This window comes from Lynx rufus, unplaced genomic scaffold (genome assembly GCF_022079265.1).
Source record: "Lynx rufus isolate CCGP_SWC_20201006 ecotype Redwood Valley unplaced genomic scaffold, mLynRuf1.p SCAF_1, whole genome shotgun sequence".
Classification (NCBI taxonomy): domain Eukaryota; kingdom Metazoa; phylum Chordata; class Mammalia; order Carnivora; family Felidae; genus Lynx; species Lynx rufus.
The window spans coordinates 7,532,855-7,677,033 of record NW_025814823.1 but is presented as its reverse complement, the minus strand read 5'-3'; the positions used below and the strand labels follow the sequence as shown (position 1 = coordinate 7,677,033).

At 44.6% G+C, this 144,179-nt stretch overlaps 2 protein-coding genes across 2 annotated transcripts; both read left to right on the top strand.

Annotated features, from left to right (window-relative positions):
- Positions 1 to 44,047: 44,047 nt before the first annotated feature.
- FLT3 (fms related receptor tyrosine kinase 3) lies at positions 44,048 to 120,443 on the top strand. Its single transcript, XM_047078162.1, has 24 exons — positions 44,048 to 44,131; positions 66,177 to 66,298; positions 72,693 to 72,895; positions 75,652 to 75,767; positions 79,690 to 79,819; positions 81,486 to 81,613; positions 81,929 to 82,068; positions 82,166 to 82,319; positions 83,809 to 83,977; positions 92,676 to 92,779; positions 93,514 to 93,625; positions 93,897 to 94,075; positions 95,399 to 95,505; positions 95,593 to 95,725; positions 95,814 to 95,918; positions 98,971 to 99,081; positions 100,345 to 100,498; positions 102,594 to 102,676; positions 103,569 to 103,696; positions 107,256 to 107,378; positions 109,790 to 109,901; positions 110,682 to 110,781; positions 111,519 to 111,624; positions 119,900 to 120,443. The coding sequence occupies exons 1-24, from the start codon at positions 44,089 to 44,091 to the stop codon at positions 120,020 to 120,022; spliced, it is 2,985 nt and encodes a 994-aa protein (XP_046934118.1). The 5' UTR covers positions 44,048 to 44,088; the 3' UTR covers positions 120,023 to 120,443.
- A 10,331-nt stretch (positions 120,444 to 130,774) lies between these two features.
- On the top strand, positions 130,775 to 138,386 carry URAD (ureidoimidazoline (2-oxo-4-hydroxy-4-carboxy-5-) decarboxylase). Its single transcript, XM_047079119.1, has 2 exons — positions 130,775 to 130,949; positions 138,037 to 138,386. The coding sequence occupies exons 1-2, from the start codon at positions 130,775 to 130,777 to the stop codon at positions 138,384 to 138,386; spliced, it is 525 nt and encodes a 174-aa protein (XP_046935075.1).
- The last annotated feature ends 5,793 nt before the right edge of the window (positions 138,387 to 144,179 follow it).

Sequence of the window (144,179 nt, the reverse complement as noted above, 5' to 3'; positions counted from 1 at the left end):
GAGCCCCTTCTCCCGTCTAGGACAGATGCTTTCATTCCTGCCCTGAACTCCCCTAATATTTCCTCAGGGGTCTAGCGTTCTCCGTCCAGCATCTCCTCGCACTCTCCTCCTAGTATGTGATTATGTAAAGTTTCACACCGAAATAATGCTTAAGGCATCCATTCCTTTCTGTTGTGAACCTTTTGTAATCAGAACCGAAAGCATTTTTGTTTTTTAAAATCCCCGAAAAGAAACACTGCTGGTAAGAGGGCGTTATAACTAATAACAGCCACTTTGGAGGGCAATTTGGCAAAATTTTCAAATATCCATACCCAAGACCCAACAATGCCACTCTTGGTATCTCCCCTAGAAAGACCCTTTTGTGCCCAAGGGGGCATACGTCACAATGTTCGTTTGAGGCACTGTTGTTAATAGTGAAATTGGAAATTACCTAAATGTTCGTAAATACAGAGATGGGATCTATAAGTGCCATTATTCTCCAGGAGCCGTTGTTGAATGAAAAAGTCACAATGCAGATAAATACGGAATATAACACCTTTTATGCAAAATAAAATACATTTCCTACAACGACATATATAAATGTGCACAGAAAGGACTGGAAGGATACACATTACATTGCTAACAGGATGGGGATTAGGAGCAGTAATGAAAGGGGACTTTAGCTTCATATAATGGGCCAGATTTTACAAGAAGAATGGATGCCGGCTTCTGTAATTAAAATTTGACTTTAAAGAAAGACAACCCTCACCTTCTTTTGTCCTAACTTCTCTTCAGGGGCAATTTATTTGGACCACCCTTTCCACCACCAGTCCCTTCGTCTCCATTCATCCTTAATTGAGAATAATCGAGAATAAGGGACGTTACCCTTGCTACGTTAAAGTCTTTTTTTACCGGGGCCACTGCTGATATTCATTAGCAAATTTATTGGATACTGTGTAATATTCAACAACAATAACAATTTTGCTGCACTCCTGGCTCAGCTCCCAGTCACCCTTTCCTCTCATTTTTTCCTTCCTCCTTTTTAGTGTTGCCTCTGCCTCTGCCATTCAGCGCTGCCCGCATGGTAGGTCTTGCAGAAATACTGTGAAATGCATTTCAAGTGATCAATGTATTAAAATTTAATACAGGGGGCGCCTGGGTGGCGCAGTCGGTTAAGCGTCCGACTTCAGCCAGGTCACGATCTCGCGGTCCGTGAGTTCGAGCCCCGCGTCGGGCTCTGGGCTGATGGCTCAGAGCCTGGAGCCTGTTTCTGATTCTGTGTCTCCCTCTCTCTCTGCCCCTCGCCCGTTCATGCTCTGTCTCTCTCTGTCCCAAAAATAAATAAACGTTGAAAAAAAAAATTTAAAATTTAATACAGTGCATGGGAAATCCTCTGAGGCTCAAGCTTGTGTTGTGAACACAAAACGCCATGGTAATGAGACACAAAAGTACACTGGATTTGGAACTTAAATAACTGGTTTGAAACCTGGTTGTTACTACGTTCTACCCATGTGGCTCTTAGCAAGTCTCTTAACCTCTTAGCTTCAGTTTCTTAATTTTTAAAATGGAAATAATACCTACTTCATGGAGCTGTCCTGAGGATTGAATGGTCTCTCTGCCACTGAGTAAACAAAGTTTTCACTTACAAAATAATTTTAACCACCTTTCTGTGTAGAAGGCATTCTACTTCTAACAACTTTATATCTTATTACCTTTGATGTTCCTTCTTTTAGCACCTCTCATACATCCCTCTACTTATGTGATGATGACGCTGGCTGGCAATTACTGTAATGATGTCTCAAATTCCACAGTGTTTCACTGCTTACAGAAGCAGCCAGGCATGGTTTCCATTTCTCTTCCCGACTCTCCTGTGAAACAGTGAAAATGAGGATATTATTTTAATATTGGGAACCTGAGACTTTGAAAAGATCTCGAAGGTTCTGTGACTTGCCCAAAATTAGCTTAGGCTCTTTAAAATGCCATGTTCTAGGATTTTTCTCCTAAACTATGATCAGCTCAGTAGAGTTTATGTCCTCTCATTCTGGATCTTCTTACTGTTGCCTTTAGCCCACCTTGGGATTAAATATATTCCCTCCTTATCCTTCACTAAAATGCCTCAAGTTCATGTTTCATTCGTTTAGATACTCTGTTAAGGTAGCCCTTGAGCAAGTCTGGGGTTTTGAAACCCATAACTGTATACTGATAGGGAGAGTAACTTCCAAGATTATTTATGTGTGCTTTCATGGTTGTGTTTACAAATGCAGCAACATTCCCATTTGTGGATGGAAGAACTGTGAGGAATGATGAAATAATGTTTTTCTTCTTCACCTGGTAATCTAAATGAGCATTGGTTTCCAGGTAGTCACCTTGGTGAAAACAAGACTTATTCTAACTTATACCACATTTTTGAGATGTACTTACGCACACTAATCACATTTCTAGAATATCATGGTAGCAAATCTTCATTTTTTAAGAGAAGACTGGGTACAATTTATCACAGCCAGTCATAAATGGCAAAAATTACTGAACAGGACCATCTCATTTGTGATTCAAAATAATGATGTGAATATAAGTAAAACCAATGTTCTTGTGTGGCTTAAAAGCTGACGCTGAAAATAATTTCCTAAGAACAATGGAACATCATTAAAGGGTAAGTGTAAAATGTTCCCATGTAACTATAGTAAGTATTCCACAAGGAAAGTGTGTGTTTGATTTTATAGGCTAATGTGTTTGCTTTTTAAAAATTATTCTAGGGTCTTATTTTTCTCTCAGATCTCTTCAAAAACATTTTGTAGGCGACTTCCTACTTCTAGAGGAGGGCTCTCTCTATAGGAAGGGTTCATTCTTGAGTATCCTTTACTAAAAATAAACCTTCAGACGACTCAAGTAATTTTCATGCTATGAAGATTACCTCCACAACTGCAAATAATCCACAAATCATATTTACTTTGGGATAGAATGTGAGAATTATATTTTGTCTGGGTGGCCTCGAGCAATGTTTCCCCAGCAACAGTTTGCTAAGAGCTAAAGTTGATGTTAATTTGTGTTAAGTACCAGTAATTGGGAAAACTTAACATTTTCTAAGTAGGGATTGTGTCAGTGGTCGCAGCCTCAGTTTAAAACATTCTCCAAGACAACCAGCCTGGAAACTACGTGTGGATAAGTTAGGGCTATTTTTGAGTCCCAGAAGTGAATTTTACTGCCTTCATATATATTTCTTCTACATTTGTAAAATCGAATGTCGTCTTACACTCTTAAGTTCTGCTCTGTAATTCTATACTAGGTTGTTAGCAACTTTCTATTGTTAACCTTGTTTGGACAACTTTTTGGTGGACTGACAACAAAAGTCTTCCGATCTGTGGCAGTTACAAATCACTGATATGTTGAAAGATTTTTTAGTGTATCTGTGACAAGGTAGCCTTTCATCAAGGTCATCATACTCGTACACTTGTGTATAGTGTGCAGGTGTTAAGTCTTGGTAGTAGGAAAAAGCAGTTTGCCACCATTCTTGACAAGTTTTCAAAGGACTTGAAGACTCTCCTTATATTCCTTCTAATATTCTTATATACTCTCCTTCTTATAACATGTTAACATTAGTGTACCTTGGAAATAACCATGATTGTGGAAGTATGTCATTTTTATCATCCCCCACAGCTACCACCAGCGTTACAGAAGTGGCTGCAATTTAGCAAAGCCCTTTGCCACCATTTCCTGTTGATTCGGCACCCCCACTACAGAAAGTCACTTGGATGTTTCTATGTGTGACATGCCCGTTATTACAATTTTAAATCTGACAGCTCTATGTTAATTTGTTTTACTATTTCAAAGGTTAGATATTTGTTTCAGTGCAGATTTTCTAGTTTATACTCTGATGTAAAGCTTTATATCAGGAGACTTGCTAAAAGTATATATATTAAAACAAGATTCTTAATGGGATATGCCATTAGTAAATTTAAAAGGAAGCTCCTGGAAGCAAGAAACTTTGTCTTTTGCACAAGTGTGTTCAAACCCTTCACATAACCTAGTATAGAGCAAGGGTCTAGGTACTACAGTTTATTTAGGATTTTTGATGTTTGCCTAAGTGAAAACAAAAAGCAAGAATGAGAGTACTGATTTCGGGAAAAGAAAATTAAGGCCCAAATACTAAGTGTGAAAAAGAGGAATGTTATGCACAGATAAAAGGCAAATACAAAATAATAATAATAAACTTTTATGCACCAAATAATACTATTATTGAATGCCAAAATGCAGAAACACTTAGCAATACAAAAGTTGGTTTGAATCACATGCACACACACAATTATAACGGTAGAGTTTAATAAACCTCTTTCGGAATTTAACATAAATAGACAAAAAAAAGCAAGGACACACTAATGTATTGATAATACATAATCAACTGACTTCTGTTTTAGCCGGATAGAGAACTTTATACACTCTTACCAAAATACATATTCTTTTCATGTAACCGTGAAAGATCTACAAAGATTAAACATCCCCTTGGCCATAATATAAACCACACTGCGTTTCAAAAGATGGGGATTTGGGGTGCCTGCGTGGCCCAGTCGGTTAAGTGTCTGACCCTTGATCTTAGGTCATGATCTCACAGTTTGTGGGATCGAACCTGGTGTCGCTCCCTGTGCCAACAGTGTAGAGCCTGCTGGAGATTCCCTCCCCCTCTCTGTCTCTCCCCTGCCCACTCGCTCTCTCAAAATAAACATTTCTTAAAAAGGGATTTTACTGACTACATTTTCTGATTATAATCCAGTATAACTAGAAATCAATGCTAAAAAAAGGATCATAAAGCCCACCTACTTGGAAAGTAAGAAATGTTTTTCTAAATATTTCCAGGGCCACAGAAAAGGAAACTGAAATTATAACACCCAAAAGTCAATGAAAAGGAGTACATACTGCATCTTAAAGCCTAGGAGACACTGCTATACTAAGAAGAAATGTATACATAGCCTTAGGTACTTTCATTATTAAAAAAGAATGAATAGTAACAAACTTACACAAGGACAAAATGAACTGAGAGGAAGAAAAGGGAGTGTGTGATAAAGGAAAGACTGAAACTAATGAAATAGAGAACATCAAAAGGTTTAAACATACACTCCTGGCAAGTCTGATGATGGCAAGAAGAAAAATATACATATTATCTTCAAAACACTTATAGAAAATAACTACCAATCTACAATACAGTGTCCAAGAAAAATATTTTTTTAATGTTTATTTTTAATTTTTTTAATGTTTATTTTTGAGAGAGAGAGACAGAGCATGAGCAGGGGAGGGGCAGAGAGAGAGGGAGACACAAAATCCAAAGCAGGCTCCAGGCTCTGGGCTGTCAGTGCAGAGCCCAACGCCAAGCTGGAACCCACAGACCACGAAATCATGACCTGAGCCAAAGTCGGACGCTTAACTGACTGAGCCACCCAGGAAACCCTGAATGTTTAGTTTTGAGATAGAGAGAGAGAGAGACATACACACACACACAGCACAAGCAGGGGAGGGGCAGAGAGAGAATCCAAAGCAGGTTCCATGCTGTGAGGGCAAAGCCCCACGTGGGGCTCGAGCCCATGAACCATGAGATCATGACCTAAGCCGAAATCGGACACTCGACTGAATCACCCAGGCGCCCCAGAAATATTCTCTAAAAATGAAGATGAAATCGTTTTCAGACAAAAGTCAGAAAATTAGTCCCTAGCAGACCCGCACTAAAGGATTTCAAATAGAAGAAATGAAGAGCGATAGAGAGGGTGAAATATATGAGTAAAACCAAATGAATATGGACCATATAAAACAATACCAGTGCCCTGTGAGGTTTTAAATAGATGTGGAATGAAAAGACATGAAAACAACACATAAATCATAGGGGATGTAAGTGAAGGACCTTGAATTCCTTGCATTTTCAAAGAACAGTAGTAATTTAGTGAGAGATGTATATTGTAACCTCTAGGATAACTACTAAAAGTAAGAATATATATCAACTTAATACAAGAGGAAATGGAATAATCATGTATTTGACCCAAAAGAAATAAAGAGAAAAATTGACACAGGATAAGCCGAACAAATGGAAAACAACTTTAAATATATTAAATGTAAACCTTCAAGCTCCAATTAAAAGACAAAGGCTTTCAGCCTTTCCAAGCTACTTGTATAAGGGTCCGTACGACATTGTTCTGGGTTCCTGTAGTAACTTAAAGGGAATCTTTCGCAATCTTTCCGGATCTTTGGGTGCTCCCCGATGAAAGAGGAGGATGTCTTCATAAGGCAGCAGGAACCCGCTTAGGTGGCACCAGCCTTGACCTCCAAATGGATCAGCATACCTACAAAAGGAAGAGTGATGGTGTCTACGTCACAAATACGAAGAGAACCTGGGGGAAGTTTCTGCTTGCAGCCTGAGCCACTGTTGATGTCAGTGTCACGTCCGCCAGGAATACTGGCCACCAGGCTGCGCTGAAGTTGGCCGCCACCATGGGATCTGCTCCTATTCCTGGCCGCTTCACTCCTGGAACCCTTAGTGACCAGATCCAGCCTCGAAGGAGCCAAGATTTGTGGTAGTTACCAGTCCCAGCCTCTCGCACAGGTGCCTCATGTTGCCCTGCCTACCACTGCCCTGTGTAACACAGACTCTCCTCTGTGCTATGCGGACATGGCCATCCCGTGCAACAACAGACCTAGTGGGTGGTAGAGCCTGAGGTCTACTTCTAGAGACATCCTGAAGAGATTGAGAAGGAAGAGCAGGTTGCTCCTGAAAAGGCCAGGACCAAGGAGGACTCTCAGGGCAGATGGACGGTTCCAGCTCCCTGGTTTACTGCTACTCAATCCAAGGTCACAGACTAGTCAGACGGTGCAGGTGCCCTCTGCGCCTGTCCGGTGGTTCCCTCCTGCAGCCTGGCACGTTCCGCCTGCCACTGGAGACTGGTCTGCAACTCCCGCTGCTCAGGCCACTGGAAGGAGGAACGATACTGTCTGTTCTTCCGCAGACTCTTAAACAGAAAACGGAAATAAGGTTGATGGAAAATAAAAAGACCAAGACTTTTGGGTTGGACTAAGAAGAAAACTATCGGGGTGCCTGGGTGGCTCAGTCAGTTCAGCATCCAACTCTTGATTTCGGCTCAGGTCATGATCTCAGGGTCACGAGATCAAGCCCCATGTCAGGCTCGGTGCTGAGCTCCATGCTGGGCACGAAGCCTGCTTAAGATTCCCTCTCTCTCCCTCTTCCTCTACTGCTCATGTGCACGTGCCTTCTCTCTCTCTCTCTCTCTCTCAAAAGATGAGGAAGAAGAAGAAAACTATATTTCAGGGTTCAATCAAAGAAGCACAATCAGTATGAGTGTAAAGAATAAGGGCTTAGTTGTAGAAATTAGACCTTACACAATTGGGGGACATTTGATACAATTTAATGCCCATGATATTTTTAAAACTCCATAGCAACTAGGAATGGAAAGGAGCATATTTAATCTATAATAGGTATCCTTAAAAAAAAAAAAAACAACCTATAGCAAACAGCATATTGGTGAACTGTTAAAAAATTTTCCCTCTGAAATCACGACTCGGATGGATACTCACGACCACCATGTACACACCAACATGGTCCCAGAGGTCCTAAGTGACACAAAAACGGAGGAAGGAGAATTAAGGACTGGAAAGGAAGAAGTAAAACTAAAGATCCTTAGAAAACGTGCTTCTGGATTATTGCTGGATACAGGGTCACCATAGACGATTCATTTGTATTTCTCTATCAGCAAAAATTAGAAAACTGAAAAATTTTTAAATGATACCATTTATACAATCATACCTAGAAGTAATTCTAATGAACTGTACACAAGACCGTTACATATAAAACTTTTAAAAGGTAAGATAGGAGTTATTATTATTTCATGACTTCATAATACAATGTATTCATATTTCATTATTAAGGAGACCTAAATAAATAGATATAGCAAGGTCACAGACTGGAAATAGTATAAGGATGTCAGTCCTCCCCCAGCTGATAAATAAGTTTGGTGCGATTTTAATCAAACCCAAGTAGGGTTTGTGTATGAGTATGACTATATACTACAGACCAGTGAAGAAAGTTTTTTCAGTAAATGATGCTGGTTCAATTAAATACAGATGGATGTCTTTAATAGATGATAGGTTTAAATTTGAAAGTAAAATAAGGCTTCTTAAAAATAGCATGGTAGAGGGGGCGCCTGGATGGCTCGGTCGGTTAAGCGTCCGACTGCGGCTCAGGTCGTGATCTCACGGTCCGTGAGTTCGAGCCCCGCGTCGGGCTCTGTGCTGACGGCTCAGAGCCTGGAGCCTGTTTCAGATTCTGTGTCTCCCTCTCTCTCTGCCCCTCCCCTGTTCATGCTCTGTCTCTGTCTCAAAAATAAATAAATGTTTAAAAAAATAATAATAACATGGTAGAGAGGTGCCTGGGTGGCTTAATTGGTTAAGCGTACGACTTCGGCTCAGGTCCTATCTCGCAGTTCTTGAATTCAAGCCCTGCATTGGGCTCTGCACTGGCAGCTCGGAGCCTGGAGCCTGCTTTGGATTCTGTGTCTCCCTCTCTCTCTCTTCCCCTCCTCTCTCTCTCTGCCCCTCCCCTGCTTGCACTCTGTCTCTCTCAAAAATAAACATTAAAAAATTTTTTTTGTTAAATAACCTGGTAGAATATCTTTGTGATCCTGAGGTAGCAAAGATTTCATGAACAGGACATAAGGACATTAACAGAAAAGAGTAAAAAAAAAAAAAATGCTAAAATTAACAATTTAATCTTTAAAGTGAAAAGAATCAGATAAAATATTTACAACACATAAAATAGGTAAATAATATATAAAGAATCCCCTCAAACAATAAGAAAATGATAACCCAATAGAAAAATTAGCAAGAGACTCAAACAGGCACTCCTCAAAAGATGATATACAAATAGTCAATAAGTATGAAAAGGTTTTCAACCTCATAAGTAATCAGAATGAAAATTAAAACAAAAGCGTATACTACAACATAGCTGACAAAAATGGCTAAAATTTAAAAGTGACAATACCAAGTGCTGACAAAGAATATGTAGTAACCAGAATCTTTAATATACCGCCAGTGAGACTTAAAATTGGTACAACTACATTGGGAAAACAGTTGCTGCTATGAACACAGGCTTTATTAAAATTAAAGAAATGTAAACACAACCGTTTAACTTCTAGGTGAATTCCCAACAGAAATGCATATATTCCTTGGCAGCAAATGTGTGCCAAAAGGCAGGTACATTATTCCTAAAAGCATCATTTATTATAGGTCAATAGGAAAAAAAAAATGCTAATGCCTATAAACTTTAAAATGGACAAATAAGTATGGAATGTGTGCATCCAGTAGAATACTTGAGACCAATAAAAATGCGTTAACTATTGCTTCATGCAGCAACGTGGATGGAGCTTATTATCATACTGTCAAGAGAAAGAACTCAGGGAGTACATTAAAAAAGAGTACTTTGGGGTGCCCGGGTGGCTCAGTCAGTTAAGCGTCTTACTTCGGCTCAGGTCATGATCTCACGGTCCGTGAGTTCGAGCCCCACGTTGGGCTCTGTGCTGACAGCTCGGAGCCAGGAGCCGGCTTCGGATTCTGTGTCTCCCTCTCTCTCTCTGTCCCTCCCCCGCTCACGCTCTGTCTCTCTCACTCTCTCAAGAATAAATCAACATTAAAAATTAAAAAAAAAAAGAGTACCTTATATATGATTCCACTTATATAAGTTTATAAAAGTTTGAGGGCACCTGGGTGGCTCAGTTGGTTAAGCGTCAGACTTCAACCCAGGTCATGATCTTCTAGTTCGTGAGTTCGAGCCCCACATCAGCCTGCACTGACAGTGCAGAGCCTGATTAGGATTCTCTTTTTCCCTCTTCCTCTGCCCCTTCCCCACTTGCACACACTCTCTCTCTCAAAATAAATAAACTTAAAACAAAAATTTTTTTAAGTTTATAAAGTTTGAAAACAGGCACCTGGGTGGCTCAGTCGGTTACACATCCAACTTTGGATTTCAGCCCAGTTCATGGGTTCAGACCTCTCATTGGGTTCTGTGCTTGGAATTCTCCCTCTCTCTGACCCCCCACCTTTCTCTTTCTCTCTTAAATAAACTGGGGCGCCTGGGTGGCTTAGTCAGTTGAGTGACTTCAGCTCAGGTTATGATCTCGAGGTTTGTGAGTTTGAGCCCCTGCCATCAGGCTGTCTTCTGTCAGCACAGAGGCCATTTCAGATCCTCTGTCCCCCTCTGTCTCTGCACCTCCCAGCTCGTGATCACTTGCTCTCTCTCTTTCTCTCAAAAATAAACATTAAAAGAATAATAATAAATAAATAAACATTTTCTAAACGTTTGAAAACAGGCATAACTAATCTGTAGTGTTAAAAGTCAGTATGGTGACTATATTTAAGGAGGAGAGAGAAAGGCATTTGGGAGGGGACATGTAGAGGACTTCTGGGACAATAGTGATGTTTTATTTTTTGACTTGGGTAGTGGTTATATGGGTTCCCTATGTGATAATCCATTGGTCAGTACACTTCTGGATCGTTCGTTTTTCTCTATGTTCTACTACCTTTTAAAGTATTGTTAGTAAATAACATAACAGACACCATTAGGAATTTGAAAGGTGCTATGAGAGTAGATATGGAAGAGATTCATAGATTTTTATGTGTGATAAAACACGCAGCATAAAATTTGCCATCTTAATCACTTGTAAGTGTTCAGTAGAGTGTTAGGTAATTCACTTTGATGCAAAACAGAGCTCCAGAACGTTTCATCTTGCAGAACTGCCTAAATTCTAAACAATTCCCGTTTTCCCCCGCCCGTAGCCCTTGGTAACGTCCACTCCACTTTCTGTTTCTATAAATGTGACTGTTTTAGATACCGCATACAGGTGGAATCCTACAGCATCTCTCTTTTTTTTTTGCCTGGCCTCTATCACTTAGCATAGTGCCCTCAAGGTTCATCCAGAATTTATTTTCTTTCTAAGACATAGGATACTCCGTTGTATGTATGTACCACATTTTGTGTATACATCCATCCCTTGAGGAATAGTGATGAATGTCTCTGGCTATTGTGACTGGTACTGCTGTGAACATAGGTGTGCAAATCCCTCTCCAAAACAAACCCTGCTTTTCTTTCGGATGTATACCCAGAAGCGAGGTTGCTGTATCGTACGTCACTACTATTTTTAATTTTGTGAGCAACTGCCACACTGCTTTCTAGGGCAGATGCACCATTGCACAATCCTACCAAGTGCTGCAACCAAACTGGGACCAAAAGGGTTCCCATTTGTCTGCATCCTCACTGACGCGCTTTTTTGTGTGAAACAGTAATCACCTTGAAAGGTGTGAGATGATATCTCATTGTGGTTTTGGCTTAAAAGTATGTTTTCCTAAATTTAAACATCTTTTTTTTTTAATATATATTTATTTTTGAGAGGGTAGGGGGTGGGGAGGGTCAGAGAGAGAAGAAGACCGAGAATCCCAAGCAGGCTCTGCATCATCAGTGAGGAGCCCAATGTGGGGCTCGATCTCACAAACCGTGAAATCATGACCTGAGCCGAAACCAGGAGTCAGACACTTAACCAACTGAGCCACCCAGGTGCCCTCTAAATTTAAACATCTGTATTGAGTTATAATTCACATATCACACAATTCACCCATTGCGGGTGTACAATTCAGTGGTTTTTAGTATATTCACAGTTTTCGTGCTTCATCACCACAATTTTAGAGATTTCCATCACCTCAAAGTGAAACCACATGCCCTTTAGTGTTCATTCCCCTGTGTCCACCCCAGCCTTTAACAAACACTTTTGTACTTTCTTCCTCTGCAGATTTTCTGCGGATTTCCCTTTTTTGGAAATTCCGATGGTATTTCTAAAGGAACGTTGTTTGCAATGCTATGACAGTGAAATTCAAGATCTAGAGGAAATGGATGCTTTCTCGGCAAAATGTAAATTTTCAAATGGACCCAAGAAGAGGTTGAAAACCCAGAAGATCAATAGAACTAAAACATGAATTGGAAATGTAACTTTTAAAATACATGCCAAATCCAAATAGCTTTGCATCTGAATTTTACGTATACTTCCAAAAACAGGAAATTCTCAAGGACTATTCTTGAGGCTAGAAAAAGAGAATGTTTTCACTTTTTGAAACGAAGATAAACTTACTACCCAAACCTTGTTTTGTTTTTGTTGTTGTTGTTCTTTCCAATTAAGTAGGCACCATGCCCAGTGTGGGGCTTAAACTCATGATCCTGAGATCAACAGTCACGTGCTCTACCAACTGAGCCAGCCAGGTGCCCCATACGACCCAAACCTTGTAAAGATATTGCCAAAATAAATAAATCCATTGGCTAATTTCACTAAGGAATATGAACATAAATAGGCTAAATAAAATATTTGCAAACTGAATCAGTAACTATTTAAAATAATTTGAAATATAAGCAAGTTGAATGTAAAAGAATAATAAATCAGGGCGCCTGGGTGGCTCAGCTGTGCTGCAAGGATAAGACAGATAAGGGATTTTAAAGACTTGGTTTAAGCAAACAAAAATATACGCTATCTCATTAATAATTTTGTACATTCCATGTTGGAATGATAATGTTTTAAATGTATTGGGCGAAATAAAATATAATATTGAAATAGTTTTCACCTGTTTTCTTTTTACTTTTGTAAAACATGGCTAGTAGAAAATTTTAAATTTTGTGTGTTGGCTTGCATTATATTTCTGTTGGACAGCACTGCTGTGTGTCAAATACCAATATACATTAAGGAAAAAGTCTAAGGTGGCTGAATATTAGATCATTATATAAAAATAAATAACTTTTATGCCTTAAGAACCAATTAGAAATGGAACTAGAGAAGATATCTGTAGGGGCGCCTGGCTGGCTCAGTTGGTAGAACACGTTACTCTTAATCTCAGGGTCGCAACTTGGAGCCCCAGGTTGGGTGTAGAGAATACTTAAAAAAATAATAATTTTTTTTTAAAGTTTATTTATTTTTGAGACAGAGAGAGACAGAGCATGAACGGGGGAGGGTCAGAGAGAGAGGGAGACACAGAATCTGAAACAGGCTCCAGGCTCTGAGCTGTCAGCACAGAACCCGACGTGGAGCTCGAACTCACGGACTGCGAGATCATGACCTGAGCCGAAGTCGGTCGCCCAACCGACTGAGCCACCCAGGTGCCCCAAAAAGAATAATTTTTAAAAAAGAAAAGATATCTCTACATATAGTAGTGAGAAAACTCTACATCCTGCAAAATTATATACATAAATCGAAATCCCTACAAGAGAATGGGGTGTTGGGTTTTTTTAGCTCGGTTGTTTGTAATATTTATTTTTGTGTGGTACCTGAAGCAAATAATTTAATAGCCCTAAGAATAAATAAATATGGAAACGAGGGAAGACCTGCTTCGTCAGATAGTAAAACTTTGTTATAAAGCTCCTATAATTACAAGAGTACAGTACTGGGATAGGAACACATGACTAAATAGTAAAAGAAAAAGAGATCCAAGTTTCATGAAACATAATCTGTGGCAAAGGTATTGTTTTAGTTCTGTGAGAAAAGGAATTTTTAAAAATAAATGTTGCTGTGATATATTTCTATTTTAGAAAACAAAACAGGATATGAAAACAGTGGAAGGATCCAGTATATAAAAATAAAGTCCAAATGGGATATAAAAAATAAACAAGAAAGTTTAGGAGAATGTGTATATAATAATTGTGTCCAAACCTTAAACAATTGCTGGAACCCAGTAAGCAAAAGAGAGAAATGAGATCCAGAAAATGAAACTCAATTGAAATAAAGAGAGAAAGAAATTCTAACATTGAATAGTGAGGGGAAGATAGCATGACAGCATGGTGGGCATACCTCCGGATTTTGAACTGTTTTTTTTTTTTTTTTAATAAAAAGCTTTAAATAGTATGAATGGATAACTTTGATAAAAAAAATTAACACTAAGATTAAAAAAGAGGTGTGTGTGTGTGTGTGTACATGATGATAATAAAATTTGGAAGTATTTATGATGATTTTGTACTGCTAGCCCATCAAATTCACCAAGAATTCTCTCAAATGTTACTGCCCCCGTTTTCAAAAGAAAATGAAGCTAAGAAAGATTAAGTAAATCAGCTAAGATCATACCGCTAAGTAAAGACAGCCATATTTCAACCTTGGTCTAGACCATCTAAAGTTAAGAGCTATTTTTTCAATACTTCCGGTAGAATGAATGTTGTTACTCCTTTTCCCCGAATGTACCCCTCCCACCTAGTTCTACTTTCCCTTCTCTGTACTCTCCCAACTATCCCCTGGACAGGTATATAATTAGGTAATTTTTGTTTAGGCCAAATAGTCACAGTGTATTAAGGAAAGTGGAGCCTATCACATAAATGTGTAATCCCTCACTTAAGTTATTTACATGCTAAAAAGCCAAATTAGAATTAGATCAGAGTTTTCAAAGGAAAAGGATCACCAAAGTAGAGACATAGTCGTGGTAACTGCTATTAGAGGAATAGTTACTTGTAGGTTATTTCCCCTTGGATTTGAATTAATCAGATGTGTAAGGTGAGTTTCTTAGAAGCTGTCATTTTTGATAGTCACATACAAGACATTTGGCTGCATTTGTAGGCTCAGATATTTTCTTAAAAGCTAAGGAATGCAGCTAGAACTGTTTTCTCACCACATAACTGTAATAGGATTATATACACTTAGTAATTATACTAAGGCGAAAAGCAAATACTGTGATTATATAATTCGGTACCATTAATGAAAGGCAACTTTTAAAAATGAAGGTTTGTAAAAAACAAATAATAAAATTAAAAAAAAATAAAATAAAAATCAAGGTTTGTAGGAGAAGAGCCTATACTCAAGAGCAAAAATGGGGCGCCTGGGTGGCTGAGTTGGTCACGTGTCCAACTTCAGCTCGGGTCATGATCTCCTGGTTCGTGAGTTCAAGTCCCGCGCCAGGTTCCATGCTGAGTGCTCAGAGCCCGGAGCCTGCTTCGGATTCTGTGTCTCCGTCTCTCTCTGCCCCCCTCCTGCTCTCTCTCAAAAATAAACATTAAAAAATTTTTTAGAAAAAGAAAAATGGTTCTCAGTCCACATATATAAAGAAGAAGAAGGCGAGAGGAAGAGGAAAGAGAAGACGGGAGAAAGGAAGGGAGGGAAGGAGAAAGAAAAAAAGAGTGGGGCGGGGCTTTGGGGGAGGGGGGTGAGAGAGAAAGGAAGGAATACTAGCCAATGGTTCCCCCCGGAGCAGCAACTCAAACCATCACCTTGAGATTAACCCCCCAATGCTAACTTACGGGAGGGTGTGAGAAGTGTTCGGCCTGCAAGGAGAGGGATAAGTATCCAGGTGGGAGCAGTTGTTGACAGCTCTGTATTTGAAGGTTTAATAACTAGAGGTCAATCTACTCTGATGAAGCTGGAGGTGCATGGGGCCCTGTAAAGGCCTTGGGAGGGGCCCTAGCAACGTGTTCTCACGGGCATATCTGTTTGTAAGATTTTCGAAAGTAATCTATTTTAACCGTAGCTAGTTAAAACTCATTTCCTTCCGCTCAGACTTCCCCTTGTGTTGTGTTATGTTTGGGATATAGTTACTTAGCTTGGGTTTAATGGAATAGTCATGGGATTCGTAGTCACTCCTATGTATAGGTAAGTCATGGAGAGTCATCTAGATTATAGGAATGGCTTCCAAGAGCACTCCTCCCTCTCAATGCCTACCCACCGTGAACCATAACACAAAGATCTAGCACTAAAGCCAAGCCTGTAGCCTACTCTGTAGAAAATTCTTCCAGTCAACTCTTCCAACTGGGAACATATGAAATTGTAAGCTGGAGGCTTCGGCCCTCATCAACACCTTACTTCAAATGGAAGTCCTCGCCTGTCAAGAACGTGTTCGGTAATGCAATGCGTACAAGTATAAACGAACCATTCGTTTAAAAAAAAAAAAAGGGGGGGGAATGGCACAACATAGAATTTGTCAGAACCCCTGTGTTTGTGGGGCAAAGCCTGTGGCAGCATTACAAACTGCAACTGTGTCTTTGTGTGAAGTTGTATTTTATGCTTCCATGATTGGATTGAGTCTTGGCATATCTAACACCTCTTGTCCTGACAAATTCTGGCGGTTCCGGACAAGACGGCATGCCGAGCTGGCACCAAGGCAGTGAAATGGCCCTGAAATCTTGCCACTTACACGTGAAAGAAATTTGATTAGGATTTTCCCAGGTTTGACAACAGTTCTGAAAATTGTCGTTACGGAACCAATCACGAATGGTGTTGCAGAAATTTTCAACTATTAATAACAAAAGAATTTTGATTGGCCGCCATTACAAAGACTCAATTACCTTTCTGTTCTCTCTAGAGAATATGATTTCTAAAAACAGTGATATAAAAGAGGCAACAAAACATTAGGCAGCCAGAAAAGGTAGGAAAAAGTGATTTACAGATATGTCAGCCAGGTAATAATTATTTAATTAAAATAGCTTAAGTGTAGAAATAAAATTATTTATCTCAATTTAGTGACATCTCTGGTATTTGTCAGCTTTTAAAAATCTGTAATTCCCAGGACGCTTGGGTGGCTCAGTGAGTTAAGCACCTGACTCTTGATTTCAGCTCAGGTCATGATCTCACGGTGGAGACACGGAACCCCACGCCAGGCTCCGAGCTGAACGTGAAGCCTGCTTGGGATTCTCTCCCTCTCTCTCTGCCCTCCCCTGCTCGTGCTCTCTCTCTCACAATAAATAATAAATAAACATTAAAAGAAAAATAATGGGGCACCTGAGTGGCTCAGTCATTTAAGCATCCAACTTCAGCTCAGGTCATGATCTCGAGATGTGTGGGTTCAGGTCCTGCTTTGGATCCTCTGTCTTCCTCTCTCTCTGCCCTTCCCCCGCCCTCTCCCCAAAATAAATATTTTTTTAAATGTTAAAGTACATTTAAAAAAGAAAGAAATGGGCAGAAGACGTGAACGGACATTTCTCCAAAGAAAACGTACAGATGGCCAAGGGACACTTGAAAAGATGCTCGACATCACCCATCATCAGGGAAATCCAGATCAAAACCACAAAAGATACCACCTCACATCTGCCAGAATGGCTCAAATTAAAAACACAAGGAGCAAGTGTTGGAGAGGATGTAGAGAAAAAGGAACCACCGTCGGTGGGAACGCAAACTGGTGCGGCCACTGCGGAAAACGGTATGGAGGCTCTTTAGGAAAACTAAAACCAGAATGACCATACGACCCAGTAATATCACTACTGGGCATTTACCCAAAGAAAATGAAAACACTAATTTGAAAAGATATATGCGTCCTGTAGTCATTGCACTTATTATCTACAATAGCCAAGATATGGAAGCAGCCCAGGGTCCATATGCATAGATGAATGGATAAGGAATAGGGGGCACGTATATATATTACGCAGCCATAAAAAGGAATAAAATCTTGCCGTTTGCGACAGCATAGATGGATCTAGAAAGTATAATGCTGAGTGAAATAAGTTAGAGAAAGACAAACACCGTATTATTTCGAATGTATGTGAAATTTAAGAAGCAAAACAAAGAAAAAAAAGACAAAAACAAAACCAGACTTAAACATAGAGAATAAAGGGGCGCCTGGGTGGCGCAGTCGGTTAAGCGTCCGACTTCAGCCAGGTCACGATCTCGCGGTCCGGGAATTCGAGCCCCGCGTCGGGCTCTGGGCTGATGGCTCAGAGCCTGGAGCCTGTTTCCGATTCTGTGTCTCCCTCTCTCTCTGCCCCTCCCCCGTTCATGCTCTGTCTCTCTCTGTCCCAAAAATAAATAAACGTTGAAAAAAAAAAAATTAAAAAAAAAAAAAAACATAGAGAATAAAGTGGTTACCAGGAGGGAGGTGGGGAGGGATGGGTAAAGTAGGTAAAAGAGATTAAGAGTACAATTACCGTGATGAGCACGGAGCAGCGTATAGAATTGTTGAATCGCCATATTGTACCCCTGCAACTAATATCACATCATACGTTAATTATCCTGGAATTTTAAAAACACGTAAAAATTTGTAATAGTTCTATCTTTTCCAATTCTAAATAAATATTTACTTTTGTGCCTAATTGTATGTTTATAATGTTGCACATTCTTTTTAATTTTTTTTTTTAATTTTTAAAAATGTTTATTTTTGAGAGAGAAACAGAGAGAGAGAGAGAGAGAGACAGAGTGTGAGTAGGGGGAGGGGCAGAGAGAGAGGGAGACACAGAATCGGAAGCAGACTCCGGGCTGCGAGCTGTCGGCACAGGGCCCGATGTGGGGCTCAAACTCACAAACCATGAGATCATGATCTGAACCAAAGTCAGATGCTTAACAGACTGAGCCACCCAGGCGCCCCTGCTGCATTCTTTTTTTAAAAAAAAGAAGGTTCTCTAGGGACGCCTGGGTGGCTCAGTCAGTTAAGTATCTGACTCCGGCTCAGGTCATGATCTCTGGGTTCACGGGTTCGAGCCCCGCATCGGGCTCTGTGCTGACAGCTCAGAGCCTGGAGCCTGCTTCGGATTCTGCATCTCCCTCTCTCTCTGCTCCTCCCCCGTCTCAGGCTCTGTCTCTCTCTCTCTCAAAACAAATAAGCATTAAAAAAAAAAAGGTTCCCCAAATTATATATGATTCAAATCCCCCCTCTCCCTGCCAAACCTGGATCCTCCCTTTGGCTCTGACGGCAAGGGAAAAATACCCCAGGACCTAGGGTGTAGGGTTTATTTAGAAAGTGGATACAGGTATACATAGCAAAATAAATGAGTAAGTGAAATAATGAACCAATGGAAAGAGAAGCCTGCTCACGGCTACAGCCCCAAATTTAGAAGCCTAGTTTCTTTTCAAGTACAAATACACTTGGGCATCATGTGTTCTGGGCCCTCTCTGCTCCTCCTCCTGTACAATATTCCTCAGTGATCCCACCCAGCCAACTCATGGCTTAAATACCATTTGTAGACTGGCGACTCTCAAATTTATGTCTCCAACCCAGACTTCTCATCTGACTTCTGGACTTGTTTGTGGATGCTTACCTGACATTATCACTTGAATTTTCACAAACATTTCAACTGTACCATGTCTAAAACTGCAATCTCAAGGTTTTTACCAAACTTCTCTGCCAGTCTTTCCCATCTTGGGAAAGGGAGTCTTTAAAGTCCCAGTTACTTGGGGCGCCTGGGTGGCTTAGTCGCTTAAGCGTCCGACTTTAGCTCAGGTCATGATCTCGCCATTCATGGTTTCAAGCCCCATGTCGGGCTCTGTGGTGACAGCTCAGAGCCTGGAGTCTGCTTCAGATTCTGTGTGTGTGTGTCTCTCTCTGCCCCTCCCCTGCTCATATTCTTGTCTCTCTCTCTCTCCTTCTTTCTCTCAAAAATAAACATTAAAAAAATAAAAAATGAATTAAAAAAAAAAAGACCCAGTTTCTTAAGCCAAAAACCCGAAGGTCATCCTGAGCACCCTACCTCCCAAACTCCATTTACCCTACCTTCAAAATAGATTCACCATCTTCTCTTCCCCTCCACTCCCATGGCCCTTGTTCATATGATCATCATTTTTCTCCTACATGATTATGTTAGCCTCCTACTTTATCTTGTGCAATCCATTTTCCAAAGAACAGCCAATCAACATTTTAAATATATATATTGTCAAAGGGTATAAACTTCCAGGTGTAAATTGAGTACGTTCTGGGAATCTACTATTCAATGTGGTAACTACAGTTAAAACTGTATCACATAGTTAAAAACTGCTGAGAAAGTAGATCTTCAGTGTTCCCACCACACATGCAAAAACTGTCATTATGTGAGATGATGAATGTGTTAATCTTATTATGGTAATCACTTCACCATATATCCTTGTATTAAATCATGTTGTATGCCAGGGTGCCTGGGTGGCTCAGTCGGTTGAGCATCTGACTTCGGCGCAGGTCACGATCTCGCGGTCCGTGAGTTCGAGCCTGGTTTATGAGTTCAAGCCCCACAACAGGTTGTCTGCTGTTGGCATAGAGCCCACTTCAGATCTTCTGTCCGCCTCTCTCTCTTCCCCTTCCCCCCTCTCTTTCAAAAATATATAAACATTTTTTAAAAAATACACTAGCAAACCCGATCCAATAATACATTAAAAGAATTATTCACTACAATCAAGTGGGATTTATTCCTGAAATGCAGGGGCAATTCAATATCCACAAATCAATCAGTGTGATACATCACATTAATAAAAGAAAGGATAAGAACCATACGATCCTCTCAATAGATGCAGAATTCAGCAAAGTCGCAGGATATAAAATCAATGCACAGACATCGACTGCATTCCTATACACCAATGATGAAGCAGCAGAAAGAGAAATCAAGGAATCAATCCCATTTATAATTGCACACACACACAAAATAAAATACCTAGGAATAAACCTAACCAAAGAGGTGAAAAATCTATACACTGAAAACAATAGAAAGTTTATGAAAGAAATTGAGAAGACAAAAAATGGAAAAACATTCCATGCTCATGGACTGGGAGAACAAATATTGTTAAAATGTGGATACCACCCAAAGCAATCTACATATTCAATGCAATCCCTATCAAAATAACACCAGCATTCTTCATAGAGCTGGAACAAACAATTCTAAAATTTGTATGGAACCAAAAAAGACCCCGAATAGCCAAAGTAACGTTGAAAAAGAAAACCAAAGTTGGAGGCATCACAATCCCAGACTTCAAGCTGTATTACAAATCTGTAATCATCAAGACAGTATGGTACTGGCACAAAAACAGACACATAGATCAATGGAACAGAATAGAGAACCCAGAAATGGACCCACCAACGTATGGCCAACTAATCTTTGACAAAGCAGGAAAGAATATCCAATGGAATAAAGACAGCCTCTTCAGCAAGTGGTGCTGGGAAAACTGGATAGTGACCTGCAGAAGAATGAACCTGGACCACTTTCTTACACCGTACCCAAAAATAAACTCAAAATGGATGAAAGACCTAAACGTAAAATAGGAAGCCACCAAAATCTTAGAGGAGAAAACAGGCAACAACCTCTTTGACCTCAGCCGCAGCAACTTCTTACTTGACATGTCTCCAGAGGCAATAGAAACAAAAGCAAAAATAAACTACTGGGACCTCATCATGATAAAAAGTTTCTGCATGATGAAGGAAACAATCAGCAAAACTAAAAGGCAGCCAATGGAATGGGAGATATTCTCAAATGACATATCAGATAAAGGGTTAGTGTCTAAAATCTATAAAGAACTTATCAAGCTCAACACCCAAAAAAACAATCCAGTGAAGAAACGAGCAAAAGACGTGAATAGACACTTTTCCAAAGCAGACATCCAAATGGCTAACAGACACATGAAAAGATGCTCAACATCACTCATCATCAGGGAAATATAAACCAAAACCCCAATGAGATACCACCTCAAACTTGTCAGAATGGCTAAAATGAATAACTCAGGCAACAACAGATGTTGGTGAGGATGTGGAGAAGGAGGAACCCTTTTGCACTGCTGGTGGGAATGCAAACTGGTGCAGCCACTCTGGAAAACAGTATGGAGGTTCTTCAAAAAACTAAAAATAGAACTAACCTATGACCCAGCAATTGCTCTACTAGGTATTTATCCAAGAGATACAGGTGTGCTGTTTCGAAGGGACACATGCACCCCCGTGTTTATAGCAGCACTATCGACAATAGCCAAAGGATGGAAAGAACCCAAATGTCCATCCACGGATGAATGGATAAAGAAGATGTGGTATACATATACAATGGAGTATTCCTCGGCAATCAAAAAGAATGACATCTTGCCATTTGCAACAATGTGGATGGAACTAGAGTATATTATGCTAAGTAATATAAGTCAGTCCGAGACAGACAAATATCATATGATTTCACTCATGTGGAAAGAAACAAAACAGAGGAACATAGGGGAAGGGAAGCAAAAAATAAGATAAAAACAGCAAGGGAGACAAACCATAAAAGACTCTTAAATACAGAGAACAAACAGGGTTCCTGGAGGAGTGTTGGGTGGGGGGATGGGCTAGATGGGTGAGGGGCATTAAGGAGGGCAACTGTTGGGATGAGCACTGGGTGTTAGATGTAAGTGATGAATCACTGAATTCTATTCCTGAAATCATTATTACACTACATGTTAACTAACCTGGATTTAAATGTTAAAAATCTATGGGGCCCCTGGGTGGCTCAGTCGGTTGAGGGTCTGACTTCAGCTCAGGTCATGACCTCACGGTTCATGAGTTCAAGCCCTACATTGGGCTCTGTGCTGACAGCTCAGAGCCTGGAGCCTGCTTCGGATTCTGTGTTTCCCCTCTCTCTCAGCCCCTCCCCCGACTCACACTCTGTCTCTCTCTGTCTCTCAAAAATGAATAAATGATAAAAATAAATAAATTTTAAAAATCTAAAAAATAAATAAATAATCACATTGTATGCCTTAAGCTTACATAATGTTATATGTCAATTATATCTCAATAAAGCTGAGGAAATATATATATATATATATATATATATATATATATATATAACAGCCAATCAAATCACAGTCCACCCCACCACCCATTAAAATCTTCATTCATTTCCCACTGAATCAATATAAACCAAAACTCGTTGGCATGACCTTCGAAGCCCTGAACGCTATGATATACTTCTCGACCTCATTTCTTCTCAGAGCAGCCCCCACTGGCTTTATTTGAGTTTCTTGACCCACCAGACTCTTTTCTAAAGTCACATACTTTATGCAAATCCTCCTATAAGTCTCAGTTTAAATATCCTCAGGGAGCCCTTTCCTTACCACCCAGTTTTTTGGGGTTTTTTTAAATTTTTATTTATTTATTTTTGATTTTTTAACATTTCAATTCAGGTTAGTTAACATATGGTGTAATAATGATTTGGGGAATAGAATTTAGTGATTCATCACTTACATGTAACACCCAGTGCTCATCCCAACAGTTGCCCTCCTTAATGCCCCTCATCCATTTAGCCCATCCCCCCCACCCAACACTCCTCCAGGAATCCTCAGTTTGTTCTCTGTATTTAAGAGTCTCTTATGGTTTGTCTCCCTTGCTGTTTTTATCTTATTTTTGCTTCCCTTCCCCTATGTTCATCTGTTTTGTTTTTTAAAGCCCACGAGTGAAATCATATGGTATTTGTCCGTCCCCGACTTTCGCCTAGCGTAATACATTTTAGTTCCACCCACATTGCTGCAAATGGCAAGATGTCATTCTTTTTGATTGCCGAGGAATATCCCATTGTATATTTACCACATCTTCTTTATCCATTCATCCGTCGATGGACATTTGGGCTCTTTCCATACCTTGGCTATTGCTGATAGTGCTGCTATAAACATGGGGGTGCGTGTGTCCCTTGGAAACAGCACACCTACATCCCTTGGAAAAATACCTAGTAGTGCAATTGCTGGGTCGTAGGGTAGTTCTATTTTTAACTTTCCGAGGACCCTCCATACTGTTTTCCAGAGTGGCTGCACCAGTTTGCATTCCCACCAGCAGTGCAACATCTCCACATCCTTGCCAACATCTGTTGTTGCTTGAGTTGTTCTTTTTAACCATTCTGACAGGTATGAGGTTCCTTAGCACCCAGTTTAAATTAGGTCTCCATTATTCACTCACTCACTAGCACTTGACATTTTTCCCCTTTGAGGATATATCATAATTTGGAACTATAAGTTATTTGTTTAATGTTTATCCATCCTACTGGCTATGAGCTCCATGAGGGCAAGGACGGTTTGCATTTACCTCAGCACTTGGTGCACAAAAACTTTCAACAAACACTTGTCGATGAATGAGTAAATAATATGATGCCCAATTAAAGTTAGAGCAAGCCTGGGGCGCCTGGGTGGCTCAGTCAGTTAAGTGCCTGACTTCGGCTCAGGTCATGATCTTGCAGTTCATGGGTTCGAGCCCCGCATCGGGGTCTGTGCTGATGGCTCAGAGCCTGGAGCCTGTTTCGGATTCTGTGTCTCCCTCTCTCTCTGCCCCTCCCCCATTTGTGCTCTGTCTCCCTCTGTCTCCAAAATAAATAAACATTAACAAAATTAAAAAAAAAAAAGTTAGAGCGAGCCTACTAAAATTACGGTACAGGATTAGAAGAAAATAATCTCTGTTCCTATTATTTTTTGGTACGGTTTTCACGTCAATGTTGTTTGCGAGGCATCTCATTGCCAAATATTTGCCTTCTCTCAGACTAATAATATTGACTCTTGGTTGAGTTGTAGATTTTTTAGAGTTAAAAACACTTTTAGAGCTGAAAGAAGCCTTATGGATGAAGAAACAGAGACGTTGTGGTCTGCCAAGGTTATACAGTTTGTGAATGGCACAGCTAGAATGGGACACCAGATCTTCTAATAACTGCCATGTCACTGATTTTTTTTTTTTTCACTAAAAGATAGCAAAGAGGAGCAGTAGAGAAGAGAGAGCACAGAATTAAAAATGCTAAGTAGGGGGCGCCTGGATGATTCAGTCGGTTCAGCATCCGACTTCAGCTCAGGTCATGATCTCACGGTTCATGGGTTCGAGCCCTACACCGGGCTCTCTGCTGACAGCTCAGAGCCTGGAGCCTGCTTCGGATTCTGTGTCTCCCTCTCTCTTTGCCCCTCCCCCACCCGTGCTCTGTCTCTCTCTCTCAAAAGTAAACATTTTTTAAAACTTTAAAAATGCTAAGTAAACTAATAAACATATTTTAGGATATTTACAATCTTTACACCTATAATATTTCACACTATATTCAGGTCTGTTTAGTAACCCTTGGTTTTACAGAGAAAGAATTTTTTCAGCTATTGTTTTACAATAATTGAACATTTTATTATTTTAAAACTCCCTGCAGGGGTCGGGGTGGGGGGGCGCCTGGGTGGCCCATTTGGTTAAGCGTCCAACTCTGGGTATTGGCTCAGGTCCTTCGATTCTATAGCTCCCTCGCTCTCTGCCCCTCCTCCGCTCACACACGCACATTTGTGTGCATTCTCTCTCTCCCTCTCAAAATAAATAAATCAACTTACAAAAAAACTACCTGTAGGAATATATAACAACTTCGTATATTTTAGAACATTTCTATATTCAAAAATTACTATGTGGATTGTATTATTATATTCCATCAAATATAAAGTAAGATATACTGTTATCTTACATAATACGAAGAAAAAATGCCTTCTTACCAATTAGAATTTTTACTTGAAATTTATTGAAAGAGCTATTTTAGACTTATTTAGACATAAGGTTTTTATTAATGTTTATTTGTTTTAAATGTTTGTTTATTTTTGAGAGAGAGACAGAGACAGAAACAGAGCATGAACAGGGGAGAGGCAAAGAGAGGGAGGCATAGAATCCGAAGCAGGCTCCAGGCTCTGAGCTGTCAGCACAGAGCCCGGTGCAGGGTTCGAACTTGTGAACTGCGAGATCATGACCTGAGCCAAAGTCAGATGCTTAACCGAATGAGCCACCCAGGTGCCCCTAGACACAGGACTTTTGAAAACTTTAAGCACACTCGGCATCCATAAAATGGAAAACGTTAAGCAAAATTCATTGGCTAATTTTTCCTAAAATTTCTTCACTTTTAGAGCCCAATTCTTCTGAATCACTTTCTGACTCAGAGTTGTCAGTGTCTGTGGTTTTTCCACATAGTTCTTCTTAAAAATAACTCTGGGAATTCAGATTTGGAGTTTTAAAAGAAAAATATTTTCTCTGCTTATTTAATATGAACCCTTACCAATAAATCCACAAACATTGTTCTCAGAAAGTAAATAAATTACCTGCTGAAAGCTGACAAAATTTATCTGTCTAGCTAACCAAAATGAGACAGTCTAAGACAAAAACTGCATATTATCAGGTAAGTGACTAGGGAGTAGATGGCAAGTTTCTATGATTGATGAGGGGTAGGTTTGGAGCTAGTAATGATGTACAGATGTATAGCCTCAACTTTCAGGGTCAGCTCAGCTCTAGATGGTTGGGTTTTAATCTGTAGAAAGAAAGGAAGAGAGAAGAAAATCAGGAGAAAGCCAAGACCTACTATTTCTTAAACCTTTATCCCTGTGCTTTGATTTGGAAACAGCCTAAGCTTGTTAAGATCCTATCAATACTTACGCAGTCCCCTTCGCCTACTACCAAAAGGACAGAAATAGCTTTAACTACAGGAAAGCAATTTACCTGATAAGGTAAACATTCTGTACTTCCTTATTGTACCTCTCTGTTCAATATCCAGAAATAGCATGTTTACTATCAGTCTTTCAAGGTGTACAACTGCACCCCAATCAAAAAGGTAAACTTCTATATCACTGGAACCATGGAAGATTAAATGCATGGGTGTATGACGGGAAAGGAATCTGTATTGTTTTAGAAATATACAAAATCAATGTAGCAGTGTTGTGATATGATGGTAATACTGGTTGATATGTTTTTGAAAAGTTACCATTTCAACTCTTTTTTTTTTTCATTTTAACTCTTAAAATGACTTTATTCCGTTCGTGATTCGTTAGCCATTTTGATTTTCATCCCCATATTTGTTAGTGGAGAATTTTGAATCCCCAAATTGTCACGTGAGTCAAAAATACAAATCAGTGTTTCCAAAGAGTTTAAATATTTCAGAGGGATCCCCTGATGACTCAGAGTTCAAATTGCACTGCGTAGAGCATTCTTCAGGGTATGAATATAAGTAAGACCACCTAATACTGAAGGCACTCTGTTGGCTACTAGCTGATAATTATTGCTAGCATTTCTTTCTCTGGAAGAAATTTCAGGCAGCCTTTTGGTTTAATTCCTGGCTAATTTTTTTTTTTTTTTTTTTTTTTTTGTATAAGTGATCTCTACACCCAACGTGGGGGCTCAAAGTCATGATCCCAAGATCAAGAGTCACACGGTCTACGGACTGAGCCCGCCAGGCACCCCAACTCATGGCTAATGTAACTGGTGAAATAATATTGCAGATTTAATCCATCCAGCAGCCAGTTATTGAATTCTGAGTCTACGCGAGAGCGGCATGGTTCAATGCAACAAGCCACCAGCCACTTGTCGCTGTTGAGCGCTTGTAAGACAGCTAGAGCTGCATTTTTAACTTACTCATTTTCAGTTCATTTGAAGTTAAGCATTGGCCCTCAATTCGGTTCCTGGAAAACTTTTAAGTATGTTTGGAACACAATTTGGGTGTGCAAATCTGCTTTTTCAACCCTAAAGTTTATGAGATGCCCCTACGGTCCAAACATTTACAATAAGCATCCGGCATCCATACTGAGCTGTACCGTAAGTATGAAACACACACTGGATTTTGAAGACACAGGGCAAAAAACACTAAAATATTTTATACTGACTGCACACTGAAATGGTACTGTTTTTTTCCTACTTGAAGTTAAATAAAATACATTCTTACAATTAATTTCACCTGTTGCATTTTACCTTTTGACAATCTGGCTCTTAGTGTCAACACAGACTTCTCCTCCTTTCATAGAATTGAATGATCTCCTGCTGGCCGAACTTTCCATCTATCTCCCAACATTTATTACAGTTTGGACGTAGGCTAAAGAAAGGGGAGTAGATTACTTATATGTTGCTGCTCAACAAATGACCCCACAACCTGGCAGCTTAAAACAATGAGCGATTGTTATGTCACGGCTTCCATGGGTCAGGAATCTGGCCGTGGCCTCATGGGTTCCTCTGGCTCAGTCTCCCCTGGACTGCAGTCAAAGCCACGGCTGCAGACATCCCAAGGCTTGACTGGGGACGATCACCTTCTAAACTCACATCCTGTGGCTGTTGTCAGGCCTCACGTCCTCACTGGCTATTGACCAGAGACATTAGATTTCTCCACCAGGACCTCTCCGTGAGGAAGCCCTCCTTATGGCAGGGAACTTCCCTCAGAGCAAATGGGCAAGAGAAGATTGAGAACAAGCAAGATAGAAGCCTCAATCTTCTTATGACCTAATCTCGAAAATGGCATCTTGTCATTTTTGCCATTGTCTATGCGTTAGCAGTGAGTCATCGGGTCCAGCCTACGCTCAGGAGAGGTCGGTTACAACACAAAGGCTTGGATACCAGGAGGTGGGATCCTTAGACCATCTTGAAGTTTAACCAACATTGTCTTTAAAGGGACTCTTTTTAAATTGTTAGCCATAAACCTGGAAATGTAATCAAATGTTTTTGAAATATATGTGATATATGTCTCATATATATCATATACATAGTAACCCTGACGATATTTGGTTACTGCTTGCTGGAATGCTAGGATTTTTAGGATTTTGTTCATCATTTATTAGGGGGAAAAAAATCCCAAATATGAAATACAGTCCATCCCTTAAAATCATAGTAACATCATTAAAATTCTCAGAACTTATATATTTAAAAATCCATAACCGGAACTGCTCAGGAATGGTTTTGTGCATGGTTAGTCCCCCTTAGAGACTTTTCCGTGTTACTATCGAGGTGAAAGTATTCCCGACGCTTTTCCGTAGTATAAAAACAAGCGTTGCTCTGAGAGTGGCACTCAATTCCCATTTCAAATTAAAGTCCTCATATGAAATGGATACCCCTCCTTTCATTTAACTAACTTCTCTCACTGTACCCCGGCAGGTGTTTTCCACTGCGACCGGACTCATCCACTGATACCTCCCTACAGGGCCATGACATGGCAATCTGATTGATAACAGAGCTTTCATTCTGGCAAGCCACATGCCTCCTTCTCCTTAAAAAAAAAAAAAAAAAAAAAAAAAAATCCACTAAAATTCACCTTCCAGGCAGAACCCCAGGAGATTTTTTAATCACACCAACTGAATTAGACAAGAATTAAGGTGCAGACCATGGAGGGGTGGGGAGTTGCTATTAGACCAGTATGTTGACATTAAGATTTCGGAGGATTTCAAGGTGTAACCACAGAAATGGGCTGATACATTGTGATCAAAGTTGTTGGCAGCAAGGGTGTCTTTTCTCGGGGGGCGGAGTTAGATGGGTGTATATCATAACAATGGTTGGGTGAAGGGGTGCAAATGAATGAGGAGACTGACAAGATTGGGTGGGGAAAAGGGGGGGAACATCCCCTCAACTTGACTCAGGGAAGAGAAAGCTGGCCAAGAGACTGCAGTTAAAAAGGGGTGGCAGTGACTAAGAGGAAGTGGTAATCCACTGGATTTTCATTTCTAACAAAACCAAACCTGTGTGAATTATTCTGGAAGGTGGACCCAAGGCTCTCACCTTCTGATGCCAAATCTATAACCTGTGACCCTAGATGTATATCACGGTCAGACCGAGTTTCTCTCTCTCTCTCTCTCTTTTTTAATTTTAGAGAGAGACAGAGAGCAAGCAGGGGAGAGAGGTAGCGGGAAAGGAGGGGAGAATCTTGGTGTCAGATTCAATCCCACAACCGTGGGATCATGACCTGAGCGGAAATCAAGAGTCCATAACCCAACCTACTGAGCCACCCAGGCGCCCTTCAGACTGAGCCTCTCTTAGAGAAGTAAACATGCAATGCTGGAAAGATATAAAAATAAGTTTTTAGATGATAAGAAAAATGACGCCAAACTGCAATGTTTAATATTTTTGTGCCCGTATTATAAAAGTTTTGTAATCATTGTTACAGTTTCTATGTTTTATTCATGATTTGAGATACTGGACGTATTTAAGAGAACCTGACACATTAGATTTGTGTGCTTTGTATGTTAACTAACTAACATTTAAATGAAAATTTGAAAAGAAAAAGATTTATGTTTTTAAGTGAAATACTTAGAAATATTTACCTAATTAAATTTATAATCAGTATTTAGGCACTTAAGGGAATCTGATTATTAAATCTACAAGTTTTGCCTCATTATTCAGGCAAATACTCCTTAAATGTTGAGAAAGTTTGATTACATTTTAGCAGGTAAAGGATAAATATACTAAATGTGTGACAGTTTGAAATGTCTAAGAAAATTTGGCAAACACGTTAAGTGTTTAGGGAAATTTAATAAGAAATTTATAATTAATAATTTAAATTTATAAGGTGATTGAGTATTAACCAATAAAAAGCAAAAATGAGTGTTTTAAATTTCAAGACAAACTATATTAGATTTAGAAATAAGATGTCTAAGTTAAACTCAAAAACTTCAAAAAACTAAGTTCAAAAATTTGTGACCATTACTTAATATTTTCTTTTCTTTCTTTTTTTTTTTTTTTTTTTAAAGAAACCTCTATACCCAACATGGGGCTCGAACTCACAACTCTGAGATCAAGAGTGGCCTGCTCTACTGACTGAGCCAGCCAGGTGCCCCCATTACTGAATATTAATTAAAAATAAAAACAGCTATAAAATGCCAACAACATGGATTGGTTACATAAATTATGATCCATCAGTATAATGAAAATTCTAGCTATTACAAATCATTTTGTAGAAAAATCAATATTGACAGCATTTGATTTTTTAAAAAGCGAGCTATAAAAGTACGTATAAAATGATCCCTTTTTTTTTAAGATTTTATTTAAAAAAATCTTTTTTAACGTTCATTTATTTTTGAGACAGAGAGAGACAGACCATGAATGGGTGAGGGTCAAAGAGAGGGAGACACAGAATCCGAAACAGGCTCCAGGCTCTGAGCGGTCAGCACAGAGCCCGACGTGGGGCTCGAACTCACGGATCGCGAGATCGTGACCTGAGCCGAAGTCGGCCGCTTAACCGACTGAGCCACCCAGGCGCCCCAAGACTTTATTTTTAAGTAATCTTTACACCCAATGTCAAGCTCGAACTCACAACCCCAGGGTCAAGAGTCTCATGCTCCATCAGTCTGAACCAGCCAGGCAAGATGATCCTCTTTTTAAAAGGATTTTTTAGGGGCGCCTGGGTGGCTCAGTCAGTTAAGTGTCTGACTTCGGCTCAGGTCAGGATCTCGTGGCTCCTAAGTCTTAGCCCTGCCTCGAACTCTCTGCTGTTAATATGGAGCCCACTTTGGATCCTCTCCCCTACTTCTGCTCTTTCTCTCTCAAAACTAAATAAACATTAAAAAAAGTGTTTTTTCAAAATCTCTGTATACAAAAACCCACAAAAAATCTACGTATACAGGAGCGCCTGGCTGGCTCAGTCTCCAGTGCATGTGACTCTTGATCTCAGGGGTCATGAGTTGGAGCCCCACACGGGGGTAGAGTTTACTCAACAACAACAAAAATCTATGTATATATACACACGCAGAAGAAAACCTGGACAGACTAACATCAAATTCATAATAGTCACTAGTTAGTACTTGTGTAGGAGTGTGTACTTTACCTTTTTTTTTTTTTTTTTTTTTTTTGCTTAGACATGTACACTCCTAGAAATAGAATATTCTTTTCCAAAGAGAAAAAAATTAAAAAAGAGGTAATGGTACGGGAGTAGCAGTGGAGAACCACGAGAATGTCCACATTCCAGGCTCCGCCATATAGGAAATTGGGGATCTGAGAGAGCTACAGAGGCTACAGTTTCCCTGAGCGGAAGCCAGATTTCCAGGCCCACAGGTGGAGTGAATGTTTCGTAGAGAACTGACCACACTTGTCTCTGTAACTCTGTTATGCCAGGCGTGTGTTTCTATCAGAGCCCTTAATCATGCTGTGGCGCAAGGATTTTTTAGGTGACTCTGAACCCATATTAGATGACACGCCTCTTTTTTTTTTTTTTTTTAATTTTTTTTTCAACGTTTATTTTTGGGACAGAGAGAGACAGAGCATGAACGGGGGAGGGCCAGAGAGAGAGGGAGACACAGAATGGGAAACAGGCTCCAGGCTCTGAGCCATCAGCCCAGAGCCCGACGCGGGGCTCGAACTCACGGACCGCGAGATCGTGACCTGGCTGAAGTCGGACGCTTAACCGACTGCGCCACCCAGGCGCCCCGATGACACGCCTCTTTAACTGTAAGAACTGTCAGGGCGCCTGGGTAGCTTGGTCATTTAAACGTCCGACTCTTGGGGCGCCCGGGTGGCTCCGTCGGTTAAGCGGCCGACTTCGGCTCAGGTCATGATCTCGCGGTCCGTGAGTTCGAGCCCCGCGTCGGGCTCTGTGCTGACAGCTCAGAGCCTGCAGCCTGTTTCCGATTCTGTGTCTCCCTCTCTCTCTGCCCCTCCCCCGTTCACGCTCTGTCTCTCTCTGTCTCAAAAATAAATAAACGTTAAAAAAAAAAATTAAACGTCCGACTCTTGGTTTCAGCTCAGGTCACAACGTCACTTTTTGTGAGTTCAAGCTCTGCATTGGGCTCTGTGCTGGCAGCATGGAGCCTGCTTGGGATTCTTTCTCTCTCCCTCTCTCTCTGCCCCTTCCCTGTCTCTCTCTCTCTCTCTCTCTCACACACACACACACACACACACACACACACACACACACACGCTCCCTCTCTCTCTCTCAAAGAAAATAAACATTGAAAAAAATTAACAATAAATAAATACAGGAATTGACTTCGTCACCTATGTAAACCCAGTGCCTAGCACATAGAAGACATTTAGTAAGTGTTGCTTGAAACAGGGAATGAAGAATAACTATTTCTCTTATTGTGTCTCCACTTGAAAACACAGGCTCCAGGGGCACCTGGGTGGCTCAGTTGGTCAAGTATCCGACTTTGGCTCAAGTTATGATCCTGCAGTTCGTGAGTTTAAGCCCCACATCGGGCTCTGTGCGGACAGGTCAGAGCCTGGAGCCTGCTTCGGATTCTGCGTCTCCCTCTCTCTCTGCCCTTCCCCGACTCATGCTCTGTCCCTCCCAAAAAAAAAAACATTAAAAAAGAAAAGAAAGAAAATGCAGGCTCTGATTTGAAGACCCCCACTACCCTCAAAAAACCAGTCTTCTCTAAAACATCTCCTTGCCAGTTTGCCACAGTGATTAAAATTCTCCCCACTGGGGCGCCTGGGTGACTTAGTCAGTTAAGCGTCCGACTTCGGCTCAGGTCATGATCTCGCAGTCCGTGAGTTCGAGCCCCGCGTCGGGCTCTGTGCTGACAGCTCAGAGCCTGGAGCCCGTTTCAGATTCTGTCTCCCTCTCTCTCTGCCCCTCCCCTGTTCATGCTCTGTCTTTCTCTGTCTCAAAAATAAATAAACGTTAAAAAAAATTTTTTTAAATAAATAAATAAAATTCTCCCCATTGAAGTAAACTTTTTTAGTTAAAGCATCATCTCCAAAGACTGTATTCTTGAACTTTATCCATTGCCAGGACTGGCGAAACAATCATGATTGTTGAAACTGAATGATGAATACATGTATCATTACATTGTTACCTCTACTTTTGTGTATGTTTGAAAATTTCTGTATTGGGGCGCCTGGGTGGCGCAGTCGGTTAAGCATCCGACTTCAGCCAGGTCACGATCTCGCGGTCCGTGAGTTCGAGCCCCGAGTCGGGCTCTGGGCTGATGGCTCAGAGCCTGGAGCCTGTTTCCAATTCTGTGTCTCCCTCTCTCTCTGCCCCTCCCCCGTTCATGCTCTGTCTCTCTCTGTCCCAAAAATGAATAAACTTTGAAAAAAAAAATTTAAAAAAATGTTTTAGAAACCTGTCGAAAAATTCAACAAGTAGGGATGCCTGGGTGGCTCAGTTGGTTAAGCGTCCGACTTCGGCTTGGGTCACGATCTCACGGTTTGTGGGTTCGGGCCCCGCGTTGGGCTCTGTGCTGACAGATTGGAGCCTGGAGCCTGCTTCAGACACAGTTGGGGTGCAGTCGGGGGAGCTGACAGAATGGTCCAGAACAAATCTAGAAGGCAGACTGGAAAGGGTGAGGGAAATGGTGAGAAGGCGGAAGAGGTCACTCCTGATAGAAACAGCATCAAGACATGGAAACCAGGTAGAACGTAGTGAGGTTGGAACTCTAGTTCACTGTGATGCTAACTACGGGTTTTTTTTGTGTTTTGTTTTTAAGTTTGTTTATTTATCATGAGAGGGAGAGAGGGAGAGACAGAGAAGGTGGGGAGCAAGAATCTCAGGCAGGCTCCTCCCCGTCGGCGCAGAGCCCCTCTCGGGGCTCGAACTTACCAACTGTGGGATCATGACCTGAGCTGAGATCAAGAGTCAGGTGCTTAACTGACGGAGCCACCAGGCGCCCCTCTAACTACGGGTTTATATGGAGGGGTCATGGGAATAAAAATGGCCCTCGTAGAGGCTAAGCTGCTGTTACAAAGAGACCCCAAGACACAGTGGATTAAATACAGTCAAAGTTAATTTCTCACAAGTAGCGGTCTAGGGGTATGTGGCTAGTCAAGGCTTCCAGGGTTGTTCATCTGAATCTTAAACGCCTTCCATACTGTTAACTCCACAATACATACCCATGTGGCGCATGGGGGTGGAGGGGATTGGAGAAAGAGAAACCCAAAAGTCCCCCTGTGGTCAAGAAGGAGCACACAGACCCTACGTGAACAGGTTTGCGTAGGAAGAATGTGAAATCTGTAACTAATAACTCCCTTTTCCTCTATCAGCTTCTTGGTCCTGAGCTGGGCCACTCTTTTTTTTTTTTAAGTTTATTTATTTTGAGAGAGAGAGAGAGTGTGAGCTGGGGAGGGGAAAGACAGAATCCCAAGCAGACTCCTCACTGCCAGCATGGAGCCTCCCCACCCTCCCGGACGCAGGGCCCAAACCCGCAAGCCATGAGATCATGACCTGAGCCCAAACCAAGAGTCTGACGCTTAACCAACTGAGCCACCCAGGCGCCCCATGGGGATAATAGAGAGATAATTAAAAAAAAAAAGCTATATTTTTTTTATCTTGTCATCAAACACAAACACATTTTAGTATTTTCAAGTATCTTTTGGAAAGTACTAGAGAAATAAAGGGAAGAAAACAAAAGTCACAGGCACTCTGCAAAAATAGTACTGGTTTCTTTCTCTGTCTCTCTCTCTCTTTCTTTCTTTCAGTTTATTTAGTTACTTGAGAGAGAGAGAGCACAAGCGAGGAAAGGAACAGAGAGGGAGAGAGCAAGAATCCCAAGCAGGTTTCACACTTTCAGTGCACAGTCTGATGCGGGACTCGAACTCACAAACCGTGAGATCGTGACCTGAGCCAAAGTCAAGAGTCGGACGCTTAACCAACTGAGCCACCCGGGCACTCCAAATGATTCCTTTCTTAACTGCAAGGGTATTTCTGCTGCTGACTCTTGACAAGCATACAATTCTCAGTTTCTTTCTTCCTTTTTTTTTTTTTTTTGTTGTTGTTGTTTAAAAAACATTTTTATTGAGATCTAAATCACATGCCACCCAACTCCTCACTCATTTAAAAAGTATAACGCAGTGGTTATAGTGTATTCATAGAGCTGGGCAATCATCACCACAATCTACATGAAGAAAATTTTATGACCCTAGAAAGAAACCACAAACCCATTAACAGTCACTCCTCGCTTGCACCCCTACTCCCCCCCCCCCCCCCAGCCCTGGGAAACTGCTACTCTACTTTCTGTTTTTACTGATTTGCCTATTCTGGACATTTCCTGTAAATGGGATCATAGCATCTATAGTGTTCTATGACTGGCATCTTTCACATTACCGTGATGTTTTTAAGGTACCATGTTGTAGCACCCACCTTTCCTTTTCATGAGCGAATAATATTCCACCGCGTGGATACACATTTTGTTTTCCTGTTCGTCAGGGAGTGGGCGTGTGGGTTGTTTCTACCTTTTGGCTACTGTGAATGAAGTTGCTAAAAACATTCATGTACAAGTTTTTGTGTGGACGTATGTTTTCGTTTCCCTTGGGTACATACCTAGGAGTGAAATCACTGGGTCATAAAGTAACCATATGTTTAACCTTGTGAGAAATTACCCGACTGTTTCTCAGGGCACCGGCACCATACTACAAGCCCACCAGGAGTGCAGGAGGGCTCTCATTTCTCTAAATCCTCACCCACACTTGTTATTTGTCTTTTTGATTCTGTTTCTTTTGATCAGTACTTTCTGCTCTTCTCTGTCGATGGGTTATAGGCCCCAACTAAACTGCCCTTCTATGCTTTATGAGCTCGATTCTTTTCCACGCTCTACAAATTCCACACCTAGGATCTTGAGAAACTTAACAGAAGACCATGGGGGAGGGAAGGGGGGGGGAGTTACAGAGGGAGGGAGGCAAACCATAAGAGACTCTTGGATACTGAGAATAAACTGAGGGTTGATGGGGGATGGGAGGAAGGGGAAAGTGGGTGATGGGCATGGAGGAGGGCACCTGTTGGGATGAGCATGGGGTGTTGTATGGAAACCAATTTGTCAATAAATTATATTTTAAAAAATGCTGGCAAGGAAAAAACAAAAAAAGTAAAAAAGTAAAAATTCCACCCCTAGGCTTTGGGCCAATCTGCGCTAGCCTGGCATGCCCACCTTCCCCCTTCCGGAGTCCCCTTCCTGTGGCTTCCTAAGGGAGAGGGGTCTAGGATGCTGTCCTCCCCTCCCCCCCCCAATTAGTCTCCATATTTCCCTTGCCCCCAAGGGTTGTGTCCTTTCCCCATTCCTAGATACCAAGATAGCAGAATCCCTTGTGATTTTCTTTGAAATGTAAATGGACCCAAGTTCCACTTGTCTCAGACTTCCTCTTTTCTATTCCATTTGTCTGAAGTATGCTAAGTAGCTGGGTGTTACCTTTCTTGATTTGCTAAAATGCTGCCCCCTTCCCTTCCATTTTGTTTTTAGTTCCATTATTTTATATGTTGTTGGTAATTGAACCCATGATGTTCTCCTTGAGTCTAATATTGCTTAGCAGAGTGTTTAAAACTTCCAAGATTTTGGAATCAAAACTTACTAACTTTTTGGCTTTATTGTAGGTGATGAGAGAATATACCCTTTGCTTTTGAGATTTATTTACGTGATCCAGTGTCTGATCAAGATTTTCTAAAGTGCCAGAGAAGTCCAAAAAGGAAATATCCTCTCTGCTTATAGGATGTAAATGTCTTGTTAATTATATTGTTCAAGTCTTCTACGTTCTTAGTTGTTTGGGGTGTTTTTTTTTTTGACACTTTAAGATGGGGCCAAGGAGTCATAGCCACAGGTGCCACCGTCTTCAATATTTGTCGTCTTTTCACAAACTCCTTTCTTTGGTCTCTGGAATCACTCTCTGCTTCAGAATTTATGGTCTTCATTCATTCATTTAGAGTAGGAATTATGATACAACTACAGGATTGTTATCAGAATTAAATAAGATAATCGTCGTAAAGTGATTAGTACTGTGTTTGGCCATTATACTGAAACTCAATGGCCTAAAGCAAGGCTATGGGGGCGCTTGGGTGGCTTAGTCAGTGAAGCCTCTGACTCTTGATTTTGGCTCAAGTCATGAGCTCATGGTCACGATCTCATGCTGGGTATGGAGCCTGATTAAGATTCTCTCTCTCCCTCTCATTCTGCCTCTCTCCTTCTCACTCTCTTAAAAAAAAGGGAGGGGGGGACAGGCTATGGATGCTATGGCTGAAAGCCAACCTGAATCCCAGTAGCCTCATATTACCTGAAAGACCTTGGCCGTGCCACCTCACAGATCTCAGCCTATTCCTTTGTTTTAAAGCCTTCAATTTTAAGTAATCTCCACACCCAGGGTGGGGCCCGAACTCCTGACCCCAAGATCAAGAGCTGCGTGTTGTACTGACTAAGCAAGCCAGGCACTGCTCTGAGCCTTGGGTTTCTAATCGGAGAAACCAGTTCCATCCCACTCCTGAATCCACAAGTCAGAAATAACCAGTCTGCATTTTGGTGTACTGACTTCCAGGCGTTTGGGTATCTGTTATCATTTTTAAAAACCTAACACGTGTTTTGATAGTTGTGTATCCTTTCTAATGGAACTCGTCGGAGGCCTAATTTGTAATGGCTTTCGTTTTTGTGTCAACTTCTAAAAGTAACTCACGTTGGGGCGCCTGGGTGGCTCAGTGGGTTAAGCATCTGACTTCAGCTCAGGTCATGATCTTGCGGTTCGTGAGTTTGAGCCCCACGTCGGGCTCAGTGCCGACAGCTTGGAGCCTGGAGCTGCTTTGGATTCTGTCTCTGTCTCTCTCTCTCTCTCTCTCTCTCTCTCTCTCTGCAGCTCCCCAGTCTCACTCTGTCTCTCTCTCTCTCAAAAATAAATAATAAACATTAAAAAATAATAATAAAGTAAAAGTAACTCATGTTATATTCCTTTGTAAAAACAAAATATGAAATTGCAATCTGTTTAATATAGCCATTAACAACTAAGCTGTAGAAGAATCCTATGGATTAATGTCTAGGTACTGATTTTGAAACCTATCTGCTCTGGGTGGCATTGGGCCTCCCCTTTCCCCCTAAAAAAAGATCTTTTGGAATCCTAATCCCTGTACCTCTGATCATAACCTTATATGGAGACAGGGTCTTTCTAGAGGTACTCAGGTTACAATGAGGTCATTAGGGTGGGCCCTGCTCCAATATGACTGGTGTCCTCATAAAAAGGGGAAATTTGGACCCAGAGGCAGATATCCACACAGGGAGAATGCCATGCAACGATGAAAAGAGGGATGAGGGTGATACAGCAGAAGCCAAGGAGCGTCAAAGATTGCCAGCAACCTACCAGAAGCTTGGGGCAAGGCATGGAACAGATTCTCCCGCACAGCTCTCACAAGGAACCAACCCTCACCTCACCTTGAACTTGAATTTGTAACCTCCAGAACCTCGAGACAATAAATTGCTGGTTCAGCCACTCAGTACTTGGTTCAAGCAGCCTTAACAAACCAATCCATTATCCAGATGTTGCCAAGAATTCGAAGGAGGCGATTATTCTGAACTCATCGTAGGCATTAACAGAGAACTGTCCCCGGGGCCACACAGTGTTGCCGTGGGAGTTTTGCGGTTCACCTGTGCGCCACCAAATGTGGGCCTTGAAAACAGTCTCCAGGGTTATGCTCACCCAGTTCATAACCTAGTTCATCTCACTTAGGTGGGTTAGTAAAACGACAGTAAAAAAGCAGCTGGTGATGTCCAAGGGAGGATAGATCTTCCACACGTTCAGGATGAGTTAACTACTCCATTATTTCAAGCTCTTTCCCCGCCCCCCCCAATCTTTTCATTACAGAAAATTTCTAACAAAAATATAATGAGCTTACGTAAGTATTGCTGAGGTTTGATAGTAGTTACACAAGTCAATTTTGATTTCCCTACTCAAACCCCCCACATCAAATTATTTTAAAGGACATCTCAGACTTTAAATCATTTTTTAAAAATGTCTGTTTATGCATTTGGAGAGAGAAAGCATGAGCGAGGGAGGAGCAGAGAGGGAGGGAGAGAGAAAATCCCACGCAGGCTCTGGGCTGTCAGCACGGAGCCCGACACGGGGCTTGAACCCACAAACCATGAGCTCGTGACCTGAGCCGAAATGGAGTCAGATGCTTAACCGACTGAGCCTCCCAGGCGCCCCTAGATCATTTTTAATAGCTTTATTGAGATCGAATTGACATGCCATATCGCTCACCTATTTCGTGTACAACTCAACGGTTTTTAGTATATTTACAAAAATATGCAGCCATCACTACAACTAATTTGAGAACATTTTCATCATCCCCAAAGAAACTCTATATTCACCAGCTGTCATTCTCTATTCCTCTCTCAACCTCCCGATTTTATCTGTAAATATTTCATATGTGCTTCTAGAAAGGTGGGAACTGTTCTAAAAATACATAACAATGTTATCACATATGAGCTTTTTTAAAACAATAATTATCGGGGTGCCTGGGTGGCTCAGTCGGTTAAGTGTCCAACTTCGACTCAGGTCGTGATCTCACGGTTCGTGAGTTCGAGCCCCTCGTCGGGCTCTGCGCTGACAGCTCGGAGCCTGGAGCCTGCTTCCGATTCTGTGTCTCCCTCTCTCTCTGCCCCTCCCCTGCTCACTCTCTCTCTCCCTCTCTCTCTGTCTCTCAAAAATAAATAAATGTTAAACACACACACACACAATAATTATTGAATATCAAAGATAAGATCAGTGGTCACATTTTCTTGACTATTCTATATTACCAGTTTGCTTTAATCAGGGTCCAAATAAAATCCTTATACTGCAAACTGCAATTGTTAGATGTATCTGTTAGTTTTCTTTTAATCTATGGGTTCTTTCTCCAACTTATTTTTTTTCCTTACAATTTTTTATTGAAGAAACTAGGTTATTCGTTCTATAATGTCTGCTAGGGTCTGGAATTTTCTGATTATATCCTTGAACATTTACAATGTTCCACCGTCCCATGTATTTCCTATACACTGGTAGCTGGATCTAGGATCTTAATCAGAATCAATGGTTTTTGTTTGTTTGGATAAGTTTACTTCATAGGTAGAAGTGTTGTGTCAAAATTCCTTTAAATTTTTCTTTCATTGTGAAAGACACCATACTTGGGGCAGTGTATAAAAATAGTTATGTAGTTTAAAAAATAGTTATATAGTTTAAATAATAATAATAATAAAACAAATATCCAGCATCCATCACAGAGATTTAAAAAACAATAAAATATTGGGACGCCTGGGTGGCTCAATCAGTTAAGCATCTATTTTGGCTCAGGTCATGATCTCACGGTTCATGGGTTTGAACCCCACGTCAGGTTCTGTGCAGACAGCTCAGGGTCTAGAGCCTGCTTCAGATTCTGTATCTCCCTCCCTCTGTACCCCTCCCTGCTTGCTCTCTCTCTCAAAGATAAATAAACATTAAAAAAATTCTTAAAAAAATATAGAGAATTGCCAGGTCCTTAGAAATCCCCAATCTGCCTTCCTTAATGAAATCTCTAATTAAATCCTTCTCTTCCTGCCCCATCCTAGAGTAAGCCCTGTCCTGATTTTTGTCATAATTATTCTCTCACTTTCTTTATACCCCTTACGAATATATTCCTAAAGAGAATATTGTTTGGTTTTGCCGTGACTTGCTTAAACACCCCAACATTGTTTTTGAGACTAATCCAGGTTGTTCCAGATAACTGCAGTTCATTCATTTTCATTGTTGTATATAGTATTTCATTATATGAATACACTAACTTATTCTTTTGTAGTGGATATTTTCAGTGACAACCTATAGGTGAAGTGCTTTAATGTCATTTTTTTTTTTAGAGAGCTAACAAAAGGGTGTCGTTGAAAATATTCCATGATTTTTGAAGAAAGAGAGGGACATATTCGTGTCATTTAAGGACTAGAAATGTGTTTGTAAGATGAATGACCACTTATTCATAGCTATGTAGCAGCTAAGCATTATGGCGATAAGAATCTACATAAACGATGTCCTTTTTAGGGCAAATGCAAAACATTCCATTCACCCCAGAAATATACTTCTCTCTTCTGATTTCTTTTTTCATCTCATTCCTCCTGGTTGCTTCTTGCCCTTTTAGGAGTCTCTGTGTTTTGTTTTCTAATGTTTGTTTGTTTAGAGCAAGCACACACACACACACACACACACAAACACACACACACACACACACACACACACACACACACACGCACACAGGGGAGGGGCAGAGAGACAGGAGAGAGAGAATCCTAAGCATGCTCTGAGCTGTCAGCACAGAGCCTGATAAAGGGCTTGATGTCATGAACCACAAGAACCTGAGCCAAAATCAAGATTCTGATGCTTTAGCAACCGAGCCATCCAGGTGCCCCTAGGAGCATCTTTATAATAGGTTTTATATCATGAGCTCTGGAACCAGAATTTCATACTCGAGTACATATAACTCGATGCATAATCTAAGGCTCTAGATAATGTACGACTACCCTCTTTAGAGTAGTGCTGTGAGGAATAAACTAGGTACCATACTAGACATGACCCTTGGCACCTTTCAAATAATGTTGGGCATTATCTTCACCTCCAAAAGTTAGCCTGTTTCATACCCCAAAATATTTCAGTCCATAAAATTTGCTGTCTAGAATTAGTGTTTTCCACCAATTTCCAGGGAAAATCAAGTCTGCACAGAAACTATTCCTAATTTCCCTTCTCTTTTTTGTTTTAAGGAGTAAAAGTTGTTGTTATTAAATCTCAACTCTTGAGTACATTTTTAAAAGTACAATCATATCAGTTTCAGGTGCACAATATAGTGATTCAACAATTCTATGCATTTCTCAGGGCTCATTGGGGAAGTGCGCTTTTGACCCCCTTTATCTGTTTCAGCCATCCTTCCTCCTACCTCACACTCTTGGTGACCACCGGTTTGCTCTCTGTATTTAAGAGTCTGTTTCTTGTTTGTTTTTGTTTCTTAAATTCCACATACGAGTGAAACCATATGGTATCCGTCTTTCCCCGTCTGCCTTATTTCACTTATTTGTGATTCGACTAATTTCCTCCCCTCTTAGGACCTCTCGCAGAGATTCCTACCTTGTGCCCAAGATTGTTTTGAAGGAGCAGCGTACCTTCATGATTTTGTGTTCTTGAACAGTGCTCCATCCAAGCTGATATCCTGCAAACTTGTAATCCTCAGTTTCTCTTAAAGCTTGGAGCAATCAAGCTATAAATAAAAGGTAATGCATTCAGTCTTGGCAATTAGAAGGCTTACGTGCCCCTCTCTCTTCTCATTACCACCCTCCTTCCTTGCTTTTATCTCGTTATGTCTCCCTTACCTCATGCCTCTTCCTCTAGGTCTGTGTGAGACCCACGACAGACACTTCACATTTGTTTAAACTTTTAATTGTGATAAAATGTACCTAATATTTACCATCTGAACCATCTTTAACTGTACAGTTCAGCAGTGTTAAGTGCATGCACATGGGTGTACAACCAATCTTCAGAACCTTTTTCATCCTGCAGAACTGAAACTCTGTACCCATCAAACAACCAACGCTCTATTCCCCCTCCTTCCCACCCATGGCACGTAACCGTTCTACTCTCTGTCTCTATAAATTTGACTACTCTGGGTAGAGTACTAGTAAATGTAGTCTAGTAAATGTAGACTACCTTCATTTAGGTAGAATCACGCAGTGTTTGTCTTCTCGTGACTGGCTTATTTCACTTAGCACGTCCTCAAGGTTCATCCACGTACAGATACCTCTTCATGAGCCTCTTTCACTTCTTTTGAGTATATTCCCAGAAGTGGGACTGCTGGGTCCCCTGGTAATCCTATTTTTAATTTTTTTGAGAAACGACCATTCTGTTTTCCATAGTGGCTGCATCACGGTAGACACTTGGGTTTCCGTGACGCCCTATGGGGTAAAAAATACTGTGTTCTAGACTACAGCCGTGGAAAGGATGGTCAAGAACGAACACTGGCAATTATCAGGCTTTGCCATTAAAAGCGTGGACTTCCCGGAATGTGGAACCACATTACAAACCATTTGGTCCACTCGCCTCAGTTACAGGGGAGTAAACTGGGACTCTGAGCGGGCAAAAGTGGCTGGGGAAGGACAAAGGGCTAGTTAAGGGGAGATTTCAGAACCGGCATCCAGGGCTTTCCAATCTTCAACTCACGGCAAAGAAAATAATGTTCAACTTGAGATGTTGTGCGATGAAGTACAAGAATTACGGAATGGATCATTCAAGAAGAGCCTCTGGGATGCTCTCTCTGTGTGTTCTGCTTTTCTTTCTCTGGCTGGCTCTTAGCCTCCGTGTCAACCTTGACCCCGAGCCCTATTTTCTGGCTGCCGCTAACGACCGGGTCCTGAGCATCCTTAGAGACAGAGGGGGAGACAAAGAAAACCGGTCCGCAATGAGGATCCCCCGAGCTTGGAAATGCGACCCTCTGCTCCTCGGCGCCCCCCCCCCCCCAGAGCCGCGCGCGTGGGACGCGGATTCAGCTGCCATCCCGGGGCCTCCAAGACCTCCCCCCTCCCCCCCCCCCGCGCACGAGGAGGACGCTTTCTGGTTCGCGGCCGTCCCCAGGCTCCGAGATCCGAACCACAGGGCTCGGGGACTCCCGGGGACAGAGGGCAGCTCTCCCCTGCCCAGAGCGGAGGAGCCCGCACCACTTCCCCGGCGGAACCGCGCGCGATCTCCCCCGCCACAGTCGGGGAGCCCCGGGCGCCGCGGAGCGCGGGCTGCGGACCGCGGCGGGCACGTGGGCTCGGCCGCAGCGCTGCGCCTGGCACCGGCTCCCCGCCTCGGCCCAACCTCTCTCGGCTCCCGCCTCGGCCCCTGCCGGTGGGGAGAGGGATCCTCCCCCCTTCCACTTTGCACCAGTCCGAGGGAATTTGCGGTCGGTGACGCGCATCCTTAAGCGAGCCACCTGCAGCGCGGGGCGCGCCGCTCTGGGCGGCATCGCAGGGCTGGGCCGGCGCGGCCTGGGGACCCCGGGCTCCGGAGGCCATGCCGGCGTGGGCGCGCCGTGGCGGCCGGCTGCCGCTGCTCGGTAAGGCCCCGCACGCCCGCTCGCAAGCCCCCGCAGCCCCCCGGCGCGGCCCTCGCCCCCCCCACCCTCCCCCCCACCCCGCACGGCGGCCCCGGGCGCGCGCCTCCCGGTCCCCGCCGCCTCGCTCCTCCCCGCGCTCGCTCTTCCCTCGCTCCCGCGCCCCTCCCCTCTTCGGCGGGCCCCCGCGGCCCCCGCCGGTCCACCCCCGCGGCGTCCTCCCTCCCCTCTAACGCCGCCGCCCCGGCGCGGCCCCGCGTCCCTGACGGCGGCCCGGACCCCGCGGGCGGCCTCCCGGCGCGCTGCCCGCGGCCGGCCCGGAGCCGGGGCCGCGCCGCCCGCCTGCCCCCCGCGCCCGCGCCGCCGCCCGCTCGGCCCGCGCGCCGGGTTGCCGGGCCGTCCGCCCGAGGCCGCGGCCGCGGGGGTGGCGCCAGGTGGCTCCGGACGGCGCCTGGCGCGACCCCGGACACTCCGGAGTGGCGTCTTTGGCTCCTCGTTGGAGGCTATGATTTGCCGAGTGCGCTCGGAGGAGGCAAGGCGCCCGCCGTTCTCCCCCGGAGCTAGTCATCGCGAGTAACGACCCCCACGCCTGCCGAATTTCGGTGGGATCAGCGAATCGCCGCTTCGGGACTGTTAATACAAGCAGGATTTACATGTGAGAATATCAGCGGCCCGTGCCTGCTGTACTTGGTTTTTTTTTCTTTTTTATCCCGGCATTAAGCCCCAAGGGGGTTTTCAAGGACTCAGCTGACTGTTCCCAAATAATCTGCTGGGTAGCGCGCAGCTGGCAATGCGAGAAAGAAAGACGAAAAAAAAAAAACCCTTTAGAGCCACCTCATCGATTTGGAAAGATGAGAGGGTCGATTCGAGTTCAGGGTGAAGGAGAGAGACGTTTCTGGGACGCTGAGGAAGGAGCCCGGGAGCCTTGGGCCCCTGTCTGGTCCAGCAACCTTGGGACTGGCACCCACCGCTCCCGTCCTGGCGTCCTCCTCTGTCCTGTGAGGGTGCCCTGTGTGTCTCCTCCAGCTCCAGAATTCCAGCATTCTAACTTGAAATCTCAGTGGGACGTAAAGTAATTTTCATTAGAGACGTGCAGGAATTATTTCCAATGGCTTTTAGTAAAAATTAACTCAGAATTATCGAGTAGGAAATGGGACATAAGGGAGAAAAGAGTGGGAACACAGACATTTTGCGTTTCTTAAACATTTATCTTTGCGAACTGGTAAATATGTACATTTCAAATGTATCGTACAATATGTTTTCCGGAGTCAGCTAGCTCTCTGTTGCGTATGATGTTAAGGAGTAAGTGAATTTGTCAGTAGCATTCAGAGGCTTTCTGGAAGTACGAAGATCAGTACTTGCAACTATATTCAAGCTGCACTGAGTTCCTTTATATTTAGGAACAGTCTCAGAGATTTCTACATCTCTTTCCAGATTCTTCTAAATGAGGTATAATCTGCATGCAGCGAATATGCACACATCCCAACAGTACAGTTCCATTAGTGTTCATATGTGTATGTACCCACAAACCCTTGGATATAGATACAGAGCAATTCTAGCCCCGCCCCCTCTCAGTCAACATCCCCCAGAGGTAGCCTCGACTCTGACTTCTAATACCATCGAGTTGCCTGTTTTTGAACTGCGTGTAAACCAAATCATCCTGCATACTCCTTTAACTCCAGCTTCTTTTATTCAATATTGTGATTAGGAGATTCAGTCTTGTTCTCAGTAGCAAGGGTTTGTGTGTGGGGTGGGGGTGGGGGAGTGTGTTTTAACTGCTGAGTGCTCTTCCTAAATATGAATATACCCTACCATTTATTTACCCATTCTGTTGTTGAAGAACATTTAGGCTGTTTCCAATTTTGTATAATTAGGAGCGACACTGCTGTGAACATTCTTTTACGTGTTTTTGGTGGACCGAAACACTCATTTCTCTTAGGATGATGCCCACCAGTACAACTCCCAGATCCCAGGGAAAGGCATATATGCAATTCTGGTAGACACCATCAGTTTTCCGAAGTGGCCCTTCTGATTTAACACTCCCGCTGGCAGCTTTTGGAAGTTCCAGTTCCTCACATCTTTGCCACTCGCTGGTGTTACAGATTTTCTTGAATAAAGGAGCATAAAGTGAGAAACTTCATGGGATGACTTTAGACTATTTAAAAACTTTAAATTCCTTGAATCAGAAGATGTGATCCCCATTTCCCTTAGATTGTAAAGTTCTACCTCGTGAATACTGATGAAGCTTTCTAAGTAGGATTTCAAGATTGGAAACGTGCTTCCCATGGCTTCATGGTGCGGATACTGGGTACAAGGAGGGGGATTCCAATAGTTCAAGAAGTACGATGCTGTCTCTTTCATTCGTGTCCGAAAGTCGTGGTCAGAGCCTTGAATTACACATTTTATTGCCATCCTTTGCCCTTTTTGTTCTTCTTGCTTTATTTGCCTTCTTGTGAACTGTTAGCCTGAGGGGGGATGTTTCAGGAGCAGGTGGAGGCAGATGTGGATGCTGGACAAAGACAGGTTTGGATTAGATGGGACACCAGACCTGATGGCCTGATGTTCAGGTCCCCTTTGATTCTAAAACTCTGGTTCTAACTGTTGCCGTCATACAAATTTGGATCGGCTGTTCATTTCTTCTTGGGTACTTCGCGTCTACCCATAGTAAATCATCCTTTTAGGTTGAGTTGTGAACTCTTTTCCTTCTACTAAAGAGTGGCTCTACTTTTTATAACCAAAAGGGCACTTTCAGGGATTCTTAGTTATTAGTCAAGGGAGCGTGTATGAGAAAGAAAAACATTTTTTATTTGATAAACTTTTATTGAGCACTTATTTCCGTGCTGGGCACAAGGGGTATAAGGATGCGAGAGATCAAGGCTGGGGGAACTTATTACATATAAATAGCTAATCCTGTTCTTTTTAAGAAATGCACAGTCAGTGCCTTTCCCCAGGAAAAGCCCTGCAGCACAAAGCTGGCTCTCGGATACACCTTCCCACACAGTGGGTAAGGGTCGCTATCTATAGATGAAAAAATAGCATACTTCAATGAAAGAAACTTCAACCAGGTTAGAATGGAAATCTCAAGACTTTTGTCCCCCAAAACTACTTAAACGTAGATATACTATATTTAATGGTTGTGGGAAAGAAACTGCTCTCGCATTGAAAATTAAACTAATGGACTGTTCCAGAGTTCAATATGGCCATGTTTTAAGGCTTGAGAAGAAGACATTTTCTAAATGGTTCTCTGAACAAAGTGTATCGACCTCACTTTGCTCCCAGAGAACATCTTTGCTCCCTTGGGGAGCTCACAGGAAGGCTTAATGCCAGCACATTCTCGCCTGTCCTTTTTGTTCCTGTCATCTTGTCATTCTTGAACGAAACTAGGCAAGCAGTGTGACAAGAGCCCCTAACAATCAGTGTTCAAGATAACAATCTTGCTGACTCTCTTTCACCTGACACTGTCTTCATCTTTGGGTAAAGGTTCTGATTTGACAAAAAGCAAAGAACTTCAAAAGTATGGTATTGTATCATTTTTCTTGATTTTGAAAGGGATCTTGCAGAGAATAGGAGTAAGAATTTGGAGAAGGAGGTATGAGGGGCTGAGAATTAGCTTAGCCTGCTTTATCATTTGCTTTCCTTGGTCTTGCCACCCTGCTCTAGCCTTCAAATAACAGACTCTTGTGAATCTCACTGTAGGCATTTTGTCTGAGTAGAGTTTTTTGGCTTTCATCAGGTGACAGTGTGATCTTAAGATTTTTCCATGACTTCCAAAACAGCCTTAGCCACTTCTTAGCTAGGTAGCCATAGTCATGGGGCCAAAGGTTTTTCTCTCTTTTGGGGGCTATATGAGATTTACACTTAGGTGACTTCATTACATTTGGTTGATACCTCCTATGGCTTAGATGGGACACCGGACCTGGTGGTCTGATGTTCAGGTCCCCTTTGATTCTAATACCATCAGTGGTCCTCAAGTGGTAAAAGCCTTTGCAGAACTCATTGATGGTCGTTAATTTGAATCATGCAATTCTGTTCTATGGGTACCAACACATGTGGAGGAAATTTAAAAATAATACAAAGTACACACACACAGTGTTCTTTTGTGGCTAGAGGAATTGCATAAGATCCTAAAAGAGGAACTATTGTTATTTTTAAGGTTAAACAGTAAAATATTTTTTCACTGCTGTCATTAGAAGTCAAATGGTAGCCAAGAGTCCTCCAAAAATTATTTACAGTCTATACTAAAACAGGATATTGTCATTATTTATCTAGGCTGTTGTGTTTTGCTTATAAGATATTCACTGAATTCAGGCTTCACAAGCTTTGCTGCTCGAGTTATGATTTTCCTAATGTTAGGGATTCTGTTCTTGGAGGCAACGCAGATGTATTAGGACTAACAAGACAGTTAGGAAACGTGTTCTTTACTCAGGCAGGGAATTTCTCCGCACTTGAGTTCCTCATTTGTAAAGAGGAGATAAGCAGTATCTTACTCCTTCATCATTGGATGCATTCCTTGGTAGGCATGTGCTTTGCAGAAAGAGCGGTATCTGAAGTCTAAAGAAATCATTAGGATTTTCCTCCTTCCCTTCTTAGACACTTTAGAGCACCGTCCATATCTCAGACTTGTATTAAGTCCCGCATAGTACTGGTTCCTGCTTTCAAAGAGCTCACAGTCTGACGTCGGGGGCATTGGCGGGAAAAGGTCAGGCATGTAGAAGGAGAATTGCAGTTCGATTTTGGAAATCTGCACAGAGACGGAGCCTGTAACCCAGACTGAGAAAAGAAGGCCAGGCTTCCAAGTGGAGGTCATGCCAGAGCCGTGACTAGAAAGATAAGGAAGAGTTGACTGGGAAAGGGGTGGAGGAGGACATTCCAGGCAAACAGGGCGGCAGAGAAAGGGAACGGCGGTAAGAAACATGCAGTGGATGGAAAAGCAGACTTCCGTTCTGGGTGGCTGAGAGACAAAGTATAAGGCCTCCAGGGTAGAGTATCCTTTGAAAAGTTGTGATTCAGAATGTAGTCTGAAGACTGTTCAGGGGACAGCTTTAAAAAAAACTTCTGGGTTGCCAGAGGCTCAGTGTGTAATGTGTAAATAGTGTTCTGATGGGATGAGGGACCTGGACTTTACGGTGTAGACCAAGAGTCTCTGGGCGGAATTCACTGATCCATTGTATTCCTCATCAGGGTGTGTGGGTGTGTGTGTGTGTGTGTTTCCTTGTTTGTTTTGGAGAGCAGGTGAATTGCATTCATCAGGTTTTCAAAGAGGCCTGTGACTCAAGAAAGAGTAAGTAAGCACCATTGCTCTAAGTTGTTGAGGGGTTTTAAGCAGGAGGGGGGCACGCTCTGGTGCATGTTTTAGAAAGACCTTTCTGGCATCTGTATGGAGGGTGGATATCAGGCCGACAGGCCCACGGCGGGGAGGCCAGCTAGCAAGGTGTGGGCAGTAGCCCGGGCCAGGGACGACTAGGGTTTGAAGTAGGGCAGTGGTTACAGAGATGCAGAGTTGCCTCCCGGTTTGGGAATTACCAAGAGGTTAAAATGTCAGCGCTTGGCAACTGCCTGGCTGATGGGAAGTGAGGGAGGGGGAGGAGTCAAAGAGAGCTTCTGAGTTTCTGCCTTCGACTGAGAGGGAAGAGAAAGGAGGGAGTAGCTTTAGGAAGGAAAAAGGGGAGATCAGTGTGAGTTTAAGATTCCCGGGGCTGCCCAGACATGGACCCATACATACTGAAGGGATGAATTTGAAACACGTGAGCAAACCGATGGTAGTTAAAATCAAGAGAATTTGCAGAAAAAAGAGCATGAAAGGACTAGAGAGAGGACCAGACCTTAGAGCTACCCAGTTCTTTTTTTTTAAGAGCTACTCTAGTTCTAAAAAAAAAAAAAGAAAAAAAAACAAAAACCAAAAAAAAAAACACTCCTGTATGTTTCCTCTGCAGTAACAGCACTGAACACTTCTGGCCGCCAAAAGTGTGTGTGCGCGCGTGTGTGTGTGCGCGTGCGCGTGCGCGTGCGTGCGTGTTGCAGGGGGTGTTCCCCACACCAGGCAATTCTCAAATACCAGTTGGATGGCCTACAATTTCCCTCATATCTGACTCTGTACACCTGGAGACAGTATCAGATCCCACAGGTTAGGGGTTCAGGTCCCCACTCTTGCCATTTCAGATGTCAATCCCAAGTCCAGGCTGTCACCGGACTTCTGAAAGGGGGCTGGAAATCTATGGTTTTCAGGAGCACCGCCCCCCCACCCCCCCCCCCCCCCGGTTCAATTAGTTTGCTACAGCAGCTCACGGAACTTAGAAAAGCATTTTACTTACTAGAGCACCAGTTTGTTATAAAAGGATCTAACTCAGGAGCAGCCAGCTGGAAGAGAGGCATAGAGCAAGGGGTGTGGGAAGGAGACCTGGGCTTCCACACCCTCTCCAGGAAGCCGCGCTCTGGCCGCCTCCGGGTGCTCTCCGACCCGGAAGCTCATTGAATCTCCCAGTTCGAGAATATTTGTGGCGTTTTATCAGCGACTTCCCCTCTTCCCAGAGGTCAGCGGGTGGGGCTGAAAGCTCCCACCCTCTCATTACTTGGTCCTCCTGGTGATCGGCCACATCCTGAGGCCATCTAGGGCCCCCCACCCAAGTTGCATCATTAGCATCAACTTTAGTGTGCTCAATAGAGAGTCCCATCATGGATAACAAAAGACTCTCCTATCAGAACATTCCAAGGGTTTTAGGTTTGTGCCAGGAATCCGGACTGGTCAAATAGATTTATTACACCACCCCAGTCCTATCTACTGCCCTCATTTACTAGGTGCGGGGAAATGGGGCCTAGAAAGGTCGAAGGACTTTCTGCAATCCAAGCAGGTGACTCTTAGAACAGGGGCTTGAAACTCAAACTTTAAAGTCTTTGCCAGGTCTGCTCCCCAGGAGACTCACCTTGGGGAACCTGAAAATGAGGTGCCCCGGCATTCTCTGATTTGTTTTATAATGTCTACATCCATCACACTTTCAGTGGAGAAGATTCTACTTTTACCAAAAATTTTATTTTCGATTGGTGCTAATTTTTTTTTTTTTTTCTCCACTTAGCCCCACCTCCACTCTAGCCCTGCATTTGCAAATCTTGACGCTTTGGGAACACTTTTCCAATTCCAAAGTTGTCTTCATTCCTCAGACTGTGTTTAGAACTGGACTCTAGGGGGATACGCATCGACTCTTGATTTCGACTCAGGTCATGATCTCATGGTTAATGGGTTCAAGCCCCACATCGGGATGGCGGTGTGGAGTCTGTTGGGGATTCTCTCCCTGCCCCTCCCTCTCTCTCCCCCCCCCCCCAAAATAAATAAATAAGTAAACATTTAAAAAAAAAAAAAGGAACTGGACTCTGGGAAGTGCTACCAGGGTTTTGGAATGGATTCTCATTAAGAACTTTAATCTCCATGGCGGCCGATTCTTCCTTTGGCTGTTTTCAAAGTTGGGTCTATTAAGGTACAATTGTCCTATTGCAAATTTTACCCTTTTTGGTGTGCAATTATATAACTAGCACCACTATTAAAATATAGAACATTTCCGTTCCACCCCCTGCCCAACCCACCCCAGAGCTTCTCTTACTCTTCTTTGTAGTTAATCAACCCCAATACCCAACATCCAACCCCTGGCGACCCGTGACTTCTTTTCTGCCCCTATCATTTTTCCTTTTCCAGAAGGTCATGTAAGTGGAATTTTATAATATGGAGACTTTTGAGTCTTTCTTTCACGCCTCGTAATTACGTGAGATCTATCCATGTTGCTATGTATATCAGTAATCAGGAAACAAAAGTAAGTGAATTACCTTTGAAGATATAGTTGGCCTTATTAAGTGCTCCATGAATCGGGCAGCGCCCCATGTAGCAGGTAGAGGGGAGCTCCAGGAGCTGTGCAAAACAGAAGGGTTTTCTAGACAGACGTGAGATAGGGCAGTTAGCAAAAGAAAAGAAAGGGTTGTTGCAGACAAGGTCACTTTCCCTTAGGGGCATATACAGGGTGTCTTATTAGGTGGATTGCTTCATCTTTCTTTGGGGCTTGGGGATGGCCCCTGTGACAGATTAACTCATTGGAGCTGACCGGAAGACATTTCTGACTAACTGGTTAAGACTACATTTCTGGGAAAGGTTGAAACGGGAATTAGGTGAGGTATTAAGCCCCGGTTTGGTGACTTGGCCTAGCGTAAATAGCTCTGTTTGGGCCTGTGGTTTTCTTTTTAACAGTACTTTTTTTTTTTTCCTTTCTGTTGCTGAGTAGTATTTCATTATTGGACGTGGCACAGTTTGTTTAGCCATTAATCAGCTGAAGTTCATTTGTTTGCTTCTAGTTTCTGGCAGTTGTCAATAACGCTGCTATAAATACTTGAAGGCAAGTTTTGCTGTGAGCACAGGTTTTAATTTCTCTTGGGTACACACCCAGAAGTGGCATTGTGTTGCTGGAATGTTTGCTCAGTGAACGTTCAACGTTATGAGAAACTGCCAGTTTCTCAAGGTCATTGTCATCACTTGGTATGTTTTTTGTGTTTGTTTTTTAACCCTCCTAATAGGGGTACAGCATATGTCATGGTGGTTTTAATTTACATTTGCCGAATGACTGATGATGTTGGTCGTCTTTCCGTGTGCTTAACTGTCATCCCGTATTATGTTTGGTGAAGTGTTTCCTAAAATCTTTTGCCTATTTTTTAAAAATCAGGTTGTTTGTTTTGAAAATATTTTTCCCAGTCTATGGCTACTCTTTTCATTTTTCTAAGAGAGTATTTTTGGAGAGCAGAAGTTATTCTTTCTGATGAAGTCCACTAGTGGAGAAAATTAGCCCTGGACTAGACACTGCTCTGGTCCCACCTAACCAAGCTTAAAGGAAGACCTGAAAGGAATAAAATGTTTACAGTGAACTCAACTGCCTCCCATAAAAATGTTCAAAAATATGTAACCACATGCAGAAATATCTGACACCAGGCGAAATTCACAATGCCCAGCAACCAGTTACAAGTTAATAGACAAAGGATAAAAATTCAACCCATAATAAGGAGAAAAATCAGTCATGAAGAAGAGACCCAGAAGTGACCTCAAATACAGAATTAGTAGGCAAGAACATTCAAATAGTTGTTATATTATATTCCACATAGTCCTGAAGCTAGAGGAAAGATTAGACAAGCTAAGCAGGGACATAGTAAATACAAAAAAAAAAAAAAAAAAAAATCACACAAATTGAACTTCTAGAGATGAAAATTATGATTACACTGGAAGGGTTTGACAGCATACTGACTGCAGAAGAAAGGATTAGTGAACTTGAAGATGGCAATAGAAACAATCCAAAATGAACAGAGAGAAAAGACAAAATAAAATGAATAGAGCATCTGTGAGAACTTTGGTTGGTCATAGATACATGTAAGTCTGCTATTAGAATGTATCCTTTTTCTCTGATGCTTTTAAGAGTTCCTCTTTATGATATATTGTTGTAGTTTTCTTCCTGAGTCATGTGTTTGGGTTTTGTTGGGCTTCTTACCTGTGGGTTTACATTTATATCAGGTTTGGAAATGAAATTTTTCCTCCATTATTTTATCAGCTATCTTTTTCTGACCTCCTTTTCCCCATTATTTCCCATGACATGGATATTTGACCTCCAGAAGTGAGTAAATATAAGATTTTTTTTTTATTGTTTAAACCCCTATGGAAGATGATTGACTATTTAATGCAAAATAATAACAGTAACTTGTTGGGTTTATACCTTATATAGAAATGCAATGTGTGATAGTGATAACACAAAACCTGGAAGGGATGAAATTGAAATATACTATTGTAAAGTCCTTATAGTAAAAGTTTTTCAAAAGTTTATTTATTTTTGGGAGACACAGACAGAGCACAAGTAGGGGAGGGGCAGAGAGAGAGAGGGAGGCACAGAAGCCGAAGCAGGCTCCAGGCTCTGAGCTGTCAGCACAGAGCCCGACCGCGGGGCTCGAACTCACGAACCACAAGATCGTGACCTGACCTGAAATTGACACTTAACTGACTGAGCCACCCAGGCACCCCTGTAAGCTCTTTATATTATACATAATGTGGTATAACAGCACTTAAAAGACTGCTTTAGGGTAAAGATGCATACTATAAAGCTTAAAGCACTTGCTTAAATAACAAAACAAAGCATTATAGCTAATCACTGAAGAAATAAGATGAAGTAGAATCATAAAATATACTCAATTATTCCCAAAGAAGGTAGAAAAAGAGGAAAGGGGGGAAAAAAGGACAGATGGAACAAACAGAAAACAAAGAATAGTATGAGCCTAAGCCTATTAATAATCTCGTTAAATTTCAATGATTTACACATCAAATTAAAAGGCAGAGGTTGTCAGACTTGGTTAAAAACAAAAACAAAACCCAAAAAGCAAGACCCAACTTATATGGTGCATAAATAAAGTCAACCTTGGATGTGAAGACGCAAATAGGTTAAACGTAAAAGGATGGGGGAGGGGAGAAAATTCCATGCCAACCAACACTAATCAGAAGTTGGAGAAGCTAAATAACAGACAAAGTATATTTCAGAGCAAAAATATTACAAGAGGCAGAAAGTTATGTCATAATGCTATAAGGCTTAAGTCATCACAAGACAAAAATCATAAACACTCATGCATTTAACCGAGCTTGAAAATACATGGATCAAAATCTGATTGAACTTGCAAGGAGAAATGGGCCAATTCAGAGAGTTCAATACCCTGATAATTGATAGGGAAAAAAAAAGAAATCAGTAATTTATAGAAGACTTGATCAACCGGCTTGATCTAATTTACATTTAGAGAACATTGCACTCAACAACAGCTGAATGTACATTCTTTTCAAGTGCATACAATACACTTATCAAGCTAGATCATATTCTGGGCCAGCAGACAAGCTTCAGTAAATTTTAAAAGATTCAAGACATACAAAGTTTATCCTGTGACTACAGTGGTATTAAATTAGAAATTAATAACAGAAAGGCACACGGAAAATCCTCAAATATTTGGAAACCAAAGAACACATTTCTAAATAATCCTTGGGTCAGTGCAGTAACCAAAAAACAAATGAGAATGTACATTGAACTGAGGGAAAATGAAATGCAATATATTGGGATTTGAGGGACGTTCCTAAAGCAGTACTTAAGAGGAAATTGGTAGCATTAAATTATTAATTATTAAATGATTAGCATCCTTAAATTGTAATGCTACAAATTCAGACCAGTGGGCTTGAATTCAAGCACAAGCTAGAGGAGGAAAATAACAAATTAAACCCCATGTAAATAAAAGAAAGGAAACAAATATCAAAGTGAAAAATCAATTCAATAGGGGGGGAAAGGAGAAAATCAATGCAACCAAGAGCAATAAAGGATCAGTAATATTGCTAGACTTCTAGCCAAACTGATCAGGAAAAAAAGAGAGAAGACATAAATTTGAGGTATCAGGAACAAGAGAGGCAACATCACTATAGAATCTATAGATATTAAAAGGATAATATGGAAATATTATTAATGACTTTATGCCTATACATTGACAACTTCCATTTAATGGAAAAAAATACCTTGAAAGACATATATTACCAAAGTTCATTTGAGGAAAATCAATAATCTAAATAATGTTATGTCTGTTAAAGAAATTGAATTTGTAGGGGCTCTTGGGTGGCTCAGTAGGTTAAGTGTTCTACTTTGACTCAGGTCATGATCCCGCGGTTCGTGAGTTCGAGCCCCACGTCGGGCTCTGTGCTGACAGCTCAGAGCCTGGAGCCTGGTTCAGATTCTGTGTCTCCCTCTGTTTCTGCCCCTCCCCTGCTTGCACTCTCTCTCTCAAAAATAAGTAAAAACATAAAAAATATATACATTAAAAAAAATAAATTGAATTTGTAGTTAAAAATATTTCCACAGCGGAAGCACCTGGATGGCTCAGTTGGTTAAGCATCTGACTCTTGTTCAGCTCAGGTCATGATCTCATGGTTCATGGGTTCTAGCTCTGCATCAGGCTCTGCACTGACAACACAGAGCCTGCTTGGGGTTCTGTCTCCCTCTCTATCTGCCCCTCCTCTGCTCACTCTCTATCTCTCTCCCTTAAAAATAAATAATAAATATATATTTTTTAATTCCCATGATGAAAACTACTGGAGTAAATGGCTTTACTGGGGAATCCACCAAATGTTTAAAGAGGAAATAATACCAATTCTATGCAAACTTTTCCAGAAAATATAAGAGAAGATAATGCTTCTCACCTCATTCTATGAGGCCATTTCTATGGTACCCAAACTGAGGATATTACTAGCAAAAAAACACAAAAATAAACCTGCAGGCCGATAATTACCGTAATATAAATGCAAAAATTTTTAGCAGTACTTTAACAAATGGAATTCAACAATATATAAGCAAGATAATACATCATATCCAACTGGTATTTATTTCAGGAAGGCAGGGTTGGTTAACATTTGCAAATGAATCAAATGTTAGTTCACCATATACACACAATAAAAAAGAAAAATCACTAAAAAAACAAAACCAAAAACAAACCTATATGATCATCTCAATAGATACCAAAAAATGCATTTGACCAAATTCCACATCCATTCCTAATAAAATTTCCCAGCAAAGTAGGAATAGACATGATCCTCCTCCAATTAAGTAAGAGTATCTATGAAAATCCTTTAGCAAACATCATACTTAATATCAAATGGCTGAACATTTTGTTTTTTGTTTTTTGGTGTTTTTTTTGTTTTTGTTTTTTAAATTTTTTTTTTTGACGTTTATTTTTGAGACAGAGAGAGACAGAGCATGAACAGGGGAGGGGCAGAGAGAGAGGGAGACACAGAATCTGAAACAGGCTCCAGGCTCTGAGCTGTCAGCACAGAGCCCGACGCGGAGCTCGAACTCTCGGACCGCGAGATCATGACCTGAGCCGAAGTTGGACGCTTAACCGATCAAGCCACCCAGGCGCCCCAAATGGCTGAACATTTTGTACTAAGATCAGAAATAAGGCAGGGATGTCCATTCTCCCTACTCTTCAACATTGTGCTGGAGATTCAGCTAGCGTAATAAGGCAAGAAAAAGAAATCACAAGCATCCAAATTGGAAAAGAAGTAAAACTGTCTTTATTTGCAGACAACATGATCATCTGTGTATAAAATCCTTTGGAACTTACAAAAAAGTAATCACAACTAATAAACAAGTTATGCAGGTTTGTAGGACACAAGATCAGTGTAGAAATTAAATCGTGTTTCTAGAACTAACAATCAGAAATGGGAGAAAAAATATAAGGTAGCTTAAAAAAGATGAAATTGGGATAAAGAAAGGCAAGATCTGTACACTAAAAACTATACATTGCTAAGAGAAATTAAAGGAGACCTAAATAAAGAGAGATATACCATATAGATGTATTATAAGACTCATATTGTTAAAATGTCAGTCTTGCTCAGTTGATCCAGTGACTCAATACAATTCCGTCAATATCCCTGCAAACCTTTTTTGCAGGTTTTGACAGGCTCGTTCTGAAATTAACATGAAAATGAGAGATCTACAATACCCAAAACAACTGTGAAAAGAACATCTTGATTTCAAGACTTATTATAAAGCAACAATAATTGAAACAACGTGGAATTGGCATCCAGATAGACAAATAGATCAATGGAAAAGTATATGCAGTCAATTTATTTTTGATGAAGGTATACAAGTAATTCAGTGGAGAAATCAATACTCTTTCAGTGAATGGTGCTGAAACAATTGAATATTCACATGTAACTATAATCATATGAAAAGTTTTGACCCATAGTCATACATAAAAAGTCTACTCAGAATGGGGTGCTTGGGTGGCTCAATTGGTTGAGCATCCAACTCCTGGTTTCAGCTCAGGTCATGATCTCTTGGTCTGCAAGTTTGAGCCCCACATAGGGCTCTACACTGACAGTGCAGAGTCTGCTTGGGATTCTCTCTCTCCCTGTCTCTCTGCCTCTTCCCCGCTTTTGCACATGCGCCCTCTCTCAATAAATAAATAAACAAAAAAAATGTTTTTTAAAGTACCCAAAATGGATCATAGACCTAAATGTAAAACTAAAATGTACATTTAAAACCTGAAACTCTAAAACTAGGAGAAAACCTTTATAACCTTAGATGGAACAAAGAATTTTTAGATACAAAACCAAAAGCATGATCCATAAAAGGAAGATTGATAAATTGGACATCTTCAAGATTAAGAATTTTCGTCTTCAAAAGACAAGCCACAGATTGGCAGAAAATAATTGTCAATTACATATTTGATAAAGGACTTGTATCCAGAATATATTTTTAAAAAGAACTCTCGGGGCGCCTGGGTGGCGCAGTCGGTTAAGCGTCCGACTTCAGCCAGGTCACGATCTCGCGGTCCGTGAGTTCGAGCCCCGCATCAGGCTCTGGGCTGATGGCTCAGAGCCTGGAGCCTGTTTCCGATTCTGTGTCTCCCTCTCTCTCTGCCCCTCGCCCATTCATGCTCTGTCTCTCTCTGTCCCAAAAATAAATAAACGTTGAAAAAAAAAAAATTAAAAAGAACTCTCAAAACCTGAAGATGGCCAGGTAGGCGGCTCCTGAACTCACTTTCTCCCATGGACACGCAACATCGACAGCTGCACATGGAACATTTTCTCTGAAAGAAATCCAGAAACTAGCTAAGTGGCTCCAACGCAATGAGGAAATGAGGAAAAAAACCCACATTGAAATGGGTGGAAAAGACAGAGACACATGTCAATCTCACCAGAACCCAATCCCTGACATAGCAATCAATATACAAATGAGAGGGAACTCACCACCCTCAGCTCCCCCCTGAGTAATGAAAGGGTTTGTTTGACCCAACATCTAGCATTCCTATTTTTTAAGGCTTCCACCTTGGGACTGGCTCCCAGAACTCCTGGCTCTGAAAAACAGTGGCTCTGAAAAACAATGGGGCTTGCATCCTTGAGACTATACCAAACAAAGAAACAGATTGTAGCAAACAAAGAAGCAGTTCTTTGGGCCTGGGAGGACTCCCTGTGGTTATCCCCCCAGGGTGCGGTGCAGAAGCCACAGATAGAAATGTCTCCCAGTCTTTCCTTAAAGGTCCCTTAAAGGGACCTGTTGGCAGCCTGAGGGTTAGGCTCCTAATTTAACATCTATCTAGGAACTGACTGTGATCCTGCCCAAGACTGGGGAGGCTAGCAAGCATGTCTCTACATTTTCCTTCTGTTAATATCTCCCTGAAAGGAGCATGTGTACGGGTTTGGAGCCCTGACTTTAAATGCTACTACCTTTGAGTCACCCTTCTAGTCACTGTTCATCTTACTTAGGTCCTCCCCTTTGCGACACTGACAGGGTCTTGGCCCAACCCTCACTCTTAGGAACCAGTGACTTGGACAATCACAAGGGTTTGAGGGCCAACAAAGACCTAAGCCTGGACTTTATGAGAAGGTTCCTCTCCTGCATGAGACCATTCTGCGAAGGTTGGGAGAGGTGGCTGTTTTATCCAATGCACGGACACCAACACAGAGAGTCAAGGAGAATGAAAAGGAGTGTGTTCCAAAGAAAAGAAGAAGTGAAAACTCCGGAAACAAACCTTAGTGAAACAAAGATAAATGGTTCACCCATAAAGAGTTCAAATTAGCGGTCATAAAAACTCAACGGAAATACAAAAGATCATGAGACTATTATGGACACTTATATGCAAACAAATCGGACAATCTAGAAGAAATGGATAAACTTCTAAAAACATACAACCTATCGAAGACTGAACCGGGAAGATCAACAGAAAATTTGAACAGAATCGCTAATAAGGAGATTGAATCGGTAATGAAAAATCTACCAACAAAGAAAATCCAGGACCAGTTGGCTTCATTTGTGAATTCTACCAAACATTCAAGGAAGCATGAATGCCAATCTTTCCAGAAAATTCTTCCAGAAAAAAAAGAGGGAAACACTTACAAAGTCATGTTATGAGGCAGCATAACCCTGAAACCAAAACCAGGCAAAGACATTACAAGAAATGAAAACTACAGGTCAATATCCCTGATGAAAATAGATGCAAAAATTCTCAACAAAATACTTGCAATCCAAATTCAACAATACCTCAAAAAGGCCATACGCGATATCTAGAGGGATTTGTCCCAGGGATGCCAGGGTGTGTCAGCATCTGAAAATCAATCGATGTGATACGCCACATTAACAAAATGGAGAACAAAAACCCTAGGATCATCTCAATAGATGCAGAAGAAGCTTTTTAAAAAATTCAACATCCATTCATTGGGGGCTTAGACGGTTAAGCATCCCTGGATTTTTAACTCAGGTCGTGACCTCACAGTTTGTGAGATCAAGCCCAGTGACAGGTTCTGTGCTGACAGCTTGGAGCCTGTTTGGGATTCTGTCTGTCTGCCCCTTCCCTGCTTGCACTCTTTCTCTCTCAAAATAAATAAACATTAAAAAAAAAAAAGTAATTCCATTTACAGCTGCATCATAATAAAACACCTACGAATAAATATAACTGAGGAATTAACAACTCTGTACACTGAAAAGTATAAGATATTGATCAAACACATTAAGACAAATAAATGGAAAGAATTTCCATGGCTATGGATTAGAAGAATTAACATTGTCCAAATGTCCATACTATTTAAAGCCACCTACAGAGTCAATGCAATCTCTATCAAAATTCCATGGCATTTTTCACAGAAATAGGAAAACAATCCTAAAATTTGTAATGAACCACAAAAGACCCTAAATAACCAAAGCAATATGGAGAAAGAACAAAGTGAAAAGCATCACACTTTCTGATTTCAAACACTGTTACTGAGTTCTATAGTATTTAAATTTTTTTTTCAACGTTTTTATTTATTTTTGGGACAGAGAGAGACAGAGCATGAACGGGGGAGGGGCAGAGAGAGAGGGAGACACAGAATCGGAAACAGGCTCCAGGCTCCGAGCCATCTGCCCAGAGCCTGACGCGGGGCTCGAACTCACGGACCGCGAGATCGTGACCTGGCTGAAGTCGGACGCTTAACCGACTGCGCCACCCAGGCGCCCCGATATAGTATTTAAAACAGTACAGTATTGGCACAAAAACAGACACGCAGATCAATGAAACAGAATAGAGAGCCCGGAAATAAACTCATGCACATGTGGTTAATTAATTTGTAACAAAGGGGCCAAGTGTATACAGTCGGGGAAAGATGACGTATACAGTTGGGAAAACTGGACAGCCACATGCAAAATAATGAAACTATACCACTATCTTATGCCATACACAAAAATCTCGAAATAGGTTAAAGACTTGAATGTAAGACCTAAAACCGTAAATCTCATAGAAGAAAACACAGGGGGTAATCTCCTTGACATCTGTCTTAACAAGATTAGATTTTTTTTGGATTTGACACCAAAGGCAAAAGTAACAAGAGAAAGAATAAATGAATGGGACTACACAAAACTAAAAAGCTTTGGCACAGCATCAGAAACCATCAAAAATATGAAAAGGTAACCTGTGGAATGGAAGAAAACATTTGCAAATTATATATCTGATAAAGGATTGATATCTAAAATACAAAAATAACTCCTACAACTCAGTAGCAACAAGAAAGAAAGAAAGAAAGAAAGAAAGAAAGAAAGAAAGAAAGAAAGAAAGACAAAAGAAGAAAAAGAAATCTGGTTGGAAAATGCACAGAAGAAATGAGTAGACCCTTTTCCCAAAGAGGACAGCATCACTAATCATTAGGGAAATGCAGATCAAAACCACAATGTTAGAATTCTAACCACCTGTTAGAATTGCCGTCATTAAAGAGACAAAAGATGACAAGTGTTGGCAAGGATATGAACAAAAGTGAACCCTTGTGCTCTATTAGAGGGAATGTGTACAGCTACCTTGGAAGAGTATATAAGTTACCAAAAAAATTAAAAATAGAGCCTTTGATCCACCAATTCTACTTCAGGGTGTGTATCTGAAGGATAATCACTATCTCAGATAGATATCTGCAACCCCCTACCCCCAACAGCACTTTTTACAGTAGCCAAGACTTGGAAACAATTTCAGTATCCACTGATGGATGAGTGGTTAAAGAAAATGTGAGATAGATAGGTAGGCAGGTAGGTGGATATACATCTATATGTATACTGTTTTCCATAGTAGCTGTGCCCCTTTACATCCCCTCCAATAGTGTACAAGGGTTCTCTCTCTCTCTTTTCTAATGTTTACTTATTTCTGAGAGAGAGAGAGCATGAGTGGGAGAGGGACAGAGAGAGACACACACACCCAGAATCTGAAGCAGGCTCCAGGCTCTGAGCTGGACGTGGGGCTCAAACCCACGGACCACGAGATCATGACCTGAACCGAAGATGAACGCTTAACTGACCGAGCCACCCACGTGCCCCACAGGGTTCTTTTTTTGTCCACATCCTCGCCAACACTTGTCATCTTTTGTCTTTTAAATGATGTTTATTCTAACAGGTGTTAGATAACATTTCATTGTGGGGTTTTTTTGTTTTTTTTTTTTTAAGTTTATTTTGTGAGAGAAAGAGTGCAAGCAGGGAAGGGACAGAGAGAGGGAGAAAGAGAGAGAATCCCAAGCAGGCTCCTCACTGCCAGCTCAAAACCAGACGTGGGGCTCTAACTCATGAAACTGTGAGAAAACGACCAGAGCTGAATCCAAGAGTCAGATGCTGAACCAACTGAGCCACCCAGGTGCCCCACCATTGTGGTTTTGGTTTGTATTTCCCTAATGATTAGTGATGTTGCCCTCCTTGGAAAAAGGAGGCACAGTTTCCAACCAGATTTCTTTTTCCTCTCTCTCTCTCTCTCTCTCTCTCTCTCTCTCTCTTGTTGTTGCTATTGAGATAGGTATCTATCTATTTATGAATATTATTCCACTGTAAAAAAAGAAAGAAATTTTTGACAACATGAATGGACCTTGGGGGCATTATGCTAAGTGAAATGAGTCAGAGAGAGTAAGATAAATACTGCATGATGTCACTAATCTGTAGAATCTAAAAAATCAAACTCACAGAAACAGATCAGATTGGTGGTTGTGAGAGGCATGGGGGTGGAAGAAATGGGTGAAGGTGGTCAGAAGGTACAAACCTCCAGTTATAAAATAAATTCTGGGGATGCAATTGTATACCTTAACCTTATACAATGTTACATGTTGACAGTAACATAATAAAACTAGGAGGAAAAACTATCAAAACAATAATAAGAAAATAAGCAACCCAGTTTTAAAAGGCTTGAATTGGACAAAATATGTGGACAGAAACACTGCCAAAGAATGTAAAGTATGTCATATAAGCATCTGAAAGGATACTGAACATCATTAGTAGGAAAATAAATGTTAAAACCACAATGAGATATCATATACCTAGTACAATGGCTAAAATTACAAATTCCCATCATACCAAGTGTTGGTGAGGATGTGAATTCCACAGCTGGAATCCCCATACAATGACAATAGGGATATAAAATGATACAACCTCTTTGGAGAGCAGTTTGGCACGAGAAAGTTACATAGACACCTCCCTCCCATATGACTTGGGTACTCCAATCCTTGGTATTTAGTCAAGAAAAATAAAAGCATATGTCCATGCCAAGACTTTCATACAAATATTCATAGCAGCTTTATTTGTAAGAGGCTAAAAGTGGAAACAATTTAAATTCTGTCAACAGGTAAATGAATTCAAATATTGTGTTATATCTATATAATAGACTACTACCCATCAGTTAAAAGGCATGAGCAACCGATATACTGCTACAATAGGGATGAATCTAAAAATAATACGTGCTGATAGAAGCCAGACAAAACCAGAAATGTCGTACTATGTGATTCCGTTTATATGAAATCCTGGAAAATTCAAGCTAATCTATAGTGACAGAAAGGAGATCAGAGGTTGCTTGGTATGTGGCTGTGGGGTGAGTAGGAGGGAGGGATTACAGAGAGGCACGTGGCAACTTTTGGGGGCACAGAAACTTGACTGTGGCGATGGTTTTACAGATAGATATGTATTTATGTCAAAACTTACCAAATTATGCATTCTAAATATGTTCAGCTTATTGTATATTAATTATACTGAATAAAACTATTTGAAAAAAGAGTAGGGAGGGGCAAAAACCACTAGGGAATAGCATAGAGCAGGGAAAGGTCTTGAATTCTCTAATTTTGTTTCGTTTTCCCCTATCCCTTGCAGCTGTGCTCATTTGATTTCCCTTAAAAGACTAGGGTTGGGGCACCTGACTGGCTCAGATGGAAGAACATGCAACGCTTGATCTCGGGGTCCTGAGTTCGAGCCCCATGTTGGGTCTAGAGATTTTTTTTTAAAAAAAGAAAAAGGGGGAAAAAGACTAGGAGCTATATTAAGGGAATTAAAAAGTACATAATGACTAAATGCTAATGTGATTGTAGTAAAACTATTCAATTCACACCTTACATGTAGCTGTGTAAATTGGTATGGCACCTTTGGAAAACCAAATGGCGATGCATTCCAAGAACCATTGAAGTGTGTTTATATCCTTTAATCCACTAATTCCACTTCCAGAAGTTGATACTAAAGAAATACCATTTTATTTTATCTTATCTTATCTTATTTTAAGTTTATTTATTTTGAGAGAGAGAGCGCGAGACAGAGAGAGAGTGTGTGCACTCGGGAGCAGGGGAGGGGCGGAGAGAGAGGGAGACCGAGGATCCCAAGCAGGACCTGCACTGTCATTACCGAGGCCAACACACCGCTCGATCCCACGAACTGTGTGATCGTGACCCGAGCCGAAATCAAGAGTCGGACGTTTAACCGACTGAACCACCCAGGCCCCCCAAATGACGGTTTTGGTTTTTTTTAATACGATATTTATTGTCAAATTGGTTTCCAGGCAACACCCAGTGCTCATCCCAACAGGTGCCCTCCTCCATGCCCATCACCCACTTTCCCCAACAGTTTTGGTTTTTTTTAAAGACATAAACTTATTTTCTGGAGAGGCAGAAAATAAAATTTAGAAAGCTTTAAAACGCATGAAGAAAGCTGAATCATAAGATAGAGGATGAGAAAGCTGAAAAGTAACCCGATTTCCACTGCAGGACCCCCACACGAGTATAAATTGCTAACAGCAGGCTCCCAGAACTTGGGCTGCTGACACGAGAGAGGAGTCTCCCCTGGGGAATCTGATTAGCCCAGGAGAAAACCTAAAAATAACCATACAGAGACGATGGGACAGCAAGTCAGACTTCATTCTTATATATGAGCACACTGTCCAGGATCGTCAATCATTTGGGGGAAAACATCCAAATGATAGGAGAACAAAAAGTGAAGGAGAGAGAAAGAATCAAAGAAATAGTTCAAAAAACTTTTCCTAAGAGAAGAATATGAGTTTCTGGATTGAAAAGGCCCCCTGAGGGGCGCCTGGGTGGCACAGTCGGTTAAGCGTCCGACTTCAGCCAGGTCACGATCTCGCGGTCCGTGGGTTCGAGCCCCGCGTCGGGCTCTGGGCTGATGGCTCAGAGCCTGGAGCCTGTTTCCGATTCTGTGTCTCCCTCTCTCTCTGCCCCTCCCCTGTTCATGCTCTGTCTCTCTCTGTCCCAAAAATAAATAAAAAAACGTTGAAAAAAAAAATTTAAAAAAAAAAGAAAAGGCCCCCTGAGCATCTTGCACGACGGATGAAAATAGACTGTCCGTAAGGCACATAATTCTAAAACTTTTAGGGCACAAAGGAAACATTTCACAAGCATCCGTAAAGAAGAAGAAATTGCTTGCATGCAAATAAGCAGTTCCTCAGGGCACTACCCTTACTTCAAATTCTTAGCAGCCACTATGCTTATTTCACGTGGTCAATATCACATTGGACGGCACAAAGACTATTTCTATCATTGCAGAACCTTCTAGAAGACAGCACTGCTCCAAGTACCCCTGCCCCTGATTCATAGTGAGACTTGATTTTGATGAAGTTGTATTTCATATGTACTTTCCCGTTGGCCACCTTTGCCAGATTAATTTTGTTTTGTTGTTTGGTTGTACAATGAATACATACTTTCTTTTCAAGGTGTGCGTGTTATCAACATCCTTGTCTTTATTTTGTTTTACAGTTGTTTTTTCAGCAATGATATTTGAGACTATTACAAATCAAGATCTACCTGTGATCAAGTGTGTTTTAATCAATCATAAGAACAATGATTCATCACTGGGGATATCATCATCGTATCCCATGGTAAAGTAATGTTAAAATTCTAACTTTAGCTATTTTCTCTAGAGACCATACTTTGTAAGCTGTTGAGGCCTACCATGGCCATATGGATTTTTCTTTCTGTGTTTGGAAGTATATTATGTACTCATATGCACTCCATTCCATCCAGATCACGTTCTCTCGGGTTTGAATTCAGGAAGGACACCAATGCTAAGCATGAATAGTAAGAGAAATTGCCCTTTCTCCTTGAAGAGAACCCAAGCTTCTCCCTCAAACCTGAGCCCCTAATTTCCAACTGCCTCCTGGTTATGGTTAAAATGGGTTTTCCGTTTGCTCATTAAAATCTACCTACCTATTTTATTTCATCTCTACTTCCCCAAACCTGCTCATATGCTTGTGTTAACTGATTTCTGTTTCTGGCCCTGTCTAGTTCCCAGGCTTGAAAGGTCAGCATCGTTTTGGGCTGCTTCCTCTCCCTTACCTTCACATTCGGTCAGTTACCAAGTCTTGTCAATTTCCTTGCTTTGCTAGCTCTCACTTAATCTCCTCCTATTCTCTGGTCCCACAGCCACTTCCAGAATTCAAGCCCTCAGTATCTCCCCCATAATCCCAATGATATCGCAAGGGACTTCTTCCTTCTAGAGTTCATCTCAGACAGGGCTGCCAGACTGTTCTTTCTGAGGCACAGCTACATCCTTCACTGCCTGGCTTGGACCCTTCAGTGACTTCCCATTAAGCTGACATGAGATTGCTCTATTATCCGACTCTGGCTCCGTCGGGTTCCACCTTTGTTCTTCATCACCCTTCTCCTCCAAGCAGTTCGTATAACAGCTTAGGTATTTACTCAGAAGAAGGAAGCTTAAATAACAGAGGACTGAAAATATTTCAAAATATTAGAAACATACGGCAAAAAGGGAGCATACCTTAGCCGATTCCGTGAACATTTTCAGTGAAGGATTCATGCCGATGGGTAGTCACTGCTTTCTTTTACATGGGTGTAATACCTAAACACATAACACGGCGCCCTGAACTTCACTCCCCACCCCCCTAAAATCAGAGATAGCAAAAATATTCTCAAATTTTAAAAATAGTGTGAATTTTATAAGAATATAAAACTTCTGGGGGCGCCTGGGTGGCTCAGTCGGTTAAGCGTCCGACTTCGGCTCAGGTCCCGATCTCATGGCTTGTGAGTTCGAGCCCGGCGTCAGGCTCTGGGCTGATAGCTCAGAGCCCGGAGCCTGCTTCAGATTCTGTGTCTCCCTCTCTCTCTGACCCTCCCCCATTCATGCTCTGTCTCTCTCTGTCTAAAAAATAAACAAACATTATAAATAAATAAATAAATAAATAAATAAATAAAACTTCTGATTTAAAACATGATTTTTTATGTCAGATTTTTAACAGAAATTGGCATCATAACATATTGCTTATTAATAATGACATTTTGCATACACAGGATTTCCGCGTGGACAAAAAAATGTTAATATTATTTGCCATCATGTTTTAAACTTTTATTGTCTTTTCAACTTAAGAAAATAGCTGCTTACGTTTCAGTGTTTTCTTATAAAATACAGTCTTCAAGAAAAGCTAATAATGGGTCTTGGTTCCTAGTAGTAAGCCCTGCATTATTTTTTTCATTCAGTATAAATTGTATGCTTATGCAATATTCAGGATTGGATTAAGACCTCATAGCTCTCAAACAGCGTTTCACAGACAATCCTGCAAATCCTAGATGCTGCAAAGATGTCTGCACAGCTTTTACCTCCTTGAAGCTGAAGCTGCTCTTTTTGGGTATTTTCCTACTTTAACGTGAAGTGGATTATTAGGGTAGCAGCGTTCTTGAAAATAATGGTTTAGATTTCATCCACAGTTCACACTGCTCAGATGAGACATCTTTCTTTCTTTCTTTCTTTCTTTCTTTCTTTCTTTCTTTCTTTTAAAGTTTATTTATTTTTGAGAGAGAGAGAGTGACAGAGCGTGAGCAGGGGAGGGTCAGAGAGAGGGAGACACAGAATCTGAAACAGGCTCCAGGCTCCGAGCTGTCAGCACAGAGCCCGATGCGGGGCTCGAACTCACAAGCCGTGAGATCATGACCTGAGCCGAAGTCAGGGACTTAACCGACCGTGCCACCCAGGTGCCCCAGATGAGACATCTTTCTGGGAATCTTATAGTTCGGGCACGTTCTGAATAAGCAAGCACTCTAGTAGACATAATGTGCCAATGTAACTCGAATAAATAGGCAGCTACATCCTTAGCTGTGTTACCAATATATCCTAGAACCAAAGTAAGATGATTTTACTGTTCCCACAACCCACTTAATTGTTTAAAGTCATCATTTATCATTTCTGTTTGAAGATGAATGTGGTGTGGGTGCTGGGTTTCTCCACTGCAGAGTTACTATTTGTTTTCTTTGTAATTAACAAGTATCTGGGGGAAGATGCAAATATCCGGTTTCTCCTCCAATTTTCACCTACTGATTTTAGCACCCGTTGGGGATCTTGCCACAACAGTTTTACTGTGATGTTTGCCTAAGGGTGATTTTCTTTTTCCCCCCTTCCCTCTACATTTACAAAGTGGAATTCTGTGAAGAAGAGCTATCTCTTCTTTCTATTCAATTTATTCATATCAATATGGACTCAGAGATATTTATTTGATTCTATGAGTTATGACCTGAGACTGTCATTTTTATTATGGTATTCAGATTTGTCCAACTTAGGCCATTGGGAGCTACTTCATATTGACTTCTGTGTCATTTCAACACATTCCCTTGTTTTCTCAAGCACTTCCTTACTTTCCAGGGCTGCAGGACAGTTCAGCCCTGGAATTAGCCATTTCTCTAAAAATCTCTCCAAAACACTGGAGAATGGTGTTTAGAAACCAAGGTCTGAGAGTTGGGTGTGCTCATTGCTATTGGGACGTCATTGCCTCTAGGCAATGTATATACTTACACTACTCCCCCCGCCCCCACACACACACTATTTATCTCTCTATCATCTCTGCATCTATCTATTTACCTATCTATGTATATACCACCAGAAATCATGCTGATAGCTCTGCTTTCAATTCAGCAAAGGGTTTATTCAACCTTTTCTTCTTTCCAATTTTGTACTTCGTTCTTCGATAGTAAGAAACCTGGTTCTAATTATCTGTAATAAATGACTTATGTTAACCTAGTATATACGTAACCTGATTTCAGAATTGCTAACCCACACCCCAGTGAGACACAGAATTACTAACGCGAATACAGCCTTTGTGTACAATTCTTTTTGTCTTTAACTTTATAGTATCCAACATAATATTTTTCTTTTTTTTAAGTTTATTTATTTATCTTTGAGAGAGAGGAAGAGAGAGAGAGAGAGCACGAGGGAGTGCAGGGCACAGAGATAAGAGACAGAGAATCCCAAGCAGGCTCCACACTGTCAGTGCAGAGCCTGATATGGGACTCGAACTCATGAACCACGAGATCATGACCTGAGCTGAAATCAAGAGTAGGACACTTTACCGACTGAGCCACCGAGGTGCCCCAAGCACACATAGTTGTATTAGCTATTGCCAGATGCTCCCCAGAAGGGTTGTACTAGCGTGCATTCCTCCAGAAATGTATAGAATAGCTGCTTCCTCCCAACCTCACCAACAAAACGTGTGGTCATACTTCAAAATTTTTGGCAGATTGACAGATAAGTAGTATCTCAGTGTTGTTGTTGTTGTTGTTGTTGTTTTTAAGTTTATTTATTTATTTTCAGAGAGAGAATGTGAGCAGGGGAGGGGCAGAGAGAGAGCGAGAGAGAAAGAATCCCAAGCAGACTCTGTACTGGCAGCACGGAGCCTGACATGGGGCTCGAACTTAAGAACCGTGAGATCATGAGCTGAGCTGAAACCAAGAGTCGGACGCTTAACCAATTGAACCACCCAGGCGCCCCTCAGTGTTGTTTTAATTTATATTTTCTAATTATAATTGAGTTTAAACATTTTTTTCATATGTTCAAGGGCAAGTCTTTATATCTGTTTTTGGTGAACTGTCTATTCAGTTCTTTCTCCCATTTTTCTTTTGTGTTTTGGTCCTGCATCCCTCATTGTCAAAAAAATTCTTTATAAATTAGGGGGATTTATTTGTAGTCTGTGTTGCAAATATTTTCTTCCAGCACGTCAGGTTTTTTTATTTTGTTTTGTTTTGTTTTTACTTTATTCTGTGCCTGTCTTTTAAGACCCAGCTCGAAAATAAATAAAACATTAAAAAAAATTTTTTTAAGGGGGGGCCTGGGTGGCTTAGTCCGTTAAACGTCTGACTACCGCTCAGGCCATGATCTCATTGTTTGTGAGTTTGAGCCCCACGTCAAGCTCCGGGCCGTGGAGCCTGCTTTGGATTCTGTGTCTCCCTCTCTCTCCCTGCCCCTCCCCTGCACGCACTCTCTCTCTCTCTCTCTCTCTCTCTCTCTCTCTCTCTCTCTCAGAAAATAAAAAAAATATTAAAAAAAAAGAAGAACCAGCTCAATTTCTGGATTTCAGTGAAGCATCCCCACCACCCCCATCCCAGCTTGGAAGTTACCTGTCTCCTCTCCAAAGTTCCAGAGCACTCAAATTTACCTTTCTTTTTTTTTTTTGTTTTAAGATTTTTTGTTAATGTTTATTTATTTTTGAGAGAGAGAGAGAGAGAACAGAGTGTGAGCAGGGGAGGGGCAGAGAGAGAGGGAGACCCAGAATCTGAAGCAGGCTCCAGGCTCTGAACTGTCAGCACAGAGCCCAACGCGGGGCTTGAACCCACGAACCGTGAGATCATGACCTGAGCTGAAGTCAGATGCTTATCCGACTGAGCCACCCAGGCGCCCCCATCAAAGTAGTTGGTGTCTTTTCATGGGGCACATTATATTTCACCTGGTGTTTTAGTTATTCCTTCCTACTAGACTTGAAACCCTTAAGGACAAAATCAATGTCTTTTCTTCCTAGTCCCATAGTGCCCAGTAGATGGTCTAGCACTTATCAGATATTGAGTACATGAACTTACCCGTTACTTGCTGAATAAATGAATACAGAAAGCCAGAAGTATGGCTTGTGATCAGTAGCAGAAGACCTACCTACCCTGCTCTTCACCTGAAGAAGCTTGTGTGTGTGTGTGTGTGTGTGTGTGCCTGCATGCACATGTGTGCGTGGGCGTGCTGTGCTGGGTGTTAGGAGAGTGACAGGTGAAGGGTCCCGAGACAGAAGTTGCTATCACACCTTCCTCTCAACATAACCTCAGTTACTTAAAGCCACCAAGAAGTATGGTGGTGGCAGTGAGCCAAGGTGGGGGGTGGAGGGGTGGGAATCGGCCCAGAAAATATTTTGGTTTTTAAGTTTTTAAGTTCCTTCTAACACAGGTACCAATTTGCCATTGCCATGTAGATTCTTATCGACATACCAATGATCACAAACACAGTTACCCGCCTATTACGAATTTTGTGACTATTGTTTGTATATTAGTTTGCTAGAGCAGCCTAGAAGTGTGAAATCGAGACATCCTCAGGGTTGGTCCCTTCTGAAGGCTCTGTTCCAGGCCTTTCTCCTTGGCCCGTAGAGCTCTATCTTCATTTTCTTTTCTTTTTTTTTTTCTTAAGTTTATTGATTTATTTTGAGAGAGAGAGAGAGAGAGCAGGGGAGGGGCAGAGAAAGGGAGAGAGAGAATCCCAAGCAGGCTCCGAACACAGGGCTCGAACTCATGAACTGTGAGATCATGCCCCGAGCCAGAATCAAGAGGCGGACGCGACCTACTGAGCCCCCCACGTGCCCCACTATCGTCACTTTCACATGGCGCGCTTCCGGGTGCGTGTTTCCTTCAAATTGCCCCTTCCTGTCAGCACACCAGGCACACTGGATTAGAGCCCATCCAAATGGCCTCGTTTTAACTTGATCACCTGTGGAAAGGCCTTATTTTGGATAAGGTCACATTCTGAAGCAGTGGGGCTTAAGATTCAACATAGGAATTTTAGGGGGACACAATTCAACTCCCAACAGTGTGTCAAATATGTTAGAAATGCAGCCTAAAGTTACCTATCTTTTCTATAGAGAATTGTGAATAATAGGATTTTCGGTCAGTGACATGTTCTCCGGTGTCGACCTCCTTGATAAAGGTCCCAGTCAGGGGCGCCCGGGTGGCTCAGTCGCTTAAGCCTCAGACTTCAGCTCAGGTCCTGATCTCGCAGTCCCTGAGTTCAGGCCCCGCCTCGGGCTCCGTGCTGACAGCTCCGAGCCTGGAGCCCGCTTCGGAGTCTGTGTCTCCCTCTCTCTCTCTCTCTCTCACTCTGCCCCCCACCCCCGCTCGTGCTCTGTCTTTCTCTCTCTCTTTCTCAAAAAGAAATAAAAACATTAAAGAAAAAAGAAAGGTTCCAGCCAAGAAGAGGATGCATCAAACGTGCCCTTGTAGTCAATTCCCGTTGTTTCCACTCAGGCATCAGAACCCGCAGAAGACCTTGGGTGTGCCTTGAAACCCGAGAGCACAGAGGTGGTTTATGGAGCGGCCACTGTGGAAGTGGATATATCTGCATCCATCACACTGCAAGTCCTGGTCAACACCCCAGGGAACATTTCCTGTCTCTGGGTCTTTAAGCACAGCTCGCTGAATTGCCAGCCACACTTTGATTTACAAAACAGGTAACTGGGCTGGAGGAGGGGGGGGAGAGGGAGGGGGTGAGAGGGGGAGGGGGTGGAGAGAGGGCGGGTTGGGGAATGTGCCCCCACAAGGATTTTTGGAGGAAAACATTCTGGCCGCAGAATGTGGTTCATACGGCGTTTCTTTTCAAATTTCTATCCATATCCATTATAACTCTTTATCTCCAGAGAAATGCTGAACTAAAAATACAGTTAGGACATGGATACCTGGCATTAAATAGCTGTCAGACCTATAGGATGTACCACACAGAAAGTGAGTTCTAATGTTAACTATGACCTTGAGTGAGTACCCGTGTTGGGTCACCAGTTGTAACAAATATACCACACCTATGCAAGATGTTAATAATAGTGAAAACTGCGTGGGGAGGACATAAGTGGGATCTCTCTGTACTCTCCGCTCAGTTTTTCTGTAAATCTAGATTTACTCTAAAAAAAAAAAAAAAAAAAAAAAAAGCCGGTCAACTTAAAAAATGACATATAGATACACAGATATAGTTAGGGCTTAAGAAGGCAGTGAATGGCTGGAAAAATGTACAACAAATAGGGGAAGACTATTTGGGATTTTTAGGATGTCTTAGTTTTTTAATCGGATCTTGTCTGAGAGGTAAAATGTTAGAAACTTTTCGCTCTCCTTAAAGTAGTCAGAAGCTGCTTTTTGGGGAATGCTCGGGGGAAAGAACATTTGGTTTTAATCTGTTTTGTTTCATAGTCTGATGAGCAGAATTGCAATGATGGGCGACAGTCACAAAGTGTTTTAGTAAGAAATGGATCCGTGTGTGAGGAATATTGGTCTCATGATCTAGAAAAAGACACCTCAGCCAAGAATTGTGATTTAATGGCCAAGTTTGTATCTAACTCTGCCGATTGCTGCCCTCTGCTGTCCCAGCCCCTGTGGATGATCCCAGATAGGGGCAGGAAGAAAGCGGCACAAGCCATTTAAATGCCCACTTAATAATTCTAAAGCTGCTTTTCGCTCTCGTTCTTGGGGGTGTTCTGGGGTCCCATGGTGTAGAGGAGGCATTGTGTTTCCAGCAACAGTGCAGGAAGTGGTACCTACGTGGTCCCCAGGGGGTAACCTGCCTGCCTGACATATGGGGGGATGTATCTGTGACCGATTCGTACCAACTTTTTGCATTTGTTCCTTTAAGGTCAAACAAACTCATAAGTAATTTTTAGGACAGTAGCTATAATTCTGAAGTTTGGTTCTAAGTCTTGGAGCACATTCATTTTCCTTTCCTCTTTTGAGGCCGTATTACTCACTTCTGTTTTTTGGTTACTTGTATCTTGGGGTTAAACCAAAGCCCTCTTTTAGGCAGAATTTTGGCTTCAAGAAACGTTCTGGTAACCTTAAAATGTTATGCCACAACAGTTCTCACTGGATGGAGACCAAAACGCAAAGTAAAAATGTAGGGTTTTGTTTGTTGTTTTTTTTTTTTTTTTTTTTTCAGTTCATTAGAGGTTGCCTTTTTGGATTTTAGGACAGACGGTCCCATTTGTTAGCCAAGGTCATGGGTCTGATGTGGATTAACTAACTTAGTACCAGAACTATTTAACAGCTTTTCCGTGGTACAGAATTATAGAAGCGTGTCTCTGGACTCAGGGCCAGAAAGCGTGAACACCTAGGCTTTGATAGCTTTCTTACAGTTTTGTGGGTTATGGACAAGAGTTCACAAATGACACCAGGAGACTGAATGGTTCAGAGAAGGAAAACACAGTGCCAAAAAACCTGTAGACTCCAACCAAACGTGGATCCTACGAATTTACTGTCCTTATGAACGCAAGCACACGTATTCTTGAGCCGTGCGGCTTGGAGCTCTGGGAAAGGACGTCTCTGATATCAAGTGCATTTGGATTTCCTGGGGAGCTTGTTAAAATGCAGATTCTGATTCAGTAGGCCTTGAGAGTCCGCATATCTGTCAACTCCCAGCTGCAGCTAACACAGTTGGAGGGAGACCAGCGTTGAGTAGTACGGGTCGAAAGGTCAGAAAGTGCAAATTTAAACCCAGCATTACTCAACAAACTACTAGAGGATATTTTAAGCTTTAATGAGAATGGGTATTACCAAACAACACATCGGAAGTTGTTTCCTTGAAGAGAAGGCTCCCCAGCCAAACTGATCTTTACCAAGGATCCAAAAAGTTAAAAAGCACAAACGCTGAGACCTCTGTATCCTTACGCATCTGTGATTTCCTCCTTCCCATAGGACAACGCCTTGTCTTAAATTTCACTTGAACTTGATCACCTAGAGCAAGACACATGCAAAACATTGTTTCTTATCTCTGTGCGTCTTGCCTGTACGGTAATCTGGGCTTGCAAATGGGGAACTGAGACTGGCGGCCAGGTGACTGGGCAATGTAACTGTGGAGGGTGGCTTGCCATTGAAGGGAACAGCCCGTTATTGCTGATGGGAGTGTCCCCCCCAAGCCTGTGCATTTTGGGACGGGAGTTTTCCCTCCAAGAGGCTGGAGAAGCCTGAAGTGAAGGCGCTAGAATGGAGGTCACTCACTCTGAAGGGAGGGACTGAACCAAAGTCAAAGTCAAACTCACAAGGCTCAGGCTCCGTGAGAAGCTGTGTTCTCCGAGTAGCCTGCCCCCTGTGCCACCGTCGGAGATGGAATGTGAGAGCCACCAGGCCGCCTTCTGACTCAGTATGAAATGTTACATTTTAGTTTCACACGTTTTCCAAGATAACTAGTTCTCTTTCTTGTGTGTGTGTGTGTGTGTGTGTGTTTTTTCAGAGGGGTTGTTTCCATGGTCATTTTGAAAATGACAGAAACCCAAGCTGGAGAATACCTACTTTTCATTCAGAGCGAAGCTACCAATTATACAATATTGTTTACAGTGAGTATAAGAAGTAAGTGCCCGTTGCTACTCGGTATTCACGACATTCCGAAGGGATGGTGTAGAGCCCACGAGCTTTTTGCCAGCTGCTCGGGACACAGTATTCAGGTTTCCCTCGATATGTAGCTGAAATGACTGCACTCACTCCGACCATCCACATAACCCGTTGAGACCCTCTGACGGACCCGTCCGTGTGCTATCAGAATGAGCACTCTTCAAAACCCAGGACACTATGGGGCACCTCCGTGGCTCAGTCGGTTGAGTGTCCGACTTCGGCTCAGGTCACGATCTCGCGGTCCGTGGGTTCGAGCCCCATGTCAGGCTCTGTGCTGACGGCTCAGAGCCTGGAGCCTGCTTCTGATTCTGTGTCTCCCTCTCTCTCTGACCCAACCCCGTTCATGCTCTGTCTCTCTCTGTCTCAAAAATAAATAATTAAAAAAAAAAAAAAAACCCAGGACACTCTCTATTTGGCTTTTCCCCCACCCATTTTTTTGACTGACAGGGAAGAAATGGGAAACATTTCGACCTTGACCTTGGAGTCAGAAGTCCTGGGTTCTTATTCTGGGTCTGTCACTGCCACCTTTGGCGGGTCACTTAATCTCTCTGAACCTCAAATTTCTTATCTGTAAAACGGAGATAAAAATGCACACCTCAAAAAAAAAAAAAGAAAAGAAAATGCACACCTCACAGGATTGTAGGATCTTAGCTCTCCAAGAGAGCTCCCTGAGATGTTGGAAAGGTCTGTGTCTGCTCTAACAACTTAGTCACTGGCCACGTGGGACTGTTGAACACTTGAAATGTGGCCAGTGTGACTGGGGACCAAGGTCTTAACGGCACTTGAATAACCACATGAAGTTAGTGGCTACTTTACTTATACAAATGCTAGATCACTACGCAAACCGCCGGGGACAATCCAAATGTTCTTACGGAGGCGACTGTGTGGTTGGCAATCACCACCTGCATGGCTTTCTGGCTTCTTGTTTCTCCCAATTACACACGGGCCTGGTGATTGCAAAGAAAAAAATCTTTTTTTAACATTTATTCATTTATGAGAGACAGAGAGCACAAGCAGGATAGGGGCAGAGGGAGAGGGAGACACAGAATCCGAAGCAGGCTCCAGGCTCCGAGCCGTCCGCACAGAGCCCGACGTGGGGCTCGAACTCACAAGCTGTGAGATCATGACCTGAGCCGAAGTCGGATGCTTAACTGACTGAGCCACCCCGGCACCCCGAGAGAGAGAGAGAGAGAGAGAGAGAGAGAGAGAGAGAGAATCCCAAGCAGGCTCCACACTCAGTGAGCCCCTGGGCTCCATCCCATGACCCTGGGATTGTGACTTGAGCCAAAATCAAGAGTCAGAGTCAACCCGCTTAGCCACCCAGGAGCCCCGAGGGTACCTTCTTTTCATCTATTATTTACAGTGTAAAAATAGGACAGCAGCTACCCAAGTTCATTGTAATGTGCTTTCAGCATCCTGTTGGGTGGTGAGGTTCAAAACAACAACAACAAGAAAAAAACCTGGTAGAGGAGGATTTGGCAACAGTGTGAAAAAGAGGAAAGGGTCTAGCGAACCACAGGTTTAGCAGTAACCAGCAAGTAAGGCTGGGTTGCTACAAAACAGGAAAGCCGAACCTCGGCCGCCTCCGATGGAGTGTGTAGGTCCGGGAAATTAATGGATGATTATTCTTCTCGGTTCTACATTTTTTTTTCAGCTGCGTACTGACAAAACAAAACAACCTGATAGTGAAGAACTGGAGTTTCTGAAGTTTGAACAGCCGAAGGAATTGAGAATGTTTAGGACACAGAAGGAAATATTTTGAAAAAAAAAAAAGAAAAAAAAAAAAAGCCTGATTGCAGTATAATGTAGAGGAAATTTCCTGGCATATAAGTCAGGGAACCTGGCTTAACTAGTTAAAATACTTTGGATGGTAATTATCTCCCTTGATGGTTGCTTCTGATTTTAAATCTCTGAAAGATTTTCATGTGTAAGTAAAGCTACACTTAAAAACAGTTGCTCTAGGGGCGCCTGGCTGGTTCAGTCGGTTGAGCGTCCAACTTCGGCTCAGGTCATGATCTCGCGGTCTGTGGGTTTGAGCCCCACGTCGGGCTCTGTGCTGACAGCTCAGAGCCTGGAGCCTGCTTCACATTCTGTATCTCCCTCTCTCTCTGCCCCTCCCCTGCTCAGGCTCTGTCTCTGTCTCAAAAATAAATAAAAACATTTAAAAATATTTAAAAAAAAAAGAACAATGGGAAATCCCATGTCCTATTTACATGTAAGCTATTACATTTAAATGTAAATTATGTAAAGTATCACCACTTTGGAAAACAGACTATCATTATGTGTATAGCTGAACTTGTGCTCATATCATATAAGCCAGCAGGTCCCCTGTGTAAAGAAATGTACACACCTGCCTTAGTAGAAATGGATAGAATGTTCCTAGCACTATTGTTGGTAAACACAACAGATTGGTCACGAGCTAAATGTCCATTGCAAGAAAATGGAATAACCGATTGTAATATATTCACCAATGCAATACTATGTAAAAGATGAATGTAGTACAGCTACATGCAAAACCATGGGTGGATCTTAACAACATGAGGTTGGATAAGAAAAGGAAGTTGTGGAAGACGACCTATTGAGGGATACCATATTTTGAAAACCAGAAAACAAACCAACATATTCTTTGGGGACACATAGCTGTGTGGTGAAAACATTTTTAAGAGCACAGGAATGATAAACACAAAATCAGGATAAAGGTTACCTAGGGTTGAGATGGTGAGAAGCAGAAAAGTAGATATTTATTAATATTTCAGTTATTATGTTGGATATCAGTCTATGGGCATTTATATTTATTTAATAATAAAGACTAATTGCTTTGAAATTTATACTTCATATATTCTTTTGCCTCCCTCTCTCTCTCTCTCTCTCTCTCTCTCTCTGTATATATATATATATATATATATATATATATATATATATAATTATATTTTTAAACAAAATGTAAGACCAGAGATTGGGATTTAGAACAGGAAAACTTTTTTAACAGACAAGGTTTGTTGAACAATGGACTGATCTTCCTTGGGAGGTAGTGAATTCCTGTCACTAGAGAGATCCACACAGAATAGAAAGTTTGTATGTCAAGCATTATGGGAAGCAGAAGTGGGGGGGGGGAGGTGAAGTATAATAGCCGAAAGCAAATGGGAGACCAAACTGAACCTCTCAATTCTGTTTCAATTCTAACTTTATCCTGCTGTATTTCTGCATTTTTAAATCAGTATATTTCTGCCTGGTTCTAGATAAAATCATGGGAAGAAACTTGGGTCTTAAACTATATAAGCGTGGGTTTTAAGCTTTATGTTATTTCTTTTCTTTTCTTTTTAATGTTTATTTCTTTGTTCTGAGAGAGAAAGAGAGCACAAGCAGGGGAGTGACAGAGAGAGAGAGAGAGAGAGAGAGAGAGAGAGAGAGAGAGAATCCCAAGCAGGCTCTGAGCTGTCAGCCCTGAACCCTATGCAGGGCTCGATCTCACGAACCGTGAGATCATGACCTGAGCCGAAATCAAGTCAGATGCTTAACTGACTGAGTCACCCAGGCACCCCAAACTTTACATTATTTCTAGTCTTTTTCCTGTGCATATTAATATTTGTATTATTACATGGCTTCATTCTACTTAACTTTAGTTGTCTCTAGGTTTATGAAATACCCCAAGAAATCAGCTAAATATTGAAGTTGGCATTTCAGCCAGAGTTAAATTTAACAGATTGGTGAGGAGGGGATATATGATTGTTTATATTTGGAGGGGGGGCAGAAGACATTGCTATGGTGTAAAATATTTTTTCTTAATATTTTCTTAACGATGTAGAATTCTTTTCGTGAGGGGCTACTAAGACAGTTTTTTTTTTAATATTAAAATGTTTAATAATTTATGATGCTTCAGACACGCTGCTTTACACACTAAGGAGACCTTACTTTAGAAAAATGGAACACCAGGATGCGCTGGTCTGCATATCTGAGAGCATTCCAGAACCGACCGTGGAATGGGTCTTCTGCGATTCGCAGAGTGAAAGGTACGACGGGCACGGAGATAATGGCTATTATTACTTTACTTTTGGTCTTTTTCTAATGGAGTTGACATCATACTGTGCATATAAATTGGCTCTTCAGAAGAATGGGGCTGGAAAAGTACATACCTTATGCTACAGAGATTTAATGAATCGGCATACATGAAGCATGGAGATTGGTGGCTGGCAGATAGTACTACATAAACGTTTGCTTCCATTTTTCATATGTGCCATAGCTAAGTTCTCACAAATTGAGAAGTCATGCAGTTTTAACTACCAAAAACTTATTAAACAATTCTATTGAAAAATGGGACTGAGTATAAGGAGAAAGAAGTAAAAAATTAGGTCACCAAATGATATGGATGTGATCCCAAATTCTAGAGGAAAAGAAGAGAACACCTGTGGGTACGTATGTAACAGGTCCATTGGGGGGGAAAAAAAAAGATGGGAAACCTACCCACCAAATAATAACGGTTGTTATCTCAGGGCAGCAGGAATACCGGCAGTTAAAATTCTTTCCTTTGGGTTTTCTGTCTTTGCCAAGATTTCCACGATGAACCCAATTATTGTTGTCTTGTAATAAGAAAAAAATACCCTGAAGGAATGGTGTGTCAACAAAGAAAAGAATGCCCTTGACTAAAGAGATAAGGAGGAGAAAAGTGGTCATACACAGGCTGCAAGTGATCCCTGCTTCCGGCAAGGCAGCGGTTGGGGACACTCTCGGGAGGAATCCAAGTCTATTTTATGCTGGGTGGGGGAGGGGAGGAGGGTGAGGATGAGGGGGTGAAGGTGGCCGTGAGGGTGTAGAAGGGTGAGATGGGGAGTGGTGAGGGAGGATGACTGGGTGGGAATGAGGGGGTGGGGGTGAGGGGGTGAGGGTGAGGGTGAGGTGGTGAGGGTGGGGGGCTGGGGTGAGGGGGTGGGGGTGAGGAGGTGAGGGTAGGGGGGCTGAGGAGGGGCTGGGGTGAGGGGTGGGGGTGAGGAGGTAGACCCGCTGACTTCCTTCCTGAGTGATGCCTCTCCTCTTCTCCTTGAGCTCTGCAGACTCTGGGACCTGCAACCTTCTTCTCTCCCTCTCCCTTGTTGTCCTCTTTTGGGCTTCAAAGGAAAGACGCTCACCTTGTTAGGCTGTGTTAAAACCTAATCCTGCTTTTCTTTCTCGTCTTTTTTCCTCCTCTTTCGTCTTCTTTTTCTATTGTCTCTCTCTCTCTCTCTAAAGAATAGCAACAGAAGAGGTCACCAACCCTCCCCCCCCCAAATTTAAACTTCCATAAAAATGTATGTCATTCTCTCCAGTGTTGATTGGTTCAGATAACTAACTAGAAACCTTAGATTTGGGTTTGTTTACCTTTTTTTAAAGTTTATTTATTTATTTTGAGAGAGAGACAGAGAGAGGGAGAGAGAGAGAATCCCAAGCCAGCTCCATGCTGTCAACGCGGAGCTGGACCGCGGGCGGGGCTCGATCTCACGGACCAGGAGATCCTGACCGGAACCAAAAGCAAGAGTTAGTCACTTGACCGACTGGGCCCCCCAGGCGCCGGGTTTGTTCACCTTCTCATCCGCTCCTTTTTCTTCAACAGGCTCTGGAACCTTGGCCTTTGTTTCTCGCCTGCACGTTCGTCTGTAACGTTAAAAGGTGTTTAGTCAAATGGCAATTCTTTTCTAATTGCAGCTGTAAAGGGGAGAGTCCAGCTGTTGTCACAAAGGAGGAAAGCGTACTTCATGAACTGTTTGGAACAGACATAAGGTGCTGTGCAAGGAATGAGCTGGGCAGAAAGTGTACCAAGCTGTTCACAATAGGTAGGACCACGAGAATGTGAGCTTTTCCATGATTTAGGAACGACCTGACATTAACAGCAAGCGCCTGGGTGATCACTCAACGTCAGGGCCGCCCTAGTTCCTTATCCCACTTGGCACGGAATATTATGGATTCTGTAGCAGCTGCCTTCTTTATAAAAGGGTAGACCGTCTCTAAAGGAGTCTTCTGTCAAAGCAGTTTGTAGCATTTGAGATGACAATAAATCTTTGTTCTTCAGGATGTTCAGGATGTATTTTTGCAATGAGGAAAAAAAAAAATCACTCTGTTTTCTTACTCGGGTTGTGTCATCCTTCCAGATCTCAATCAGACTCCGCAGACCACACTGCCACAACTATTTCTTAAAGTAGGGGAACCCTTATGGATAAGGTGCAAAGCTGTTCATGTGAATCATGGATTCGGACTCACCTGGGAATTAGAAAATAAAGCCTTGGAGGAGGTAATATGACCAGTTTGCCTTCTGAAACTGCAGAGACGACGTCCAAATAGTACAGGTTGAAGTCATTAAATTCAAACTCTGTTTTATTAAAACCTAGGGCAGCTACTTTGAGATGAGTACCTATTCTACAAACAGAACTATGATACGGATTCTGTTTGCTTTTGTATCATCAGTGGGAAGAAACGACACTGGCCATTACACTTGTTCCTCTTCCGAACATCCCAGTAAATCAGCTTTGGTTACCATCATAGGTAATGCAGGCTGCTCGCGCAATCTTTCTTGATACGTTTAGTTGCTTTAGTGTGGAATGTGAGGTACGTCCTGCAAATTCTGATTTCAGTAGAATGTTAGTGTCAGAAAGCTGAGAACGACTGAATTAAAATAGTTTTTGCATATATAAGCTCCCTCCGCCCTTCCTTTTCCACTTAAACCATGCTCGCTTGAACGGCACTGTCTTAGCACTCTCTTAGCCCTGGCCTTGTGACGTGACCATCTGTGTTTGCAGTCTTCCCACAACTTACCAATAGACTGTAAATTCCCGAAGGACGGGAAAAATCTCTTCCGTACTTGTAGTCCCAGACCCTGGCAGAGAGCCTGACACAAAATAGGCGCTTCATAAATACACTAAGACCCTGGGTTGGGAGTAACTTGTTCTGGGGGTGTTCTGCAAGACGAGCAAACGTTTCTAAGAAATTTTGACTCGATAAACGAGCGATGTCTTGCGATAGGAGTAGTACCTGATGCCGAATGTCACATGATCACAACTGAGCCAATGGTTCTGGGAATTCGCTGTGATATACAAGTACGTTGGGGTCCAAGCACGTTTCCGGAATGAATTATGCTCGAAAACGCAGGTTTTACCGTCCTTGTTCTGAGCACCAACTGACAGGGTGATGGGCGATGACAGAAGGGACAAGCAGTTAGATGCACTGAAAGTGGGTGGGTTGTCGAGGAAGTGACAGTAACCGTGCTTCAGGAGTCTCATATCAGGCGGCAGCCTCCAACCATACTGAAAATGCTAGGACATGGGTGATTCTCCTACCAAACTAATGAGGAAGCGCTTCAAAGAAAAAAAACCCTGGTCAATTCTGCTGGCTGGATTGTTTTATTCGCACCTGCGATTCTTTTATGTTGAACGTGTCACTCACTGAGAGAGCTGTTGCGACTGAGTAGAGGGCGTCCCGATTCTGTTGGCAGATCCCTCCCGTTGTACATGCTTGGTTGGGCTGGGGGAGCCCTTCAGTCTCTTGAAATTGTCTGTAAAATCTGGAGGTTTTATACATTTCTTTGGGAGGAAAGTCAAGTATTTACATCTAATTCTTTTTAAAAAATGTTTTTTCAATGTTTATTTAGTCTTGAGAAAGCTTGAGTGGGGGGAGGGCAGAGAGAAAGAGGAAGACTGAGGCTCTGAAGCCGTCAGCACAGAGCCCAGTGTGGAGCTCGAACTCACGAACTGTGAGATGATGACCTCGGCTGGTCGGATGCTCAACCAACTGAGCCCCCCAGTCACCCCACCGTCTAACCCTTAAAGGGATCTTGACTGTAGAAGTGGGTGAGCTCAGGCTTATGACTGGGGATAAGACGCCTGCATTTCTGGGACTGTCCAATCTGACCCGCAGCATAGCGACAGCTGAGTGTTCTTACGTTATACTGATGAATAAAATGTTATTGTATCTTCTCAGGGTGTTTCCATACGAACCTCATCTAATTTAGAAATGCCTTTTTTTCTTTTTTTTACAGAAAAAGGATTTATAAACGCTTCCAAATCAAGTGAAGATTATGAGATTGACCAGTATGAAGAGTTTTGCTTTTCTGTCAGGTTTAAAGCATACCCACAAATCAGGTGTACGTGGACCTTCTCTCAAAAATCATTTCCTTGTGAGCAGAGTGGCCTTGATGATGGGTACAGGTGAGCCAACAAAGAGCTCAGGGGCTCGCCAGGCTTAACGCAAGCCTCCTTGTTGCCTTCCGGAAGAGCACTTTCGTATAATGAGTTTGTATATTATTGGGTTGACGTTGAAGTGGAGGAAGAAAACAAAGCAGAGATTAGGACACCGTAGTAGTCTGATAATCAGTTCAAATAGCATGACCTGCCACACACACATACACAAAAAAAACCCCAGAAAGAATCCCATTAGTTTGAGTATGGTTCCATGGCGTTTTCTGAGTCACTAGATTGTTACTTCCCATTTGAGAGTATTGTGCTATATAGTATACTAAATCTCCCTCGGTAGATATGCAGCTGATTGAGGAAGTAAAACCCCTTAAAAACAGCAAAACATTGCCTATAAGTGCATTGATTGAGCTTTTCAAAAAATAAGTGCAGAAATAGCCTACGGATAAAAAATCCCATTTTCCTGGGGATTTGTACAACTCTATTCGAGATCGTCTTATGGGAGAAACTCTCCATTCCCTCTTTGGAAAACAGAAAACGCCTTTTCTTTTTTCTTGTAGTTTCTGTAGCTGCGACACCTCCTAGCTCTTAAATGTAGTCCCGTGTAGCATGATTTCCTGCCAGACTCCGAGTTCCTGCAAGGTATCTGTCATCTCTCAAGCAAGCCAGTGGTTTAGAGTAAATTGTTTCTCAGCATGGGGTCCATAACCACTTCTGTAGAAAACATCTGGGCAAATGCTAAAAATGCGGATTCCTGGCTTCCATTCCAGACATGCTGACCAGTTGGGGCAAAATGCCCAGATTCTACATTTTCAGTCACCTCCGGTGACGCGTATCACAGGCCTAGCTCTGTGTGGTGCCTCACGCCGGCTACCAGCCACACATGACTCTCGAGTTCTTGAAATGGGCTGGTTCGGACGGAAACAGGCCATAACCGTAAAATACACACTAGATTTTGAAGACTTCGTGTGAAAAAGACACTGAAAAAAAAATCTCATTTTTTTATATGGATTATATGGTGAAGTTATAGTATTTTGGATACATGGAGTTACAGACAACCAGTGATTCCTCTTCACTTATTTTCACTTTTTATCTAGCTCACCGGAAATTTTAAAACGACGCCTGTGGCTTGCATTATGTTTCTATCGGATAGCATTGGTCCGGGCGAAGAGCTTAGAGTTGTTTTCCCCTCGGTTCGCCTCTATTGCGCAAGTAATGTGTTACTCTTCATACCCCAGAATGATCCTTGTGATCCAAGGGTTACAGCTGATCCTTGTGGGCGTGTTTAAAAAGAGCTGTCGCGCTGAGTGTGCATGACAAACCCCTTACTGTTCAAAGCACTCATTTTTCAGTTAAGAACGCAGCCTTTGACCTGTGAGCGGACTGATACCCACTTACTTCACCGACTCCGGGTTTCTCAAAAGCAGCACTGTTGACTTGGGCTGGATAATTCTTTGTTCTGGGGGCTGTCTGTGCCCTGTAGATGTTCAGCAGCATTCCTGGCCTCCACCCACCGGATGTCAGTAGCACCGTCACCCCCCCGTGGCGACAGCCAAACACAGCTCCCTCCAGACATTGCCAAATGTCCCTGGTTTGGAAAAACTGCCCGTGGTTGAGAACCACTGCCTCAGAGGGATCACCCTGTTGTCATAAGCTCTTGTTCTGAATTATCAGACTTGCGAGCAGAAGGCCAGGGAGTTAGCCCCGTCTTCCCAGTTGAATGGACCACCACAGGCCCGTGCTCAGAGGGGTACCAGTGGGGTCCACAGCCCTTCCCTTCTTTGCATTGTGACTCGGGGTCAGAGAAACTCGTAGCACTCTGGGATTCTCTTTTGACCCTGATTCAAAGAGCGAGGGGATCAACTCCACTTAATTCAGATATTCCTTAGATATCTTCTTGACGGACTTGATGGTGTGAGGGTCTACAAGAATGAATACGGTGATGTCTCTTTCTCTCTGCCCCGCCCCCCAAATTTAGAGGGGGCACATTCAAAGGCAAGAGGCACCTGGGAGATCAGTGTTCCTGTGCTGCTGGCTTCTGGCACAACCTCTTGGGATTTTACAGAGTCACCGATGAGAGGACCGTGTCTCTGATATAGGGGCCACAGGCCAATCGAGTGGCAGAGTTCATTCCGTTTCATTCCATGGCCACAGTCTGCACCCCTGACCCCAAGAGGTGACTTTTTGCACAGGTAGCCAAATGAATAGATCAGGACAGATCCTGATTCTTACGGTGTTCTGTGCCTTTCGCATTCATAATTGGCTGGTAGCATAGTTAACCTCTTTGGGTGTTGAATCTCACCAGTGAGTGCGAAAGCTCCATAGGATCGGTGTTCTGTCATTTCTCTATCTTTCTGCGCTACCTTGCCCAGGCAACGTGTGTTTCATAAACGAACGAATTCGTCATCACCCCTGGGAGTGGCAATGCACAGCCCGGGCCAGAACAGTCAATGGCCTCCTCTGTGCCCTGCGAGCACCACACCCACGGCACTCACCACAACACCCACCACTCAGTATTTATCTTATTCAAAAAGTTCTTGAAGAGCTACAGCGTTTGCTGGTGATAAGGATGCGCCTGATATCACGCCTCACCACGTGCGTCACTTAACACACGGCACAAAGGGAAAATGGAGCCCCCTCCCTCCTGAAAAAGATGCTCAACATATTGAGTGACACCAACAACAACTGAAAAATCTGAACACAGCTTCAAGTGCTCTAGGTGTCTTTTGCTCGCCCCACGAGGCCCTGGGTTGAGATAGCAGGTGGCAGACTCCGTGATGATCCGAGTCCTTTCCAACTTTTTATTATAAAACGTTACGAGTTTACTAAGAAGCCGAGCGACTAGCGCAGTGAAGCATCCTTTCCCTTAACGGTTTACCCAGACTGCAATCTGTTTGTGAGCCATAGCACTGTAGTCATATTGCAACCGATGACTTTATGAACAGAGCGACACGAGTTTTTTTTTTCAGACGTAACCGAAAGGCCCGTGTAATAACCCTCCTCGCGGGAGGGCTTTGGTGTGGTCAAAGTGTGTATGCCAGAAGTCTGTCAGCTTCCCTACCTTCACGGCTTCGTTTCTCCTATTTACTTCCTCAAATATCACACCCAAAGTGTGAGGGTGCACATAATAAAATGTGTTTACGTCTTATTAACTTATCATTTTCTAACAGCCCTGGTATCTTGATCTTGAGAAGAGGTCCTAGGATAGTCCGTCTCTTGGCTTGCATAATTTCCTCCCTATCAACTTCCTTAATAAACACCGAATCTACCTTAGCTTTTTCCCAATTTCATGGTTAAAAAAAAAAAAAAACACAGAACTTAAGATGTTATAATTATTGAGTGGTGCCTTCTGGAAGACTCTCCTTGGCTTGCCCAATCCCCGAGTCTTGCTTTGTCCTGGAGCATTTAATCTTCCAGTTCCAGGAGCCTTGAGTTCTGCACGCACCAGGCATTCACCGAGCACTTACGGAAAACAGCAGTGTGGTAGTCGTGTGGGTTCTGGGTGGTGAGTTGCCCTCCCCCTCAAGAACAGACTAACAGTGGGGCGCCTGGGTGGCTCAGTCGGTTAAGCGTCCGACTTCGGCTCAGGTCACGATCTCGCGGTCCGTGAGTTCGAGCCCCGCATCGGGCTCTGTGCTGACCGCTCAGAGCCTGGAGCCTGTTTCAGATTCTGTGTCTCCCTCTCTCTCTGCCCCTCCCCTGTTCATGCTCTGTCTCTCTCTGTCTCAAAAATAAAAATAAGACATTAAAAAAGTTTAAAAAAAAAAAAAGAACAGACTAACAGAAAAGTGGGCTCTCAAATCAATAAATGATATATAATTGCAGAAGTATATTGAGCCTCTTGGGGAGGATTTTTTTTTCCCCCGGAAGGAAATGAGCCTTGAGCGTCCACAGAAAGGAGGGAAAAGACGTGTGGGTTCAGTGAACTACCGAAAGCCTCAGCAAACCCTGCCCCCTTCCCTGCTGCCGAGTGTGAAAGAAACTTCTTTAAGCTCCTACCACATGCCAGGCAGTGTGCACATCCTTTACGTGGATTATCTCGTTTAATTCCCATAATTCCATTGTATGAAAGACAGACTAGGTGGTTACTTGTCCACAGAGGGCAAACTCAATACCCTTCCTTTACTCCTGTTTTCTGAAATTGCCTGAGAATTAAATTGGGGCGCCTGGGTGGCTCAGTCGGTTAAGTGTCCGACTTCGGCTCAAGTCATGATCTCACAGTTCCATGAGTTCGAGCCCCGCATCAGGCTCTGTGCTGATAGCTCGGAGCCTGGAGCCTGCTTCGGATTCTGTGTCTCCTTCTCTCTCTGCCCCTCCCCCACTTGTGCTCTGTCTCTCTCTCTCTCTCTCTCAAAAAAAAATTAATAAATAAATGTAAAAAAAATTTTTTTAAATAGAAATAACACCAATAGTTCTACCTCCAGAGATTACATTTCAGACTCTTTCTAATTGACCTCTTCTCAAGATCAAGATAGCAGGACTGCTAGAAACAGGTTTTTGTATACATATGGCATTAACTGTGCCATTTGTAACCTGATTTTTTATTTATATCATGGGCATCTTTCTATGGTCCTAAGTATGTCTTCCATTATTTATATTATTTCAATGGCCACATAGGATTCCACTTTTTAGGCAATTTTATTTTAACTGACTCCTGTTGATGGGCATAACTTTAGTGGATTTTTTGTTGTTGTTGTTCTTTCCATAGTTTTAAATTTGTTTGAATGTGATTTTTCTCACAGTATATGCCACGATAAAGTTTCTAAATTTCTTTTTTATTCAAAATGATTACTGGACTTCATGAGCCTCATAGTAATGAAAATCTAACGCATATATGGTGTTCGCTATGGGCCAGGCACTATTACAGATGTTTTATACAAAACTACTTAAAAATTTAATAGAGCATTCTCCTCCCACAACCCTATGAGGTAGATACTGGTACTGTCCTTTTTTTTTTTTTTTTAATGTTTATTTATTTTTGAGAGAGAGAGAGAGAGAGAGTGAGAGCGGGGGAAGGCAGAGAGAGAGGGAGACACGGAATCCAAAGCAGACTCCAGGCTCTGAGCCATCAGCACAGAGCCCGATGCGGGGCTCGAATCCCTGAACCGAGAGATCGTAACCTGAGCTGAAGTCGGACGCTTAACCGACTGAGCCACGCAGGCGCCCCAGATACTACTACTGTCTTCATTTTACCGATGAGGAAACTGAGGTACAGAGAGGTTAAGTGACTTGCCCAATGACACACCACGGGGCCATGGCGGAGTTGGGGTTCCAGCAAAAACAGTTGGCTTCAAAGCCTTTGTTTTTAACCGTATCACTAGTTACGATGAGGACACCAACTCATTTCCAAAGTGTAAGATTCTCAAACCCAATGTGTAAGAAAACAAAAATACGAGCATTCTCTTTGGTTACTTAGAAATAAATGTATCCCTCCTTATGAGACGTGCCATACTTTGCTATTTAGTTTTTAATGGTCATATTCCCCCAGGCCTTGCCGACTCCCTTGAAATAAAATAAAAGCGAGCATGATATTATGTAGAGAGTAGTATAAAATCATCAGCACCTTTCTCCCACCTCCTGACTGTCTTTAACGTGGAACGAAAGTTTGAACAGATCAGATTTCAACACCAGCCTGGCCGCGTTCCCCCAGCCCCGCTTTCAGAAGCTCTCAGGTTCCCCAACACATGCTTTATTATTCTCTGCATGCTGATTTGACTTTGGTAATCCTTTGCCCTTTGATAAAGCATTCTTTAGAGCAAATCACTCCCTGAGCCACTAGAAAGAAACTGCCCTTCCTCAGCCCCGCCCCTCTAGGCACTGAACGAAAAATAAAAATGACCTGCATTTTGATTGTAGAGAGGAGAAAACCGTTTTCGTGGTTGTAGTGAGAAAACCTCTTCGTCACCAAGATATTATCTCACCGTGAACTCCAGTTTCCAGGTCTGCGATCACATGCCAGCTGGTCATCTTTAGAAAAACCCTAGGGAAGGAGGAAGCTCTGAGTGTCCAGGTTACCTCGTTGGTTAGTCCCCTTGGAATTCCCAGAGGAGTTCAGTGACACGGTTGTTGCTATTGCTAGGGTTTAACTGTCATAAGAGGAGGACAAGCTGTTTCAAACAACCTGGATATTTGCTTTTGTGTTCAGGCTACTTATGTGACCACTTTCCTACCTGGAAGAGGACATTTCAGATGCTCTCATCTATCCTATGGCAAGTCGTAGTCCATGAAGATAGCACAAAAGACTTAGGAAGGGAAGTCAGACACTCAACCGAGAGCCACCCAGGCGCCCCCCACGTGCTCCCTTTAAGAAGCACACATCTTTCCCTTCTTGGACCACTTAAACTCTTCCTTCCTAAAAGTCTAGAAATCACAGGTAGCTCTATTTACTTTCCTCCCTAGTGTTATAATTTGGCGTTCCCCGATCCTTCCGTCACTCCTGTCTCGCCAGCCATGTCCTCCTTGTTGCCCAGAAGTAGGTCAGGATACGAAATTCCCCCTTTCTAGTTCAGCCTTCTTGTCAGCAAGGCAAATAAACAACTTGTCAAATGCTCACTTTGATGGGTCAGAGCAATAAATTCCCTCATCGCTACACAAGGTCAGAATGACCCTCTAGCTTTGGAGATCAAGGCACAGAACACTGGCGTCAGATAAACACGGGCTCAGGAGCTGCTTTACCAGTTAGTGTGTGTTGAATGTTGGGGGTCAACAGGGATTCTGTTCTCTCCTTCATCTCCCATATCCCGCACAGCACCTGCTCGTTCTTTTTTCCTGGTGCCTCTCGGGTTTCCTTTTCCCTCTCCTGTCCCATTTTCCCTACCTCAGACAGCCCTTGCTTTTTCGTGCTCTGAATTCTCAAATCTGAACTTTTACTTCTGCTCTCACAGGACTTCCCGCACTATTCTGGAACCACTCATCACCGTCACCAGCAACGTGAAAATTCTGTGAGAACAGAAACTTACCTTTTCTACCTCACTGGTGTGCCCCTGATTCCTCCAATAAGTGGACTCTACCACTGATGGTAGAACAAGTGAATGAATGAATGTATGAATGAGTTGCTACAGCTGCCTCCGGACTTCTTTCCAGTAACCTTTTCCTACCACCTAAACTACGGTCCCGTTCATCACGTTCCATTCCTGCTCAGGATTCGACAGCATCTTCCCGATTTCCCCGTGAATCTAAATAATGAGGCTTGGGGTGCCTGGGTGGCTCAGTTGGTTAAATACCCGACTCTTGATCTGAGCTCAGGTCATGATCTCATGGTCTGTGAGTTTGAGCCCCGCATCGGGCTCTGCGCTGACCGCATGGAGCCTGCTTGGGATTCTCTGTCTCCCTCCCTTTCTCTCTCTCTCTGCCCTTCCCCTGCTTGCAAGCACATGTACTCTCTCAAATAAATAAATAGTCCCACCCCTTACCCATTCAGCCTTTTCTACTACATCTCCCCTTGTCCTCCTGCTCCAGTCAAGAGGCTTTGCCCATTCCTCTCCGTTGTGGCCATACGCAATGAGTTCCCATCTCGTGTCTTAAGGAAAGCTGTTGCCTCCACCTTGGATGCTTTTCTTCTGCCTTCTCATTGAAACAAACTCATCCACAAAGATCTAGCTCAAGTCCTGCCTGCTTCTGTGCAGACCTCTGAACTTTTCTCATCTGTACTGGCCTCTGCCTTCTCTAATCTTCTGTTGGCCTTTAGTTTAATGATTTAGCTATTCTACCTGTGGAAGTGTTGTCCACCCACCTGAGTGATGAGGTCTTTGGGAACAGGAACCATATTTTATAGGTCTTTGGATCCTACATAGCTGCTAGTTTAAGTCTGGTTTCCACACCCTGTGTTCTCCTGTTAACACTTCTATCCTGTCAGTATGTGGTCTTTTCCCCCTTTTTTTCTTTAAGCTGGCTATATAGAGAGAGAGGTAGCCTAATTAAATAGCTTCTGAACAATCCTTAGACTATCTTATTCTGTTTTAAGGGATTTGTTTTCTATCTCTACAATGCACGAAGGCGTATTCAACAGCTCCTTGATCCCCTGTCTCGCCTACCCTGTCCAACATTGAGCACCCCATGTACCTGGTAGGCATGTTGGATAATCTCCAAAATCAAGTTTCCATGTCTAAGTGTATTGAGTGGCTGATGAGCAATCCGCAGAGATGCTTGAGCCACCAAAAGATTGTTGTACAAACTCAGTGGATTTGAGCCTATATCACTGTTAATCGCTATGTGAGTCAACGGTTGGTTATAGGTCCTGCCTTGGGCCAATGTCAGAGAGCCATCCTTTCAGGAAGCAGGGGGATTATGGTGTCCTCTGCCTATAGAGGTTCTTCCATATTTCTGGGAAGTCAGACTAGTCCAGAATGTATAGAAGAGTGGGGGCAGGAACCTTCTTGTCCCTCTTAGGAACCCCAGCCTAGACGAGGGCTTCTCAGCCCTTAACGTGCATATGAATCACATGGAGATCATCTTAAAATGCAGACTCTCAGTAGGTTTGGGGTGGGACTTAAAATTTTGTATTTCAGACAAGCTCCTAGATAATACCAATGCTGATGTTGCTTGGCTGTGGACCACACCACACTTAGATTAACAAGGGCCTGGCATACAGACACCTGTCCACGGGACTTCAGGGAGTGAGAGTCTCGAGAAAGACTTCCGTGCACGCTGACATTCATTTCAGCATCTCCTGTAAGAATCTGGCTAAGTGTATCTTTAATTCTTTTTCAAACAGCATATCTAAGTTTTGCAACCATAAACACCAGCCAGGAGAATACATATTTCATGCAGAAAACGATGATGCCGAATTCACAAAAATGTTCACGCTGAACATAAGAAGTAAGTTAAATTGTCAAGAAATTTCACTTTAATCTTATCACTTGTGTATTAACTATGACCAGAAAGAGCTAAGTAAAGGCTTAGAAGGGATGCCATAAGCTATTTTTATATACTGAAGTATGGTGAAATTTTATTTCAAATCTACTGGCTTTGTTTACAGATAGATAGATAGATAGATAGATAGATAGATAGATAGATAGATAAATTGTTCTGTGTTCATCTTTGAGGCTAAGATACCTTCTCCCATGTCCTCTCTGAATGTACTTTCTTGTGGTCTCTTATTGACTTTGGTACTTTGAAAGGTCATGTGAAGGAACAGCTAAAAGTCCTATTACCTGACATTTATTTGTTTTAGTAATATTTGTTCCTTTGGCCTATAAAAAGATGAGAGTACATTTCACTGGACTTTTTATAGATGTTTCTCTCCTGAAGCTAAGAATCGTTTTGATTCTTGGAGGTAGAGAGATGAGCACATGTCAGCCGTCTACCGGAGGGGCCTGGCAGTGGAAAAGTAGTGTTTTGCACATGGGTGGTAGGGCTGTCTGTACAGAAAGTTCCACACAAGGGGCAAAAAAGGGAATAACCAGAGGTCTTGAGTCATCCTGCGTATGAGACACCTTCCCAGAAGCACAAACTGCTTGGAGTAGATGGGCAACCTAGATGAAGCGAACGCTGAGGCCATTTCTGGAAAGTACCATACCACGTGAGCTGATTTTACATGTTCTTCTCTACAGGGAAACCTCAGGTGGTAGTCGAGGGATCATCAGCAAGTCAGGCTTCTTGCTCCTCTGATGGGTACCCATTACCATCTTGGATCTGGAAGAAGTGTTCAGACAAGTCTCCCAAGTAATGAGGACATTGGTATCTCCTATGTTGGAAGAACATAAAACTCATACTCTCTCTGGCATATTGACTCTTGCTCATGAATACGATTTAAGAAGAAGTGATGCAGTATTTAAAATGCTTACCTTCTGAGTCAGCTATAATTCTAAATGGTCACAGATTGTCTCTGATAACTTATAACCAAGAAATCTCTTTTAAAGCTCACTAGACAAACCCTAACTTCCAATCTGACGCTAGGCCCCGCCTGTCTAACTTCCCTGCCATTTCTTTTCAGCTGCACAGAGGAAATCACGGAAGGAATTTGGAATAAAACAGCTAACAGAAAAGTGTTTGGACAATGGATATCAAGCAGTACTCTTAACATGAGTGAGGCCGTAAAAGGATTCCTGGTGAAGTGCTGTGCATACAATTCCCTTGGCACATCTTGTGAAACAATCCTTTTAAACTCATCAGGTACACAGCAGGTGCTCTTGTAAGGAACCACCTTCAGGAATTCCCCACTAGAAGTTAGTCCCTGTTGTTGGCTTTTATTTGGGGAATTTTACAAAAGCGTACAGGTTTAGGTGTGACACAAGTCTTTTTTGAGTCAGGCAAGAATCCCCCACTGAACATAAGCTGTTTTGTAATTTAGGGGCAGAGGGACTTCTCCTTACGTTATTATGACTCATGAGTTATAGTGACGCAGGTAGAACCATAAACCCCCAGGATAGGAAGTATCTACCAAAAGATCCAACTCTAGAGAAACCAATTTAGTGATTTGGGGTCTCTCCCATTTTCTCTTTTGATGAATCTCTTTATGTTCCTTTAGCCCGCTGTTTTATAATTTCTAGTTTGTTTTTTACAACCCTTCTAACCTAGGCAAGTCTGAAACCTGCCTGCCTACACATAGTTTAAAATCACCAGCATCCCAAAACTAACTTCCCATGCATACGATACCTTCGTACAGAAAACACAAACTTCTTTTTTATTTTATTTTATTTTATTTTATTTTATTTTATTTTATTTTATTTTATTTTATTTTTTATTCTTCAAAAACATTTTTTAAACACTTATTTGTTTTTGAGAGACAGAGCGAGACAGAGCACGAGTATAGGAGGGGTGGTGGGCAGGGGTGGGGGGGTGGTGGTGGGGCACAGAATCCAAAGCAGGCTCCGGGCTCTGAGCTGTCAGCACAAAGCCCGATGCCGGGCTCGAACTCACAGACCGCGAGATCATGACCTGGGCTGAAGTCAGACGCTTAACCGACTGAGCCACCCAGGCGCCCTTATTTTATTTTATTCTTAAAGTTTATTCATTTATTTTGAGAGAGAAAGAGGGAGAATGCGTGATGGGGGGAAGGGGCAGAGAGAGAGGGAGAGAGAATCCCAAGCAGGCTCTGCACTGTCAGCACCGAGCCCGACATGGCGCTCAGTCTCGCTAACTGTGCGATCGATCTGAGCCGAAACCAAGAGTCAGATACTTAACCAATGGAGCCACCCAGGTGCCCCCTAGCTTCTTTCTTTTAATGTCTGACCTGAATATCCTGTGGGTTTAAATAGATGTCGTTGGTATAACCCTAGTACGTGATCTTTAAGAATGGGATTGAAATCATTCAAAATTTTCTAGGAAGGGAACTTGTCCTTTACAGGAACATTGCCCTATTTTCCGTGGGGGAGGCGAGTATTTGTCAGGTGCTTGTAAGGACTGCAAAGGATGGCTTCTCAAACAGGATGTGCGAAACTCCAGTGAGCTTCCACTCTATCCAGTTCACTGGTCAGTGATTCTCTTTCCTTTCAGTGCCCTTCGCTTTCATCCAAGACAACATCTTGTTCTACGCGACCCTTGGGCTTTGTCTTCCCTTCATCGCAGTTCTAACCATGCTCATCTGTCACAAGTACAAAAAGGTAAACGCAAAGGTAAAAATCCATCCCTGTTTCCCATTTCTGAGGAACTGCCTGTTGCTGATGGACCCATTATTTTCATCTCTGAAGCAATTTAGGTACGAAAGCCAGCTGCAAATGGTGCAGGTGACCGGCTCTTTGGATAACGAGTACTTCTACGTTGACTTCAGAGAATATGAATACGATCTCAAGTGGGAGTTTCCAAGAGAAAACTTAGAATTTGGTGAGAATCGAATGGTCCAAATGTTTCCACAGCGTTTCCGTTCTGTTGGAAAGTCTCTAACGTGCCCTCGCCCACCATTATCTTGCAGGGAAGGTCCTGGGATCAGGTGCTTTTGGAAAAGTGATGAATGCGACAGCTTACGGAATTAGTAAAACGGGAGTCTCAATCCAGGTGGCAGTCAAAATGCTGAAAGGTACAGTAAGGTGGAACGGTGCCCACAAAGGTGCGCAAAAATGGGAGGCATCGTCTCCCGCCTCCTCTTCTCCTCGTCTGCAGCATTTTTACGGTTACCGCGTGCCACACTTTCAAGGCTAAGAGGGGACTGGGCTGGGGTTGGTGTCAACCAAGTCGTGAGTATAAAATCCAAGTCACGAATGCAAAAGTCCACCTCTTCTTCCTCTTCTGGCTTTGTTAGGTGTTTCCAGCTTCAATATTAGGGGGTACTGTTATTACGGGCAGATGTTGTTTCTTACATTGTGACACAGACTCTGGGCAGAAGAACCAACTGAAGCCCTCTGCATTCTCACTTCCCACTTGTGGCTCCCCCGTCATCCCTCCCCCTAGCGTCCTTGGCTCAGCAAGAGCCCTCTGGTTGGCTTTTGCTGCCGCGATCAGCAACCTCCAACAAACGAAGTCTCACGGGCCTCTTTCCTCCTCCCAGTCCGACTGCCTCCCAGTCCTTTGCTGGCTCCTCGTCTTCCACCAACTGTTGATGAAGGCTTGCCTCCTGCCTTTGCACCGTGCATGCTCACTACAGGCTATCTCAGTGTCCCCCCCGCCGTGGCTCTAGTCTAGGTACCAAGGGTTCTCACAGTTGCTCTCCCTTCTGAGCCTCAGGTTATGTCCAAATGCCTGAGCACCTCAAAAGGTTCTCTAATTCGAACTGAACTCCTCCAACCGTGGCCCTCCATCGACGCTCCCGCTCAGTGATCGGTGCCGAGGGCCAACGACTGGCCAACGACTGGCCAATGACTTCCCCACAGTTGGGCAAACCGGAAACCGAGGCCGCATCCTTGAAACCGGGTCCGTTCTAGCACCCCACAGGCTGTCCCTGCCTGGTATCCTGCCCCGTGTTCCTGGAACCCACCCTCTTCTCACCTCCCTACCACCCCGGGCCAAACCTCTCTCTCCAGAATGGCTGCAGCGGCCCTCCAGGCAGGCCCTACGGGCTCCTTCCGGATTCTCAGTGTTGAGGCCCAGGTGCCGGTTATGGAATGCAAAGCAGACCGGTTTCCCCACTTAGCACTTCCCGCTGCTTCGGGATTACTCCCGAAGGAGTCTCCACAGCCCTGCAGCGTCTGGCTGCCCTCCTCCCCACCTCACCCTCCCCACCTCACTCACTGGGAGGCTGCCTGCTTTCGGTTCCTCCAGAGCACCGTGCTCCCTCCCATCCCGGGGCCTATGTGCAGGCTGATGCCTCTGCCCACCCTTCCCCTTTCCCGTGGTTCTCTCCCACTCCTCCTTTAGATCTCAGCAGAAATATCACTTCCTCAGAGAAGCCTTCTCTCACACCACAGAGATCAAGCTCCTTGCTGTAAGTTAGCTCTCCGTAGGCCTTCTTCCTCATGCAATGTATCGCAGTGGGGATGACATATTTGCTTAATTACTCCATTAATGTCTCATCTGCCACATTGGTCCGTAAGGCGCGTGAGGGCCAGGGTTGTATCTGTTCTGCTGTGTTTTCTTTCATTTGGACCTTTGCCCGTTCTGTTACTTCAGTGTGGAATGTTCTCCCTCCCTTCCCACTGTGAATTCGCCTGGTTATCTCTTATCTTACCTCAGGCATTCGGGGTCCCCTTCCACCCCCCTCCAAGGCTAGGTTAGGCGTCCCTCTTGTGTGACCCCACAGCCCCCTTCTATTCATTTGCCACTTCGCATTTACCACACTGGGTTGTAATTGTTTATTTACTCGTCTCCCTTTTTCAGGAGACTCTAAACTCCAAGAAGACAGGGGCTGTCTTTTGGCTATCATTCCTTCCCCTTGGCTTGGCACGATCGCTTGGCACATCGCCTCATACACAGCAGGCATTCAATAAATACTTGTTGAAGGGGTGAATGAGTGAATGAATGGATGAGAATGAATGAAAGTCAGGTCACGGGGTATGAAAGTGCTCTGGCAAAGTTAAGCACACCATAAAAGATATTATTTTGGTCGTGACGGGCAAGACATGGGGATTTGAAAGCTACAGATCCCTATAAAACACGAAGCAGAAGACACAAGGTACTAGGGGATCCCAGTGCTCACAGTGGAGAATCTCACTCCCACTCCCAGTGAGAGAACCCCGACAGCTCACTAAATCAAAATGGATGGCATCAGTGCTCTGGAAGAGCTACCGTACAGGCTAGGATGTCTCCCAAGACAAAGCAATGACACCTGAAAATACCTAGTCAACTCTTCACTGAATGTAAAGAAAAGTTACTGCGTCTATAGGAAAGAAGATGTTAACAGTGGAGTGGGTGCCTGGTGCCTGATACCTGGAGAGGGAAATCCAAAGACCCTGCCCCTGCTTCTAGGGCTCCAGCACCCTCCCGGGCAGGGGTGCCCCAACCAACCTGGCACATCAGTCTCATTGACGTGAGACCTGGGAGTTTATCAGTAACTACCCTTACGCTATGCTTCTAAGCAAGATTATGAGGATAATTTGCCGAGCTATCTAGACTTATCTCCAGGGGGGAGAATGCATTGTCCGATGGATGCATTCTAGCCTTTTTGGTAGCTCTCATGATCAGTTAACGAGTCTCTCGAGAACTGGGTTAGTGGGAACTGGTCTCTTTGACCTTCTCACCATTGGACCTGTTGACACATACGAGGTTTTAGACCTGAGGACCGTGAACTGGAGCCAGCCACCCTTGCCGACATTCCTGTCCTGTCTCTCCATGCCCAACAAATCCAAGAGTCAAAACAATGAAAAAAAGTTACGTTTCTCCCTTCAGCATACTTCCGAACTTTTTCATGTGTTTTGTTTTGTTGTATTTCGGTTTTTTGAGGGTTCAGTAGAAAAATTTCTATTTTTGGTGGGTAGAGGAACGTCCAGGGGAAAGGCTCGTTATTAGGCTCAACTTTTATACCGCAATCTTTGAAACTCTGCCTTCAACACAAGCTCTTATTACTTAACAATCGCGGACCATTTTACGCATTACAGTTTTTCAAGCAAATTCGAACTGGAGAAAGTTTTCGTTTATTAAATGACCTAAAATACCTATTTTTCTTTAGCCTTACATTTTGTACGCTTTTCCGTTGACAGAAAAAGCAGACAGTTCCGAAAGAGAGGCTCTCATGTCCGAACTCAAAATGATGAGTCACCTGGGAAACCATGAGAATATCGTAAATCTGCTGGGGGCCTGCACGCTGTCAGGTAATCAGTTCCTACTAAAAACATCTCATCAAAAATATTTCAGCTTGAAGACCCAGAGGACACCTGTTCCCATTTTCTCCTCTTTCCTCAGTCACAGTGTGGGTCCCCAAACCCAAGTGGAATTAGACGTTGAACCCTCTGAAATCAGATAGGTCAGTATAGAGAAGGCCTCTCTGTATGGGGAGACGCCACATAATTTTCACCTATTCGAAAACAGCAACAGCACTGTGGGTACACTTTGTGGTATCTCATTCTACTTGCTCAGATGGAGCTTTTCCCCCGGCCGTGAAACTGGCCTAAACGCAGTGGCGAGAATGGCCGCAGAGCCTGGCCACTGCCCTGTTTGGGCGGCTTCAAATAAAGCACAGCTAAGGCAGGCTTTCAGACTTCGTTTTCCCAGAATTCAACGGAGCATGCGCTCTGATTCACTCCTGCTTAGAAATACCCGAAGGACGGGGAGGCACGTGCGTGGCTCCGTCGGGTAAGTGTCCAACTCTCGATTTTGGCTCAGGCCACGATCTCACGGTTCGTGGGATCGAGCCCCGCATCGGGCTCCACACTGAGCGTGGAGCCTGCTTGGGATTCTCTCTCTCTCCCTTTCTCTCTGCCCCTCCCCTGCACACGCTTTCTCTGTCTGTCTCTCAAAATAAATAAATACGCATTAAAAAAAGAAAAGAAACGCCTGAAGGATGTGCTCAAGCGTCCTTCCTTCTGGGACTGGGACCAAAAAATGGGAAACAGAGAAAATGGATCCGAGAGGGTGCTTGTGATGTATTTCTCCCTCCTCGGCAAATGGCAAATCGGCATATATTTGCCAAGTGCTCACAGTGCAGCTGGCATATTATTCCCAGTTGCAAACTGGAGAATCCAAGTGGCCGGTAGTTACTGACGAGGCAACAGGTGCAACTAGCACCCACGCAGAAGGCAAGATGATACCGCGTTCCAAAGGAGTTAGAGCAAAAAGCTGGACTTGAATTGTACAGGAAGAGATAAGCTCAGGGGTGCTGGCTGGCTCAGTCGGTGGAGCCGATCAAGTGCGACTTGATCTCGGGGTTGTGAGTTCGAGTCCCACGTTGGGTATAGAGATTACTTTAAAAAAAAAACACAACTTAAAAAAAAAAGAAGAAGAGATAAGCTCAAAGCTGAACTCTCCCAAAGTCAGGGGAGAAGTAGGCTCTCTTAGATTATGTTGTCTGCCACACAGACATCTGAAAAAGTTATTTGGTATTTGTATGCCTGTAATGAAAACTCTCACTATTTCAGGACCAGTTTACTTGATTTTTGAATACTGTTGCTATGGTGATCTTCTCAACTACCTAAGAAATAAGAGAGAAAAATTTCACAGGACGTGGACGGAGATTTTCAAGGAGCACAATTTCAGTTTTTACCCCGCTTTCCAATCATACCCAAATTCCAGGTAAGAGACGGGGTCAAGGTTTCACAATTATATGTCGTAGAACACAGACAAAATATGATGGTTAAACACCCCCCGCTGGCCAGTCTCTGAAGGCCATAGTCCAGCATTGTGTGCTCTGTGGGTTCTAAGATCTAGAAAGGCCACTTATCTTCGCTATAGTCTTCTCTGCTGATTGGAACAATGAGACCTTTCGCTTTCCCGTGGTGCAGGGACTGTAGCTGTCTCCGTCCACCTGTGCCGGAATCACACCCCTGGACCCAGGCTCAGTTTTGGGAAGAGTGCATTATTCTGTCTTTCAGGTCTGCTGGATGACACGTAGATCCCAGTTGAAAGAATGAATGCTTTTTCCAAAGCCCTCCACGTACTCATTGAGAGTAGTTCAGGTCTTGGGCCTTTTGCTCTGAACTCATAAATTGGATTTTCAAAAATTAGAACGGATCAATTGACGTAATGTGATGGGGCAAAATTAAGAAGCGGTAACATTTGTCCCTGTGCCCCCCGTTGTATATTCTGCCATCCATGCGGAACCTGTGTGATTCTCAGTCCTGTTGAGATTTCTTGTTTTAGTGTGTATAAACGAGGGCTATAGGAGTTTGGTGATCCTTTGGTCCTCATCCTTGGGAATTTCTTGCTAATTACTTGAACATCGTGTAACACCTTTCTCTGAGGTGTTCTTCATAGAATGATTCCTCAGTCCACAGTGCATTCCTGTGTCCTTGCCATATGCGGAATCTCCCTTATTCTAAAGGCACAATCGTTAGAGACTTTTGTCTTTACTGCACGACTTTTGGAGGGTGCGTTTGAGATTCCAGCCTTGATTTCTAAATGTGTAGCTTTCAGTGCACGCCTTTGGCCTTCTAAGGTCTGAGACGGGGACCTAGCATCTTAAAGCCGGGAGGCCCCATGGAGATCCCCAGGGGCGTCTTTGTGCGCTTGCCTTTAACCGATTGATACCCGTCACCCCAATCTTGTCTTCCACACTCGTCTCTCAGTTCATATTCGAAAACTGAAAAAATTCTATAATGTCATCTGTATTCTAGAATAGAGTCTCTTAATGAGTCGGATGTGTGTGATCAGCACTCCATGGTTAGTAACAAGTAATGCTGCTCAACAGGGCCTTTGATTCATTCTGGTCACTGGGATATTAAATCCACTGAAGCAATTTAGGGATATTTGTGGTCTGAAAGGATGCCATTTTCCAAAGATAGGGAAATTGTAAATTGGGGTGAAATTGTACGCGGGAATAAATGGCATCCTTGTATACAATGCGCACAGAATTCCTCGGTGAAGAATTTTACATTATAATCATAAAAGAGATTATCGATGTTACTATTTATTAATTTCACGGGAAAGGGAAATGAGCTTTATTTACAAAGACCAACTTGAGGACAGAAGGATGGTAAAACACTTAGAAGTCTTTATGAAAGATCCGTATTACATGAGTTTTTGTAGGGAAAGTGAGCTTTAAAATTTTTTTTTTTACATTTATTTATTTTTGAGAAGCAGAGTGAGACAAAGCATGAGCAGGGGAGGGGCAGAGAGAGAAGGAGACACAGACTCCAAAGCAGGCTCCAGGCTCCGAGCTGTCAGCACAGAGCCCGGCGCGGGGCTCGAACCCACGAACCGCGAGATCATGACCTGAGCTGAAGTCGGACGCTCAACCGACTGAGCCACCCAGGCACCCCAGGGAAAGTGAGCTTTTAGAAACAGAAGAGGCCTGAGTCCTAATTGTACGTTTTGTTAGCTTCGTGATTTCAGCAAATCACATTTATCTCACCAAGTCTTTTGTGAAATGTGACTCTCACACCCAGCTTGTCGCGTTGTGGCAAGGACGGAATGAGGTCCTCTTTGAACTGTAAGGACGTTATACAGAGACTGGGGATCACTCCTCTCCTAGTGAGACTTGGCAAGCCCAATTAAGTCCACACGTGTATTTAATGCCCACATGCGTGAAAAATGGACCAATGGATGCTGTGCTTTTTGTTTAAAAGCCCATTTATAACTGGAATTCATTTCTTTGATGAATTGTAATTTTTTTAAATATAATGTCTACTCAGAAGAAGAACATAAATGACGAAATAATTTTTTTTAATAGCATGCCTGGTTCAAGAGAAGTTCAGATACGCCAGGACTTGGATCATATCTCAGGGTTCAACGGGAACTCATTTCAATCTGAAGGTAATATTCTATTCTAATTAGTAGCACCTTACAATAGAAACGGATACAGGAATTCTGTTAGCTATTTTTTAAAAGTTTGTAAACGCGAAACACGATTTTCTTTGCTAATGTCATTTGTAGGCTTTATTAATGCATATTTGCTCTAAAGGTGGTGAAAAGCCAATGGTTCGTATATCGTGCATTTTACGTCCGTATGCAGCTAATAAACACCGAGGGCTATCTTATTTGGTCAGGTGGTTCTTTTTTTTTTTTTTTTTTTTTAATTTTTTTTTTCAACGTTTATTTATTTTGGGACAGAGAGAGACAGAGCATGAACTGGGGAGGGGCAGAGAGAGAGGGAGACACAGAATCGGAAACAGGCTCCAGGCTCTGAGCCATCAGCCCAGAGCCCGACGCGGGGCTCGAACTCACGGACCGCGAGATGGTGACCTGGCTGAAGTCGGACGCCCAACCGACTGCGCCACCCAGGCGCCCCGAGGTGGTTCTTTTTAAAGTCATACATTTATTAGGGCCACCGAGTACTGATAAGTGGAAAAATGATGAGTTCTGGAATCAGACAGAAGTTGGGTTGACCTTGGGGTTCCTTCACTTCCTGGCTGGAAGACTGGATGAATTATGTCACCACCTGAGCCACAACTCTGTCATCTGTCAAGTAGGCCCAATAATACTTTTCTCATAGGACCAGCAGAAGGATTAAATGGAACAACAGTAAAATGAGGCACAGCTTTTGGCATAAATGGGTTAGCCCCAACACCACCAGACACGTGCGGTGATAGCTTCTTTCTGCAGTCTGGGTGCCCCAGCTCACTGTGCCTCTAATAACTGCCCGTGGAGCTTTCCTGGGACAACTTCATAGACTCTGGAAAACATGAGGACCCGTTCTGTCTTACAGATGAAATCGAATATGAAAACCAAAAGAGGCTGGAAGAAGAAGAGGACTTGAACGTGCTGACATTTGAAGATCTTCTCTGCTTCGCCTATCAAGTTGCCAAGGGAATGGAATTTCTGGAATTTAAGTCGGTAAGCGCCTTGTGAAGAAGAAACTAACGGCAGCAAGATAATCTGGGAAATGAGATGTGCTTTCCCTTTTCTGGTTTGTTTTAACTTGTATCCCTCAAAGTCTCGCCCCTCCCCACCCCCCCAACCACCACACCCTTCACTGTTGGAGCCGCCTAGATGCTTCTTCCCACCAGCTCTTGACGAATTACAGTTATGAAGGCCCCGGGATCCCTTATTAGATAATGGTTATCGCAGCCCTCCCAGGCTGTCCAAAGTCCCCTGAAACTTCCAGATAGGCGGGCAAAGCGAGGTGTACAGAGTCAGTCCTTCCTTGGACGGTCCGTTCAGGTCGTTCAGGCATTTGGCCCTGGGTAAATGGAGGCTCAAATACCATGCGTCGTGCTTGTGGGGCCAGCCCGTCCCCCACTCTGCCCCCCTCCGCCTTTGCCTTCTCTGCAGTGCCCTGCTGCGGGCCAGCACCGTTCCTGGGCCCTCCCGGCTTCCTCTGCCGCTAATCCCAGATCCGGGCCGTGGATCCTGCCACAAACCACGGTTTCTGTCTCCACTTTGCATTCTTTCTGTAACCGGCTTTCAGTCCTGTTCTCTGACATTTCAAATGTCTCCTGCCTGTAAGCAGATGAAAGCCACTCCTCTGGCTCCTTTCTGTCCTTGCCGTCTTGTCCTTCGTCTCTGCCGAAGGCCACCTTACCTTCTCTCTATTTCCCAAACTCTTCCCTCCTCTTTTCCCTTTGAATTTTCATTCTCTTTCTCCCTCTCTCCTCCACATCCCTCCTCTCGCCCTGAATTTGGAGAGAAGGCTTTCAACTGTATTTTTTTCTTTAAAAAAATTACTTTCTGGGGCTGTGGGGAAGAGGGGAAAGTGGGTGAGGGGCACTGAGGAGGGCGCTCGTACGTAGCGACGAACCACGGGAACCTACTCCAAAAACCGAGAGCACGGTTTACATACTGTATGTTAGACAACTTGACAATAAATTATGCTTCAAAAAAGCACTTGCTGTAATATGATGTTATAGGTCGAGTCTATCTCAGTTTTAAAAAGATTAACGTGAAATAAATCTACAGCTTTGAAGAACAGGAAAAAGTGATCTTCATAATAGTAACCAAACCTATGAAGCATCTTGAGATAAGCAGAACCAGAAATCTGCAAGATCCCCGTGAATAAGCCCGTGAGACATTATTCAATGGCAGGAAGAAGACCTGAATGAGCTTCACCGGGTTCATGTAGGAGAGACTCTGCGTTTACCAGAAACGTCAGTTCTGTCCAAGTTAATCTGTATGTTTAACGCAACTCCAGTTAGACGCTCAGGGGTTTTGTTTTGTTTTCCTCATGCGTATTGAAAGGGCATGTGACCTTCTTGGCTCGTCTTTTCCAAATGTGGGCATCCTTGCTCGATAGTTTAAAAAAAAAAATCCCATCTTGTAATATTTTCCCATCCCTCCTCTCTGAGGCCCGTTCTTCTCTTCATCTTCCCTATTGGCTGTTGGACTCCTCTTGTCTCAAGTGTACGGAGAGTTGCTTTATCTGTAGTTCACCTACGCGGCCACAGTAGGGCTTCCGTGAGTGTCTTTGTGGACCTTGGAGGGCATCTAGCTTGATTGCCTGTCCTTAAGTAAATACTCAAACTTCTCACAACTGGAGGTCAAGGGGCACTGCTTTTTCCCCCCTCTGGGCTTGTTATAATAAGAATTTTCTGAGGACTATCCACTTTCTTAGACCCTCTCCCGTTGTTTTCACTTCAGGCGCTCTCCTCTGCATCGGTCTGTCCTTTCTCCCTCCGTCTCTGATTGCTCCTCAGTTTCCCCGTAGGTTCCGTGACCCCATCAAACGTTACTTGAGCCCTGGGGCACCGTGCTAGGTGCTGAAATAGAGTCAGCTCTTATCCCTGACAGGGGAGAAAGAGACAAGCAGAGGTGCAAATCAAAGATGACACTGGAGTGTGGTAAATATTCACGTTCCAGTAAGTCCTGGGGACCCAGGCAAGGCATAGGCAGGTCAGACCCGGGGGGAGGGGAGGCGGTGCGGGAAAAGCTTGTGGAAGGAGCCCAGGCTTGGGCTAAAGGAGATGTTTGAGGCAAAGGAAAACCAGCAGGGAACATGGGATCGGGCAGGGAACATGAAATCAGGAGGAAGTCCACTGAGAAAGGTCATGAGTTAAATGTGCGACATAGTGAGGTCTCTTGGGCAGCAAAGTAGGGTCCTAACCCGGTAGATTTTTGCCTATCCCTATCTGAAGCTCAAGAGAAATGTTTGGGGGGCTCCTGGGTGGCTCAGTCAGTCGGGCATCCGACTTCGGCTCAGGTCATGATCTCACAGTGTGTGAGTTCAAGCCCCGCGTCGGGCTCTATGCTGACAGCTCGGAACCTGGAGCCTGCTTCGGATTCTGTGTCTCCCCCTCTCTCTGCCCCTCCCCTGCTCATGCTCTGTCTCTGTCTCAATAATGAATAAACGTTAAAAAAATTTAAAGAAAGAAAAGAGAAATGTTTGGGTTGGAAAGTGAGGTTTGGGCGATGGCGGTTGCCTCCCTAGGTTTGGACGAAGCGGCTGGCGGGTGGGGGGATGTGGAACGAGAGGGGGCAGCGCTGGGGAATGAGAGCAGGCTTGCATGGGGCCGTGGGAAGAAACAGGTTCCTCCAGGGGCCAGTGAACGGGCCAGATTCACAGAAGGAAGGTCGTGAAGAAGGAGGGGCTGCCGAACAGGACCAGTTACCGCCGGAAGGTCAGCGCAGAGCTCTGCTGGGCTGGGCTGTGCTGTGCACCGCAGGGCTCGGCCAAAGCAGTTGGCAGGCGTTGGGGAAGAGGAAGGCAGGTTGCAGGGGCCCGGTAGTGACGTGGGCGCAAAGGACCGCGCTCTCAGAACACCGGCTAGGGAGGAAGGAGAGCTAGAGGGATTTGAGTCTGTTGGGTTTTTGCTTTTATTTTTTCAAGGTTGAAGAGAGAGCCCCTTTGGCCCTTTACTCCTTAGTGCCCTGTTCCTTTGAATACCTTCTTTCTTAGAGTTAATTCTCTTGCCGGACCACTCGGGTTCCTGTCTTGTCATCTCTCAACCCAGGGGCTCCCCACTGCACTTCAGTCCTCCTTCCCAAACTTATTGTTTTCATATCTTCCAACTATTTTCTTTGCCAGTACTCTCGCTGTCGAGAGCACTGGTCAGGAAAGAGGTCGTTTTCTCCGCCCCGCAGTAAGGGTGCTGGAAGTCACTCTCTGAAAATCCCCTCCGGAGCTCAACAGCGGGCCCTGTTACTGTCTTTTGTTTATAGCAAGACACAACCCACGGCCAGCCTTGCTCTCCTAAGAACCCAGCCCCTTGGCCTCTAGGAACGTTCCATAAGCAGCGCGGATGACCGCATCCACAATAACCGGAGACCTGGGCCGTCCGTGTCCAGTCAGTGCCACGAAGCAAGCGTGATGACCGCTCGTGGCCCAGGAAAGAGAAGACACTCGGGTGAACCCCACGTTCCCGTCATCTGTAACTCCCGCCGACCCTGAACCTGGAAGAAAGCTTGCACTCTGTGATCATCTGCATCACAGTAAATAACACTCCAATTTCATTCTTTGTAGTGTGTTCACAGAGACCTGGCAGCCAGGAACGTGCTCGTGACCCACGGGAAAGTGGTGAAGATCTGTGACTTTGGACTGGCTCGAGATATCATGAGTGACTCCAACTACGTTATCCGGGGCAATGTGAGGCTGCTACTTCGTACACGTTTTTTATGCCGTCACTGTGTGTTTTGTCGTTGTTACGGTAGACAGCCGCACTCACTGTGGTGCGTGTTTGAGTCACGGCCACGTCCGAACACTTGCTCACGGCAGTTAGCTTTCTTAGGCTTGACAGCTTATTCTGTAGCTTCAGGGAATATCCCAGCTGTAATAAAAGCCGAGTAAAGGAACGTCACCTCTGTCACAGCAGATCAGGTAGGGTACCTTGGAGCACAAGCCACACTTTAAACAAAACCCGTTACCTGAGCCTACAGTTCCCGGAGCTGTAAAGTGACTGGAGTCATGTTTCCAATCGCGGGATTTGGCAATAGCTACCATAAAACGTTTTTTTTTTTTAAGTACGACATATAAATTAAATGTTAAATGCAAAATCTTTAAAGGCACAACATTGAACGTAAATGTTAGCTAGTGAAGGTTTAGCATCTTATGACTGCCACACAGGGAGACCTAAAACATGACTGAATATAAAAAATTAAAAAAATTAAAAAAATTTAAAAAATTAAAAAATTAATTAATTAAAAAATTAAAAAATCCCTAAGGACAGATGTGGGTTTTTTATTTTTATTTTTTTTATTTTAGAGAGAGAACGCGCAGGGGAGAGGGGCAGGGGGAGAGAGCTGGTCTTCAGCAGGCTTCAGGTTCAGCGCTGAGCCCTATGTGGGACTTGATCCCAAGACCCTGGGATCATGACCTGAGTCGCACCAAGGGTCAGATGCTCAGCCGACTGAGCCACCGAGGCGCCCTGTTGTGTTTTTTTTTTCAATTTAAGATTTTATTTTTAAGTCGTTTCTACACGCAGCGTGGGGCTCGAACTCATAACCCTGAGATCAAGAGTCTCATGCTCTACTGACTGAGCCAGCCAAGTGCCCCCCGATGTGTTATTTATAAGAGAGCTATTAGAAATACTAAATGATAAAATTGTGCAGTGAAAGAACGTGGCTGTAAGAATTACAACACCTGGAGTTAAGCCCCTGTCCTTATGTTTTGGAATTTCTGGGTGCTTTTTTGTCCCCACTTGTGAAATGATAATAACAGCGAGTGCTGACGCACTGCCTACTGTGTGCTTAGCACTATCCTAAGTGCTTTACATATATTCATTTAGTCCTCAAAGCACCTCTCTTGGGGATGAGGAAACCGAGGCCCAGAAACGTAACTCTGCCCATGATTACACAGCAGGTGGATTAGAGCACGGTTGGGCTGAGCCCCAAGTCTTCGCATAACCGCTGGGACACGTGCAGCGTTTCCCGTGAGGATTATACGCTTCCCTCACTGGGGTTGTTGTGGGAATAAACCAATAAAACCAACATGAAAGCACCTGTCCAGGGGAAACGGCCAATAAACTTTAAAAATCAAATTAAACTGCATTCCCATTAGCATCAAATAACCATCCAGGCTGATGTTAGATCCATACCTCACTCGTTGGAGCTGAAGTCGTAAATATGATCAAAGCTTCTGTGTGGCTGTGCAGTTTTTAACCTTACTAGCTGGCCGTCTCTTACGTGGGAAGGTGAATTTCATGTGGCACCTCGGTTAATCCGTGTAATTAATCAAATTAGCCAGACCAGCCTGTTTGGTTTTACCAGCTCATCGGTTTGTGCGGGATTTAAAATCGGGTTTCTTTCTTGAGCTTCAGTTTTGTTTTGTTTTGTTTTTTTATTTCCTTCAATAATCTCTACGTGCGACGTGGAGCTCGAACCCGTGACTCCCAGGTCAGGGCGCAGGCTCTACTGACTGAGTCGGCAAAGTACCCTTCGAGCTCTGATTTCACTGGGCAGGTTGAACATGCGTGGTGAGGGGCTCCTCAACTCACGAGAAAGAAAATACTACAAAAAGCTCTACCCCGGGAACCTATCCACCCCTACGTCTTGGTTCCCATCCCAGGCAGTACTAACTCAAAACCCGCCTCTCGTGCTTCTGGAGATTATTAAAGCCACAGAAGCCAGCCTGGTATCATTCCTGGAAGAGATGGGGTGTGCTCCCTTCACCACATTCCTGTAGGTGGTATTTCCACTAAAGTCCTTCCAAGAAGGTCGTCCACTAATTTACCAGTATCTCCTTACCTCTGGTCACCTGACTGGTTCCTCCTTCATGGTGTCTGCTGTGACACTTACCCATTTCCAAGCACAAGCCTTTGTTCACGAGGAGTTTTAAAGAGATATCGGTTGATTTTTTTTTTTTTAAGCCTATTATTAGAATGTTGATTTGAAAGTGAAACACTTCCCCTTGGGCAATATGATCTCCTCAATGAAGGATTAAGAGCGGCTTTAGGAAGAAAATACACTTTATTATCGGCTAATAAGAGAAAAGAAACACGCCTTGTTCAGTCCGTGCACCACCCATCACCACTGATCGGTCCCCTCTTGGATTCCACACAGGCCCGTCTCCCTGTAAAGTGGATGGCTCCCGAAAGCTTATTTGAAGGGGTCTACACCATAAAGAGTGACGTCTGGTCATATGGAATATTACTCTGGGAAATATTCTCACTTGGTAAGTTTTGCAGTTTGCTGCCAGCCGTTGCCCCCCACACGCTATCCCATTCCTAAATCAGGGTGCATGACCCGTGACCTCTAATGCTCCCTAGAGCTGGCTCTTCCTTACCTCTATGCAGTGTGTGCCGTTTCACGTTTTTTTTTTTTTTAATTCTTTTTAATGTTTATTTATTTTTGAGAGAGAGAGACCAGGGGAGGGGCAGAGAGAGAGGGAGACAGAATCTGAAGCAGGCTCTGGGCTCTGAGCCGTCAGCACAGAGCCCGACGCAGGGCTCGAACTCAGGAGCCACGAGACTGTGACCTGAGTCAAAGTCGGAAGCTCAACGGACTGAGCCACCCAGGCGCCCCCTTTTTTTTTTTTAATTTTTTTCCTAATGTTTATTTAGAGACAGAGAGAGACAGAGCATGAGCAGGGGAGGGGCAGAGAGAGAGGGAGACACAGGATCCGAAGCAGGCTCCAGGCTCTGAGCCATCAGCACAGAGCCCGACGCGGGGCTCGAACCCACCAACCGCGAGATCATCACCTGAGCCAAAGCCGGATGATTAACGCACTGAGCCACCCAGGCGCCCCCATTTCGTGCTTTATTTGTGGTGTCTGTAGGTCTGTCTACCCCCACCGGCCTGTAGCCACCGGCTGGAGGGCAGAAGTCCTGACTCTCCCCGCCCACGGCCTCACGCCAAGCAGTGTCGGGCCCATGGGAGCTCTCGGTCCATGCTTGTTCGTTGAGTGAATGAAGAAACAAATGAGATGGTTTCTCCTCCCTAACGTTTTCCTCAGGTGTCAATCCATACCCTGGCATTCCGGTCGACGCTAACTTCTATAAACTCATTCAGAGTGGATTTAAGATGGACCAGCCATTTTATGCCACAGAAGAAATGTGAGTTCACATCAGAGGGCAAGGTGGCCGAAATCGGGAATTTACAGTCTCTCTCGTTCCGAATGCATGACCCAAAAAAAATAAATAAATAAATAAAAGCGCAAAACTCCTTAATGCAAAATGCATATGATTCCTCTTTAAAAAAAAAAAAAAGGAAAGAAAAGAAAAGGAAACTCTAATCCTTTTCTTGGGGGGGAGGGGAGTGGGCGGGGCTTCCTGAACCTTCCGGCCCTAACTAAGATACTATGAATTAGGGGCTTCAGTTCCTTTGCTTGAGGGATCCCTGGGGGTGATCCAACTCCCATCTCCCGACTTCTGGGCCACGTCGTAGTTTTAATTTTTTATTTTAAACATTTTTTTTTAACGTTTATTTATTTTTGAGACCGAGAATGAACGGGGGAGGGGCAGAGAGAGAGGGAGACACAGAATCCGAAACAGGCTCCAGGCTCCGAGCTGTCAGCACAGAGCCCGACGCGGGGCTCGAACTCACGGACCTCGAGATCGTGACCTGAGCCGAAGTCGGACGCTTAACCGACCGAGCCACCCAGGCGCCCCACGTCGTAGTTTTTAAAACACATTTCTGTCCCTCATCTAATTTGCCCTTTCCGGTGTGAGTTGAAAATCTAGTAGAGCCCGTGCCGCAAAACAACCAGGCCGCAGCCGAGCGGCTGTACGGGGCCTCCGCTTCCCTTGGCTCAGCTTTCCTCTCCTTACTTCTCCTCCTCTTGCTTTTGCAGATACTTTATAATGCAATCGTGCTGGGCTTTTGACTCGAGGAAACGGCCGTCCTTCCCCAACCTGACCTCGTTTTTAGGATGTCAGCTGGCCGACGCAGAAGAAGCGGTAGGTAGCAGCACCCTGCTTGAAAAGGCGATGCTGGAGGGGCCCCCCCGGGGGGCTCAGCTGGTTGGGCGGCCAGCTCTTGGTTTCGGCTCGGGTGGTGACCTCCCGAGTTCGGGAGTTCGAGCCCCGCGTCGGGCTCTGCGCTGGCAGCGCGGAGCCTGCTTGGGATTCCCTCTCCCTCCCTCTCTCTCTGCCCCTCCCCGACTCGTGCTGTCTCTCTCTGAACAAGTAAACTTGAAATGGCATCCTTAGAAAGGAAAGTGACAACTCAGAACACACGCTGGCTTCCCGAGACCCAAAGATACCACGTTGTCTTTTTCACCGCGATTTGTCTCGTTTGCCCTTTAAAAGTTGTATGGGGTGAGATATATTTATTGGTAACTGGTTTTTTTTTTGCGGGGTGGGGGGGGAAGCTCTCCCTAAAGGTGTCGGCCAATTGAGAAATTAAATGTCCAGTGCACAGGACTAGACAACCAAATAAAACTGAATCCCTGAGCCCCCCCCCCCCCCGCCCCACCGCCTACCGTTAGCATGGAGTAATCGCACGACTCAGTCATGTAATACAGTATCTTGGAGAGAACATTGCCCTGCAGTCCTGAGAGTCGAATCCCAGTCCTACCATGCGGTCTCCTCACTGCTGTGTGCATTACGGCAAATCGTTCCTCTGGGTCTTACTTTTCTCACCTGTAAAATGGGTTGTCACACCGGGTGATCCTTGAGCGTTGTGAACTTGGAATCCCTCTGCTAACTCTTCCCCCCGGTAATACAACCTGGCGTAGTGAACGGAACCATCCTCTAGAGGCCGTGGACAAAGGATGGGACCTTGAACCTCCAGTACCCGGGTTCAAATCTTGGCTCCATCATTTACATCTTACAGGCCTCGATTAAGTCAATCTTTTGTTGGCTCTCAGTTTCCGTGTCTGAAATATGGGACTAACAGATCTTACTTTGGGGAGCTCTAAAGAGTAAATAAACTGATGTATGTGCAAAGACTTCCCACACAGCAGGCACTTGGTAGTTAATAAATGTTAGCTACATAGGCACCTGACTCTTTAAATGGATTGTCTGTGCTCTTTTTCTAAATTACTGAGTCTGTTTTCAATTCTGTGGCCTCTCCAGACACCTGGGTATAGGTCGTGTGTGGCCTGTCCTCCTGTTAGGATGTTCGAAGAATCCCATTCGATCATTCGTCTGTTTGCTTGTTTGTTTTTGGGCTTTGTTGTTGTTGTTGTTTTGGTGAGAGAGTGAGCATGAGCAGGGGAGGGGCAGAGAGAGGGGGGAACAGAGGATCCGAAGCAGGATCCGCGCAGCCAGCAGCGAGCCCAGCGCGGGGCTCGAACTCACAAACCCTGAGATCGCGACCTGAGCCGAGGTCGGACGCTTAACCGACTGAGCCCCCCGGGCGCCCCTGAAAAAAATCACACTTGGAAACGAAAATACGGTCAGGGAATTAGGTCCAGAAAGTCAGGGGAGATGGAAAGCCTCAGGGCTATCGAGTAGATAACCCGGAAATAGTTAATGACGCTGTAAGAGAAACTGAAAGAAGAATCGTGGAGAGAAAACAAGAAAGGAGCTGTTGCGGCAAAGAGGAAGCACCAAGTAATTTTCACTGGCTGGGGAGCTGCTTTGAATCCACAGAGGTCTTATTTGCGCTAGAATTTTGGGAAGAATGAGTAGTATTTTGGCTGCTGGGGGATGGGGGGTTGGTGGAGTGTTCCAGGCTGGATGAGTGATAGAGGTAAAGGTTCACAGGTGAGAGAGGTGAATGGAAAACAAATGGTTGTGGCTAAAGTAAAGGGCGAGTGGGGGAACACGGAGGAAAACAAGACTATAAAGGTAGTGGGCCGGGGTGGAGGGTCCGCTGCGGCCGAACCGTCCCTTGGCTTTGTTCAGGACCTCCTTGGACTCGGTGTGCAGCTGTCCTCTGTCCCCATGCCCCCAGGACGTCCAAATCCCTCTCCCTCTGTTCAGGGGGCCTTCGACATATCCGGGATTGTTGAATGGCAAGGTCTCCACGGACGATGACTCAGCTGAGGGTATCCAAGCTCAGGGACACCCCTTCAACTTCTCCCCACCCCGTTCTCTTCCTCTGTGATGGAAAGTTCTTTTCCCTACCCGTCTCAGAGCCACTGATGGCAAGCTGTAGCTCCTTTAGGTAAATGACAAAATAGTGTCCCTGCCAGGGAGACATTCATCCACCCAGCCACCGTGGGGAGCCTCTCACCCCCGGCTGGTGCAGTGGGCTCCAGTCTAGAAGCCCGGGGAGCAGAGCAGAGATTGGACTTCAGGCCCCCCTTGCCCGCTTGGCTGGGCACCTCTGAGCGAGGCATGATCTCCGCAGCCGTGCCCACTGAGAGCAGACCCTGGCTCCTCCTGTGTCGCCGTCCCGTGGTTTCTCTTCACACCTCCGAGCACAGCCACGTGTCGTCTCTTGAGTGGGAAGACAGGCCTTGCCAGCGTGCCTGGGGTAACATCTCCTGCTCCGCGTGTGAATGCTTTTTGTAGAATCTCTGGTTTTGCTCCATCGTGGACTCGGGAAGCAAATGGCCCTCGGGGAACCAGTGAGAAGAGGAGGGAAGCACGCAGAGGAAACACAGGTTGATGCTCTGAGGTGTAGCTTACAGCAGGGAGATCGTCGGACAACGTGCTAAGGCAATGAGGATTTGTGGAACCGGGGAGGATTTGCAGAATGGACAGACATGCTTCAAGATTTGTCTCGAAGCCCAGATCGCTACGTGTGTGACAGATGTTAACCGGGCTAATGGTGGTGACCCTCTCGCCATAGATACCCAGAGACGAATCGTGTCGTACGCCTGAAGCTAATCCAGTGTTACATGTCCCTTATACATCCGTGGTTTTTTTTTTTTTAATTTTTTTTTCAACGTTTATTTATTTTTGGGACAGAGAGAGACAGAGCATGAACGGGGGAGGGGCAGAGAGAGAGGGAGACACAGAATCGGAAACAGGCTCCAGGCTCTGAGCCGTCAGCCCAGAGCCCGACGCGGGGCTCGAACTCACGGACCGCGAGATCGTGACCTGGCTGAAGTCGGACGCTTAACCGACTGCACCACCCAGGCGCCCCCGTTTTTTTTTTTTTTAAAAGGAGCCAGATCGAGTTACGCCCTCGTCTCCAAAGACCCCCCCCCGTGACTTCTCTGGTCAGATTTCAGGGTCCTTCTTCTGGGTCCCCGTAACACTATGTGACACTCTGAGACTCAGTGTTGTGTGATACTTTTGCTTTCCCATCACTAGACTTGGCTCACGAGGTCAAGGACATGCACTGTTCATCTTCACATCACCTGTGTGGTCCCACAGGCAGGAGACACTCACAGCGTGAGGGTACGTTAGAGGCCCCGTCTGTTTTGTTCGCTGTGACATACCCAGTGCTTAGCGTATAGAAAGGGCCTAGCAACGATATTTGGAAGAAAGGAAGCGTAAAAGCAAGTTTGGGGAGGCAAAAGCGAAACAGCACGAGGAAGGACATCCGTTAAGAGGTGACTGTGGCAGCAGAGGTGAGCAAAGGAGGGAGTGAACTGGACCGCGGCAGGGGGGAGGGGTGCAGAGGAAAGGGACACACGGCTCCTGTTTCAAGAAAGGGGCCTGAACTCACATCACCTCTCCTTTCATATCAGCGCCCACAAATTATAGGATATATAATATAATATAGAATATAGAAATATATTATAAATGTATCATATATAATGTATTGCAAATAAATATAATACAAATATAAAGGATTTGTATTTGTAATACAAATTTGTATTTGTAGTACAAATTTGTATATTGTAATACAAATACAAATATTTAACATAAATATTAAAATATAAATATATACACTACATATTTTTATTACTTTTTATTTTATTTATTAAAAAAGATTTTAATGTTTATTTTTGAGAGAGAGAGAGGGACAGACAGAGCATGAACGGGGGAGGGCAGGAAGTGAGGGAGACTCAGAATCCCGAGCAGGCTCCAGGCTCCGAGCCGTCAGCGCAGGTCCCGATGCGGGGCTCAAACTCATGAACCACGATATCACAACCTGAGCCGAAGACAGACACTTAACCCACTGAGCCACCCAGGCGCCCCTGTTATATATTTTTAAAGAAGTGAGGCCATAATTGCCTTTGAAAGCCAGAAGGTGATCTCTGTGGACCGGGAACGGTGGAAAACCCCTGGGATGATGAAAGCAGTTAGGACTGAAGGGAGAAGACCCACGACAGAGGACTCTTTGAAAGGATAAGGACACGTGCTTCCCTAACGGGCAGGGAGAGTTCTGGTAGGATCTTGCAGTGTGGTTCCACAGTGGGGGCAGCCACACTGTTAAGTACACGTAAGAAGAAAGCAAGTGTTAAAAATGTGAGTATAACCACCGTTAAAAGAGAATATAATATATCTCAGGTGTAGTGTAGAAATAAAAATATAGTTTGTAATCTCAGGTGTGGGGCGCCTGGGTGGCTCAGTAGGTTAAGCGTCCGACTTTGGGCTCAGGTCATGATCTCACCGCTCGTGAGTAAGTTCGAGCCCCACATCAGGCTCTGCGCTGACAGCTCGGAGCCTGGAGCCTGCTTCGGATTCTGTGTCTCCCTCTCTCTCTCTGCCCCTCCCCTGCTTGCTCCCTGTCTCTCTCTCAATAAATAAATAAATAAACAAACAATTATAATCTCAGGTGTAGCGTAGAAATAAAAAAGGACCATAGAAAACTTGATCAACCCAACAAAGCAGGGGAGAGAGAAACAAAGAACATTCATGGAAATAGAAAAAAAAAAAAAACACAAAAAAGCAGGATTCGAAAGTCCACTTAGGAAAGAGAATTTCAAAATAAATGCGCCTGTCATCATACAGGCACATTAACTGACCTCAGTGCAGTGGAACGGGACATCGCCAAGAGCAACCAAAAAGGCCCCAACGTCTGACGTCAGAGACGAAAATCCCTGCTTACAGAAGTCTTTGGTTCACAAGAAGGAGGAGGAAGGGAAAAGAAATAAAAATAGACCCTGCTTATTAAAACCTATAGGAGCCAGCGACGTTTATAATTCTAAATTCATTTGTTAGAAAACAAAAAAGAATGAAAATGAATGACTTCAACTTTCAACTCAAGAAACTAAGAAAAAAAAACAAACAGCAATGTATGAGGAGACAGAGAGGAAGAAGAGAAAGAAGACAGCAGCAGAACAGAACTAATAGAGGGGCGCCTGGGTGGCTCAGGCGGTTAAACATCTGTCTTCGGCTCAGGTCATGATCTCTCAGTTCATGGGTTCGAGCCCCGCATCGGGCTCTGTGCTGACTGGTCGGAGCCTAGAGCCTGCTTCGGGTTCTGTGTCTCCCTCTCTCTCTGTGTCCCTCCCCTGCTCGCTCTCTGTCTCTCTTTCTCTCAAAAATAAACAAATATTAAAAACAAAAAAAGAACTAATATTGATACAGGCAGAATTCATTAAACTGAGAGTAGCCCCCAAAACAAAATAATAGTGATGGTCAGGAAAGCCAAAAGTTGTTTTTGAACTAATAATTTAATTGCTCCCATTTTTGATGTCATGCACACTTACTAACATGTTACCCATAATAATACATTTAATTCTCATTTCAGGCTCACGAAGTAAGTTCAACCATTACCTCTTTCGCAGATCAGTAAACAGAGATACAGAGAGGTTCAGTAATTTGCCCAAGGTCACACAGTAAGGGTCAGACTTAGGGGTTGAATACAGCAGTCTGGAAGTGGTTGACACTGTATATTAATATTGTATATTAACACAGTGTACAAATATACCACTAAAGCACACTATGAAGAGAGCAATTAAGAAAGAAGAGACAGCACAAATAAGATTCAGGATAAAAAGAACGTAATTATGGATAGGGACACCATTTTCTTTTCTTTTTTAAAAAAAAAAATTATTTTAATGTTTATTCTCGAGAGGGAGACAGACAGAGACAGAGTGTGAGTGGGGGAGGGTCAGAGAGAGAGGGAGACACGGAATCCGAAGCAGGCTCGGGGCTCCGAGCTCTCAGCCCAGAGCCCGATGCGGGGCTCGAACTCACAAACCGCGAGATCATGACCTGAGCCGAAGTCGGTCGCTTAATGGGACACCATTTTCAAAAGTATAAGAAAACCTTACGCACCTCTTTCCACGGATGCACTTGGAAAGCTGGGGTTTCAAAATTTTTATAAGGAGAATGTACTTATGGATTACTTGTGCCATTAAAAATTCATTTAAAGGGGCGCCTGGGTGGCTCAGTTGGTTGAGTGACCGACTTGGGCTCGGGTCATGATCTCATGCTTTGTGAGTTCAGGCCCCACATCGGGCTCTGTGCTGACAGCTGGGGGCCTGGAGCCTGCTTCGGATTCTGTGTCTCCCTCTCTCTCTGCCCCTTCCCTGCTCATGCTCTGTCTCTGTCTGTCTCAGAAATAAATAAACATTAAAAATTTTTTAAAAAATAAAATAAAATAAATAAATAAATAATTCATTTAAAAAATCACTTACAGGGGTGAAGGAGGTACAGGCTTCCGGTTATAATGACTAAGTCACCAGGATGAAAGGTACAGCATAGGGAATAAGTCAGTGGTGGTGTAACAAAAAGTGTATGGTGACAGAAGGCAGCCATGCTCTGGTGAACACGGTGACATACAGACTCGTGGAATCACTATGTTGTACACCTGAAGCCGATGTAACATTGTGTGTCACTTATACATCAGTTAGACCAATCACGTAAATAAAAATCCATGAAAGAAATGGAAAAGGAAGACATGAAAAGCAGTGATATACCCGAACGCACCCCAGGGACAGACTGACTGGCTCTGGGAGCACAGCGAGCTCAAGGAGATGGTTCCGGAACTTCTGGATCACGGGACTGGCAGTGCGCCAAGTGGAATTGCAAACACAGGAAGCAGGGAAGGTTTGGGGATGAAAGATCATGAATACAGGTTGGGTTTGAAGCATCCCCGGTGTTTCTGTCACAGCCTCGCTTGGAGGGTTAGACATCCAATGCCCGAGATGTACGTTTGGTTCAACAGGTCATGACCGACTGCTGCTTTCCGAAAAACACATATCATCCCTGTTCATCCTTCCGGGTACAGGCAAAGTGTTATTGTGCAGACCAGGGTCAAAAGGATATTTCTCTCGATCTGCTTTCCAGAAAGAAAAAAATTAAAGAGTAGGAGGCGGTCCGCTCAGTTACCAAACTGTGAAAAACAGACAACCCTTGTCTTGTCGTAAGGCTCTGGAGAAAATAGTGTTCCCAAACACAGCTGACGGTGCAGCCTGAGTGTTTCAGCACTCAAGTATGCGTCCCCTTGGACCCAGAGATGCCACTTCCCCGTTCATCCCAGAGACAGACGAGGCCAGTGTAACCTTTGCAGTTTTATGTTACATAGCCAGTCCACCGAAAGGTTAGTTAGGGGCGGCCGGGTGGCTCAGTCTGCCGAGCGTCCAACTTTTGGTGCTGGCTCAGGTCATGATCTCGCGGTCGTGGGATTGAACCCCATGTGCGGCTCCTCACTGAGCATGGAGACTGCTTGGGCTTCTCTCCCTCCCTCTGTCTCTCTCTCTCTGCCCCTCCCCCCTCGCACTCCATCTCTCAAAAATAAATAAATGATTGGTTGATTTTAAAAAAGTTTAGTGATGGTACATCAGTACTATGGAATGCTAGGCTGCTGTTAAAAAGATAGATGTGCTCCCATTCCGACAACAGGGAAAATATATAACGCACGTAACATCCGGACAACATATTAGCAACTCAGAATAAGGCTCGAAACCAGAATCTACACTCTCAGCCTACGGATACACAATTGTGTATGCACAGCAGACTATAACGGCGGCCACCTCTGATGAGTTTAGCTTGTTTTCTATACATCGTCCTACATGGCTTACGTTATCTCTATGAATGTGCATTAACTTTATCATCAGACAAAAAGTAGAACTGCTTTCATTTTGGAAAAGGACTCTAAAGTCACCCAAGTGAAACTCAAGCATCAGTCCCCCGTATTAATTGCATAATGAACAGGTCTCTCTTAGTGGCCTTTCTCTTTTATGGTTTTACCACGCAGCTTTAGGATTTCTAGATCGAGATTTTGTAGCCAAGATTAGAAATAATAATGGAATAAAATGCTCGACTTGATTTCTCCATGAATAAAGGACCAAATCTGCTTTGTCAATTAATATCCTCTTAAGATTATTCTCTAAGGCTTATGTATAGTAATAGCAAGTAATTTGCAATAAAGCCCCGTGACATGTACGTCATCATCGGATGGTAACCAGTGTTGTGTCTTTTTTCCCACATTCAGATGTATCAGAACACGGATGGCCATGTTTCCGACCGTCCTTCCGTCTACCAAAACAGGCAACCTTACAGCAGAGAGGTGGAATCGGGTTTACTCACTCCACAGGCTCCTGTCGAAGATTCCTAGAGAAACGACTTAGTCTTAAAGACTTCCTCCCTTCAACCCCCAGCTTAAAAAGGCTATAGATTACCAAAACAGGATTAATCTCATCACTAAAAGAAAGTATATTCTCAACTGCTGCTTTGCTGGACTTTTCTCTAGAAGCTCTCTGTATTTACTCTTGTTTTCAAAGGAACTTTTGTAAAAATCACATCATCCTTTGCACAAGGCAGGAAGAGCTGATAATTAACTTTATTGGAGCATCTACCCACATCCAAAGGCCTTCTCAGTCTGGCTTCAGTGAAAATTGTGTACCTGAACTATAGTATATTCTTGTAAATACATAAAACAAAAGCATTTTGCTAAGGAGAAGCTGATATGATTTTTTTAAATCTATGTTTTAAAACAATATGTAACTTTTCCAGCTATTTAGTGATATATTTTATGAATGAAAATAAAATTTCTTCTATAGAGTTGTTTGTCATTGAATTGTTTGCATGGTCTATTTAGGGCAAGACTTAACTGGAGGGGAGGAACTAATGAAATTGTGTGCAATGTTCTGTATTTTTTTTTTCCTACTGAGAAGGTCCGTCCTCTTGTTGGATCCTTAAAAGGATCTGTGACTCCTGCCCCCAGACCAGGAACCAAACAGCTGGCGAAGGCTTGCTTTTCTGCAGCACTCTATTGATTCAGCCTCCCTCGTCCTTTGAAGCTCAGCTCCCTCCCTCCCACAGGCTTATAAACTTGGACTTGCCCCTGTCCTTACATTCCAGTGTGGTTCTTGGTGAAGGTCTACCTTCTCTCGTCCTCCCTTCCAGTGCCTCGGTTAAGATAAGAGCCCTGAAGCCAGTCCCACTAGGCTGGACTTCTCTGTCCACCACTCTTCGCCATGCAACGTTGGGAAAGTAACTGAACTTCGTTAGGCCCCAGTTTCCCGTTCTGGAAGAAGAGATAATGATGGATGGAATCTCTCTCACAGGGTTGCTGTAAGAATTAGATGGATGACATACATAATATATGCATGTCATAAATATACACATACACAGATGGTCCCCAACTTCTAGTGGTTCAACTTACTATTTTTCAACTTTACGATGGCGCAAAAGGGATACACGTTCAGTAGAGACGGTCCTTTGAATTTTGAATTTCGATCTTTTCCTGGGTTAGCGATATTACCCTCTTTCATGATGCTGGACAGTAGAAGCTCCCAGTCTGCCGTGGGATCACAGGGTAAACAAGCAACACCCTGGCCGGCATTCTGGTGTTTACTCTGGGTACGGTATTCAGTCTGTGACATGAGAGATCCAACACTTTATTATAAAATAGGCTGGGTGTAGACGATTTTGCCCAACTGGAGGCTGACATCAGTATTCTGAGCACATTTGAGGTGGGCCAGGCTAAGCTGTGATGTTCGGTAGGTTGGGTCTATTAAATACATTTCAACTTATGATATTTTCAACTTATTGTGGGTTTACTGGAACATGGCCCCTCCTGGGACGTTTATTCCTCTTTAAGCCCTTGCTTTGTTGCTAGACTTGAGCTCTGTCTTATACTTTAGGTCTTTTTCAGCTCCACCAGCCATCAGGAGTGATGGCTTCCTCTGCTGAAATCTACAAGCTTCTTGTCCATATCATCCAACTGGCCCTTAACATGAACATCCTTTCTTTTCGTTTGGATTTCTTTCAAGCAACAAAAATGTATTACCTTTCAGTTCTATAGATAAGCAGTTCGACAAATGTCCTTCTGGGCTAAAATCAAGGTGTCATCAGGGTTACGTTCCTTTCTGGAGGCTCTAGTGGAGAATCTGTGTCCTCACCGGTTCCAGCTTCTACAGGCTGCTAGAATTCCTTGGCTGGTGGCCCCCTGCCCCCATCTTCATAGCCAACAATACTGCATCTTTCCATCTGTTCTCCTGTAACCTTGTCTCCCTCTGCCCATGAGCTCAGCAGAGACCAGTTCTCTCATTGCAAGGATCATGTCTCTTCACTTGGATTTTTAGAAGCGTGAAAGTAGATATGATTTATTCTTTTTTTTTTTATTTTATTTTCAATGTTTATTTATTTTTGGGACAGAGAGAGACAGAGCATGAACGGGGGAGGGGCAGAGAGAAAGGGAGACACAGAATCGGAAACAGGCTCCAGGCTCTGAGCCATCAGCCCAGAGCCCGACGCGGGGCTCGAACTCACGGACCGCGAGATCGTGACCTGGCTGAAGTCGGACGCTTAACCGACTGCGCCACCCAGGCGCCCCGATATGATTTATTCTAAGTTGTATGGTTAATTCCCACTTGTGTATACAGTCAGAACACAAGAAATATCTGTATTTGATTGTTTTTTTTACCTACTCAAGTTAAAGCATCAAATATGCTTGGTGTTAAGAATTCAGATAATTTTGTCTTTTTACTTATAGTAGTAAGTGAAACTTTCCCTTTATGTGCCCAACCCAAACCCCAAAATGTTCCTTCAGGGGAAATGCTGTTAAAGTTTCAGATATATTTCTCCCACCTTCTTGTTTAAATATACGTGCATTACTTACACATACTTACACAAATACACTCAACCCACAGAATTCTTTGTTTTTTTACATAAAACGGAACCACACCAGCCATATTGTCAAATGTATTTTGGTTCTTAACTGCATGTCAATATTTTCCCAACTATACATGTTTGTGAAGCACCTGTGATGAGGTAAGTGTTAAGAATGACGTATGTATCATCTCATTAAATCTTCGTAACTGCCTTATGAAGTCGGTACTAAAATGATACCATTTTTCTTCTGGAGAATTGGAAAGTTAACTTAGTAACCTGTGATCTCCAAGCCCTTGTTAACACTTATCTTGTGGTCACTCTTGGGTTCTATTATTATTTTATTTATCGTATTTATTTATTTTTAATTGTGCTAAAAACAACACATAACACAAAACATAAAAAAATTTTTTAATGTTTATTTTTGAGAGAGAGAGAGAGAGTGCACATACGTACAAGTGGGGGAGGGGCAGAGAAAGAGAGAGAGAGAGAGAGACAGAATCCGAAACAGGCTCCAGGCTCTGAGCTGTCAGCATAGAGCCCGATGCGGGGCTTGAACCCACGAACACACAAGATGGTGACCAGAGCTGAAGTTGAAGGATTAACTGACTGAGCCACCCAGGTGCCCCTCATCTTAACCATTTTTAAGTGTAAAGTTCAGTATTGTTAAGTATATTCACATTGTTGTGAAACCAATCTCCATAATTTTTTATCTTGTAAATCTGAAACTTTGTCCCCATTAAACAATAATAATTCCCCCTTTCCCTTTCTCTGAGCCCCGGCAACCATCATTCTACTTTGTTTCTATGAATTTTACTACCTCATATAAGTGGAATTATACAATATGTGTCGTTTTGTGACTGACTTCTCTCACTTGGCACAATGTCCTCAAGGTTCATCCGTGTTGTGACATGTGACAGTACGTATTTCCGTTCTTTTTAATGCCGAATAACATTTCACAGTATGTGTATACATTTAGTGATTCACTTATCCATTGATGGACATTTAGTTTGCTCCCGCTCTTGCGTTTTGTGAATAATGGTGCTATGAACACGGGTGTGCAAATACCTCTTTGAGAACCTGCTTCCGATTCTTTGGCATATTTTTGTTTTCTTTTGTAAAGAAGTGGGATTGCCGGATCAAATGGTAATCCTATTTTTAACTTTTTGTTGTATATATTATTTTTAAAGATGCCGTTATAGTGATCATGTGTTTCTTTGGCCATCCGGTATCTATTCCCATTTCTTTCAGTAGCAGCACTGTGATTTGATACATTACTTGTCCCTATGGTATGGAGGCAGTGGGGTGGGACTTCAGTGGGGGCAGGGGGTGGTGCCTTCTAGCCAAGGAGGGTCCTTGACTCAAGCCTGGCTGATAAACTTCTTCTTTCGTTCTGGAAGTTGGTGCCCGACCTGGATGCAGGCAAGGATGAAAAAGGGAGTTGGGGGGGTCGGGGGGTGCCTGGGTGGCTCAATCGGTTAAGTGTCCGACTTTGGCTCAGGTGATGATGATCTCACAGTTCGTGGGTTCGAGCCCCGCGTCGGGCTCTGTGCTGACAGCTCAGAGCCTGGAGCCTGCTTCGGATTCTGTGTGTCCCTCTTTTTCTGCCCTCCTCCACTCGTGCTCTTTCTCTGTCTCTGAAAAATGAATAAATGTTAAAAAAAAAAAACAGTATTTTTTGAAATAAAAAAGAAAAAGACAAAGGGAGTGGGAACTTACAATTCTCAGCAACAGCCATCTCCGACCGAGAGTGAAAAGCAGTCCCCACTTCCTAGATCCCTGGAGCTGCTTTGGCCCCTCTTCTTGCCCAAGCCTTGCTCTCTGGCCTTCCTGGGCCTGGGGGCCACTGTCTCTTTTCCAGAAATCCCCTTCGGATGCTGTGAACCCAAGTCGGCCTCCAAGACCCTTGGCACATACACCTGCGGCCAAACCGATTTCAGTCAGACCCACATCCATTCTGAACGTGACTTCGCTGTGGATGGGAACCAACAAGCACGTTTGTATGTGGGATCCCACACGGCAGCCCCCCTTGCTGCTGTAGTACCCAAGGCACCGAAGAATTTGATTTCCTTGCGAATGAATATTCTCCTGCTCATGAGCTTTCTAGAAATGGCTCCATGCCCTACGTAGACTTCCAGTTCCTGCTTTCTTGAAAAAGAAAAAAAACCCAGTTCATACGTCTCAGATTCACTCATGCTGTTACATGGATCTTAAGGGCTTGTATTTCACTGATGTGCAACGTGAATGTACAATTACCACCATTTATTCATTTTCACACTGATGATATTTGGGGCTTCGGGGCTGGGTGGGGTAATGGGTTCATGGGTGTTCATCAATATTATTTTTCTTTAGAATATAACTTCTGTATGTATCAAATATAGTATTTAAAAGGCAACATTCTCCAGGCGCCTGATGGCTCGGTCGGTTAGGCGTCCGGCTTTGGCTCAGGTCATGATCTGGCGGTTTGTGGGTTCGAGCCCCGCGTCGGGCCCTGGGCTGATGGCTCAGAGCCTGGAGCCTGCTTGGGATTCTGTGTGTCCCTCTCTCTCTGCCCCTCCCGCACTCACGCTCTGTCTCTCTCTCTCTCTCTGAAAAATGAGTAACTATTAAAAATAAAAATAAAAAATAAAAGGCAACATTCTCTGAGGAGGGAAGGTGTTTAAAATCCTTGTTGGAGGAAACAAAATCAGACTCTATGAAATTCACAGATCTGGTTTGAGTTCGGTCGTTTGTATCTGACCTAACTACACGTTTTTTAAAGAGATTTTATTTGTAAGTAATCTTTACACCCAACGTGGGGCTCAAATTCACAACCCTGAGATCCAGAGTTGCATGCTCTACCGACTGGGCCGGTCAGGCGCCCCAAACTACACATTGTTAACACGGCTAAGAACACAACTCAAAAGCACGGATCTTAGAGACGGGTTCTGCTCCTGCGTGCACAGCCCTTTCCATCCGACCAGTAGGTGGCGCCCCAGGACTACTGTTTTTTTCCCTTAATCTCAATCACAGGGCTTGACTTCACCCCTACACCCTCCCCTGCCTTTGGAAAGGCACATTGTAACCAACAGGATAAAGAAAAGGCCGATCTGTTGGTGAGAGGGAAGAACAACCCTCTACGCAGATCACTTAAGGTCATTTATTCAATATTCAGTTATTTCAGAGTTGACTCTGCTAACGATTGTGTGCTTTATGTGCATTATTTATCACATTCCGGACATTAACAGAGCAGTCTATGTCAGCTTCTTTATGGGACGTTTTTTTCGAACACCAATATCTTTTAACGTTTATTTAGTTTTGAGATGGGGGTGGGGGGAGGTGCAGAGAGAGGGGGGTGGGACAAAGGATCTGAAGCGAGCTCTGTGCTGACAGCAGCACGCCCGATGCGGGGCTTGAACTTACGAACCGTGACACCATGACCCGAACCTGATGCTCAACCGACTGAGCCACCCAGATGCCCCAGACCTTTCATTTATAATTTTTTTTTTTTTTTTGAGAGAGAGAGCGTTTGCACACGAGGGAGGGAGAGAAATCCCAAGCAGCCTCCACGCACAGCACGCAGCCAGATGTGGGACTCGGTCTCAGTCTCATGATTTGAGCGGAAATCAAGAGTTCCGCGCTTAACCGACTGAGCCACCCGGGTGCCCCTGTAGGACCTGGCTTTTAACATTCACTTCTACGCAGCACGTTTATCTGCCCAGGGGGTTGACTTCTGAACTGACTCTTCTCGGAGCGTCTTCTGTGCTGAGTGCTGCCTGAGCCTGGACTGGCCTCCTACTGAAAACAAAGAGTCTGTTTCCCAGAGATCTTTCGGAGTGAAAAATACAGCCAGGGAAGATGTCCTGGATGACCTCCTATTGAAGGATTAGCCGCCTTGTGTCCCTCCTTCACCCACCACTTGTGTTTCTTCCTGATCTTCCTTCTCTCTCCTCAGGTCTTCTCGAAGGACTTTCTCAGGAACACGCTTATCCGGACTCCTCGGCCATTCCCCGATCATTTTGTCAAAAATAAATGACATATCAGCTTTCACGTTTGTTTCTGTCTATGCCATTACCATCAGCAACAGAAAAAAAGAAAATGGTGGTGGGGGGGCGGTTATCACCTAAAAACACTTTATCTTTTCAGCTCGTAGGAGTCCAATGTGTATTACATTCCAAATTATCTTACCGAGGCAGGAAAGGCATGGATGAATTTTTTTTTTCCTTTGGTAGCAAAACACATATAACATACATGCATGTGCATGTACAACCTACCCCCTGCAACCATCCCTCAGTGTGGAGTTCAATGGCATTCAGCACATTGACGCTGTTGTGCAAATCACCACCACCACCGTCTCCAGATGGAACGTTTTCATCTCCGCAAACGGAAACCGTCCCCATTAAACATTAACTCCCTACCCCCTCTACCTCCAGCCCCCGGGGACCACCTTCCTACATTCTGCTTCTGTGATCTTGACTCCTCTAGGCACCTCATATGAGTGGAATCACCCAGGATGGGTCGTTTTGTAACTGGTTTATCGCACCTAGCCTATAACGTCCTCAAGGTTCGCTGCGATGAACTCTTTATATTACCATTTGTCGATAACACACTCCGTCCCGCAGCTGTGCTAAAGGCGTCACCTGTATCGTCCCATTTAGTAAAACGTGGGGTCGGAGTTGCTGCGTGGCAGCTGAACAGCTGGTGACACCAAGGCGCTTGAAGAAGGTTAAGTCGCTGGGGCGCCCGGTGGAGGGGCTCAGTCGGTCAAGCATCTGACTTCAGCTCAGGTCACGATCTCACGGTTCGTGGGTTCCAGCCCCGCGTCAGGGTCTCGGCTGTCAGCGCAGAGCCCGATCAGATCCTCTGTCTCCCTCGATCTCTGCCCCTCCCCGCCCCCCAAATGCAAATAAACATTTAAAAGTTTTTAAAAAAAAGAAGAAAGCAGGTTAAGTCCTTAGACACAAAGCAGGTACTAAGTACTCACCCATCTCACAGCCACACCGGGGGTCTGGGCTCCTGCCAGGGCCTGTTCCTCAGCTTATGAACGCCGTCTGGGAACAGCAAGATGAGATGAGTTCTGACTCCCAATGTGCCTCAAATTAAAAACGTCCGTGAAAGAGAAGCAATCTGTCTTTCTGGTATCTTCTTGACAAAACACTTCGCGTCAGCTCCACTCACGAAAAGTTAAGGGCTGCTGGTGGGAGGGAGCTGACGTGTGAACGTTTCAGCTACAAAAATGAAACAAAACTGTATGCCCGTTTAAGAACTTTTTCCGTGTTCTGGTAAAAGTCTCTTAAGAGAAAAACTATACTAAAGTCAAATACGATACACTCAGCAACCGGAAGGCAAGAATGCCATCTGGTCCTGTTAACTTATGAGGCTACATCTTTATATAATTTAACTCTTTATTTTTTATCTATTTAATTTTTAAAGGTTATTTATTTATTTTGAGAGAGAGAGAGAGAGAGCGCGCTCCAGCAGAAGGGCAGAGAGAGAGGGAGAGAGAAAATCCTGAGCAGGCTCTGTGTCATCAGCCCAGAGGCCGACCCAAGGGCTTGGGCTCACATATCCTGAGATCATGCCCTGAGCCGAAACCAAGAGCTGGACGCTTAACTGACTGAGCCACCCAGGCACACCTCTATAACTTTTTTAAAAAAGCTTTATTGAGGAGGTTCTGGATGAATCAGTTGGTTGAGCGTCGACTCTCGATTTTGACTCAAGTCATGATCCCAAGGTTGGGGGTTCCAGCTCTGTGTTGGGCCCCATGCTGAGTGTGAAGCCTGTTTAGCACTCTCTCTCTCTCTCTCTCTCTCTGCCCCTCTCCCTCACTTGTGCTCTCTCTCAAAAAAAAAAAAAAACTTTACTGATACATAATTCGTATACCACACAATTCTCTTATTTATATTGAACTACTCAATAACTCAGCTTTTTCCCCGGATGAAAGTCGCCTTGCTTGCTCACCGCCTTCCATGTTTCTGGTTGGTTTGATTGGTTGAGAGTCAGCAGAAGTGGAGCCCAAGGTGCTGAGTTAAGCCCAGTGGCACGAGCTGCCGGTTCCACGCTGGTAATTTGTATTTTGTTGTTGTCATCAACATTGTTTCCGTGTCCGTGACTGTTTAATTCCTGAACTTTTTGCGTCTTGAAGGTTCCTACGTCGGTAGGTTATTAGGAGTTCCATTATTATACGATAGATACAGCAAAATAAAAGGTTCGGTTTCCAGCCCCGTGCCAGAATGGTGGTAATATCAATAGGTCTTTCCCACCATGCCTCTCGGCATCGCTGTGCTGTGAGCGGAAGGGTTTCCATTTGCAAATTCAGATGTGGTTCTTTGAGCAGCCGAGAACCCCCAGGCTCCAAGCCCCAGACGGGGGCTCCTTTGGGGGCGGGGAGACCCTTGATGTGCAGAGGTAAGAGCAGGAAATGATAAGGGGTCATATAAAAGGGGGGGGCGGCAAGGAGCGACGGAACCAGAATGCCCTTCTTTCTCTACTTCTGCTCTACCTGCTTTTCCCAGCGTCTGGGGATGAGGGTGGTAATGGGGCAAAGGAGCCCGGACAGACTCCTCCTCCCTTTCCCCACACTCTGATTTGAACATTGCAGGTGCTTCACAGGTCACACTGCAGTGAACTGAGGCTGGTGGGGGGGGGGTGGCGGAGGGAGAAGAAATGGCTATTGGCCTGTTGACTGGGCCCACCGCAAAGCCTGCATGGACAAGCAAAAGACGCTAACAGCGGGAAGGAAAGAGGAGAAAACTCTGTGGTTGGTCCAGTGGAGAGATTCGACACAGAAAATAGTAGCCAACAGCTACGTAGTGCTGCCACCAGGTGAACACGTCATTGTCCCCATTTTACAGACAAGCTGAAAAACAGAAGGTTCGGTAACTTGACAAACGTCTGATTGTAATGGCGGAACCAGGATCAAAACCCTCCTGGGTCCGTGTTCTCCACGCTGCGTTCTACTGCCTGAAACTCATACGCCACAGGATTCAATGTGCTTTCACACACACACAAGTATGTTATACGTAAGTGTTAATCTCGTAGCTCCTCTTTCACATTTGAAGACAAGCCAGCAATGGTGGTACTTCGGGTGCTGGATTTACTTCCTTGAAAAGCAAATTTTTGAGGCGCCTGGGTGGCTCAGTTGCTTGAGCATCCAACTCTTTTTTTTTTTTTAATGTTTTATTTTATTTTTGAAAGAGAGAGAGAGAGACAGAGAGGGAGCAGGGGAGGGGCAGAGGGAGAGGGAGACACAGAATCCCAAGCGGGCTCCAGGCTCCGAGCCGGCAGCACAGAGCCCAAGGCGGGGCTCGAACTCAGGAACCGTAAGATCGTGACCTGAGCCGAAGTTGGACGCCTAACCGACTGAGCCACCCAGGCGCCCCTCCCCTCCTTTTCTTTGACTTTATCTTCCACGGTAGTTTTCATTTTGAGTACCCATGAAGGATATCCGGGTGAGAAATTCGATCCATGTGGTCATTGGGTCAACGAATTCACCCCATGGTGTTTATTATGCGCCTACCGTGGGCACGGTTCTAGGCACCCGGGACACAGAGGCACGCAAGACACGCGGTCTCCAGGCTCATGGCATTGGTCAGAGCTGAGAGGTGATATGCAAATAAGTAAATATAAGAAGCAAAGTGATTTCAGATAAGCATATTTTTCAGGAAGAAGACAGCACATAATGGTGTTTGAGGGACAGTTGAGAATGGGGCAGAGTTCTTGCTTTGAGACCACATCCCGTTTCAAGAGCATTTATAAAGCACCTGATGTCTTAGGTATCCGAAATACAGGGAAAGCGCGTAAAACGCACTACCTGACCCCGCAGCGGCAACAGAGGGGAAATCAAATTCCAAGCGGGTTGACTTGCGACCAGTCTCTGAGTTACCAGAGGGAGCTTCCCAGGATGACGTTGGCGTTAAAATGTTCATGACACCGAGAGTCTCTCTGGCTTGAAGGCCCACAGTGACATCGGGTCCCTCCTGGCTTTGTGGGAGCAGAGTGGCTGGAAACATTCCTCCTGTAGAGCCCTCCGCTCCCTGGCCTGGAGCCTGAAGCCTGTGTTTGTCCATCACCCGAGTACTCTGGACCCACTGCTCCCAGAAGCATTCAAAACATGCCAAGCGGGTGTTGCATAAAACACACATACACACACACACACACACAACCAGGAAAAAAGCTTGTGTGTTCGGCAAATATAAGCGGGTGAGCGGGCCGAGCGTCGCTCAGTCGCCGAGAGGGGAGCTGACGTTCTGCTTCGTCCAGCTGAACGCAAGCAATGGACATGGAGAAGGTCAACTCCATGGACTTTGGAGAATTTGTGGATGTGTTCGGGAATGTCGTTGAGAGATGCCCTCTGATTGCGGCTGCTGTGTGGTCCCAGCGCCCGTTCTCCAACTCGGAAGATTTAGAGAAGCACTTTTTTGCCTTTATTGACGCCCTTCCACAGTCAGGTAAGGCTTCGGCATTAGACGCCGAGAGTCTGTGCGAAGGGCTTTCAAGCGTATTTACCCGAATGGTTTGAGATATTTTAGGCTAGTTCCTTATCACTGACGTATTGATTGGTATTTTTATCGTAAGGCTCGATCTCCTTAGACTCGGTCAATGAGGGTCAGACGCTTGCGAGGTGTCGGGCCGGAGGTAGAATTGGCGAGGTACGTCGGCTCGGGTAAAGGGGTTGTTAAATATTAAAGCCACGAGGTCACGACGGAAGAGGAACAGGCACAGTTCTCCTCGGGCCTCGCAGCCCCACAGAGGCCAAAGGTCAGGCTGAGGGCCCACCCTCTCTTAGCCAAGTGTGTTGGCTCTGGGAATGTCCTGTATGCAAGAGAGGAGACAGCACGGTATCAGAATATCTCAGGAGCCCAGGGGAAAGAGCAAATGGCTGACATTTTTACCAGAAAGGGCCAGTTTGGACTGGACCACCGAGGAAAGGAGACTCACTCAGATCAGCAACTCCCTAAGGGAGTGAAGAGGAAAAGACAAAAATCTGAAGGAATTCCTCCGGCGAAAGGGAGAGAAATTGTTGATTTCCTCTGGCTAGAGAGAGACAAGGAGACCCTTGCGGGTGTGGGGTGAGGAGGGTGGAGGTTTAGGCTTACCGCAAGTGACTCAGAGTGACACAGGGCCTCACAGGGATTCAGAGACCGAGGGTTAGAGTCAGGGCTGCTTCCGGGGCTGTTCGGGTATCTTCAGAAAAGCCTGAAGGGAGGCGAGGGGCAAGGGCTGCCTTCACAGAGGGGCTCCCACAGAGGCCTGGTGGGTGGGGGTGGGGGTGGGGGTGGGGGAGAGGAGGACCGCCACGGTCTTCTCCTCCATAATGAGGCCAACGGACAGTCTTGCCCATCCGTCCAGGGTCTGACATCCGGGGTGGTTTCCGAACGTCCCCCAAATAAGGAACTCATTTTAATTGATTTGGGGCACATCTAGCAAGAGGAGAGGATCGTGTTATAAAATCAAACTGACAGAAATGTTGACAGTCACCCCCTTCTCGGGGCCTCGCTCAGCTCTGCCACTGGGCTCGGGCATTCGTGGGGCTGAAGGACACCAAAGCCTTGTGACCGATGACTCACAGGATGGTCAGTCCCAGCTTGATGAGCCGAGAGGCTCCCCTTGTCAGCACACAGCCTGCAGAACAAGCTGGAAAGAGTAAGAAGCTACCAGAGCCCGTGTTCTAAATGTCTGACAGGAAAAGGCAGGTCAAATGGAAGGCTTCTAGGCCAGAGGGGAAATAATTTTTAAAGGGTGTGAATGCCTTATGAATGGCATTTTTTCTAGCATGGTAAAAAAAAAAAGAAAGCAGAAAAATTCCATGATCTGCCTCAATACCTAAGGGGTGGTAGGGCTGGGGAGGGAAAGGATTGCGTGGATAATTCAAACCCAGTATTCACTGGTTTATCCAGTTATTCAACATTTAGTTAGGGCTTACCGTGCCGAGAACTTAGATAATAAAATTAAAATTTCCCTATTTCTGTCTTCTCTCTCATCAGCAGTCACTCCAATCAGTTTGAGCAGAGGTTCTCGTTAAGGTTGGTTAAGGTCAAATCCAATCACAGTCCTGAGCAAAGTGGGATATGGGGATTGGCATTCACCCCCTCCCTCCTGAGGCTTGCATTTGACCCCTCTCCTAACTCAGTGGGAGCTCCGTATTCTGGTCGGTGTCAGAATCCTACATCGCTCAGTGAATAGGGACCTAATATCGAATGCATGAAACGATTCAGAAGATGAGATCATAGGATGATTTTGAAAGGTGATGGATCCTGGTACCCTTTCCCCACACATTTCACCTGGAGCGACTTTAGTGACAGGTCCATGGGACAAAATGACAGAGGGAGCTGGGGTCACTGGGGTGTTTTCTCCCTTCTGCATCAGACACTGTTCTTTGGAGGGACCTCCTTATGTGGATCCTGCCTCTCAGTCCTATGCCAGTGTCCACATGCTCTTAGGCAGCTGGGAGCAGGGCTTCAAAAGCTATAAGGGTGGTTACTTTGTATCTAATCACCTCCTTGATGTTGGAGAGGCAACGTGAGCGCTGAAAATAATAATAGCGGAAATGCATTTAACCCTTACTTTTGGTGTATTTCAGGCACTTTTGTAAACACTTTCCATTTGTTAACTCATTTAATCCTTATGATAATCTTATAAAACAAGCATTATCGTTATCATATCCATCTTACAGATGAGAAAACAGAGGAACAGAAAGGATAAATAACTTGATCAAGAACACACAGCTAGAAAGTGGCAGAACCGGGATTCAAACCTTGATGGTCGACCCAGCAGCTTTTGAAGCATTTTTTTAGAGAATCGGAACAGTCTAAAAAGAGTTTCTAGGGAGTTCTTTTATTCATTCACTAATTTATTCAATTCATATTAATGCTTGATGTCCCAGATCCTATGTTGGGTTATTTCAATAAGCAAATAAAACGGGATTTACTGCATAGTCTAGCTTTAATCTGCAGAGTTGGGAATGTAATAGAGTCTTTTAATCCCATAACGAAAAGAGGCCTTAAAAGAAAGTTCGGGATAGGGTGATCTACCCGGTCAAGCATTTGTTTTATACACGATCTAAGAAAATCCTCTACAATTAGCAGAAAACAAAATCTTGTTTGTAGAGTAAACCAAGGTTGACAATCCACTCCGGTTGCACTATGATGATTATTGGTCAGTAGGTGGCAGTCCAGGATTAATATTCAGTCCCAGCACTAATTGGCCAAGCAGCCTTTCAAGCCAATCAGTTCCTGATTTCCAGCCAAGGGGGGTGGAGAAAATAAAGGGAAGACAGTTGAAGCACACACACACACACACACACACCCCAATTCAGTACTAATTTGTGTTAAAAATCAAAGATAAAAAGTGCATCTCCTTGTGACATTTCAGAATTGCAATAATGCCATAATTTATTATTTAATACGTCTTTCAGAACATAGTTGTTGAATGAATAAAAAAGATACTAATAATTCCCTGAAATGCAGGCTATCAGGTATTTAGAAGAGGCTGTTCAAATGTGTTCGATCAAAAGATATATATGGCACTCCTTCCCAAAAGTGATGTGTTGGTCAAGCGCCCACTGTGCCCCAGGAATTGTCCCAGGCATTGTGGACAAGACAAGTGCCTACCTTCAACGAGTTTACATTCTAGTAGAGAGAGACTGGATTAACATAAGTAAATGAGATAATTTCACATTCGAAAAAAGTATTAGAAGAAAATATGTAGTAAAGTAGGTCTTTCTTAGGAAGTGACATTGGAGTCCCAAAAACCAAAAGATGAGAAGAAAGCAGCCTAAGCTCCAGGAGAAGGCCGTCTTAGAAAAGGAACCTGAGACTTTTTGGATCCGGGTGTCATTAAACACACACACACACACACACACACAAACCGATGGCATTTAAAGCCATGAGACCAGTGAGAACACCTGGGCGTTTGTGCAAATACAGAGGGGAAGAGAAGTACTGAGTCCTGGGGTACTTCAGTGTTGCTGATCTGGCAGAACAAGAACCAATGACAAAAGTAGGCAAGTGATGACAATCTTTTAAGAAGGACAGAGGGACAACCATGCGACATTCTCTCAAGAGGCTGAGGAAGAAGACAGGAGCACAGGCCGCTGGGTTTGGGCAAGATGGCCATCATCTGTGACCTTGATGAGCGCAGATTGGTTGGCGGATGGCGGGTGGGACTGAAAGCTTGATAGAGTGAACCTGGAATAGGAGGTGAGAACCCCTTTGAGGTGTTTGCTGTAAGGAGGAGCAGAGATATAGGGAGAAGCTAGAGGGCAATAGGGAATCAAGGGAGAGTTTAATTTTGTTGGTGGCACGAGTGACTCTAAGGCGCGTTCGTGGTTGCTGAGGATAAGGCAGTGCCGGGAGTGAGGGGGGAAGAAATGGATGTTTGAAATCATAGTCTTGATATGAAAAGAGGACCAGCTTCAAGAACACAACAGATGGGGGGGCGCCTGGGTGGCTCAGTTGGTTAAGCGACCTACCTGAAGCCTCCAGCTCTGACTCAGGTCATTATCTTCTTGAGTTCCAGCCCCACATCGGGCTCTCTGCTGTCAGCGCAGAGTGTGGTTCTGATCCTCTGTCTTCCTTTCTCTCTGCCCCTCCCTTGTGCATGTGCCTTCTCTCTCTCTCAAAAATAAACATCAACACACACACACACACACCAGAAGGAATAGATGATCCATTGTACCGGCAGGGAGAACACACTAGTTGGTACCGATGTAGGGACCCTGGTGGCCTCTAATGGGTTCTAAGCCAATTGCCTGCTCTGCTCTCCTATTGAAACAAAGAGTGTCCGCTTTGTGCCAGGAACTCTCCTAGATGCAAAGATTGATGACTTGTGGTCACAGCAAATAAGACACGTGTACCCCTACATCCCTGCGTGTGCCATGCCAATGGCACAGGCCGTAGGATTTCAGGAAAGACTGAAGAAAAGGCAGCATTGAAATGGTCCGGCCAACCACAGGACGATCGACTGACCTGGCGAGTGCGCAGCCCGGTGCGGCTGGGTCAGCGTCATCCCGGATAGCACTCCAGGGGTCAGTGGTGGGGGGCAGAAAAGGTGGGGTCCTGGGCTGGACCAGCTCACGTTCTGTTTTTGTTTTTGTTTTTGTTTTTTTTCTGAGCTACCACCCTCTACTGGCCCCCTTGCACCTTTTTTTTCCTCTCTAATCTGCAGTTGTGTATATGTGTCGCAGGTGTGCGTGCGTGCGTGTGTGCGCGCGCGTGTGTTTTCTTCTTCTCTTTGCCCTGCCCTTCTCTGGGCCTCCCTTCTCTTCCCCCTACCTTCCCCACAAACAGTGTAAAACACAGGTTCAGTCCTAGGCAAACATTAACCCCAGACGGTGTTTTCAAGCGGGGAGACAACCCAGGGGGGTGAGAAGCGAGGTGCAAGAGAGGGGAGGAAAGGGGCAGGTGTGGCGCGCGTGGGACCGGCCCCGCCGCGCGGCCTCCAGCCTCTGCTCCGCGGTCCCCTAGGGGAGTCCGCTCGGGGCTGTATGGGGACCGACGCTAGCCCCAAGCCGACGCTCCCCGCCAGTAACTACTTTCCCCCAAGCTTGAGCTGGGCCTCTAGAGAATAAGAAATAGGGGGGAAAGGAAGTCAAGACGGGGGTCGGTCAGAAGGCTGGGTCACGGTCCCCCTCGCCTAAAGGCTGCTTTGAAAACCTGAATATGCAAGGAGGGGGCGCCAGGGAGAGCTCTCTGGGTCAGGACCTGTAGAGACGCTCAGGACTCTATTTCCCCTCCCCAGCCTGCCGTTTGCTGGGGGCCAGGGCTGGGTGGGTGCGGAGGGAATTCGGATTCGGAGTGGTGGATGGTCGCTGGGCACAGCCTCCAGGGCCTGGGGCGGGGATCAGTGCAGGTAGGGAATTTAACACCTTCATTTTCGCCCCACCCGGACCGGGAAAAGAAGCACCTAGCATTTGCAGTGCCCCGGGACAGGACCCATGAGAAGGGGCCTAAAATAGTGGTGTCGTAGAGGTGGAATTACAGGTGACACGACTTTCGTTTAAAACGCCCTTTAACCTTGTAGGGACGGCCAATGCCCCCCAAGTCGCCTGGTATTTGAGCTACTAGCCAAGTGACCTTGGGCAGGTCCCCTAATCCGTTCTGAGCCTCCACGGAATCCTCTCTTAAAAGCAGATGGCCCGGTTCTCCCGACCTGGACCCTGGTCTGTGAGTTGGATGGTGCAATCCCAACCATCCTTTAATTGGGCAGAAACCGTAAGGTTTGAGTAAGGGGAGGTTTTATGCCGGATTTAAAGCGAGTTTTAAATGATCTCCCTCTCCAACAGAGCTCCTGACTCATCTCAGCGCCAGAGTCAGATGCTTCGGCCCCACAGTCCAGTTACAATGTTTACTACGACTAATAACAACGGCTGTTTCTTGGATGTTTGCTAGCATTAGGCGCTGCGATGGGGGGGGGGATGGATTAATTGTCTCCAATCCTCATAACGACTCGGCAAGTTAGGTGTCATTACCCTCCTCGTACAGATTATGGCTGGCTGCTTACCATATCGGAAATCTTGCCCAGCCTTGAGCATTTGAATTCTGGCTTGAGAGAGCTAAGCAAAAATGGTTGGTCAGGGCTCACGGAAACCCCCCAGATTAGGATTTAAAAGCTCAGGCATTACACCAGGGGGTTCCAGTTTTAAGCCTCGGAGATTATGAGAAGCTATCTTGCAAGAAAACTCCAAGTTGTTCTCTGCGCCGTCTTTAGGATCTATATTTGGAGAAAGGGAATGAGCCTCAGACGGCGGGTGGGCTGGGGGGGGGGAGCGGCGGGTGGCGGGGAGGGGGTGGGGTGGGAAGGGGGCGTTATTTTCCTAAAAGGAGGAGAGCCACTTTCGTCCAAAAGGCTGTGGAAATCCGGCTGGAAATGAGTTTCTTTGCAGTGAATCATCTCTAAGTTTCTCTGGCTTCATTCCAGACGCCCCAACCTCACACTTAGGATCACAAAATCCTGGACGTTTATTTGCCGAGCCCCATGGATGTTATCCCCGTTGGGCCCTCCCCGCCCTTCTCCTTCGGAACGGAGCGAAACCCATTCGGTGGCTTTTGCAGGAAGTCTTCGGGCCCCCGCGTCCGGCCCTCTCCGACATCAAAGCCCCCTCGAGAGCAAAGGACTTTGAAAAGATACGAAACGCTCGGGCTCCTTATCGCGTCCCTGCTCCCTCCCGAGCAAGTCGTAAATTCCGAGCCTCGGAGGCCTCTCCCCTCCGCTCTTCTTGCCCCAAGGTCTCAAAGGACAAGCCTGTCACTTCCCGCCCCGCCCCTGGGTCCGGGCCCAGGCCGAAGGAGCTGGCACCGAGGGGCGCAAGGTTCGGGACGTGTTCGAGGGGCTGCGGCGGTGGGCGCCCCCGCAATCCGGGACACCCCTCGTTGCCCTTCGTCACCTCCAGAAGACCCCGCGTCTCCCCCCCTCCCCGCCCTGCCCCAAGCCCCCCCTCGGGCGGGGCGGGAGGCCGGCCGGCAGCCCCGTGCGCCCTCTCCGCCGTCCCCGCCGCGCGCTGACGCGTCCCCGCTGCGTGTCTGTGCTTCCCCGCAGGCCAAGAGGGCATCCTGCGCTGCCACCCGGACCTGGCGGGCCGCGAGCTGCAGCAGGGCACGCTCACTGCGGAGTCGCGGCGGGAGCAGGGGGGCGCGGGCCTGATGAGCCTGGACGCGGCCGAGCGGCTCCGGCTGGCGGAGCTCAACGCTCAGTACCGCGCGCGCTTCGGCTTCCCCTTCGTGCTCGCCGCGCGTCTCAGCGACCGGGCGGCGGTGCCGGGGGAGCTGGCGCGCCGGCTGCAGCGCCCGCCCGCCGAGGAGCTGCGCACCGCCCTGGGCGAGGTGAAGAAGATCGGCCGCCTGCGCCTCGCCGACCTCCTCGGCGCCGCCGGCCTCGCCGGACCGTAGCCCGGGACCCCGGGCGCGCGTCGGGACCGGCCGCGGCGGGCGGCGGGCGCGGGCCGGGAGCGGCGTCCACACGCGCACGGAGGGAGGGGAGCGGCGGAGCCATCCGGCGAGTAACGAGCCCCTTTGTCCGCCCACCCAGCCGCCCACCCGCGCGCGCTTTGCCAAAATATCTGTAGGGGGTCGCGCTTCGCCCGGATTTAGCCAGCTCACTGCTTCGAGTCTACACTCCCTTTGCAGCCCTGTTGACGCCACCGGCCTTTGTGGGTTCCAAAGCGATGGTCCAGCTCTTGTTGGCTCCCCATCCTCTCCTGCTAAGCCCGAGCCGCAAGGCAAAAGCGGGCGGAAAAAGGAATCTTTTATTCCGCAGCGGTGTGTCTGTTTGTTTTCTTCTTCTCCCACCTCATTTGCCGCACCCGACATTTACAGGCGAGCGGAAGGCGTTTTCTCACTCTGGGGCGCCTACTGGAAGCTGGAGCCAGGAAGGTTACACTGGTGCGGGGCCTTGGTGCCGGGGAGGCCGCGTGTGGGGGAAGGTGGGCAGGAGGGAGCCCCGTGATGGGCCGACGTTGGGAAGGCGCCCCGTGGGGGCAGGCGGAGTAGCTGGCACGGTCGCCCTTGAGAGAGGGTTGGGAGTGGGGGCGTCTCCAGGCTGGATGGGCCCAAAAGTCAGGGGCAGGCGGCCTCCCCGGCTCTCCCAGAGATCGGCCCTTGAGAGCTGACTGGTCAGGCCCTCAGGCTGCCACGGGAGACCCGTCGGTCATTATAAAGTTAATAATAAAATAAATAATAATTTAATAGCACTGACTGAGCAGTGCTGCACATTCTAGCCCGAGGTGAACGTGAGAAACCCTCCCCCCCCCCAGAGGGCTGACAAAGCAGGTGATGGAGAAAAATCGGTGCCCAGGGAAATCTTTCTGGCCAGACTAAGCGGTTCCGGGGAGCTTCTGAACCCTGAGACTCCAGACCCGCCCCCCCCCCCCGCAGACCGACAGCTGTCTACACTGAGGGCCAAAATTCCACTCGTGCAGGACGGGCTCATCGTATTCCCTCTCTCTCAGCCCCACACACTGGAAGGTCTACCCGACCCCAGCGAACCTAAGTTTCCGTTGGCAGAGGAGAGAAACAAGCCGTACCCCTCCTCTTCCATGCGGATAGGGTGAGAAAGGAAGGCAGAGTTTGGCCCTTTGAAGACTGGAACCTCCATTAGTGACCCCCCCACCCCCCCCCCCGTCCAGGTAAGCGGCGGCAGCAGCAGCAGCAGCAAGAAAACCTTTTCATAAAACCTTTTCATAAAAAGCAAGCGTGGTCAGGCTGCAGCCCCACAGACAGAAGCCACCCTGGCCGCCCCAGGTACTTCAATCCCTTTGCCACCTTGCAGGTGTTTTCCGCTAGTGGTGAGGGCGAACGGAGGCCAGAAGCTGGTGGCCGGGCTAGGTTGGGGTGCCAGGGTAGTGAGCTGCGGCTACCAGCATCCCTGTAGACCAAGGCCTCCTTTGCCTGGGCCTGGGCCAGACGCCTTTCTGGAAGCGGGAGCATCGGGTGCACACAACAAAGGCAGCTTGACGACTCAGTTCCTGCGCTCTAGGACCCTACGGCAACAGTGGGCCCCTCGGGCCTGGGGCCAGACGCCTGCCTCACTTTAGCCAAGGTAACTTGGGGGCTTTACTGACACACACAAGAAATCTTTGGCCTGACAGAGGGCTTTCTGCCCCAGGGTACAAGCGCCACAGGCCGGGCCTGAGACTCTGACTAATCCAGTGTATTCAAGCCCCCCTGTCCAACCCTAGGATGAGTCAGTCTCTTAAATAGAGGGGCCCCAGCTGCAGCGTCTGGACTGTCCGTGTAAATGTGCTCAAGCTAAGATAGTCAGGCTTCCCGCGGGGGAGGCCTTGCAGCCGTATTTTTAGACCGAGTGTATGTGAGATCCTCTGGGGCACGACCTGGGTGTCCTCAATCACACAGTTACATTTCAAAGCTTGCCAGAAATTGTTTATTTCTGCAGGAGGGGGTACAAAGGAGCTGGGAGGGGGAGGGGGACGGGGAAGAAGGGCTGGCCGAGGATGCCTCTTACCAACTCTGCTGAGCGCTTGCAGTCTTGAGGGCGGGACGCGGGACGCGGGACGCGCACGCCCCGGTGGGAAGGGCCCTGGCCAAAGCCACAGGTAGCTCTTGCTTTTTTCTCCGGTAGGAGCAAAGAGGCAGGGGCCACCCTTGCCCGGGCGGGTCAGCCGTGGCTGCCATGGTCTGGCAGCAGAGGTTTCTGTGGCCACCTCTTGGCTCACACGGCATCGCGCCCTGGACTTCTTCGCTGGCTTTGGCCTGGCGGAGATGTTTCTCATTTCCGCGCTCCGGTGCGCAGGATGCGGGAGACAAACCCGGACTTCTGAGGCCGGGGGCCACGGTCTGGATCCTGGGCGTGCGCATCGGCCGGGACAGCGGGGTGGCCCAACGCGCCCCCGCGAGCGTCCGGGAGCCCAGAAGTGGCTGGTGCAGAGTCTAGGGTGGTTAATTTCATACTTTACTTACTAATTTGTTAGCGCGCGCGTGCACACACACACACACACACACACACACACACACCCCACAATGGCAATACTAAAAACGGCTGGAAGGCGAAGAGCTGATTTCACTCTTCCTAACCCTCCCAACCCCTCCATGCTACCTTCCCAGGTTGGGGAACTGCTTCGCCAATTCTCATCTCTCCCTTAAAACGTCCAAGCCAGCCCGCCCGGCCATCACTCTTGGCAAAAAGACCTGAGAGCTTTCCTGCTAGGAATTCACGAGCCCAATCCGAGCCTGGTATTCACGTATGTCACCCGGAAACGGAATGGGGCCTTCCTTGTATTTACCCAAAGAAGTAGGCTTTTTGGTCTGTGTGTCCAAAAGATGTCCACGGACAACTGTCATGGGAAGAAGGTGGGGGGGGGGCAGACAGCACAATTTATTTGCATACATTTCTTTACTCATTTTAAATTTCGGGGATCAGGCTTAGGATATCAGTTCCCATTCAAAAATAAAGAGCTCTTTTCAGAAAGTATTTACCGGAGGACAAGAGCAGGTGGTAATTGGTGAAAAATCTGGGAAGGAATTTATGGAAAATTTGTCATTCGATAAACTAATAAACGGCAGTTAGCAGGTGCCTGTGAAAGAGAGATATAAGTAGGATGTGGAAGGTAGTCAGAAAGGTAGAACAGCAGAACCTGATTGTTCTGGCCCTATTTGGCGTAGGGTGTGGGGAGTTTGGATTCCGGGAATCATGCGAGTTGGTTTTGGGTTTCCAGGGTGGCACCAGAAGCCTTAGTAATAATTAACATCTGTACAGAGTCCTACGCGCTGCCCAAAATGTACCTATAGTAGCTCATTTAGTTTTAGTGACTGGAACAGCTAGCTGTGTGACCTTGGGAAAGTCGCTCAACCTCTCTGAGCTTCAGGTTTCTCCTTTATAAACTGGACGTGCTACATGGACAGTAAGTCCTTTGTCTCCCCTCCAGAGAGAGTAGCTTCCCAAAGGGCCCAGTGACTCAAGGAGAACTGAACCTTATCTGAGCTCCTTCCCTCGGCCTCATAAAGCCTACTGTGCAAGGTTTCCTCGGAACATATTTTCATATGATAAGCAAAAGTCCCTCTAGGCACAGACGTTGGTGAGCGGACAAATGGTAACCAAAGGCCTTCCATGTCAAAACCAAGTGATAACGTTTAGCTGTTGCTGGCCTGAGAGCTTGATTTTTCCCTCAGCATCGCGGGTTTTCCTCTGGGGTGAGACCCCCAAGGCCCTCTCCCTCGAGGGACTTTAAATCATTCTCCATGCTTGCCCACCACAAGGCGCTAGAGTGGTTCATCCAATCCCCACACAGTGACCACAGACTCTAATTCCAGAAGAAAGAACGAAAATGGGCAACTGCCATTTATTTGCGTGACATTTACCCAATGAGCAAAACCAGACTTCGGCACCTCTCTCTGGGCTCATCTCCCTAAATCTCCTGCCTTTAACAGTATATTTTTGGATAGAAGAGCATGGCAAAAAAAAAAAATGTATATTCCTTGCCTTGGATAAGAAACCTTGGGGGTTACTCCATGGGAGGAATAAGGCAGTGCATTTCCTCACTCCCCTGCACCCTGTGCCCTGACCGGTAAAACTCTAGTCCACTAATGACCTCCCACGAATCCGGGAGCTTTTCCTCAGGTACAGAAGACCAGACACTCGGTTTGCTTGGGGGGGGGGACATTCTTGACACCAGTGGGGGCAGGGACACATCTGCTCTTGGGAATGAAGCCTGGGCAGCTGTGGACAGCTGCGGCCCCTCCCTGCTGTTCAGAATGAACACGTTGGGACCCATTGTGGCCTGATGGGGCCGAAAGGACACTGCCATCGATTTCCTTCCCAGAGATGTTAGCTGAGTGGGCCGCGGCCGGGCAGGGTGGGGTTGTTGCGGTCAAACCACTCGTTATTGAGCCCTTCCTTTGTGCGAGGGAGTTGCTGATTGCGTGTCTGATTGCGGGTGGTGGCTGAGAGCTCCCTCAATGCCAAATGAGGTAGAGATGGTCTCATTTCTCCACAGCAGTATAGATCGCCAAGCCGAACAATTTTATCCTGCAACACTGTCTCCTTTTTCGCTCTTCCTTAATTACCCCGACAAGCCAGATCAATGCAGGGTGAGGGTTTCCTGTGCAGAAGAGAGGAAGGATAGGAGCAGTTGCACTGTTTGAATAATTTCCTTGATCTCAACGGGATTCAGAAAGCAGACGTGCATGCTAAGGTGGAGAGAGATGGTCTGCCCTATCTGGCTTACAAGGGCCACAGGCTCCCCACTTTTCAAGAGCCACAAATATGGGGAAAGGACCCCCCCCACCGCCGCCCCGAGCTAGAGCAAACACTGGGGACCTTTGAGCAGGGAGAGAGTCCTGTCAATGATCTGTGGATTCAAGGAGTGTCTCATCTGCCCAGAGGAGCAGCCCGCCCCCTTCCTGTGCCTCCCTACACCCCCCCAACGCACACCCCCTGCCCCTGCCCTTGCCACCAGCCGGAATTCTGGAAGCCCCTGACCCTCTCCAAGGAATGTTGAATGGCCTTTACAACGTTAGCAACAAAGAGACCACGTCCCTTTGATAACCGTTGTGGCTGCCCTGTGGTCTTCCTGATGCTTTATTTACCTGAGTCTCTTTCTTCCCACCCTCTCCTGCCCTTAAAAGCCTGCTTTGGCTCAGGCTCCACGGGGTCACAGCTTCAGCCCCACCCCAACCCCAGCCCCAGGCTTTCCACAAGTTTGGCTCATCCAGAGCCATTTGCTGAAGGCTTCTCTGGTAGGGCAGCCAGTTGGAGACCAGAGGGACCGGCTGGAAAAAAGCCTTGATCCAGAGAAGTTGGGGCCAACTATCCCAGGAGGGTCTCAGCTCAGGCCAAAGGTCCTAAGAAAGCCACCAAGCACCTTGGGTCCAGGACCGAGAAGGCTCTCCCCCAGGGTCTGCTGCGGGTGGCACCCCCATCCTCCCAGGGCCACACATCTGCACCCAAAGGCTGGTAGAGTCCCATCCAGGGGAGGCCTCCAGAGGACAGGCACCTGGTGAAGACCCACCAGAAAGGCTAAGCCACCAAGATGAAAAGACACCCAAGCTTCCTTCTCATCAGCCACCATCCACCCCTTTCTGACTGCTCTTGTGCGCCCTGCCCTTTGGGGACCCAGATGGGCCTCTTGGTTGAGAGTGCAGCCGGATGTGAAGGGACACTTCCACCCTGAGAAGCTTATCCAAGGACATCAGTATTGGCTCCTTTCTCCTCATCAAACAGCCCAGACC

Excerpts from the sequence above, each read along its gene's own strand:
- URAD (XM_047079119.1), top strand. The coding sequence starts at position 130,775 with ATGGACATGGAGAAGGTCAACTCCATGGACTTTGGAGAATTTGTGGAT. Across the intron at positions 130,950-138,036 it reads TGACGCCCTTCCACAGTCAG|GCCAAGAGGGCATCCTGCGC; the intron begins GTAAGGCTTCGG and ends GCTTCCCCGCAG.
- FLT3 (XM_047078162.1), top strand. The coding sequence starts at position 44,089 with ATGCCGGCGTGGGCGCGCCGTGGCGGCCGGCTGCCGCTGCTCG. Across the intron at positions 75,768-79,689 it reads GTTTACAGTGAGTATAAGAA|ACACGCTGCTTTACACACTA; the intron begins GTAAGTGCCCGT and ends ATGATGCTTCAG. Across the intron at positions 92,780-93,513 it reads GTTCACGCTGAACATAAGAA|GGAAACCTCAGGTGGTAGTC; the intron begins GTAAGTTAAATT and ends TCTTCTCTACAG.